The sequence below is a fragment of the Narcine bancroftii genome, chromosome 3 (genome assembly GCF_036971445.1).
Source record: "Narcine bancroftii isolate sNarBan1 chromosome 3, sNarBan1.hap1, whole genome shotgun sequence".
In the NCBI taxonomy this organism is placed as follows: Eukaryota; Metazoa; Chordata; class Chondrichthyes; order Torpediniformes; family Narcinidae; genus Narcine; species Narcine bancroftii.
In genome coordinates this window covers 339,035,517-339,179,695 of record NC_091471.1, presented here as the reverse complement: position 1 = coordinate 339,179,695, position 144,179 = coordinate 339,035,517, and the positions used below count along the sequence as shown (strand labels likewise).

Here is a 144,179-nt window from a genome sequence, read left to right as displayed (position 1 = left end):
TTTTTTCATGATGAAGCAACAACTGAATAGTTTCCATTCTTTTTATCCCCCACCTCCTCATTGAAGTCCTACTGGATGTGTGAGGAAGGATTTAATTTTCCTGTTGATTCATAGCTGTCTGGGTGATGCTGAGGCAAAGTTACATTTGTTTTTTTATTTACTTGAGGTATCATTGGAGAATGTGATTGATTGACCTAATCATGGGTTTGATTGGCTGCAAAGGGCGAAGGATAGATTTGATGGAGGCTCTATTTATTCACGTAATTAATTTCTGGTTATCCATCTGATCCTTGAGACCTTATATCCCCAGTCCCTGAGGGGTGATGTTCCATTGAAACCAAATTTATTTAGATGCTTAATTAGTCATTGACGAACTGACCCTAATTGGTTTGTGTCTCAGTCTCCATGAAGGCCAATAAAACGTAGAAGATAACAACTGCTGCATTAATGGGGCAGATTGAAAGGTGGGCTCAGTGCCAGGTAGTCAATTGCCTAAATATTCAAAAGTTTATGTGCAAATATGATAGTTATTGCAAAATAGCTACCAGAGAAATTAAAGCAGAAAATGATGGAAATAGTCAGTAGGTCGGACAGTATCAATGGAGAGAGATTTTTAAATATGTCAGAAATCAACTTTATTCCTAAAAAAATATCCAAAGACAAAAAATGCAATATAAAAACCTCTTTACATTTGCACTGACATTCAGCCTTCACATTTCCATGTATCAAATCTATTAAATGATGATATAAACCCCCAACCCATTCCCCCCCAAACTAATCCCAAGAAAAGGAAGAGAACAAAGAAAAGAAAGGAAATGAATAATAAGAAAACATAAAGAGAATAAGGAAATTATAGAAACTTGGTTGCCAGAAGTTCCCCATCTGACCACATGGAATCATTCATTGATAACTTTTAATATTTTCAAGGAGGTTTTAACAGGATCAGAGCTTGAGGAAAAGGTCTTTGAATTAATTTGCTCAATTCTTAAGTGCAGGCGCCAAATTTTCAAGCATAAATCATTCTTATTTCTTAAATTGTAGGTGATCTTCACTCCACCTCTGACACTAACCCCGCTAGGTGGATGGAAGACAGAGCGAGTTCGACCAGTCAGTCCTCCTTTGGACCTTTTATGAAGGTAAGTGAAGTGATTTAAAGACCGATACATACTGAATCAACATTCCAGACTGTAGTGACATAACTGAGAACCCACCATTTAAAATAAATATTGCTTTATGCACAAAATGACCTTGCTTTTAGTGGAAAGAGATCTGATTGGCCAAAGTGGTACAGTTTTCACTGAAGGAAAATTGGGGAACTTAGCTGATCCATATGTTTCAGCTGTTCGTTTTCCAATATCCATGTGAAGACCATTGCAGTTGATCTTATTTGGAGAAACACAAACCTGTACCTGCTGGAAATTAACAAATAATGAGATGCTGGAGGAAATCAATTGGCCAGACAGCATCTATGGGTCAGTCAATATTTCGGATCAGAAGCTTCAGATCTTTAGGCCTTTTCATGCCAGGACTCCATGTGGAGGCCAGATATAACGGGAAAGGGAAACACAGAACTTACCTTTCATAGAGCAGCCCTAAAAGGCAGCTCCTGTGCCACATTCATGTTGAGCGGCACCTCTAGTGCCTCTGGAGCCAATGGAGATGTCATCAGCCCACCCCTAACCAGCCACAACATTCAAGCCAGGTGGCAGAGTGCTGCACTCCGCCGATGATCCTCCCCCCCAATCCCCGAGAGGGATCGCAGTCATTGCCTCGGAGCTGGCCACGGCGCATTCAAGAAGGTAAGTTCCCCGACGTAAGGGTGGAGAACCTTGCCTTTCCAGTTGGGCTCTTTCATTGCGTGAAAGGGCCTAATTTTACATTTGTTCTATTATCACCTTCTTTTGTCATGAACTATTATCACTGTTGTCATGTACTCACTTTCACCTTCCACCCAATCATCGTCTGGCTGTGTGTTCTTTCTCTTGCCCACTTCCCCTACCCAAATGTCTTATCCCCACATAAATTCAGCATGGATCCATATTTCATTTTCCTCTAAGAATTTCAAGGTGTTGAAATAACTGGGATGCAATTTACTTGGAGCAATCGGGAAAATCATGGATAGCTCCTAAGAGCTGGATGAATCCCAACATCAGCAAAGAGCATGCTTTGGGAAAAAAATCTGAGAAAAAAAATTAATCTATATTGAGAAAATGAAGGGTTAATGAAAGGTGGTCAGCCTCATTTTGTTTGGGAGAGATTTTATCACGGCAATTTGATTGAATTTTTGAAAAACAGCAAAATGCATTCATATAATCTACTTATATTTTAGTGGAAAATAATCAATATTTTAGATCCTGAATTCTTCATCAGAGCTTCAAGAGGAAAGTGAGAGTATTTTTTAAATTCTCTCTGTATTGCACAGTCAGTTTCTTTACATTTGTTATCTGTTTACAGTTCTTTATTTGTTTACATGTGTATGTTGTGTACAGTTTTTTTTGCACTCCCTCGCCCACAGAAAAAAGAATCTCGGGGTTGTATGTGATGTCATGTATGTGATGACAAATCTGAAATCAATGCCCTCGGGAGAGTGTTTGGTAGTGCTGTTGGGGAAGGTTTAAAATAATGTGGCAGGGGGATAGGATCAGGAGTAGAGAGACAGAGGGGTTTAACATGAAGGAAGAAGTCGGAGATAGGAGGGTGAAAAGCAAAAGAGGCAGGCAGGTAACCTCAGGGCAAAAATGTAAAAGGGCCACTTTACAGCATAATGGTGATAGGGTTAAGGCTCTGGTAAAAACAAGCTTGAAGGCCTTGTGTCTTAGTGCAAGGAGTATTCATAATAAGGTGGATGATTTGAATGTGCAGATAGCTGTAAATGACTATGATGTAGTTGGGATCACAGAGACATGGCTTCAAGGGGACCAAGGCTGGGAGCTTAACATTCATGGATTTTCAATATTCAGGAGGGACAGACTTCAGAAAGGAAAAGGAGGTGGGGTAGCATTGTTGGTTAGAGAGGAGTTAAAAGCAATAGAAAGAAAGGATATTAGCTTGAATGATGTGGAATCAATATGGGTAGAGCTACAAAATGCAAGGGAGCAGAAGAAGTTAGTGGGAGTTGTATATAGACCAACTAACAGTAATAGAGAGGTTGGGGATGGCATTCAACAGGAAATTGGAAATGGGTGCAGCAAAGGCAAGGCAGTTATAATGGGTGACTTTAATCTCCATATAGACTGGATGAATCAAATTGGTAAGGGTACTGATGAGGACGATTTCTTAGAAGGTATAAGGGATAATTTTCTAACCCAGTATGTTGAAGAACCAACGAGGGAACAGGCCATTCTAGACTGGGTTCTGAGTAATGAGGAAGGGTTAGTTAACAATCTTATTGTGCGAAGCCCTTTGGGCAAGAGTGACCACAATATGGTGGAATTTTACATCAGGATGGAAAGTGACAGGGATAATTCTGTAACTCATGTTCTGAACTTAAAGAAAGGTGACTTTGAGGGTATGAGACACAAATTGATTAAGTTAGATTGGCAAATGTTACTTAAAGGATTAACTGTAGAAAGGCAATGGCAAGCATTTAAGGATCACCTGGATGAAATACAGCGTTTGTTCATCCCGGTTTGGAAAAAGAATAACTCAAGGAAGTTAGTGCATCCTTGGATAACAAAGGAAATCAGGGAGAGTATCAAGTGTAAAGAGGAAGCATATAGACTAGCCAGGAAAGACAGAATACCAGAGGATTGGGAGAAATTCAGAGTTCTTCAGAGGAAGACAAAGGGATTAATCAGGAAAGGCAAAAGAGATTATGAGAGAAAGTTGTCAGGGAACATAAAAAATGACTGCAAAAGTTTTTATAGATATGTAAAGAGAAAGAGACTAGTAAAGACAAATGTGGGTCCCTTGCAGTCAGAAACAGGTGAATTGGTCATGGGGAACAAGGACATGGCAGACCAATTAAATAACTACTTTAGTTCGGTCTTCACTAGGGAAAATATGAATAATCTTCAGGAAATAATAGGGGACCATGGGGCTAATGTGACGGAAGGACTGGGGAAAATAAGTGTAACTTATGAGGTTGTGTTGGATAAATTGAAGGGATTAAAGACAGACAAGACCCCACGGCCAGATGGTCTGCATCCCAGAGTGCGAAAGGAAGTTTATTCATTGTTGATAATTTTTCAAAACTCTTTAGATTCTGGAGTAGTTCCTGAGGACTGGAGGGTGGCTAATGTAACTCCACTTTTTAAAAAGGGAGGGAAAGAGAAATTAGGAAATTATGGACCGGTTAGCTTGACATCGGTAGTGGGGAAAATGTTAGAGTCAGTTATTAAAGAAGTGATTGCGGAACATCTGGAAAGTGGTGAATTCATTGGTCAGAGCCAGCTTGGTTTTATGAAGGGAAAATCGTGTCTGACTAATCTTATTGATTTTTTTGCGGATGTAACTAGTAGAGTGGATGTGGTTTACCTGGATTTTCAGAAGGTTTTTGATAAGGTCCCACATAGGAGATTACTATACAAACTTAAGGCACACGCTATAAGGGATATGGTATTGAGGTGGATAGAGAATTGGTTGACAGATGGGAAGCAAAGAGTGGGAATAAACGGGTACTTTTCAGAATGGCAGTCAGTTACTAGTGGGGTACCACAAGGCTCAGTGCTGGGACCCCAGTTATTTACGATATATATTAATGATTTAGATTAGGAAATAGAAAACAGAATTTCCAAGCTTGCAGACGACACGTAACTGGGTGGCATCGTAAGCTGTGTAGAGGCTGTTAAGAGTGTGCAGGGTGACTTGAACAGGTTGGGTGAGTGGGCAAATGCATGGCAGATGCAATATAATGTGGATAAGTGTGGGGTTACCCACTTTGGAGGAAAGAATGGGAGGGCTGAGTACTATCTTAATGGTATTCAATTAGGAAAAGGGGAGATGCAAAGAGACCTGGGTGTCACTGTGCATCAGTCATTAAAATTGGGCAGGCAGGTGCAGCAAGCAGTAAAAAAGGCGAATGGTATGTTGGCGTTCATATCAAGAGGATTCGAGTACAGGAGCAGAGAGGTGTTGATGCAGTTGTATAGGGCCTTGGTGAGACCTCACTTGGAGCATTGTGTTCAGTTTTGGTCTCCTTATCTGAGGAAGGACATCATTGCCATGGAGAGAGTGCAGAAAATGTTTACCAGATTGATACCAGGGATGGCGGGACTTGCATATGAAAAAAGGATGAACAACTGGGCTTGTTCTCGCTGGAGTTTAGATGATTAAGAGGAGATTTAATAGAAACGTTCAAAATTCTTAAGGGATTTGACATGCTAGATGCAGGAAGATTGTTCCCAATGTTAAGCAAGTCTAGAACCAGGGGTCACAGTTTAAGGATAAAGGGGAAGTCCTTTAGGACTGAGATGAGGAAGAATTTTTTTCACTCAGAGGGTGGTGAATTTATGGAATTCTCTGCCACAGGAAGTGATTGAGGCTGGTTCCATAGCTATATTGAAGAGAGAGTTAGATTTAGTACTTGTGACTAGGGGGATCAGGGGGTATGGAGAGAGAGAACTGGAACAGGGTACTGAGTGGATGATCAGCCATGATCAAAATGAATGGCGGTGTAGGCTTGAAGGGCCAAATGGCCTACTCCTCCACCTATTTTCTATGTTTCTATGTTAAAGAGGGAGGAGGAGCGAGAACGGAAGGAGAGAGAGGGGAAAGAGGGAAGAGGGGGGAGGAGAGAGAGAGGGAGAAGGAGAGAGAGGGAGAAGGAGAGAGAGGGAGAAGGAGAGAGAGGGAGAAGGAGAGAGAGGGAGAAGGAGAGAGAGGGAGAAGGAGAGAGAGGGAGAAGGAGAGAGAGGGAGAAGGAGAGAGAGGGAGAAGGAGAGAGAGGGAGAAGGAGAGAGAGGGAGAAGGAGAGAGAGGGAGAAGGAGAGAGAGGGAGAAGGAGAGAGTGGAAGGGGGAGGGAGGAGGAGAGGGCGATAGAGAGGGGGAGAGAGGAGGATAGAGAGAGGGGGAAGCGAGAGAGTGGGGAGGGAGAGAGAGAAAGATGAATGTTTCCCTTTACAAACACTTTGATTTAAAAGTTTATTCTTTTTTCATTGATGTCCAACTCATTGAGTGCTTTCAGAATTTTCTGTTTTATTTCAGCTTTCCAGCATCTGCAGGTTTGGTTTTCATTTACAAATGGGTTATTGTTGTGATTGGTCAACAACTGCATTCACCTATCAGCTGAGAGTGGAATCTGCTCCATTGGGAAAAAGAAACTTTTAAGTGCATAAAAATGATGCCCAATATTTTTAGTAATTAGTAAGCAGTAAATAATAATAATAATAAAGAAACAAGTTCCTATTTAATATCATAAAGAAACAGATGCTGTAAATCTGGAATGAAACAATATAAAATACTGGAAATATTCAGTAAGTCTTTGGAAAGAGAAACAAAGTTAATGTTTCAGGTCAAAGAGCCTTCATTAGAACAATCTGACATGAAACATTACATCTGTTTCTCTTTCCACAAATGCTGCCTGACTGGCTGAATATTTCCAGCTACATTTGATGACCTCTCCTCATGAAGAAATGTTTTTAAAAGTTGATGATTAATTTGCCGGCTTAATAGAATTTACACTGAAGAATGAGCGTTAACTAAAGATTTAAAAAAATGTTTAAGTGGCACTCTAAAGCATGGAGAGAGGTAACTCAGTAAGAGTTGGTTTCAGGAAAAAAAAATTCAGAAGCATGTAAAGGGAGAAGGGAGATATGAGTTAGAGCAGATATTCCGAAAGTGGGTAGTGCCGCCAATCCCCCCACCCCCCCTTCCCACCCCAGGAGTGGTGGAGATCCAAGGGGATGGTGAATAAAAAAGGGGCAGTACGGGGACAGTGATGAAAAAGGAACATTTCTGGCAAACTCAGCTCGCAATGCTCATCGTGCGCTATCTGTCAGGTGAAGAGTGGGTGGGAATGACTTCCTGGGATGGTGATAGCCAGTGATATTGACTGGCTGGGACATTGATTAGCCAGGACAGAGACAGCCAGGGATGGTGGCTGGCCAGGACGGAACCGCTTGAGACGGTGTGCACTTGGGATGGCGACCACTCCAGACGGCGACCACTCCGGACGGGGACCAGTCAGGACGGCGACCACTCAGGAGTGTGAAAACTGTGAAGAAAAAGTAGTGATATGTAAATTTACCCTTTTGTATTTGCTAAATAAATTGGTTTACTCTAAGTTTTATATGTGAAATACATATGCTTGTTGAAAGTGTTGGATTAGTTGTTATTTTAAACTTACAGTAGTCCTAATACCAAGAAAGAAGGGCTTGTTGATTGTATATGTGTGTGTGGCGGGGATTGGGAGTGTAGCCAAGGGGAAGTAAAGGTTTGGGAACCACTGGGTTAGAGAAAATGGTAGGTGAATATAGGTAGAGATTTACATTGAACATTTCTCAAATGACATAGAACAATTCAATGGAGAACTTTAAACATGAAGAGGAATCTCTGGGACAAAAGGAGATCAAGTATTTGGATGGGGGTAGATAGGAGTGACCTGGATAACCATACACTTTTGAAACATTGACTTGGTGAGGTGACCGACATGGCTGACATAGTAGATAGCAGTATGCTTTTACAGCGACCCATGTTTGAACCTGGCTCTGCCTGCAAGGAGTTTGCGCATTCTCTACATGACTTTTCTCCGGGTGCTCCTGTTTCCTTCTACCTTTCAAAAATGTCTGCAGATTGTAGGTTAATTGGTGTATTTGGGAATGCATGCTTGTGGGCTGGAAGTACCTGTCAATGTGCTGTATGTCTAAAAAAAATTGTATGTGAGCAAGGAACTGGGCAAGAAAGAAAGCAATTTTATTAACTTAGAGAAACTCAGTTTAAAAAAAAAACTCATGGAATCCCCTCTTTCATTTGCCAGTTTCTCTTGTTACTATGTTTAAGTGTGGGAGCCTGTTCAGCTCCGAATCATGGGTCCTTTACTGGCATCACCTACGGCTCCTAGATGGCCAGCGTTGTCTCCGCTCCATCCTCAACATTCATTGGAGCGACTACATCTCCAACATCGAAGTACTCGAGATTGCAGAGGCCAACAGCATCAAATCCACGCTGCTGAAGATCAAACTGCGCTGGGTAGGACACGTCTCCAGAATGGAGGACCATCGCCTTCCCAAGATCGTGCTATATGGCGAGCTCTCCACTGGCCACCGAGACAGAGGTGCACCAAAAAAGAGGTACAAGGACTGCCTAAAGAAAGCTCTTGGTGCCTGCCACATTGACCATCGCCAGTGAGCTGATGTCGCCTCAAACTGTGCATCTTGGCGCCTCACAGATCGGCGGGCAGCAACCACCTTTGAAGGAGACCGCAGAGCCCACCTCACTGTCAAAAGGCAAAGGAGGAAAACCCAACTCCCAACCCCAACAAACCAATTTTCCCTTGCAACCGCTGCAACCGTGTCTGCCTGTCCCGCATTGGACTTGTCAGCCACAAACGAGCCTGCAGCTGATGTGGACATTACCCTTCCATAAATCTTTGTCCGCGAAGCCAAGCCAAAGAAGAAAAAAAAGTTGTTTAAGTGTAGATGAAGACATTTCATTATCTCCAGAGGGTTCAAGTCATTACAATCCAAATACCTTGCGTGTATTAATGTCAAATTGCTTCAAATGACATAAGTTAAAAACTACAGAAATTTTAATATGAAATAAAATGCAGTCAAATATTCAACTTACCTTAGAGTTTGTTTCTTATTAACTGAACGAAGACACCAACTGGAATTAGTTTAGAGACTGAGATGCAGAGGTATTAAAAGAGATTGCCATTAAATGTATCCTCATTATAAATAGATTTTGAACAGTTACTGATTGCCCTGGACAAGGTCATTTGGGGTTGAAGGGATATTCAGCCGATAAATGGAAAATCAGGTCTTCTTAATCATTTCCAGAAGTCATTAATAAAACTTTCTAGAGATTAAAGTCGTTATTAACAGAATTGAACAACTGGCAGTTTCAAAAATTCTTTCTTAAAAACAAGGAAGTACAAGGTCTAGAATGGATATTTAATATTAGAATTAATTTTATTTACTGGAGTAGGACAGCTTGAAGCAAGTGCGACCAAAATTTCTCGAAAAACAAATCTATGAGTCAACATTATCTTTTCTGCAAGAAATTAACATGGGAAGGTCAGGACGTGGTTGCAGTTCTGAGCAACATTAGCTTTGCCATTAATATGTGTTTACTTCAAGTGACATGGGTTTGAATTCATTTCAAATAATGGGATGAGTGTGAGAAGGGAATTTTCTTCAGGTTGTCATTAACTATTAGCTTATTGTGCAAACAAAATGACACATCAGAACATAATGCTGTATATTCAGCTCAAAGACATCCAGATGGATAAATGGCCAAGAGTATTCACTTAAGGTGTTGGCGATATTTATTCAAGATTCTTTTATTGTCATATAATAAAGCATAAAATGTAATATTACATAAATTTCTTTTCTGTAAGGAAGACAAACATTCGCTGTCAGCAATTGCCCAGCGCCCCTTACCATCAGAGAAAAGAGAAGCAAAAAAAGAGTCCCCTCAGTGTCACGGACTCGCTTTAAGTGCTTCCGTTGTCTCCATAGCCACACAGCCTCAGTCCAAACAATCAGCAACTCACGCTTCAGTTTCAAACCTCTGATACGACCAAGAAACCCTCAGCTACCTCATAATGCTCTCGCATCTCTAATATGATAACCTGGTTCCCCCTTTCAATCAGTCTTGAGCCGGTCTCCAGCAGTTCGCATCCTGGTGTGACCGCAGTTGACAGCAGCCTGCTGCCTGCGTGGGTTCCTAGCCTTGAGTCACCAACAGCCCAAAGTCTGCATGTCCCTCAGTGTCAGAGCCCCTCGCTGGTCTGTTACCAGGGCCACCGTCCCATGGGTCATCTCCACTCCGGGGATGTTCTCCCTGTTTTCTGATGCCCTGTGCCAGTCCTCTGCTTCCTTGGTGTCTGCACAATGTTCCCCTGCTGATGAGCACAGGCGCCACCATCTTGAGCCCTGACCAACATTCAGCAGTTACGAGATTTCAAAATAAACCATTGTTGGTTCCTTTAACAAGCCGATTAAAGCCTACACGAAGCAGTTGGTCTGCGTGTTCGACCCCTTGGGGGAGCGGTTCCCTGCTCTCCGTGGATCGGCACCAGTGGCTGCACTGCCATCACAGCAGCTTTGGCAGTGCCGCCATATTTAGTTAGGATAACCCCAAATATTTTAACATACCATCATTACAACATCCTTGAGAAAATTCTTCAATGGTTTGTTGTATAAGGCTTTTTTTTTTAAATTGCGGGCGTGGTGAGGAAATTAAAAGGCCTTTTAAATTGCACAGATTAGAAATAATTCATTATTTAGAAAATAAATATTGTCCCAAAGGGGCACTAATAAACTGGAACAATGGAGCTCAAGCAACATCCTGGATTGAAAGCAGAGTTAATGTTGGAGATTGAAGACCCTTCGTCAGATCTCATCCATTCGTGGCTGGGCTTCGCGAATGAAGATTTAGGAAGGGGGCTGTCCACGTCTACTGAAGACTTGTTGGTGGCTGATGAGGCCACCAGCGGGACAGACATGCCCAGTCGCAGTGGCTGCAAGGGAGATTCTGTTCTGGGTTTGGTGCTGCTGTGTGGCGGACCTTCCTCAGTCTCCTTTTGTCCTCAAGGCAGGCCCTGCATGTGTTCTCGAAGGAGGAGATGGACTAGTGAATGGTGGGTCACCAGGCTGCGTGATCGGAGGCTAGAGCAGACCACTAGCGATGATCAATGTGACAGGCACCAAGGGATTTCTTCAGAGAGTCCTTGTACCTCTTTTTTTGAAGTTCCTCTGTCATGGTTGTCATACAGCACTATCTTGGCCAGGTGATGATCCTCCATTCTAGAGACATGTCCTGCCCAGAGTAGCTGCGTCTTCAACAGGATGGTCATCAAATCTAGGAAAAGGGAGAAAAACACTCAGTTTCTACTTGTAGAGAAATTTGGTGAGAAATAGGACAAAGGGAATATCTTTAATACGGCGAGGCCTGGGTTTCTGTGGGGACAAGGGAAACGTCATGGAGATTATCCTATCAATGGGTTAATATGGGTAGCTAGAGAGACAAAAATGAACAGAAGCTATAAAATAAGGACATTTAGGGTATGCAGAAACAAACAAAGTTGTGAACTGCAAAGCTGTAGGACATATCTAGTGTTCCATAATTCAAGCAGCAGAACTGTTCAGAGATAGAAGATCCTGAAGTTGCAGAATCCACCAATGTCCAGAAGACTGCGACGTGCCCTGATGGAAGATGAGGGGTTATTCTTCAAGATTATGTTGCACCTCTTTATAATATCACAGGAGGCCACAGAGAGATTTGATAATTGCATAATAACTTGTGTTGATTGCAGCATATTAAACTTTTCCAGATGGAAAGAGTAATATGAAGTGGGGCCTTGGTTAATATGTGCCAGATGGCTATCAAAAACTGAGGGCTGGCAAGATTTTACTTGAGCTGTCCATTGTCATAACTGATCTAACCAGCTCTTGCAATGAGCAGAGATTTAGAATGCATGTAGTCGTTCCAATATTGGCTCTGCATTATTTTTGATTTATTTGTTAGTGAGAGAAGGATGCTGTTGACAAGACTGGTATTTATTTTCACTCCTTAATTAACCCCTGGACAAATTGCAATGAGACATAACACAAGTGCAAGGTTGAGGGGATTTATTGTTGCAAAAAAAGGGTGACATCCACAAATGGAGTATGGGCACGCAATTGGACTGACAAGCAGAGTTTGCAGTCAGTGGTGGCTTGTCCCTTGCAAAGTTCAAAGTTCAAATCATCCTGCTCCTTAATGTCAAGTGGAACTTGTTTACCTGGGGACACCGCATTTTCTTTCACATCTTGCTTCATCCCAGAAATCATTAAAAGGTTAGGGCAGAGTTTCATCCGTACGCATATAGAGGGAATCAACAGTTCAGTAACATCTATGGAGGGAAATGTTCTGAAAATGTTTGCGGGTTGAACCATGCTTCAAAATTCAGATTTTTGTTGTCAGAGTAAATTCATACAACCCTGAGATTTTTTTCCTGCGAGCCAGGTAGAATTTGGTAGTGCAAAAAGCTGTACTCAATAAAAGATAAGAATACAAAAGAAAGAAAAGAAAAAAAAACTGACTGTACAAGACAAAACAAATTCAGAAATAAATAATGTACAAAGAAGGAGTCCTTAAACTAGTCTCTGATTGATTTTGTTGTTTAAGAGTTTGATGAACTGTTCATAAACCTGGTGGTATGAGTCTTGTGGCAACTATGCCTCTTTCTTGATGGCAGCAGCGAGAACACAGAATGTCCTAGGTGGTCTTTGATGATTACTGCGACTCTCCAGTGGCAATATTCCATGTAGATTTCCTCGAGCGTGGGGAGAGTTTTGCCTGTGATGTACTGGGCTGTGTCCATTATCTTTTGCAGGCCTTTATGTATTTGGGGCCCCCATACCAGGCTGTGATGAAGCCGATCAGTACACTTTCAAAGCAGCGAATAACAAGAACTTCGATATTTGCAACTCTGACTGCAAAATGCAACCTACAAATTTGATGATATTACCATTGGCGTTAAAGCATAGACAGCAATGAGAAAGTCTACAGCGTGGTATCACAACTGCCACAACCTTTCATTCAATGTTAGCAAAACTAAGGAACTGATTGTGGACTTCAGGAAGGTGAAAACAGAAGAACAGAAACTAGTCCTTATCGAGGGGTCAGCAGAGGGAAGGGTAAAGAACTTCAAATTCCTTAGTGACAAAATCTCTGAAGATCTATCCTGGGTCCTTCATGTCAATGCAATCATGAAGAAGGCTCGCCAACAGCTATAATTCATTAGGAGTATGATGAGATTTATTATGTCACCAATGACTCTTGCAAATTTCTACAGGTGTATCGTGGAGAGCATTCAGACTAGTTGCATCACTTGTCTGGCCAATGGACAGGACATGAAAAGGCTACCGAGGACTGTAAACTTGGCCAGCGATGTTGCGGGCACCTGTCTTCCCTCCATCCAGGACATCCACAAGAGGCGCTGTTTCAGGAAAGCAGCCTCTATCTTCAAGAGACCCACCACCCCCTTGGCCATGCCCTTTGCTACCATCAGGAAGGAGGTACAGGAGCTTGAAGATGAATACCCAAGGCATAAAAACAACTTCTTCTCCTCTGCCATCAGATCTCTGAATGGACAACGAACCACAGACACGACCTTGCCATTTCTCTTCTTTTGCGCTAATTGATTTAATTTTTAAAAAAATGTAATTTATTGCAAGTCTGCACCTGTAATATAGAATGCAGCTGCGGAACAATGAATTTTGTGACCTGTCATGACGATAAATTCTGATTCTGAAAATTTAACAGTTTGCTGTACAAATTAGAGCTAATTTTCAACACCATACTAATCTGATTATTGTTAAAGAGTGACAGAGGTGTTGTTAATGTTAATATTTTAACAAATAATTTAAAACATCAGCTTATTGTTAATAGTATTTTATTTTCTGCCAATCTAACGGATGCCTAATTTTAATTTTTTAAAACAAATTTTTGTGTGTTCTCTCTTTGGGAATTCTTGGACTGGATGCTTCAGATGGAGCCTGGGGGACTCAAATTCCTGAAGAAAAACTGACATTGCAAAGGGTGGGGGGGGGGGGGGCGGGTGGGAATTAACTCCAGAAAGCAGCAAAGAATCCATTAGATTTCTGTAGTCAGCTTTCCTTGATGGTATCACTGGGGATTTTAAGTCTCTGTGACTGCCTATTCTTCAACATCTTGGTAAAAGTTGTCCTTAATTCAAAGGTTTTGCCTTTAATTTAACTGACTATGGCTCAAACGTTTTGTAAAATAGTCCGACTTCAAGAATTTATAAACAGAAAGAATAGCTTCTGGAGTATTTTTTGTGAAATGGTCAGGACAGCCCATCATTTTTTGGGGAAAAATGCTGTGATCTCCTGATAGCAAAATCCGTTGGCATCTCTGAGGCATTTGATATCTCTGGTATTGTCAGTGTTACCACTTCAGATGCTTTGAGGTTGTTCAGAATGTGGCATGGCGAGCTTCACGGTTAGTGCAACAGCTTTACGCTCCAGAGAATGGGATCGGGGTTCGAAACAGGTGCTGTCTGTGAGGAGTTTGCACACTCTCTTGTGGTTCTGTAAGTAAGTTTATGGTATCAAGTAATTATCTTAAATTGGGATTGATCTTTAGTGTCTTTAAGACCAATCTTTGACTGTTTTTGGCATTCATTATTTTCAAAGCTCCATGGAGGACAAACATGTACGATTAAGTGTACTTGTTTTATTACCAAGCTGTGTGTTGTTCGTGGAGGAGCCTGTTGCTGGTGGTCATGTGACCTCCCCGTCTGAAACTCATTTGGAAGTCACATCATCTGTCAGTAAGTGGCGCAATTTTAGCTTCACTCCAAGTTACAAGTTGTAGACAAAGTTACGGTTTGCAGGGGGAGTGTCAGTTAAGATTGGGCTCTGGCCACTGGTCAGTACACACCCTGCCATTGGCTGGATCAAATCACCTAACGTCCTTAATGGTGAGGGTGCTGTATTTAGAACCAGCACAATTTGCTCTCTCTGCCTTGAGGTGACACTGCACCATGTCAGGTCACTACTGTAGACATCACTTGGAAGGGTCGTGGGTGAGATGTGCACTGGTCTGAAGCTGAGCCATGAGATTGATAGAACTCAAATTGCTATAGATTGATACTGGCAGAAAATCTGCTGCTCTCAACTGATCAAGGGACTGAGAGCGTGTGTCTACCCCTGCAGGCAGAGTGTTATCAGATCCACCTCTCAACTGATCAGAGCGTGAATATTCCCCTGTAGGTGTAGTAGTACCAGATCCACCTCCTCTCAATTAGTGGTCTAGGGAGACCACTACTTATAGGGTCCGAATGTCAGCATCGCCTGTCTGAATTAATAGTTGTGTACTGTTTATTGTTCTCCCCTGTTTGTTTCCTGTTACGATATTTTCCCACACTCTCTTATAAATTGTGCACGTATGTTCCCATATTCTCTTTTTAATTGTTGTGTTAATAGAATTATGTTTGATTGCAAACCCTCATGTCCAGACTCGCCTCTCTTTGAACCCACTGAACCTGACACATTCTCAACAAAACACTGTTATTCATCAGAATTCATTCTCCCAAATGTTCTTACACCATCAAATATTTTTTTTAAAAAACATTTAGACATACAACACAGTAACAAGCCCTTTCATCCCACAAGCCTGTGCCGTCCAATTGATCAATAACCTCGGTACATTTTGAAGGGTGGGAGGAAACCGGAGGAAACCCACGCAGACATGGGGAGACAGTACTGGATCGAACAAAATCTACAATTCCAGCCCTATGTGAGTTTAATGCTTTGTTACATTCAATGTGTACAAAGCACTTGTGTTTCATGAAGGGTATGAATATATACATTGAAGTGCATTGATTTTTCACCATAGCACTGTTATTCATTAGAAGCATGAATGTTCTAATATTGACAAAACAGCCCATTTCCTTGAAAATTGGAGATCGCTTTATTTTTTATGTTTATAACCCAACTCCAATTACTTTAGACTAAACAACAGTGCCATTTGCAAGGCAATTGAATGCTGCCACATTACCTCACCACAGAAAGTGGAAAAGAAAACAGGATGAAATTCCAAATATTATCCTAAAATAGGCTCCTCTGTTTTCGTTAGAAGCAGATTTATCTTCATTTCACTTATTTCCAACGAGGATTTTTTCATGTACTCTGCGATTAAATAGTAGAGACTGAATAATACATATCGCACAGAAATCTCATATTAGTATTCAGTTCCTCTCGACCAGCACCCACATCCTGCTGACTTGTTATGGTATGGTCATTTTCGATTATAAATGTCTTTATCAAGCAGCAGCTTGTACCTTTCATATGAGGGTAACAGTTTCCCACCACTGAGTGTATTGAGAATGCACTGTTTAGATCGTCACCCTGCACTGCTGAGGACTTTAAATACTGGACAGTTGCTTAAGCAATATCTCGGCCAGATCTGGGGACCTTCACTAATGACCGCCATAAATGTTAATTTCCATTCACAACCTGTCTGCAGCAAATCGGTCCATGCCTGCAAGATAGGCATTGGCTGCTGAGGAGTGTTAGGTCTGCTTTGTTCATGAATGAGTGAGACAAACACCAGACTGAGTCGAAATCAGGGTTCTTTGTTCTTTATTACCGGATTGTAACACTTGCGACTAACAATGTTAGTCGGAGAATGCATTCTGCCGTTATCAGCAAAATGGTGATTTTTTATACCCTTGGATACGTGCTTAGAACATCATCATATCATTACTTGTCCAATGACTAAAACTGTTGCTATCCTTTCCCTGCTAGCTTCCTGCCTCTCAATCCATCAATGTCTCTCTTATCTTGTAAGTACAAGGATGCATTCACATCTTGTTACAGCCCTGCCCAGGGTAACTCCTTACACATTCCCATCTCATGATGTTTTACCTTACAGGAGCAAGCAATTTTCTCCGGACAGGGGTGCCAGGACCCAGCCCATCTTCGACGATAGAATCCAACTTTTATCCTTGACATTCAATGGCATGAGCATTGGCCAGAAACTTAACTGGATCAGCTGCATAAATAATGTGACTAGAGGAGTAGGTCTGAGCCTGGTAGTTAAACAAGAAAATCTGCAGATGCTGGGGTTGAGTGCGATACACAGAAGTACAGGAGATCATGCAGACAATACAAGGCCTTTTGGGCCTGAGCCCTTCGTCAGGTATCTGCAGAAGAAAAAGGTTGGAAAGGAGGAGGAGAGGAGGGAAGGGAGGAAGGGGAAGAGTACTGGCTTACAGGTACTAGGTAATGGGTGGATACAAGTGGGAGGGTAGAAGGAAGCGGAGAAATGACAGGGGGCGAGGGCAGAGAGGGCAATGATTGGAAGATGAAGGGAAGGAAGTAGGGAGCTGGACAAAAGGAGAGAGAGGTGTAGGGAAATAGTGAGATGGGGAGGGGGTTCATGGAAGGTGGAAGTCGATATCGACGTCAGCTGGTTGGAGGCTGCCGAGATGGAATATGACATCATTCCTCCAATTTGCAGGTGGGCTCAATTTGGCAGTACCGAGCCCAGGGATCCTGGTTTACCTTCTGAAACCCAAAGATCCTTTCATCATCGACATGGCACAAAACATGAGTATGATGGGATGCTCTCCACTGGCTGGGTAATTGTAGCGCTTGCAAATCTCACGACGCCCAACAAAGTCCATGAAAAGACAGCCGACAAGCTCTGCAGAAAATCATACATTCATTCCTTTCACTCTCAGTGATAGTGGACATAAAATCTACAAAATACACTGTGGTTTCCTGCTCTGCTGCTTGATTTTATTAATAACTTTAGGGTCATAGAGGACAGAGAGGGAGACAGCTTTTTCTCCCAAGCCATTAATTAGTTTTGCTAATTTATTGGGTGGGCTCTCTTCATACTTCCATCTTCTGTCCCATGGCAACAGATTAGATTGTGTACCTACCAGTCCCATTGTTTTTCCTGGTTTGCAGTTCAAAATGAAAGCTGAAATCTTAAGAGAAGCCTTGCTGGCAGTTTACCCTGTCTACCATCCATAGTTCTGCTGGCAGCTTTTCAATCTTATCTTATTCCTACCAACATGACTACATTAGATGCAAAGTATATGGCTTGCAATCTTATATGGGAAGTGTTCTCAAGTTTCTGTCGTAGACACCTGCCTTTTCTGCCATGGTATGATATGATGCATTAATGCACGTAGCCTCTTCATATCTCAACATTCACAGTTCCATTATTGTCATGTAATAGCGCAGAAAATGTAATATTATGCAAAATTTCCTTCTACCTGTCGTAAGGCAGCCAAAATGTCACCAGTAGTATTACCCACATGCCTCACAGTAAGAATGAGTAGGAAAAGAGAGTCCCTGCAGGTTTTCATGGATTCACCTCCAGGGCTCCACCAACCTCTGCAGCCGCAAAGATCCAAGTTTGATCCATCGGGAGCCAGAGCTCCAGTTCCAAAGCTTCGACATAATCAGAAAGCCTTCAGCGGCCGAGGCCTTTTGGGAGTCCATCTTGCCCTCAGGACCCTCACAAATTGTGGTTCTGTAAGGCCATCAACTGCAAGAGCTGGCTGCATGGGTCCTTCAGCCGCTGAGCCCCTCACTGGTCTGCTACCATAGGGTTCTTCAGTTACTGAGCCTGAGGTCACCGTACTGTAGGGTCACCTCCTCTGCTTCTCCTCCTTAATGGAGGGGGGCTGTCCTCCCCTTTTCTGCTACCCCGCGCTGGCCCGCTGCTCTTCCGGTGCCTGTAATCCCTCGTGGTCACTTCCGAAGGGTTGCAGGATTTCATTTTAAAACACCATTGACTCCATTAACAGGCCATTTACATCCTGTACAGAGCCACCAGCATTCGGGCTAGGTGATTGGACCCTGCGGAACAGCAATGTGTCTCCACTCTCCTGTGTCTGCACCAGTAGCAGCTCTGCCATTATGGTAGCTCCTGTCATGCTGCGACTTTGTTAAAACTCATTCCATTGGATTGTGGCAACTGGCATTCAGCATCAGGTTCCCCAGCTTGCCGTATGTTCTGACAGGTGAGGAATGTAAGAGTTCATTTCTTGGCCCTCAACAGTTTCCCTATCCTTTTATATTCTTTGCTGTTTCCATCTCAAAGGCAGACGTGACCTTTATGAGTCTCTATCCTGCACTTGATGAACACTCTGAAGAACTGGCCTCTGTTCTCCTTGATAAAGTATTCATCGGTATTTTTCTTCTCTCTGAATTTAAGTTCCTTTCCATCACCCAGTTAAGATCACTGTTCTTGGCTTTAACAAAAAACATTGGGAGGGTTCCCATGATCATTGCTTCTTGCATCCACTGCAGGTCTTGTTGTGAAATGTGGCCTGAATTGCACAAAGATTAAGCATGGATGCCAAACATTATTGTCAACAGTGAAGATCCAGGCTTCACAGTCAGTTTTTTTTTGGGCAGCGGGTTTGCTGAAAGCTTTGCCCTGAGCTGGTGAGACGCCTCCTAGAGTTGGGAGTTGGGCTGTGGTCCCTCTGGATCCCTGACTTTAGTCCTTTTATTCCAAGAATTTGCTCATCCACATAGCAGGCTTCTCTCACACCTCAATGGTGTTCACCAGTCGACGGGCATAATGACTGTGACCCTTATCCGTTTTGGTTCAACCTTTCCCTTTGGTTTCATTTATATGCGGGTGAATCCCAGGGTCTCCTTTGGTGAGGGAGTTCAACAATGATATGGATCTCACTCTTCTCTTGCTGACTCAACTCTATTAATCCTTGTTCCCTTTCCCTGAACTGATCCGGAGGTCGTCCAAGTGTCTACTTGAATCGAACCCATGAGATGTAATCTTGCTTCAATGACACACGGAATAATGTCATTGCTGAGTGGCTTTTCAGGCCACCTCCAAATGACTGTTTGGGAGGACATCTCGAACACCTCATCTTTGTCATCTCTTTGTAGTTTCCTGTGTTCTAGTTATGTCTACAGCCGCTTTCACTATTCCTCCCTCCCAGTCGAAGCCGAGCTGCAGACGAGATGCTCCATTAAACTTCCATCCCTTTTCTCAAATCTACATTTACTCTCAGTATTATTCTGTATCTCAGCCTTGTAAGGAAATCATCAACAGGGCTCACCTGCTTCCTGCCCCAGGCTCTGGATCTTGCAATTCAATTTCAGCTCAACATGTAAGCTTAAAATTTGAACACCTTGTCAGGATTTATATTCTAATATTTTTCCTCTCATCTACAACAGGATGTAGCTGACCTACTCCTGCCTCCCGGAAAGTTACATTTTTTGCTTGACCTTCTCTGGCAGGTTCGTCAGTCTCCCAATTTATCATGGGCTGTAACTGTGCACTTACCACAGTCACATTCCACATTCTCAGAACATGCACGGTAATAATGATTACTTTGAAGGTGTAATTTAGTATTCACATCATTCATGTGGTTTGGAGCTTATTTTTCATTATATGTGCCACGGTATCACATCTTATTCCAAGGCCCCTGCTTTTTTTAAACTCAAACTTTGAAGAACTTTAGTTGGCAAAACATCATCGCTGAAGGGCCTGTACTGTGCTGTAATGTTCTGTGGTCTCTGTGGTCTAAGACTCAAATCAAACTACAGGCCAAGTGGTATAGTGCATCAGTTAGTTTTGTCATATAATATATCTTGCATGCATATGTATTATAGCAAAAACTAACTGGTACATAACTCACACACACACACACACACACACACACACACACACACACACACACACACACACGTAAATATATATACACACACATATATGCACACATGTAAATATATATATATGTGTATACACATACACACAATATATTTTATATACATACACACATGCATATACACACACACATATACACACACATACACACAACATACTATATACATACACACACATGCACATATACACACACACATACACATAATATACTATATATGCATACACACATGCACATTTATTCACACACACACATATACACACACAAATATATACATACACGTAAAAAAATATATATACACACACATGTATACACACATGTATACACATACAGTTACACACACATACATATATATAGATCTACATACATACTGCACGTGTGTGTGTGTGTGTGTGTGTGTGTGTGTGTGTGTATGTGTGTGTATCTATCTATCTGTTGATCCTCCTATCACAATATTCACTCCTGCAACAATATACACCAATTATAAGGCATTTTTGACAAAGAAAATGTTGATAATTTCCAGTGAAAAGCAAATGCAATTTGGAGAGGGTTTAGAACTCCAGTGTTTTGCAAAATTTCCAAGACAATTGCAGATGGAATCCTTCTCATGTTTCCAGACATTACAGTGAATATAAACACATTCCTGACTGAGGACTGCCATTCCACGGTGTTGATTATGAGGCAACCCCTTTTTCTTAGAGAGTGCGAGGTGATTGAAAGAAGCCTCCTACAAGCCAGAAGAAACCACGTTAAAAACTGATGCTGGGGCATTGTGTTTATGTGTTTCTTGGTTCAAATGGAGCTGATAGATAGGATATATTTAATTAGTGTCTCCATCTCAGCAACTCAAGCCCTTTGTCATGAAGCAGTGTCGCCAAAGACTTTCTACTGAAGGGGCAAGTGTTGATGCTGATTTTTCTCAACAATGTCTCCACATTTATTTTTCTCTTCATCGGTTAATGGGACAGCACTTTAAAGAGTTGGAGAACTTTGCTCAGCTGTTTTCAGACCAGACACACTGCCTATAAGAGCACAAGAAATAGGAGCTGGATTAGGCCACCTGGTTCTGCCATTTAACATAATCAAGACTGATCTGCCCCAGGCCTCAGCTCCTTTTCTTTCCCTCTCCCTCATAGCCTTCAATTTCCTAATCTTGAAAAGTATTAAAGTATTTCCTTCAATCATAACCTTGAGTCAAAAATTCCAGAGATTTCCCACTATCTGTGAGAAAATCCTAACTATGCCAGTTTTAAATTGGCACCTACTGATCTTATAACAAAGTCTCCTCGTTGAAGATTTTCCGACCAGTGGAACCAATGAATCCCATAATGGAATAATGTTAAGTTGACCCACTCATCAAGAACTACATTTACATTGTAAATAAAATAGCAGCGCTGTCCAAGTTGCAGTTCCAGTAGAACAGGGACAGAGCGCTACTCCGAAGGTGTTTGTAAATAAAATCCAGCAACCCCGAGGTCTGTGCCCAAGATGGCAGTGCCACAGAGGGTTGTGGAATCTGGGGGGAGCAGCGGACTGCAGAAGGGCACCAGAAATGGGGAGAGTATCCCCAGTTGAGAGGGAGATGACCCAGCAGGATTGTGACCCACAGCAGCAGACCAGCAAGGGGCTCAGTGGCTGAGGAACCTGTGCAGGTTACAGGTGACTTGCAATTGGGGGTATGGCACAGGCTGTGTGGTGCCTGATGCTAACTCATGGGAACCAGGCATCAGAGCTGGGATTCAAGAAGATTCTGAGAGAAAGAAAGGCAAACCTGAATGGGCTCGGGCACTGATGGCTTCCTGATCGTATTGAAGGTTTAGATCTGGTGCTCAGGTTGCTGAAGTATTGAACAGTAGTCTATGTGGCTTCAGAAGTGGAGGTGAAACCAGACACACTCAGTGAAAATGAAGAGACTCTCTTTTGCTCTCTTTTTCCCTTGTTGGGGGTGCCAAACAAAGTTGATGGAAACTCTATGTTTGTCTTACAGCAGACAGAAGTTAAACTATTATTATGTGACCATAAAAGGAACCTTCGACCTTCATCCTCTTGTCTTGCTATCTGATTAAGTCAATAGAGAGACTTAATATATATATTTTGATCTAAATCTGAATATTATTATTTTTTGAACTGTCCAACAATTAGGGGCTTTGTCCCAGCCCCTGATCAAGAAACAAATGAATTTGTTCCAATTTGTCACCTTTAGGATGTTCAAGTAAATTTAAAATGTGCATAGTGTTTGCAATAATGGAAGTTAACAGAAAGACCTCCAGGAGTTGAGGACAGGTTGTTGAATCAGGGTATGGATTGTGGATGAATTTGTCAAGTATCATTTTTGTTGAAAGAATACATGAATTCAATACAAATTAGAGAGCACGGTTTCAATGGGACTTTGGGGGATAATTCAGCAAAAGTGGCGGAGTTGGAAGGGAGGTCAACATCACAGTCAGTGCGGTGCAGCCGGTTTGGAATCTAGTTGGTTTCACCGTGCAATCTCAACAGCTTCAGTGTTGCACATCCTACGGGATTGGACCCAAATTCAGTGATTGCTTTATGAAGATACAGTTTAGTGACTGAGTATGAGACAAAGTTCCGTGGACAGCTGGGCCCACTACAACAAGGGCTCAGGCCCAAAATGTGATTACGTATGTTTACCTGCTATGGACGCTGAGTTCCTCCACCATTTGTTTGTTTTTACCACTGCAATTTCATCTGTTTTTAAAAAAAAATTCATTTAAAGTTTAAATAAAATTAATTTGTATTGCTTTTGTCATGTAATATTTTAAAGTCTGATGTTTAATTCATCCACCAAAATCAAGTACTTGTTCCTTGGGACAAGAGTGCTTAGTTTTGTGAGATTTGCTTTATAAATGAGAGCCCAAATCCCATGTAATTTATACCATTTGACTTTGAATACTGATCCAAGTGGAGTTTCCAGATGAAAATGTAAACCACAGGGATACCTGACAGCTGTGGCAGGGCCTAAATTACATAACCTGCTACAAAACAAAATCCGATGCAGTAGGAGTTATGAAAACTCCACTCCCAGACGAACTTGATGCCTTCTACGCCAGATTTGACCACAAGACCAAGAAAGGACCACCACTGCACACCCTTATGTCCCCTGATGATCCTCTCCTGTTCATATTTAAGGATGATACGCAGATTGCCTTCAGGAGAGTGAATCCGAGGAAAACATCCAGCTTGGATGGAGTACCAACCGAGTATTAAAACTCTGTGCTGACTAACTTACCGATGTATTCATGGATATCTCCAACATCCAGCAGGGATCCATCATACCGGTGCCCAAGAAGAGTTGGTAGCCTGGCTGAATTAATTTCAACCAGCAGCACTCACATCAACAGTGATGAAGTGATTTGAAAGGCTCGTGTTGAAGTATATTAGCTCCTGTCTGAGTAGTGACATGGATCCATTCCAATACGCTTATCATAGCAACAGATCCACAGCAGATGCCATGTCACTTTATACAAAGTCCTGGAACACCTGGCCAGCAAAGATGCATACTTCAAGATGGTCTTTATGAACTATAGGTTGATATTCAACACCAACATCCCCTCAAAACTTGGAGATCTGTTACTCAATTGTGTAATTGGATCCTTAAATTCCTCACCTACAGGCCACAATCAGTGAAGTTTGATAAGATCATTTCTTCCACAATCTCCATCATCATGGACCATAGGGCTGCTTTATACCTATGACTGTGTAGCTCGGTACGACATCAGCTACAAATGAAAAAAGGCAACAGATGAAAGATCTTGTTGGAGCCGCAGATTGTCTGGAAGAGAACTTGTTGTTCTAAGAGGATCATGTGGTTTTTCAAGCAGAGAGAGTCAAACAGGCTTTCTCTCAGAGAGAGAGAGAGAGAGAAACAGAGACAGAGATTGCTTGTACAGTGTTACAGTCAGCAGAAGCAGCTGGTACTGGAACAGGACAAGCTGGCAAGCTTGTGGAAAGCACCATTTGAAAGACGGCCTGGTCAAAGTCCTTGCGGTTTATGCAAGAGGAGAGGACTGGCTATCTAATGTTTCACTTGGAATAAGAGAAACAAAAAGGTACTCTGTGGTGACATGAAAGAAAGAGGTTATCATCTTGAGAACCCTGAGGGGGCAAGTTTCGTCAGCAAGACACTGAAGTACATCATGTCCTGCAACAACAAATCTCCCTCTGAAAACCGACAAAAACCTTCTTGAGAGTAAATATTTAGCTTTCAAGTACCAAAGCCTGGTGAACTTTATAAATGTTAAATTATGTGCACAGTATAAAAATTGCCTGCAACCAGTGAACTTGGAGGAATAAGAAGTAAGATTGGTCTGTGAATCAAATAGCTTTTCTGAACTTCCACACACATTGCATACATGTACGCTTCGAATTAGAAGGGGGTTAAGTTAGGTTGGTTAAGTCAATAGCAATAAATTAAAGTGTGATTCTGTTTTCATATTTAAAGATAATGAAAAGCAACTTTTGTTTAAGTGACCTTTTGTCTTGGTGAATATCTATTGCTGCTGGGTTTATGGGTCTTCTAGGCTCATAACAATGTTAACTGGTTGTTTAAAAAGAGGCAATGAGTCAGCATGCAGAAGGGATATTGAAAACTTGGCCAAATGGTGCACCAACAACAACCTCGCACTCAATGTCACCAAAACTAAGGAGCTAATTGTTCACTTCATGAAGGAAAATGGGATGTGTACGATCCAATGATCATAGGAGGATCAAAGGTGGAGATGGTGAGCAAATTTACATTCTTGGGAGTCACTATCCTAGAGGATCTTTCCTGGACCCAACACACTAATGCCATCAAGAAGAAACCACGTCAGTGCTGCTACTTCCTCAGGAGAATGCAAAGGTTTGGTATGACATAGGAAACCTTGGCAAATTTTTACAGATGTGTGGTGGAAAGTGAGCTAACTGACTGCATCATGGTCTGGTATGGGGACACCAATACCTTTGAGTGTAAAGCCCTGCAAAGAGTAGTGGGCACAGTCCAGGACATCAGAGACAAAACCCTCCCCACTATTAAGAACATCTAAAGGGAGCAGCAACAATTATCAAGGAGCCATATCACCCAGCACATGCTCTGTTCTTACTGCTGCCATCAGGAAAGGGGTATAGGTTCAACAAGACACATGCCATCAGGTTCAGAAGCAACTGCATCATCAGATTCCTCATCGACAAACTCAATCAGGGATTCATTTAAGGACTCTTGTGCACTTTGGTTTGATTTTTCTTCTTTGTATTGCACAGTCAGTTGTTTACATTTCTTTATATGTTTACATGTGAAAATTGTCTACAATTGTTCTTGGAATTACCAATGGTAATTCTGCCTGCAGCTGACGTGGACTTTTTACCCCCTCCATAAATCTTCGTCCGCGAAGCCAAGCCAAAGACAGGAAAAAGAATCTCAGGGTTGTATGTCCTATTATATATGTACTCGGACAATAAACCAACATTTGAACCTGAAATCTGAAAAATCTGAATACTTAACTGAAGTCAGTTACATTTGGAAGCAGTAGATTTTAATTATCTGTTTCAATTAGATACCTTAATATAGGATCTGTTGTAAACTACTTGAAGGGTTGGCCATTCTTTGGAAAAGAACCATAATTACATGTGGATGTTCGTTTGTCTTGTCAAGTATTATGAACTGCACTGGATGTACATTCTGATAAATACCATTTTGAGTCAAAAATTGGTCTTCATAAATTTAAGTATTGAGTACAGGAGCTGGGATGTTATGGCAAAGTTGGTGAGGCCAAATTTGGACTATTGAGTGCAGTTTTGGTCATCTACCTACTGGATAGATACCAATAAGATTTGAACAAGTGCAGAGAAGATGTTGCTGGGAATTGAGGAGCTGAGTTATAGGGAAAGGTTGAATAGGTTAGGACTTTATTCCCAGGAGTTTCAGAGAATGAGGGGAGATTTGATAGAGGTATACAAAATTGTGAAGGGTATAGATAAGGAAAATGCAAGCAGACTTTTCCCACTGAGGTTTGGTGACTCAAGAACTAGAGGTCATAGGTTAAGGGTGTAAGTTAAAACATTTAAGGGGAACTTCAGGGGAAAATCTCTTCATTCAGAGGGTGAAGAGAGTATGGAATGAGCTGCCAGTGGAGGTGAGTTTAACTTTGATTTCATAGGTTCATCGATCGGAGGGATTTGGAAAGAAATGGTTCAGGTGCAGGTTGATGGGACTAGGCAAAATAAAATGTTGGCAGAGACTAAATGGGCCAAAGGAACTGTTCCTTTGCTGTAGTGTTCTGTGGTTCTAATAATACATACCTTAACACTGCTTCAGTTCTATAAGGTATTATCTTAACTAGTTGGCTATTTAAAATGTATTTGGCTTTCCTTTCAGATATAAAGAGAGATAAAAATATTAAAATGTTGGTAACTTAAAAAGACAAAGATTATTCCAATGTTCAGCACAAGTCCTCAAAGGGAAAATATTCTAATATTTTATCTTTTTAAAAAATTTTAGATATACTGCACGGTAACAGGACATTTCAGCCCCTGAGTCCATACCGCCCAATTTACACCCAATTAATCTACAACCCCAGTATGTTTCGAACAGTGGGAGGAATCCGAAGCCCCCAGGGAAAACCCACACAGACATGAGGAGAACGTACAAGCCCCTTACAGACAGCGCGGGATTTAAACCTCGGTCCTTATCAGTAGCGCTGTAAAGGGGTTGTGCTAACCGTTATGCCAACCCTGCCCGCCCTATGAATGATTCTTCAGAAGTGTTCTGACAAACTTGGGGATGTGCTACTACCAGCATTTTCACTATTTCTGGCAAACTTGTGGAAGTTTTCTAAAGCCATTAATAGCTTATCATTCTTCTCTATGCTAGTCAATTTGCCAGAGCTTGAGAATTTGAAAGAGTTTGAAGCTTGACCAAACATTTGTCTCCCAGTGGTGAAAAGAAAGATGTGAATCATCATTATATGAAGGATTATTGTTAAGGGATAACAAATATCACACATGTTGAAGGGTAGCATGTGTCCAGGGATCCTGGCACCTTCTCAAATGCTGCCTCCACATTAACTCCCATTACCTCCATAGCCACTCCACCTCTTGTCCTTTCCAACGGTGAATCCGATCTCCAGGATTCCAAGCCACACTCTCTGACCCCTGGATCCAAACCCCCCAACATGATTTGGAAGCACTTCGGTACCTTAGGTCCTTCAGGAGCCCTACTCAGTATCAGCACCCTCATAAAACACCATGTGGTCCAAGGTTGAGGCCTCCTACCCTGTTGGGTCTTCTCTCAAGTTGCTCCTTTTCGTGGAGGCGGGGGGGGGGGGGGGAAGGAGTTGGGTTCTCCCCCTCTGGTGCCCTGCAGCTGTCCATTGCTCCCCCAGAGCCCCGAACTCTTGGGAGAGAGGTGAGTCAGAATTTGTTTTTAAAAAGGTTAGAAGCAGTTTGTTTCAGAGGACAGCCGAAGAAAGAGGATGAGCAACAGATGGGTATGGGTGAAAGGTGAGTCAGGGTTTGCTTTTTTAAAAAAAGTTAAGAGGGCAACTGAAGGGTTAAACAGAGTGTTAGATTTGTGGGAGTGAGTAATTGGGCAATTGAGATAATTGGCAGGGACCAATAAAGGGAGGGGTAGCTAATTAGTGCAGTGGGATTCTGAGGCTTTGGTGAGTTGAGAAAGAGCTTACTCCCAGAGAGAAAGGTAAGGCTGGTGGGTTTGTTTCCTAAATTTAGTTAACTTAGGAGTAGGTAGTTGAAGCAGTCCAGTGTTCTGGTTGTAGGGTGTTAGGGTCAGCATGTTTGTTTCTGAGGACTACACCTGGAAAAGGTGCTCCCAGCTGCAGCTCCTGACAAACTGAGTTAGGGACCTGGAGCAGAAGTTGGATGAACTGGGAGACAGAGGCAGTTATAGACAGGAGTTTCAGGGATGCAGTCCTCTTGAAAAGATAATAGAGGTATCTGTTAGGAGAGAGAAGGGGGAAAGAGGCAGACAGTGCAGAGTACCCTTGTTCCTGTTCTCCTCAACAATAAGTATACTGCTGTTGACACTGTTTGAGGGGTGGGGGAGGAAATGACTTCCCAGGGATAAGTTAAGGTGGTCATGCCTCTGGCACAGGCTGACCTCCTGGCTCAGATGGGTGAGGGTGTGGGGGGGGGTGGGAGAGAGAAAGAGAGTGATGGTGATTGGGGACTTGTTGGTTAGGAGATTCTGTTAATGAGATTGAGGCTCCTGGATGTTTCCTCCCAGGTCAGGGATGTCTGAGTTCATAGCATTGTGAAAGGGGAGGGTAAGGAGCTGGATACTGTGGTCCATGTGGGCACCAATGATATAAATAGGAATAAAGATGAGGGCCTGAAGAGGGAATATAGGGAATTGGGAAGGAATTTTAAAAAAGGTGGTAATCTCAGGATTGTTGCCTATGCCAAAGAGGATAGGAACAGGAAGTTGTGGTAGATGACTGGATGAAGAATTGGTGCTGGGGCAGGGGTTCACATTTCTGAATCATTAGGATCTATTTTGGGTTCAGTGGGAAAATTAGTTGTATGGATATTTAAAAATTGGCTTGTTGGAAGAAATCAGACACTAGTAGTAGAAGGGAAGTATTCTGCCTGGAGGTTAGTAGCTAGTGGAGGGCCACGGGGACCTGTTCTGGGAACCCTGCTCTTTGTGATTTTTATAAATGACCTGGATAAAGGGGTGATGGATGGGTCAGTAAGTTTGTGGATAACACAATGGTTAGAGGAGTTGTGGATGGAGATGAAGGTTCTTGTAGGTTACTAGAGGATATAGACAGGATTCAGAGTTGGGGAGGAAAGTGGCAGTTGGATTTCAATCTGGATAAGTGTGAGATGATGCACTTTGGAAGGACAAACCAGAAGGCTGAGTACAGGGTTAATGGTCAGTTATTTAAGTGTGGATGAACAGGGGGACCTTGGGGTCCAAATCCATAAATCCCTACAAGTTATTGCACAGGTTGATAGGATAGTTATGAAGGCCTATGGGATGCTGGAATTCATTAATAGGGGGATTGAATTTGGGAGTAGAGGTCCTATTACGCAACTCAACAAATCTCTGGTGAGACCACACTTAAGAGTATTGTGTTCAGTTCTGGTCACCTCATTATAGGAAGGATGTGGAAGCTATGGAGAGGGTGCAGAAGAGATTTACCAGGATGATGCCTATGAGGCAAGGATAGCAGAGTTGGGATTTTTCTCTTTGGAGTATAAAAGGATGAGAGGAGACTTGATAAAAGTCTACAAGATTGAGAGGCATAGATAGGGTGGACAGCCAGCATCTGTTTCCTAGGGGAGGAGCAGCAAACACCAGAGGATGTGTTCAAAGTGAAGGAAGGGAGGTATTTGGGATTTTTTGGAGTTGTGGCTGCTTAGAATGCATTGCTAGGAATGGTTGTGGTTGCTGAATCATTGGGGCCATTTAAGAGTCTCTTAGACATTGATGAAAGAAAAATAGTTACAGGGTGGGGGGGGGGTGGTGTGTTGGTATTTTTTAAGGAATGGATATATGGGTCAGTAAAACATTGTGGGGCTCTAAGCACTGGGTGCTGACCCCTTTGGAGCATAACTCCATGGGTTCTCTCCTGTAATAGAAATACTATCAAAACCATTGTACAGGTGGTTTAAACTGATATTGGGAAGTCAAGCAAGAGGGCACCATGGAGGAGCACTGAAGGGCACATCTCTGGTCTTGGGTCCGCACCAGACTTCACAAAGCCTGATTCATCTACCAAAAGGAAATTATGTATGGGTTGCACATTCACTTGCAGACTCAGCCATTTTCAAAAACCTTTTTTTCCTTTGAGGTGGTCAAATTCCACAGTTTTGCTGCTGGGGTTAAACAAGGTCTGCAGATGCTGGTGTGGAGTGTAATATGCAAGTGTGTTGGAGAAATTTGGTAGGTCACCTGATGAAAGATATGGCCTGAAATGTTGGTTATCCTTTACACCTGATGGATGCTGCAAGAACTGCTGAGTTTCTCCAGTACATTTGTGTATTACGGTGTTGTTGAAGGATCAGTGATACAGGCTCTGATGTGAATCTCATAGATAGCAATATGTTGCCCAATGACAGCAGGAATAAAAATGGTCTTGCCCTGAACAATGATGATACACTGCCATTCACCGCAATCCTGCAACATTTCTTAAACCAAAAATACAGCTCTCCTGGAAGAGTTTGAACTGAAAATAACTGAGGTAAATGTGCTAAAATAAACAGACAAAAAATTGACACTTCAGTATCTGTAAAATAAATTAAGGTCAGTTTTGTCTTCCATTACTGGAAAAGTGTTTTGTATAAAAGATGGGCAAATGCAGATCCAAAACATCTCATTAGTCAATTAAAAATTATATGGGTTTCAGTTATACATGAGAAATCAGTGGAGATTTGGAAGAAACATTCAGTGCAATGTTTAGTATAAGAAAATCACACTTGCTAAAACTGGTTGAGATCTTCATCTTAAATGCTCTTGGCAGCAATCCTACTCCACCAGAAACAGATGGTACAAATTGGTAACTTTTTGATTAAATGCATGCCCTCACGAATTGGGATTGCACTCAAATTCTGAATGTGTGCTCAAAACATGTGGTGTTCAGTGTCAATGGCACGAACATGATCAATTTACTCCTGGAGAGTGTAAAAACTGAAGAATAAAAGGAATGACTTTTGATCTCAACATGAGAGATGAAAGACTAGGCAGAGGTGATTGGGGATCTTGTGAAGTGTTTAGAAAGCATAGATGGATCTATTTTGACAAGAGGTTCATGAACTGGTTTGTTATACTCAGATTAAAAGCAGGATCACTGAGGAAATAGCATTGCATTGAGAATAGAAGTAGAGTACGAGATGATTTTTTTGACTCCCCCATTATGGTTTTCTTTATGCTTAATTTGTTACAGCTCTGCAGTGCTCTTGGAACATAACTCCTCTTTATTGTCTGCACACTCTCCTGCTCCAGGCATTCTTCAGTGGTTCACTTAATTTTTTTTAAATTTTTCACACTATGAACCATATCAATCAAAATACACACAAACATTTCCCTCTTGAATATACACAGTGTCATTTTTCCCCTTTTTCCCTCTCCCTTCCCTCCCTGCTTCCCACCCCCTCCAAACCCATTAAATGTTCAACATGTACAATACAGTAAAACCATTAAATAATGTCATCACACAATGAAAATAAACAAGAAAATTGTGTCGTCTACTTTTACACACTGGATCAGGTAATTTTGTCTTCTCATTTTATCATTTTAGGGGGTGGAGGTCTGTGGTAGGCCCTCTAAAATCACATAAAGCAACATACCAAAAAATCCAGAGATCTTCTAAGTAATACAAGAAGTAAAGAATTAGGCCTCAAACTGGATGAAGCGCAAAAAAGATTTATTATGATGGACTTTGCTGTAGCAAAAAAAATGTATAATGTCAACTTGAAAATCAGAAGAGAACCTGAGAATACAGCAATGGTACATAGAAATGAATAAATGTATTCCATTGGGGAAAAAATAACATAAAATTTAAAAAATAGTCACATTATTTGAACAAATTTGGGAACTGTACACGGAACAGTGGTTCACTCTTCAGTCAGAACAGCTCTCACTTTTAGTGTTCACTGAACTTCATGATTCAAGTCTCCTCAACTCTTCTGCCAGCTTTTAGCTCCATAGCCGTTCCCATTGTAAGTCAAGTGCAGGTGACCTTCTGAAGTCACATATTTAGATTTTGACAAGTCCAGCAGGTAACAGGCCATTTTGGACCACCATCCTGTGCTGTCCAATTAACCTACACCTCAGTATGTTTTGAATGGTGGGAGGAAACGAGAACCCCTGGGGGAAAAACCCATGCAGACACTGGGAGAGGATGCAAACTTCTTGCAGGCAGCACAGGATTCCAATCCCAGTCCTGATTGCACTAACCAGTTGTGCCAACAGTGTTATGAGTGGAGATTTGCTGCTGTTAATGAAGAAAAGTCCCATGATACAGGAGGGGAAGATACTTAAATGTGATCATTCCTTGGGTTTCATTTTATTAGTGAATGGAGAAGAATTATTGTGATTGATTCTTTGGATTGTCATCTCAATCTAATGCAAGTGGAATAGCTTTCATGCTGATACATCACAAAATCCCCCTTAGCCCTTGACCACCACGTGCCTGATAACAGCTCCAGTGCAGAGTCTTGAGCCAAAGACTTCCAAGTTGCTAACGAATTCTAATGCAAAGAAAAAAGTGGGGACTCCTGGAGTGCTGTTTAAACTGACGACACTGGATTTGTGGGTCAGAGCAAGGGGACCTGAACACGCACGCACACGCACACGCACACGCGCGCACACACACACACACACACAGCACCCAAGCTGTTGGGTGTCGGTAAAGTGGAATAAATAGTTCATCAAATGCAAAGGATATTTTAAAAAAAACTAGTTTCTCCTCAGAAAAAGTTCTATTAGGAAACAAAGTTCATTCCTGGGACAGTCTTGGAGAAATTTTGTGTTGACAGCCATTCAGTTCAAATAACTTCAACAATTTATAATTTATTTGAGAAAGCCATTACACTTTACATCCTCTTACCACGTAGAGAAGAAACGCTTAAAGTTGTATATTAACAAAATATTTATTGACAAGCTAAGAAATGTAGCACAGGTAAAATAGACAGCTGAATATCCAGCCTCATTATCCTGAAAACACATATTTGTTCTAAAATGCACATTACTGCATTTTATAATTTCTAAAAAAAGTACTAATTAAAATTAAATGAAATATTAAACTCCCAGCCATGATTCCCTTATTAGGTTACATAATAGTAAATTCATCACTGTGTTTGGGCTCCAGTCTTGACTTGCGTAAGAAATTTTGGCTCCTAGCCAAAAGCATTCTGGGAAAATTGTCCATAATAATAAATTACTTACTAATAAAATGCTTTGCATTTCTTGAGTTGAATAAGAACAACATAAAACATTGATGGGTTCAAGGCACCAGTGGTCACTTCAATAAATTGGTGGGACAAGAGTATATTAAGATTTGGGCTCCAGTGGGGTACTGTGTGGAATTCTGCTCTGCAGCAAGTTCACATTGGACCGAACTCTATAGATTTCAAATACCTAGTTGATCCTCGCTAGAAACACCTGGGAAACAAAACTGATTCATGGTACAGTATGTCTACCTTTTCCCTTGTTTCATGATAACGGGCTAATCCTTTATAAACAAGGTACATAGAAATTTCTACTTACAGTGGGTGGCGAATGTTATCTCCAGAGAGTTGTGATGACTACCTCATTAGAAATATTTAAATCTGAGGGAGATAAATCAGGGATTGAAGGTTATGGGGATCTTGCACAGAAGAGTTGAAGCCTGGGGGGAGATTAATCGTGTTCATGCTGAGGTGGTGGGGCAGGCCTGAGGCCAGCTGGATTAATCTTGCTCCTGTTTTCTAGTTTTTCTGTGGGGGTTTTTTTGAATAGCAAATCTGATTCATTCCCTATGTAAGGTCCTATGCTTAGCAGAGGTGATGGTTAGATTTGAGTGCTTCATGCAATACATAAAAGATGTGCATGCATAAAACATGAAAAGGACGTTGGACTCTCAATCCTGTCTGGAGTTTGTCAAATGGATTGTCTTGCCTGAGTATAACACTACCTCTCTACTGTGGTTCCATGCCCCAATTGTACCATTGCCTTGTGATGGAACAGAGTGGATCTCACTTTCACAGATGATGAAAAGGCAGAAATCCAGTCTCAGTGGTCTCCACTATTCCAGAGCTTTGGACAAACTTCCCCAGAATTGCAGGGGTGACCAGTGGGTTACAGGCCTCCAAGATGAGGTAGTTCAGACTCTTTTAAAAGTAATAAAGCAGCAAATTAAAATCGGATCAAAATGCTCCACCTTTGAATTCAGTTGAAGGCTCTCAGGTGTGGTTTTAAAATCACATATTGACCACTGGTTGGCCTGCACAGGGTTTGAAGATTCTTCTTGATAATCAAAAGGAGTAATGCTGGAATTTCAGAAAATGTTCTCCCTCAATTAAACCAATCAAGAGCACATCATTCATCTCAATACTGTTTGCAGGTAACAGTTCTTGATGGCAGCTGTGTTTTCCTACAACAGTCATCACACTTAACTTTAAAATATATGGATGAATCCCTAGGAGGCATTTCGACAAACAAGAGTTATTCTGCAAGTTCAAGTAGTATTTACTTTAATTGTTTTCTTTCATGCTGAGTGAGCATTGAATGAAAAAAAATGGCAAGTAAGAGGCTTGACACATGGAAAATGCTGCAAATGGGTTATCTTGGTAGAAAAGTACTCAGCACAAAATGTGTTGCCATGGGGGAACAAACTAAGCAAATCCACTTTGTTTTAATGATGACTAAAACACATTTCATGTTTGGTGGAATGTCAACATGCCTTGAGAAAACTTTGCATGGAAATGAACTCTGAAATGATAATGCAAAGTTTTGCCAAGTTTATTATTGCAGCTGGCATTTTTATTAATCTTTCCACCACAGATATGCTGTGTGTGAGAAGTCTTTTTAACAGGTCATGGTGAACGCATCTGTCACATCCTAAACAGTTGTGATTAGCAACAATCAATGTGGTTCTAATCTGCACCCTCTGGGGATTTTCCAGTGACGATACTTTTAAAGATGGGAACAATAAGTATATTTCAAATGACGAGACCATTAAAATTCTTGCTGATATGATGCTTTGTTGATGACTATATTTGCAATAAATTAAAGAGAAAGTACTGCAGCCTACAGAGCTTAAAATTTGAGCAACAACTCTACGGTATCATTAAACAAAATTGTAAGAGCTATGGTCCACTGACTATTAGGTTACAGGGAAATAAGTAGGGGATTGGGATTGATGTGAATATCAGCAACAATTTAATACACCAAATGGTCTCTTTCTCTCACAAGAAAATATAATATGAAATGCCTAGCAAAAGGAGTGTTTCCAGCACTATTGGGACATTGAATGGGTTTGACTCTTGTAAAGATTCATTCTTAGGAACTTGGTTATATTCTTGTAGCTTTCCTTTGAGGTAATTGAGAAATAGCACAAATAGCTGTGCAATTGCTTCAGAGATGTTTTCGTCCAGAAAACTCTGCACAGTGAAAGGTGGAATGATCACACCCAGCATGTAGTAAAAATTGTGCACCTGTTCTTTGACAGAAGGCAAACCGTGATGGCCAGGTGAAGAGCCCATCTCTAAACATCTGGGATAAATGTGGTGTCTCTGTCACACATGCCCTCCATTATGTTTGGGACACATTTTTCTCTTTAATTGTCCTGTGCTCCAGTTTTAATTTGTAATAAAACAATTCATATTTAAAGAGTACATTACAAATTTTATTCAAGGTTTGGTGTAAAGATTTTGGTTTGACCGTGTAGACATTACAGAACTTTTTAAATACATTGTTCTCCCATTTAAGGTCACCATAACATTTGGATTCACAGGTGTTTGTAAATACTCAGGATTGTTTAATTGTTTCATTCATGCAGGTGCAAGAGAGTTAGGCTTTCAGCTTTTGATCACCTTTTTGTTGTGGTTGTTCAACATCAGGACCAGAGTTGTATCAATGCAAGTCAATGAAACATTAGGAGGCTGAAAAGCAAGAATAAAAAATTGAGACATCACCTGAACCTTGGGATTACCAAAATCAACTATTTGGAACATCATTAAGAAAGAGCATACTGGTGAACTCAGAAATTGTGTTCTTTTGCTTCAAGCCATTTCAGCACCAGTGCATTTTGATGGTTCACCATTGCCAAAACTCCATTTCCCCAGCATCTTTAACTTCCTTGCAGTCCTGTAAGCCTCAGAAAGAAACAAAAACTCCCTTTCAGTCCAATAGGCCTCAGAAAGAAACAAAAATGCCCTTGCAGTCCTGTAAGCCTCAGAAAGAAACAAAAACACCCTTGCAGTCCTGTAAGCCTCAGAAACAAAAATGCCCTTGCAGTCCTGTAAGCCTCAGAAAGAAACAAAAACTCCCTTTCAGTCCAATAGGCCTCAGAAAGAAACAAAAATGCCCTTGCAGTCCTGTAAGCCTCAGAAAGAAACAAAAACACCCTTGCAGTCCTGTAAGCCTCAGAAACAAAAACGCCCTTGCAGTCCTGTAAGCCTCAGAAACAAAAATGCCCTTGCAGTCCTGTAAGCCTCAGAAAGAAAACATTTTGGAAGATTCTTCTCTCATCATTTAAGCAATCAATATGATTCTGTCAAGGGAGCAATAGTCCATGGGCATTACAAGTCAGGGAGGGTTAAGAAATAATTAATCAATCTCGTGCTCCAGGACATTATTCAGTAGCCTGTGGTGGAAAGTAATTTGATGTGAGGATTTTACATGGATCAAGCACTGGGCTTTTCCATTACATTCCTAAATGCTTAGCAACAGCAGAAATAAACTAATAGTGAATCGGAGATAGGAATGGCCAAAATTAATGTGAGCAATTCAACAATAATGAAGAAAATGATCTTACCAAAAAAAGAGAAAATGGCTTTCAATCCAGTCTTTTTTTGGAAATAGATGAAAATAATTTAGATGCTATTTTCCAAGTCCCCTTGATGCAGCAACCAATTCCTTAGTCTGCGCATGTCCTGAAGCTCTTTAAGGTCAGGAACAGACTTGGTTATTTTAACTTCTCAAAAATCCAATTGTAGGGATGCCAAAGGATGGAGAACTTGGAGACTTCTGGTTAATCAGGTGAATTGGATGTGGCTTTGTAAAGGTTCATTCATGCTTAATTTACCAGACAGAAATTTTGGGTGCGATCAAAGTTGTCCACAGGGAGGTGCACTTGGTTGTTAATGAATTGAATAGGATTCCTGTTATGACATGACAAGCTAAGTTGTGGACAGATTCTTGATCTGCTTATGACATTGGATGATGGGGAGGAGTGATCATGGCATTGTCTAATTAGCAGTATGTGACTGTGTCCTGTGACAGGACTCCAGCTATTCAACATGTCTCAAATTGAATTGTTTATTGACACATGTACCAAGATATTGTGAAATGCTTTGTTTGGCATGCTATCCAGGCAAGTTAACCCATACTTAAGTAGAGCATTAATAGGACAAAAGTATAGGGTGTAGTGCAGGAAGAAATAACATGAAGGATTTAGAGAAAGTACAATTAAGTAGTCCAGGGACATCTTTTACTGCTATGTGTGATGTAATCATGAACCACACAGCCAAATTTACAGATGACACAACGTTGCCATCTTGCAAGCAGTATGGATTAAAGTAAAGAAAAATGTGGGTATATTAATGGATTAAATAAGCCAACAACATTGCAATATAATCAAGTTGGAGATAATTTGCTAATAACTTAAAACTGAATTAACAAAATTAATTCCAAATGGGGAGGAAAAGTGAAAATCAGGGGATTGAAGACTGCATGTGCTGCATGGTGTTTGTCGGTGCATTTTTTATTTCAATATCTCTGAAGTTTATTGCATTGAAATCTGTCGGCCTATCGAAGACCAAAATTTCCAGTATTGAGATCACAACCACTGCTAAAACTACATATTTCGACAGTCTCGTTCATCAATGAATTCCACTTTTAAAAAAAAAAAAACATGCACCTCCCCCTTGCACAAACAACCAGGCAGCTCCTGACTTTGCACCATTAACTTTAAAGTAAATGATAAATGATTTAATTATGCTTGTCTTTGACAACAGAGACCAAGCACATTCTCTGCTTGTTCTGACCAACATTTCCTTCTCGAAGGAAATAAATTGACTCAGCATCCCACAGATGGTGAGAATGAGGTAATCAGTGAAAATGATTGTCAGTTAGGAGGCTAGCTCTTTTGGTTGCATTTCAACAACCATTCAGAAAGTAATTCATTGGGTGAAGCTTGTGGCTGGGGACGCTGATTTGATACAGCAATGGATGTGTGGTGATATGTAATTAAGCCACTAGGTCACCAGGGGTCATCCCAGTGAGCTTGTATATAAAGCAGTCCAGAGCAGTTCCAGGTTGGTCTTGAAGAGAGACAAGACCTCTTAGTGTACTTATTAGTTTATTAAAGCTGTCTTATACTCGCACTGCTGGTGTGGTTATTGTCAGTACAGGATGAATCCCACTATTTTTGACAGAAGCACTTATTCTCTTGAATCTACAAGTTTATTGTTTTATAGAACCTGCCTCACAAAAGAAGACGGGTCCAACAGAAATTAAAACAAAGAATTAAATCTAATGATAACCTTTAGACATCTGTGTTGATCCAACTCCTGAATCTATGTACACTGCTGCATTTGTTCCTCTGGGCATTCATTGATCATCTGCCATAATGCTGCACTAATATAGTTATTTCTTGAATTATACTTTCTTAGTGTTTGGAATGAACTATGTAATTTGATCAATGTGTGCTTGGGGGAAAAGAATGAAAAGACCATTCTGTGGAAGGATGGGCTGCTTGCAATTTTGTTCCAAGTTGGCAGGTGGACTGAATAATAACCTGAAGTCTGAAGAGCTTTGCACAGGGATTCCTCTCAACCACAACACCAGCAAGCCATGCCTGATGAGGAACATGGAATGCCTATGGCTTCTCCAAAATGCTGAGCAGGAGGGACAAGATTCATCAACCTGTACAGCACAGAAGTGGGCTCTTTGGCCGAACATGTCAATGCCAACCAAGTTGCCTACCTGAGCTCATCCCATTTGCCTGTACTTTGCCAACATTCTTCTAAAGAATCTTTATCCATGTATCTGTATTAACCTTTTCTAAATGTTGACTTGTGTCCACCTCGATCACTGCCTCTGGCACCACATGTACAGACCCACCAGCCTCTTCTGCCTATTTAAAAAAGGTACCCCTCAGGGCCCCTTTAAGCCCAAGGCTAAAGTCCAAGATGATGTGGCAGCAGCCCACAGTGGCCTGGTGCGATGGTAACTCTAAGAAAGGAACTGTGCATAATTTTAATTGGAAAGAGATGAGCAGTAGAGCACCATGAGACCATTGCTGTAGTATGGAAATTGCCAAGTCACATCAAACTTTTGAGAAGAAGCTGCGAATGTTGTGTGGACTCGACTGCTGTGAAGACTGAGGCTTGGGTGTGGGGACCGAGCCTCTGCTTTGGGGATGAGGTCTCCAATCTTTGGTGTCGCTTGTTGCCGGTGGCCGAGATGGGGGACATCATGGCATGTTCCGCGGAAGGTATACTGTGGTGTCTTTTGCCTGGTTTGGGAGGTCCTGGAGGTTGCACCATCTTGGATTGCAGAATCCTGTGGCACATGGTGTTGAGGCTTTTGGGCTAGTATGGATTGTGAACTGTGCGGCGATTTGTTCATTTAGCTATCACTCTTTTCAAAATCTAGAGTCAAGTAGAATTCCTGCAGGCCTAGCCCACATTCTTTCAAGATTAGTGACCGGAACTACACACAACACTATATGTGTGGTCTCGCCAGTATATTGGACATTTGTGGTCTCGCCAGTATATTGGACATTTGTGGTCTCGCCAGTATATTGGACATTTGTGGTCTCGCCAGTATATTGGACATTTGTGGTCTCGCCAGTATATTGGACATTTGTGGTCTCGCCAGTATATTGGACATTTGTGGTCTCGCCAGTATATTGGACATTTGTGGTCTCGCCAGTATATTGGACATTTGTGGTCTCGCCAGTATATTGGACATTTGTGGTCTCGCCAGTATATTGGACATTTGTGGTCTCGCCAGTATATTGGACATTTGTGGTCTCGCCAGTATATTGGACATTTGTGGTCTCGCCAGTATATTGGACATTGTGCTAGAAGTAAAAAAACACAATGCTGGAGAAACTCAGCAGGTCAAACTGTGGCACATTTGGTGTCGCGGTTAGTGCAACACCATTGTAGTGCTAAAGATCAGGGCAAAGATTCAAATCCTGCACTGTCTGAAAGACGTTGGTACATTCTCCCATGTCTATGTGAGTTTTCTCCCAGGGGGCTTTGGTTTCCTCTCACTGTTTGAAACGTACCAGGGGGTTGTAGGTCAATTGGGCAAGCACAGGCTCATGGCCCAAAATGTCCTGTCGATGTCTGTACTTTATAAAGCAAAGATGGGTATATAACCAACATTTCAGGCTTGAGCCCTTCAGCGAAGTATGGACAAAATGTGGGCAGGTGCTGAACAAATTGGTCAGGGGAGGAGCACAGTCCCACCGGCAGAGGTAATAGGGAGGAAGGCACACTGGCAAACAAGGGGAAGGGGATGGTTCTGTGAATGGAGAGGGAAATTGAAGGAAAGAAGACAGGGATGGAGAAGAGAGAGGAAGAACAGGGGTAGGTAGCAAAAACCAAAGGTTGATGTTAATGCCATCCAGCTGGAGAGTGCGGAGATGGCATTTCCAGGTGGCCCTGGTTTCATAGTACATGAGGCAATAGACAGACATGAGTGGGGAAGTCGTTATGTATCTTTGCACTATTAAGTACTCTTTGAACTGCTGAGTTTCTCAACTCTCTACTCTTCTAATGAGTGCTCAGACTGACAACTGTAAGTATTGCTTGCAATACTTCTTCACCAGTCTAAATGTGTAGCTGCTTCCAGAGAACTATGTTAATCCGACAGAGAAAGATTTTTCTTTTTATTCTTCACGACATGACTCGTTTTCTAGAATAGATTTTGTTGGTATCAGCACACCTACACGGTAGAGTATTAAAAGCTGAATAGAAAAGTAGAGTTTTATCAGACCATTAATTATTACTCTTGTGAAAGTTTGGAAGTAGTATGTTCGTCATACAGATCTGACGTGGACATTTACCCCTCCATAAATCTTCATCCGCAAAGCCAAGCCAAAGAAGAAGACTGAAAAAAACAGAGTTTGTTACTTTTATTAAAGAGCATATCTCTATTTTTGACTGAGAATGTTAATTCTGTGGACAGTCATTTTGTCGGATGGGATGCTTTGAAAGCTTATCTAAGGGGACAGGTTATTAATTACTCCACAAAGGTTAAGAAACAATATATTGCAGAAAGTTTAATGTTGGAAAATCAGATTGCTGAGTTAGAGAAAGATTTTCAGAAAGATGTGAAAGAAGATTAAAAAAGCTGCCTGAGCAAAACTGAAATTACGTTATAATACTTTACAAACATCAGTTTGAGCATTTAATTAATTGATCTAAACAACGTTATTATGAGTTGGGAGAGAGAGCTCATAAGGTACTTGCTTAGGAATTGAAAACTGAACAGGCATCTCGAACTATTAATGTTGTTGAAAAGAATTCAATAATTACCTATAAGCCTCAGTAAATTAATGACCAGTTTTATTCATTCTATCAAAAATTATATACTTCTGAGGGGAAGCAAGATAATAGTTCTACTGAATCTTATTTATCTAAATTAACGTTACCGGTATTAGAAGAGAAAGATGTTCAGGAATTGTAATTTCCATTTACGGATTTTGAAATCAAGGAAGCTATACAGGGAATGCCAAACAGAAAGTCCCCAGAGGACGATGGATTTCTATAAAATTTTTATGATGATTTATCTAATGTATTTGGAGATGTGTTAAAACAAGTCACTGAAGATCAGAGGTTACGGGAATTTTGTTCAAGTGCTTTAATAATTGTTATTCCAAAAAAAGAGAGATTCATTAAAAGTGTCTTCATATAGACCTATTTCTTTATTAAATGTAGATTATAAAATTATAGCGAAAGTATTAGCTAATAGACTTGTTAAGTATTTACCTAAGTTGATACATACTGATCAAACAGGTTTTAAGAACAGAAATGCATCAGATAATATTCTTCAATTAATTACTTTGGTCAATGCATACTGAAAATAGCCTAACCATCCTATGGTGGTTGCACTAGATGCAGAAAAGGCTTTTGATAGGGTTGAATGGGATTTTTTATTTAAGATGTTAGAAAAGTTTAAGTTCAACCCTTTTTTTACTGGTTGGGTTAAAGCTTTATGTATGAACCCGATTGCCAGGGTGGTGATGAATGGTCAGATTTCTTTACCATTTAAGTTGAATCATTCAACTCGACAGGGCTGCCCATTGTCACCAGCCTTATTTGCATTGGCCATTGAACCGTTAGTTCAGATTATTAGGCAAAATTATGAAATTAGAGGGATGAAGGTTATGAATGAAGAATATAAGATCATTTAATTTGCAGATGATGTATTGATATACTTGACAGAACTGGAGCAATCGTTGAAGCAGTTACAAGAGTGTTTGGTGAAATTTGGAGAATTATCAGGATATAAAGTTAACTGGGATAAAAGTAAAATTTTACCAGTTGGAATAGGAAATTATTCTGAATTTAAAATTATTACAATATTAAGGTGGACAAATAAAATTAAATATTTTGGTGTGTTTGTAGATGCTAGCTATCAGTCATTGTATCAGTTAAATTACATGCCTATATTAAAATGGATTAAAGCAGATTTGATGAAGTGAAAAGATCTTCCATTAGCTTTGATTGGTCAGGTCAATTGTATTAAAATGATTTTTTTCCCTGAATTCAATATTTGTTTCGGCCAATACCTTGTTCACTTTCAAAGGGTTTCTTTCAGGATTTGAATAAGGTGGTGCAGGAGTTTTTATGGAAAAATAAATTAACTCGAGTGGCATTGCATAAACGTACATGGTATTTCCATGGTACTTCAGTTATCACATTTTCAAAATTATTATGAAGTGGCCCAGTTGAAGTTTATTAGTAGATTGATGGATTTAGATCAACCCCCTAGCTGGGCTAAGGTGGAAATGGCATGTATTCCTGAGGTTGAAGTACATCAATTTATATTTCGTTGGAACTTGAATGTGTTACAGGAATATAATATGCTGGTATTGAAACATTTGTTTAAGATCTGGATTTTAAAAAAAAATATCATTTTGGGATCAAAAGGTAAATTATCAATCTTAACTCCATTGTATAATAATCAGCTTATTCCTTTTTCAATGTTAAATCATTATTTAAAGAGCTGGGATTCTAAGGGTATAAAGACAATACAGGATTGTTTTGAAGAGGGGAAATTTCTTTCTTTTAATCAATTGAGAGAGAGATTTGATATATCTGCAAATTCTTTGTTTGTGTATTACCAAATCAGAGCCTTGGTAAAAGATAATTATGGTAGAGAGTTGAATTTGCCTACTTTGACAAGATTTGAATCTTTGATTTCCTCTGTACCAAAGAAGGGTTATGTTTCAGTTGTCTACAGTTTGTTACAAGATAATATGGATAAACCGGATTGGGAAAAAGCTAAACTTAAATGGGAGAGTGATTTAGTGTTTATTTTCCCTGAAGATGATCGGGTGGATATGTGTCAGGATAATGTAATTAAATTGACTAATGTAAGACATGGAATGGTTAATTATAATTTTTTACATAAATTATATTTGACTCTGGAGAAATTGAAAAGATATGGGTTTACTAATTCAGATTCTTGTTTTAGATGTGGTTCATGTATTGGAACGTTTTTTACATGTCGTTTGGACTTGTGTTAAAGTTCAACCATTCTGTCAAGGAATTAATGTAGTTTTGGAAAAATTGTATAATTTTACATTCCAACAATTTTTTTTGCTGGGTAATATGGTTTCGTTGAGGGGAATGGGTTTGGATAAAATTCAAATTGCTTTTGTATGTTTGGTGTTATCAGTTGCATGTAAATACGTTGCTAGTACTTGGAAAGATTAAAATAGCATGCTGGCATAATGAAATGAAAGCTTGTATTGTTATGGAAAAAATTACTTATAATTTACATGATAATTCTTTTTTGTTAGTAAATGTTCTCCATATTTGGAATGTATGCATTTAAACATACTTTGAATTGTTATTTACATTTATAATATTTTTTTATATATAATCTATAGTTTTGGCTCCCCTTAAGGGAGTTGGCTGAAGGGGTGGGTGGAGGGCGGGGGGGGGGTTTATCCTTGAGTTTTTTCTTTTTTTTGTTTTTATATATATCTCTGTAAAATCAATCTTATTATTAGACTGTATGTTATGATTCTATTATCTTTTAAATAAAGTTTGAAAAAAAATGACTACATTGCTCTTTACAAGGATCTATGTTCACCCATGTTGGCTCTTTGCTCTTAATGTCCTTGTAGCAGCCTTTAAAACCTTATCTATAAAAGCTTTCTTGTGCCCTCTTTTTGCCCCTTGATGTCCCTGTAAGGATTATAATGGATGTAAGATGCTTAATGTAATCCTCAAGGGATTCACTTGATCCCAGCTTCCATATGCCTCCTTGATCCTGACAAGAGCCTCAACCAAGGTTCCTTAATCCTGCTATTCTTGCTCTTCAGTCTTGTAGGAACATGGTGGCCTCCATGACTGAAAGCCTCCCATTGGCCAGGTGTTCCTTTACCTCCAAACAGCCTCTGCCTGCCAACCTTTGCAAATTCCATCTAATGCCTGTTAAAATGATTCCTACCCTGATTAACATGAACCAGTCCTATTTTATAACTAATGGAATCATATTCACTCATTCCAAAGCACTCCCCTTCTGACAGTTAAGGCAATGTCACTGCCTCTTTTCCCAAGTAGATATCTGGTGTTTCTCTCTCTGCAGTAGAGCCATCCATCTATTGAATCAAAATTTATTGCCATGAACATGTCATGAGATTCGCTGTTTTTTTTGGCTGCATCACATTTATGTAAACCATTTTACAAAATAAATGTAAAAAAAAGTTAAAGAAAAAAAATCAAAATAAGGCATTAGAAATCTAATTGGAGTGGGAGGAAGCTGTCCTTGTGCTGTTGAGTGCTAATCTTCAGGCTCCTGTGACTTTTCCCAATGATAGCAGAATGAAGAGGGCATGGTCTGGGTGATAGGGGTCTTTGAGGATAGAGGCTACTTTTTTAAGGCACTGCCTCATGTAGATATCTTCAATGAAGTGAAATCTGCTCCCCATGATGTCACAGGCTATGTAATAACCTTTTTTTTTCCTGGCCTGAACATTGGCACCTCCAATACTAGGCAATGATGCAACCCACCAGAATGCTCTCCACAGTGCACCTGTAGAAGTTTTTGAGTCTTTAGTGATGCACCAAATCTCCTCAAACTCCTTACAGTGTAACCATTGTTGAACCTTTGTGATTGCATTTACATGGAGGCAACGGGACAGATCCTCAGATGTTCAGACCTAAGAAATTGAAATTCTTGACCCTCTCCACTACTAAGCCCTTGATGATGACTGGATTGTGTACTCCTGACTTCCTACTGATGTCCACAATCATCTCCTTTGTTTTCCTAACATTGACTGCAAGGCTGTTGGTGTCCACTGAACTAGCTAATTCATCTCCCTCCTGTACACTTGCTCCTTGCTGTTGGTGATTCTACCAACAACTGTGGTGTCATCGGCAAATATGTAGCTAGCATTGGAATTGTTCCTGGCCACAGTCATGGGTGTATAGTGAGTAGAGCTGTCGGCTAAGTACGCACTCGAGTTGCCCCAGTGAGGAAGAGACATTGCGCCTCTTCACACTGCTGTGTCAAATGGAGATTCCCGGGAACCTTCCCATGTACCGGTGGTGTGAAAATGGTGGCCCAGAAAAATTACCTGGGTCCGTGGGCCTAGGTAGGGCTGGGTAACTTTCTCAGACCATCCTCTCCCAGTAGTGTGAAAAAGTAAATGGCCAAGCGGGGAAGAGTTGTGACATCAGCGCTTGCATGCATCACATAGATGATTAAAGAAAAGAATCATACCAGCTGACAACAGGGGACCATTTCAGGGTCACCTTGGGATGTCATGATGGCGGCTCAACGTGGGGTCAATGGCTGTCCTCGTTACCTATAATCCCTCATGCAACTGGAACTGCTCTGCATTTTCCAGTGAGTTTCCAGCTGCATGAGGGATTATGGGTAATGAAGTCGGCCATTGATCATGCATTGTGCTGCTGTTGGGGGGGGGAGGGGTAGGGGGGTCTCATTATGTCTTTGGAGCATATCACCAAACCTGAATCTCATTCAACGCCGATTGGAGAACTGAGTAAAGAAATGCTTTAAAGACACGTGTGTTCATGTGATGATGAAATTAACACCCCATATCCTGTTCGCGTATCAGTGAGGGTCAGTTTGAATGAACAATGGGAAGCAACATAAAGGTCCAATTTTGAGATCCTGAGAACTCTGTTTAGAGTAACCTCAGTGAATAACGTGTCATCACTGGGGGTGGGACCCCCTACATTTCAAGGGAGGGCAAATTCCAAGGAATTTGGTCTGCGGTGTGAGGCCTGGGAGGACCTGCCTTCCCAGGAATACCATCGGGGTCTAAGTAGGGTCACTGCTTGCTAGCAGTGTGAAATAGACTTTGGCTTCCAATTCATACTGACTGTGGTCTTCCAATGAGGAAGTCGAGGATCGAGTTGCAGATCGGGGTCCAGAGACCCAGAGTTTAGAGCTTGATGACCAGAAATGAGCAAACAATGGTGTTGAAGCCCGAGATGTAGTTGATGAAGAGCAGCTGTTCGTATGAGTTGCTGGATGTACTTAACATATTCTGGCATGTCCAAATGATTGGCAGTCCCGGACAAAACTGGAGAATTTAAAATCACTTACCATCACAATCCTTTTATTCTTACAACTATTTGCAATCTTTCTACTTATTTGTAGAAATATTGGGTCCTCATTCCCACCAACAATTGGGGGTGTGTAATACAAGCCCATCAAAGTGATTTTTCTTATCTCCCCCCCCCCCTTATTTCTGAATTCGACCCATGTAGCCTTGTTGGGATAGCTTCTGTACCATGGATCATCGAGCTACCAGTCCTGTTCATCCGTCAACCATGTTATTGTAATATGAAGTCCTGGTGCCATGTACCTATTCATTCCCTGAGTTCATCTACGTTTACCTGTCAGGTGTCTTGCACTAAAAAAAATAGATCTGATGCAAGGGTTGAGGGTGGGTGGGGAGGGGGGTGGTAGAAGAGAATTTGTCATGTTTATTGTCATCTGATTGTACAAGCACAATGGCGGTCTCTGGTCCTTGGTGCAGAACATGCAGACATACATCCTGACATAACACAAATACTCTCTTTTGGCCAATGTACATTTTAATGCCTACGGCTCCTAGAACGCTTGCACCAGCGTTGTCTCCGCTCCATCCTCAACATCCATTGGAGCGCTTTCATCCCAAACGTCGAAGTACTCGAGATGGCAGAGGTCGACAGCATCGAGTCCACGCTGCTGAAGATCCAGCTGCGCTGGGTGGGTCACATCTCCAGAATGGAGGACCATCGCCTTCCCAAGATCGTGTTATATGGCGAGCTCTCCACTGGCCACCGTGACAGAGGTGCACCAAAGAAGAGGTACAAGGACTGCCTAAAGAAATCTCTTGGTGCCTGCCACATTGACCACCGCCAGTGGGCTGATAACGCCTCAAACCGTGCATCTTGGCGTCTCACAGTTTGGCGGGCAGCAACCTCCTTTGAAGAAGACCGCAGAGCCCACCTCACTGACAAAAGGCAAAGGAGGAAAAACCCAACGCCCAACCCCAACCAACCAATTTTCCCCTGCAACCGCTGCAACCGTGTCTGCCTGTCCCGCATCGGACTTGTCAGCCACAAACGAGCCTGCAGCTGACGTGGACTTTTTTACCCCCTCCATAAATCTTCGTCCGCGAAGCCAAGCCAAAGATTTCAGTGAGAGCCTTGAAGTGGGTTTACAAGGACGTGAATGTTTCTTGTAAGCTTCTGATATAAAGAGCAATATGCTTGGCTACTCAAAATGTGGTTTTACAAATCAGAGAGTATGACTTACCCAAAAGAAGTTCCAAATGCTATCAGGATTTTTTAAATCATTCAATATTTCAGAGAGAATGTAATCTGCTTTGCTCAGCTGGCCTCTTTCATCAGAAGGCTTGAACATTACTCCAAGGGGAACATCTGCATCAAAACATTTTAAAACTAAAATCCCTGCTGAATCCTCTTAATGATGAAAGTCAGGTAGCAGGAAGACAGAAAAAAGATCTCCAATAAATTCTTCTCCAGGTGGGAATGTGACTGGATCATTAAACTATATCTGAGGCAGAACCACGTCGGGATAGTTGTACTGCCTCTAACCTCCAGAGGGCAAGAAAGATCAACCAAAAACACCAGAATGTGTTCTGTAAAAGTACAAATCACTTCATGGGCATTGAAATAGGAGTTTATATCAAAATGTTGAGTCACTTTGAGAAGTGGAGAGATGAACGAAGAGCACAGCAGACAACAATTCAATGATGCCATATCTTTGTAGCAATTGTGGCAGAGCCTGCTGTTCCAGAACCAGCCTCCGTAGCCACAGTCGACGCTGCTAAACAAGCCAGTGATGATCAAAGGTGCAATATCCATGGTCGATCAAGACCAATGGAGGCCAAGAAGAATTAGACCTGTTGAATCTCAGTCTGATGTAGCACAATTTGTTCATTGCATTCTGAACAAGCAAGCTTCTGTAATGATATAGATTGTATATAGTCATTGACTGGTAAAGGGACGGGCTGTCCCGTCTCCTGATGACACTCTCCCCTGGTCTTATCCCCTGTGGCCTAGGCCATAAAGGTCGAGCCACCTCTCCCTTCCCTGCACTTCCCTAGCTTGGATCCAGGCCAGCTCAAGTCTTCTGCACAATAAAGCCTATTGTTCCCCTCAGTCTTGTCCTTGTGGTTATTGGGGCAACTGGTAGTGCCCGTCAGTATCAGATTAGTTTTTATGTGAATCGAATTATCTGTATTGTAAAACTCCAATAGCCTATTGATTAATTGCTTGACATTCCTGATGGTGTGTGAGTTGTCTCACTGTTTGTTCCAGCAACTATTACAATCCACCAGGGCATTGAGTGTTCATGTAAGCACACAGGGATGCAATTTCCTGTGCTCTCTTTAAACACAGGGGCCCGATATCTCCATTGTTCCCTTTACACTCACTGGGCCTGGTTTCCTGAGATCCATTTAGACACACTGGGGCTCTATTTTCTGCATTCTCTTTACATTCACTGGGTTCTTGTTCCTGGTCTCCCTTTGAACACACAGGGCACACTTCCTTTGCACCCACAACATTCAGTGGAAAAATGATAAAACTGCTGTGTAACATGTAACAATGAAATGCAGTGTAATGTGGCATTAAATAAAGTCTGCAGATGCTGGTGAACTGGAACAATACGCAGGTCATACAGTATCCATGAGAAGCAATAGGGAGCCGCTGATTTAGGCCTGAGCCCTTTGCCAGGAATCACTGTTCCTTTAATCGATCATGGTTTTCAGTACTCCTTTCAAACACAGGGAAAAAATATATATATATTTCCTGTTTTCTCCTTTAAACTTATCCTGGGACCCAGCCATTTCCTGATGAAGGGAACGGGGCCAAAACATTGACTGCCTATGGTTTTCCCATGAGTTCTTCCAGCATATTTGTGTATGGTTGTGCTGTGGTGTCGAACATCCAGAAATTTGGCACAACTGGCCCTGTGGCTGCTGGATTATTGGAAATCTGCTGCATTGCATGGAGCAATCTTGTGTCTGCAGCTCACAAGCTGGCCATTTACTCCCACCTGCAGAGTTCCTGCCCTCCATCACCTAATCTTCACAATCTGGCTTCCAATCCTTTCTCCATTATGCATTTAGCTCCTTCTTTGATGCATTTTTACCACTCACCTCAACCCTTTTAAGTTGTAGTATGTTCTGAATCCTCAGCCCCCCCCCCCTTCCCAACTCCTCCCCGGGGTATCTCTGAATTATTGAGTACATATTTCGATTTACCAGTAGATTAATTTATTATTATCGGGTGTACTTTATTTTGCATTCCATTCAAGGGCTAACTTTGATCGATTCACAAATGTGGTCAACTCCAGCATTTGCAGATTTACTTGTCTGACTGCTTTAAGTCTCATGGCATTGAATCTTGTAGACTAATAATTGGTCCATCTATGCTGCACCTGCTTTCTTTAAGAGCAATTAAGCTGGTCTCATTTCCCAGTTCTTTCCTGTAGCCTTATAACTTTCTTTTGAAACAATGATTGAATCAGCTTGCAACCTCTTGGGCAGCAAATTCTATTAGGGATGCTGAATTTCAGATCATGACTTGTATTTATGGCCCATGCATTCCAAAATGTCTGCCTTATCAAACCCTTTTTCTAATGAGAAAAGCATTGAGTTGCCCCTGAGACTTGTCTTAAAGAGTTATGTAGAGATTGATGTCTCCTCAATGTCAAGACTGAGAGTGTGCTCGTGGAATTGAAAGCAAATTGGGTTGTGAATTAATGAGTTGGGTTTAAAAAGCAGATAAGTAATGCACAGATTTAAATAGAGAGAGGTAAGCTGTGCCAAAAGCTAAACTGAGTGGCACAATGAGCAACTGAACTGAGCTCATTGCTTACAGAGCAGATAGCACGTAACTAAGTTATTCTGTAAATCATCCCAAAATATTTATATATGCTTACTTTTGCCTGCTGTAGGGCAGACAGATTTGGCATCGGCAGAAATTGCCTGTACATATAAAGCTCAACAAAAGAGTGTTTCTCCAGAGCATGTTGCATAAACAAACACATGCCATATAACACTATGTAATAATCACATAATATATGAAATATATATGTGATGTCTATATCTGTCTGCCCTACAGCAGGCAAAAGCAATTTCTTGTAATATGACACTATTACATGTCAACTATATTGAATCTTGTAAGATGAACTTGAAACATGTGAAATTGTTTCATGTTTTTGTCATGTGCAGAAAGGTTTGTTTTGCATGAAATCTAGTTGGTCAATTGAACAGAGTATAGCAATAAAACACAGTACCGTGTGTACAGGGAGAAATCAGAACAGCAAGGACAACATTATTTTACTAGCATGAGGTCTGTTGAGGCACAAGTTGGTTTGGTGCTCAGGGCTGGATTAAGCGCAGCCCAAGAATGGTTCCCCGTAGACTCTTCCATTGTCTAACTGACAAGACATTAAGACTCTAAGTGCAGAATGTGAAATAATAGATTAAAAATTCAGTTTTCTTCCAAGCCAAACCCCACATCTATATTAAATATAACTGTAGATGTGTGCACACACATATGTGTGTATATTTATGTGTGTACATGTGTATGTATCTATATCTATAAATATTTCCCTCGGTGCCCAATGGTTAATCCAGGCCTGTTGGTGCTTTGTCAATGTTAACCGCTGTTAGTTGGCGAGATGCAGGCAGGATGGAGATGAGCAAATAACACCGATTAAAATGTAGTATTCTGCTTTTAACTTGCCTGCAATCTTTTAGAGAGAGAGAGAATGAGAAAATGTGAAAAGAAGTAACAGGATAACCTGATCATTTCTGGAGAATTTATTTTCAATATGTTTCTATTTCATCTTCCTAAAATTAAGGTGTAACACTCAAATGATGATATTAATATAATCATGAATACAACTTCTATAACATTTAGAGTTTTATTTTTGATTTAGTAAGAGCATGAATATTATCATATCAATGTATATTCTGCGACAAGTCTTTAATGAATGTACAACAGAACGGTGCTGTTTTCGATATTGTTACCTCTGCTTCCAAAGCAGAAACAGTAGGCAAGGTTTATTCCCGCAGCTTTCCAAAAACACTAGCTAGGGAGATTTGTCCGCCTACATTCCTTGATGTGACAAGAACCCAGATGGTGCTCCTTTTCAGTCGGGAGCTTCTGCATCAGAACATGCCCCTCAGAGTTAATCGTGACTTGCCTCCACTCAGTTCTGTGAGTTGTGAATCTTGCATGGGAATTGTAGTTTTCACCTGAAATGGGTGGGTGGGTGGGTTGTTTGGCACTTCTGCTGCTGTTTATGCTCAGGCCCATATGTCAGTGAGGAAGTTGCAGTTTCACCGAGGAATTGAGGACTGCTTTTATTCTCTGGAAATCTCTTCACGTGACAGAAACGGGAATAGAGAGCTTATTTGAGGATGGTATGGCCCACACGTTGAAACTGGTTGACCATCATGAGAACCTATGGGCTGGGACATTGAAGAGGGCATTGGCATTGGTTAGACCTGAAGGAGTTTGCAGAAGTGGCATTGGTGCATGTCTTGGTGCTTTGAGGTGCCAGTCTCCAAAGAATAACGAGGGACAGGACCATTCATGATGTTTCCTGTCCCTGAGGGGTGCCTGTTCGGGTGAAAACTACCATTCTCCAACTGCGGAAAAGCACACTCACTCAGTTTCAGATGATTGCAGCGGAAAAGAATATTTGTAGAGATAATCACAGGAAATAATTTTGTATTGGATAACGGACAAGCAATTTGGCAATGTAGGAATGATCACATTTTTAAAAAAAAAATTTGGACATACAGCACGGTAACAGGCCCTTTTGGCCCATGAGCCCGTGCCACCCAATTGACCTATACCCCCAGTACTTTTTGAACAGTGGAGGAAACAGTAGCACCTGGAGGAAACTCATGCAATCATGGGGTGAACGTACAAACTCCTTACAGACAGCATAGGATTCAAGCCCTGGTCGCTGCAACAGCGTTGCGCTAACTGCTGTGCTAATAATGCTGCCCTTGCTGTATATCTCAATTTTAAATTTAAATAATAGGATATATAATTTTCAGTGACTCTGTATGTATGCAGATAATTAGCTATTCAGGAAGGGGTTGTAACACGTTTATTTCCCTTAAAGTAATGGTGAACTGCTGCAGTGTTTTGTAATGGTGCTCTTATGCTGTTAGATGTTTAGATCCAATGACATGTGACTAACTCCACAACAATGTATGCAGATTAAGTTACAGCAAGAATGTTATCATTCTAAAGCCATCTACAAGTTTGCCAGTGACACCACAGTTGTTGGTAGAATCACAAACGCCAATGAGGAAGCGTACAGGAGAAAGATCGACTCGTTGAAAGGTGTAATGACAGCATCCTTGTTTTCAATGTTAGCAAAACCAAGGAGGCGATTTTGGACTTCAGAAATAAGTCAGGGGAACATGACCCAGTCCTCATTGAGGGCTCAGTAGTGGGGAGGGTCAGAACTTCAAGCATCTGAGGATCTGTCCTGGAGCCTCCATGTTGATGAGATATCTGAGGAGATTTGGTATGTCATAGAAAACTCTTGAAAGCACAGGTGTACTGTGGAGAACATACTGCCTGGTATGGAGGCACCAACTCTCAGGACAAGAATAAACTCCAGAGGGTTGTTAACTCTGCCTGTGACAAAACAGATTCTCAGAAAATATTACCCACAAAATGAAGCAAAAATCCTACTGGCGGTCTGGGAAGGGGCTTGAGCTCACCAGCCCACTCCTGTCCTACTATAGGTCAGTGAGTTTGTTATAGGTGATCTACTGTCAATAAAGGAATATTTAAGGTGATTTGTGGATGTAAAAAGTTTGAGAGCCACTGATCTAGTGAATACGGAAGATTTTAGCTGAGTCAGGAATATAGATCGTAGCATGTGGATGATTCCATATGGAAGGATCAGCCAACACAATCCCACCCATTGTTTATTTGATGAGGCCTCTGAATACAATCTTCAACCCCGTTTGAATCAAAAATTGAAAGAAATAGTGGAGCTCTTTGGCAGGTCAGGCAGTATTTTTTCTCAAGAGATACACTACCGTCACAGACACTTCCAGACCATGAGCCACTCAAATTAATCTTCAAACCCAAGAGCACGCAGAGGAAACCCATACATTCAAATACCAGTCCTACATGTGGAAGGAGAATTGATCAGTGTTCCGGGATAGTTTGACCGTCTCATTCCAAAACTGCCTGGCCTGCTGCAGTTTCTACATTTGATGTTTCCATTTCTGATTGTCAATATCTGCAGCTTTGTTTTTATTTCCTTCAGCTATGGCCTGACTGTGCAACTCCACCAATTACCATAAGAGGGAGTGAAAGACAATGTTCAAGCCAAAGGTTAATGTTATCCGATAGCACAAGTACAACCTGACAAAACTGTGTTCTCCAGTCCTCGGTGCAAAATATCCAGACATAATACAGACAAACAATACATATACAGGACACGTATTCTTAATGACAATTAAATAAATATTGTTCCATGAATATGAGCGTCTGACACTAGATGGCTAGTGTGAGCAGTTCCTTTGGTCGTTCAGCATTCTCACTGCCTGTGGGAAGAAACTGTTCCTCACGCTGGCTCTGATTCTCCTGCATCTCTTCCCTGCTGGGAGCGTGATGAAAGATGCTGCGTGCAGGGTGGAAGGGGTCCTCAATGATTTTGTGCGCCCTCTTCACACAACGATCCTGCTAGATAGTGATCTTCTTTGCCACCCATGATCCTATGGATTGACCTCTGATCAATTTACCCTTTACAATGTCAGGTAAATGGAGCTCTTAAATTGGGAAAACTGAAGCAAAATAGGCAATTCCTCCCTTGAAGTTTGTTCTGTCACGAGTTAGATTATGTTTGACCCATTGATACCCTTCACAAAAACATTTTGCTCTTCAGAATTTCATTTGGCTTAATGGCCTCAGCTATTGAAAAATGGGTTTTGATCAACATCCAGGATGGTACAGCTAGCATAGTTGCTACAGTGTCGGGGACTGGTGTTCGAATCCGGCGCTGTCTCTAAAGAGTTTGTATGTTCTCCCTGGGTCTCCTTCGGGTGCTCTGTTCACTCCCTCCCTCCAAAAAGTACAGGGGTTGTAGGTTAATTGAGCGCAATTGGGCAGCATGGGATCATGGGTGGGAAGGACCAGTTACTGCGTTGTATGTCTAAATTTTAAAAAATTAAAAAATTATACATTGAAAGCTTTCCAATTGATAAGCAGTAATTTAAACATTTTTTCTTTCTCTCTTTCTTCCCCCTCCCCACTTTGACTGTGAAGAACATATTACAGTCGAGGACAGGAACTGTCCCTTCAGCTCATGTCTGCACAGAGCAAGATTCCAAATTAAACTGTCCCTTCTGTCTGCACATAATCCATATCCCTCCATTCCCTACATAGTCATACAACTATCTAGCAGTCTCTTAATGGCTATGGTGTATTTGCTTAGCTTGTTGCAGTCATCTACCAATCATCTCTGAGTATAAAAAAAACACCAACATGCCCTGCAGGCATCGTTTATACTCTCCCTCTCTCACCTTTAGACGTCCTCTTGCATTTTACCCTGGGACGTGTGGAAGAAGGAATGGACAGTGCTTCAGTATAAGTTGACTGTCTCGTACCTGATCAGCTGAGTGTTTCCACGTCTCCTGTTTTCATTTCAGATTGTCAACATCTGCATCTTTGCTTTATCTCTGTCAGCTGTGCCTAGAGGGTGCAAATCTGCCTATTACCACGAGAGGGGCTCTCTGCCAAATATCTTCAAATACCTAAATTTGTGTTTTTTTTTTAAAGTTCTTACTTGGATAAGACGGGAAACATTGACCACAAGAAATGTCTCTGGATTAAGTTTGAAATAATTGTGATATGTTTACTAGTGGTTTTATATTAAACAAAATATTAAAGTTAAGAATTGTGTGGTCACTTGGCACCATCATTCAACGATCATAGAATCAATGAACATGAGAACATAAGAGGACAGGCCCTTTGAATCTGCATCAAATTATTACCCACTGACCTACACCCAATTCATATCGCTCCATTTCCCTCCTTTATCAATGGACTTTAATTCAAAAAGTTCAATGAAATTTGGATCTGGAAGAATTGGAAATGTTGAAAGTTTGAAATGAACAAAATGTCGCATTTAATAATACCTGAAAAAGTGTCCATTTGATAGTTAAATCTGATCATCAATTGTTGTCGAGGTATAAAATATGGTTTTTCAAAAAGATCCTTAATTCCTGAAAGATTCCATTCTTGAAAACCTGCGTCTAAAATAGCAGGTGGAAATAAATGATTAGATAGGATGGGACTTGTGCTTAGAAATACTGTAATTCAAAAAAAAAATTCTAATTTGACTTCAAATCTTCAGTCTATGTTATTATTAAATTATTTGTCAGTTTTCAAATAGAAAGGAATGAGTGAATCCAATACTGCCCCACAAAGAAGTGTTTTTAAGGGACTTCAATTCCATCTCAGTCATCTGTCTTTTCCACATTGAAACTACCTCACCAGTAAAATCTAAAATTGGGTAGTGCCAGCCCTCCATGATCTGGAGATATCTTTTATTCAGTCTAAGTTTCTTTTGCCATAAATATGACAAAGTCAAAAAGAGACTTAGAAATAAATATCGGTAGTGATTGGAATAAATATAAGAATTTTGTTAAAATATTCATTTTAACCAAATTAATACAACAAATTAATAATAATCAAAGTGGTGAGCGTCCAGTAAGATTTAATTTAGTTTGATTAACTAAGACTAAAATTTTCTTTTAAAGTTCTTGTTTATCGTATGCCGAAATATTTAAATTGTTTGTTTGTGGTGGCTCACCACTAGGCAGGCGAGCCGGCCCTGCTCGTAAGCCATGTGGCACAGGGCAGCCGGCCAAAATGGCGCTGTTGGGGGTTTTCCCTTCCTTCCAGCACAGGGCTCAGAAGCCCGCACTGGGGGACCACGTGACGCCCGGGTGATGTCAGCACCCTCCAGCACGGTTCTCAGCCAGGTCCAGGCTGCCCAGCAGCCTGCAATAAACTAGTCTGCTCACTGAGCTCAACCCGTCTGGTTGTGTGTGTTCTTTCAGGACCAGTGTAGCTGCCGCTACAATTGGTGAACCTGACAGGTTCAAACGTCTTTGAACCCATCATGAGCAAGTCTGGGATCAGCGCTATAGCCGTGAAACTGCCTGAATTCTGGGTTCAGGAGCTGGAGACCTGGTTCAGCCACGTGGAGGCTCAGTTTCACCTCCACCAGATTTCATCCGACACGGCCAAATTCTACCATATGGTCACTGCCCTGGACCAGGCCACCACCAGACGCGTGCTGCACCTTGTTCAGCACCTAACCACTGAAGACAAATACAAGACCATCAAGTGAGTGCTTACCGGATCCCTCTAACTATCCAGACACCAGCATGCCGCTCGGATGCTGCACCTCAACGCCCTGGGGGACAGGTCCCCAATGGAGCTGATGGACGAGATGGTCATGCTCATGGGTGAGCATACCAACTGTCCTCTCTTCGAGCACATTTTCCTTGACCATATGCCAGGGACATCCGGCCGCTGCTGGTCCAGGAGAGCTTCACCGACCTGAGAAAGATCACCCAGAAGGCCCAAGAGCTATGGCTCGCATGATTCCTGGAGGGCTCAGCGGTCCAGCAGGTCACGAGTCATAGGCATGACCACGCCAAGCCCGCCCCTAGTGCTGCGATAAGAGCATCTGGCCCCTGCAGGGGGCCCCAAGAGCATAACTAAGGCCATAGCATCCGCTCCAGGCCTCTGCTTCTATCACCAGCGCTGGGGAGCCAAGGCTTGGAAGTGTCGACAGCCCTGCTCATTCCAGGGAAATGACCAGGCCGGCTGTTAATGGCTGCAGTGGCTGGCCAAGGATACAGCCTCCTCTACCTGCAGGACTCCGTCAGCGACCGGCGATTCCTCGTTGACAGTGGAGCCTAGATTACCGTCATCCCGGCCATGGCCATCGAATCCAGGAACCGACCTCGTGGACCTCCCCTCCATGTGGCCAATGCAACAGCAATCTGGATCTATGGAGATAAGACAGTCCACTTCCAGATTGGCCAACAAAGTTTCGCGTGCAGGTTCAACGTCTCATCCCTTCTGACTGTCATCCTGGGTGCAGACTTCCGCCTCGCATATGGGCTTCTGGTGGACATTTGAGGTAGGTGCCTTGTAGATGCCCGTACCTTCCAGGCTGTTTGCCTTGAAACCTCCCACTCGGAGGAACGGCAAATGGCTATGATCAGCATGCCCAGAGATGAGTTCCAGCAAATCCTGGACAAGTTCCCGATGCTCCTCAAGCCATAGTTCTCCGCTGCCTCACAGCACCACAGGGTGTTCCACCACATCCCCACCCAGGGCCCACTGGTTCACGCTATGGTACACTGGCTCCCGCCTGACAAGCTCCAGGTGGTGAAGGAGGAGTTTTCGCACCTGTTGGAACTCGGGATCATTCGGCGGTCCAACAGCCCGTGGACCTCGCCACTCCACCTGGTCCCACAAGCCTCCGGTGGCTGGTGTCCTGCGGAGACTATCGATGGCTCAACGAGGCAACAATTCCTGACCGTTACCCCATCCCTCACATCCAAGACTTTACGGCCAACCTGCACGGTGTGAGGGTTTTCTCCAAGGTTGACCTGATCTCCGTGCACCCTGAGGACGTACCCAAGACGGCCATCATCACCCCCTTTGGCTTGTTCGAATTCCTGCGCCAGCCGTTCTGGCTCAAGAATGCCGCTCAGACCTTCCAGGGCCTCATGAACTCTGCGGGCAGGGACTTGGATTTCATCTTAAACAAGTCTGCTCACTGAGCTCAACCCATCTGGTTGTGTGTGTGTTCTTTCAGGAGATGTGTAGCTGCTGCTACATAGTCACAATTTGAAATGGATACTTGGAATAGAAAACCAGTGGGCCCTCCCTGCTTAAACAGCAGAAATACTTTTGTGACCTTCCAATCCATGCCAGAGTCTATCGATTTCTGTAAAATCAATTCCCACGCCTCCACAATCTCCAAAGCCACCACCTTCAGAACCCGTGGGTGCATCTCATCCAGTCCAGAGATCATCGTTAGTCATTTCAGCTTACTAAGCACCATCTCTCAAGTATTCCTGTCTGTACTTAATTCTATTCCCCGAGACCTCTGACAATCGGGTATATTGCTATGGCTTTCCTCAGGGAAGACTGAAGCAAAGTACCCATTTAGTTCCTCTGCCATCTCCTTGTTGCCCATTATAATTTCTCCAGCATAATTTTCAATTGGTCCTATATCTACCTGTGTCTCTCTTTAACTCTATAATTTTTTTTAAAAAACTCAGCATCCTTTTGTTTGTATTTCCTTTCAAAATTCATCTTTTCTTTCCTAATGACCTTATCTCTTTCTGTAAGATTTTAAAGTTTTCCAGTCTTTTGTTTTTCCACTAATTGTTGCTTCTTTGTACATCCTCCTTTTAACTTTTATTTTACCCTTAACCTTTCTAGTTGGCCACATTTGTGCCATTTTTCCATTCATAATTTTCCATTTCTCTTGGAATATATCTATCCTGCACTCTCTTTATGTCTTGTAAAAATATCATCCAATTCTGCTCTGCCGTCCCTCCATCGAGCTGACTTTTCCAGTCAACTTGGGCCAGTTCCTCTCTCATAGCTGTAATTTCCTTTGTTTCACTGAAATATTGACACACCTGATATCAGCTTCTCCTTTTCAAATTTGAAACTATCACCTTATGATCACCACTTTCGAAGGGTTCCATTACCTTTAATTTCCTAATCTCCTCAGGTACATTACATATCACCCAATCCAAAACCACTGATCCCCTGATGGGCTTATGGACAAGCTGTTCAGAAAAGCCATCTGTAGGCACTCTATAAACTCTCCAGTCCCTTCCTGACTTTCCCAATCTACTTTCATGTTAAAATTCTCCATAATTGACGTTTTCCTTCTGAAACACTTTTTCTATTTCTAACATAGTCCACTTCCTGGCTGCTATTTGGGGGCCAATAGGGTCCTTTTACCCCTTGCCATTTCTTAACTCAACCCATAAGGATTCCATCTCTTCTGACCCTATGTCCCTTCTTTCTAGTAATTTCATATCATTGCTTATCATCATGGCCACCCCCTTCCCCCTCTACCTACCTGCCTATCTTTCCTGTGTATCCTTGGACATTCAGCTCCCAATCACATCCATCAGTAAGCCATGTCTCAGTGAAGGCCACCATGTCATTACTTTCAATCTGTAGCTGTAAGGTCATTTACTTTACTCCTAATGGTCTGTGCATTTAAGTACAATACACAGGTCAACATGTTGCTCAAAAAGTACAAAGTATTCTCTTAATTACATAAATCATTCTTTACCTTGCCAAAGTAATTTGTACATCAGCAAAACAAACTTGATGGCATTGCTCAAGGTTGTGAAACACAGTGCTAGCATGCAACCATTCTGCCAGCAGGCTCAGGGGATGCAGCTGCTTTTTATGGATAGATGGTCTTTTAAGAGAGTCCCACTTGCATTTCGGGGAAATGCATTTATATCTTTCATTTTCCATTGACATTGTATTAGTCTCCCCATGAATGAAAAGATCATGCAAATGAAGTACCAGAGAAAGGTTACACCACTACTTGATCTTGAATCCCCTGTAAGGTTTTCTGTAATTGACAGAAAAAAGTGTCCTTCTACTCAGATACAAGAAGTTGTGATGGTGACAACAAGATATTAATTATAGAGGGTTGGATGGTGCAGAGCATAAGATGTTGTGGTGTTGACCAGATGGCTGATGCACGAGTCAAACAGCTTGGAAATTCACCTTACTCTGCAATTAAAATACTATAAAAGCCTACAACAAAATTTATCAGGAAGAGAACAGAATCAGAGTCAGGTCACTTGGCTAAGTTTGCCTACGCTGACCAAAAATGTCCCATCCACAGACAAGCACAGAATTCCTCCAGGCCCAATGAACTCTTGGAGGACACAATTAGAGCCACGCATAGCCAGTGATCCAATCATGGCCACTGTACTCCACGAGCAACTAGTTCCATTATTAGCACATCCTGCCAACCACCCAGCCACTGAATTCAGTGTGAACCTGAAGTGCTACCTCTATGGCCTGAGCAAGCACCCAAGGAAATGCTGCCTGGCGAAAGACAGGGTCTGCTCCAGCTTTGAAAGAAAGGGCACGAGGAGCCACCTGCATGCAGACCGTGGGGGTTTGCCGCCACCGCCTCGGCTGCCGCTGCCGCCACCTCGGCCGCCGGCGCCGCCGCCTCGGCCGCTGCCTTGGACGTGTGCATGTCATTGGGGCCGCCAAATGTGCAAACACTCCACCGCAGCTACAGGAACCGACCCGACACTGGCCTCCATGCTGGATTAGGGTCAGTGCCAAGGGGGGCATTCCCAAGTGAGTTGCTGTTCACCCCATACAGTTGTGGCTATTGATCAGCCAGACATGCCCCACCCTCTCTGGCATCACTAGCATGCGTCAAGCATCCCTATTGTCTAGCTTGACCCACAATAGCGACTCCCCAGGCCACAATAAAAGTAGCACTCCAACCCCCTCTGCTGAGTAAGTTTATGAGCATTGAATGCTAATACCACCCCTCTCCCAAACATTTGTTTTGGTGCCGAGCTTGCGCTAAATCAAGTGAGTCCTCATCAGCTTGCCAGATCAATGATGGACATCCAGGTAAATGGCCAAGTGACAAGCTGCTTGTTCAATAGAGGAAGCAATGGAGAGCTTCATTCACCCGGACATGGTGCTACCCCCTCGCAGTTAAGCCAGTGAGTCACAAAGTCTCCTTGGCTTCAAAGTCCCACACAGCTGTCATCTGTGGCTATTGCATAGTGTCCCTGTTACAAGCCCAAAGGACCCCAACATTCAAGTGGTTTTTAAAAAAGTTATTTTTAAATCAATTTTAAACATGAAAATAGAATCAAACTTTAACTTAACTCTATACTTAACTAACCCAAATTAACCCCTTCTAATTCTAAGCGCATGTGTATGTAATGTGTGTGTAAATTTAAGAAATGTTATTTGGTTCACAGTTCAATCTCACTTCCCATTCTTCCAAGATCTCTGGATGTAGGCAATTCTTATACTGTGCACAGAATTGAACATGTATAAAGTTGACCAGGCTTTGGTGCTTGAAAAGTAACGTTTATCACTTAGGAAGGTTCTTGTAGGGTTTGCAGAGACCCTTTCAGAATGTCCATTGCCTCAGAGTATGACGCAGCATCCCTGATCATTGAATATCCCAGGGGCCTGGCCCGGGAGTGCAGCTTGTTCTCTGATCAGACAATGGCAGATGAGGCCTGCAGGAACGTTTCAAAGCAACGTAGCCAGAGTTCGAAGTCGGTGGAGGCTTCAGGTGATTGAGCGTCGATTTCCAACTTTTCAGGGTTCATTGTCAAAATCAGTTACAAGTGAAATTGATGCACCATTAATTACACCAAAAGACCGGAAGTTATGTACAACTGAATGGAGCCATGTCCATGCTAGTCGTCTGTTCCAAACTGGGAGGGGAACTGTGGAACAGTCATCTTGTTTGTTGTTCCAGGATTTCCACAACTGAGGTATCACCATTAGTCACCTCAATGTCTTGTTGATGAAACTTGCCCCATCAGGGTTTTCCAGATGGTAACTTCTTTCTTCAAGCTACCACAGAAATCCATTCCTCTTATTCCAAGAGAAACATCAGACAGATAACACTTCCAGCCATCCACTGCTTTTGGAACTTTTCATCAGTTTCAACCAGCTCTTCCTGGCTTGCACTGTTCAACTGCTTTTCACTGTCACACACACAGACACAAGCTGAGTGGGCTTCTCTTCTTTCCCTCCCTCTCTTTCCAACTGGCTTCCAGAAAGCCCCATGTGACTTACTTGCAAAATCCCCACCTTCTTTAGCAAACAATAGGAATTCTTTCTTCTGCTCAAACAAACCCATGAGTGTCCTTCCTGTAAGCACTCTGCAGAACGGTATTTGTAGCTGTCCTGGCTCCAGTTCCAAAGAATGGTCATTCATGTTATGAAGTCAGTTCAATTAACACCTACTTGTGAATGTGCACAACATTCTCCAGGGATCTTCAATATTTCTTGAGTCTTTCAAATAAGATCTGTTTTAAAATGTGTGTGTATGTAACCTACTCTAAATCTTACAAATTCCCCAAAATATTACCAAATTCTCCCAAATTATAAATCCATTACAGTACAAAGACTTTAAACTCTTGTTGATGTCACAGCTTTGCACTGCAATGCTACTGGAACTTGATTTCCAATGCCACTTTAAAAGCTCCCCCCACCCCCCCCACACTGTGTGCATTTCTTAAATCGTCCACTGCGCTCCACCAGTGAAAACCTCCCGGATTCTTCCCCCACCATTCCCAGCTGCGATGGGCCACAGTGCACTTGCAGACTCTCAAGATCACCTCTCCACCGCTGTTCGCTAACCTCACTTCTGACTGTAAACCTGTTGCCACCAGAAGTAGGCAGTACAGTTCTGGGGACATGGCCTTCATTAGGTCGGAGGTACAAAGCCTACTCAATCAGGGGATCATTGAAGCCACCTCCAGCCTTTGGAGAACCCAAGTGGTGGTGGTGAGGAATGGGGAGAAAAACAGGATGGTCATTGACAACAGTCAGACCATTAACAGATAAACGCAGCTGGACCCATTCCTCCTCCCCTGCATATCCGACATGAACCATCATCGAGCTAAAGTCAGCATACCACCAGCTCCCCATCCATCCAGAGGACTGCCAATATAATGGTTTCGAGATGGATGGCCGCCTCTAGCATTTCCTATGGGTTCCTTTCGGCATCACCAACAGGGTCTTGGTCTTCCAGCAGGAGATGGACCAAATGGTAGACCAGTATGACCGCAGGGCACATTACTGTATCTGGACAATGTCACCATTTGTAGCCATGACCTGCAGGACTCATAACACCAATCTCCAAAAATTTCTCCAGAACCCCATACTCCTTAACCTCACATACAATAAGGCTAAATGCGAATTTCACACAACCTGCCTGGCCATCCTTGGCTGTGTCATGGAGAACAGAGTCACTGGCCCCTTCCCCTCAGTCTCAAAGCCCTGAAAAGGTGCCTGGGCTTCTTTTCATACCATTCCCAGTGGGTCCCCAATTACACAATGCCGGCCCCCTTGTTAAATTTACCTCCTTTCCCCTGCCACCAGAGGCCCATGCAACTTTCAGCCACATCAAAGCAGACATTGATGAATGCCGTGGATGAATCCATCCCATTCGAGGAGAAGAGTGATGCATCAGATTTTGCCTTGACTGCCATACTTAACCAGGCGGGCAGACCTGTCGCCTTCTTTCCCCACACCTTCCAGGGCACATGAAATTCAGCACTCCTTCATTGAGAAAGAGGCCCAAGCCATTGATGAGACAGTACAGCATTGGAGAAACTAACTAGCTGGAAAACTTTGTACCTTGCTGACTGACCAACAGGTTGTGGGTTTCATGTCCAACAATCATCTGCAAGGCCATGATCATACCCCTACAGCCTAGGGGCTTTCCAGTCTTCCATTGGAAAGATGTCCAACCTGAGGCAATGCACTCCATCAGATCACTCCTATGTACAGCCACCAATGCCACTCCATAGGTTTTCCTTCCCCATGAAGTCTGCAACAGGGTCCAGCCTGGATGATGTCCCCAGGGCCAGTCCTATTCTGGAAGCACACAAGGGGCGATGTCCATCAAAAGGGTCCACCTCCTCCACCCCAACCCCCAAAATGCCTACATGGCATACCCTGATGGGCATTAAGAGAAGTCTCTATTAGGGACCTGGCACCCTCAAGGGTTCCAGAGACCATTACCGATCACTCTGCACCCCCCTCACCTAACGTCACCCATGATACACAAGAGCCATGGCATCATCTTGGCTATCCCTCGTAGTTGCGGATGATGGTCTTTGTTCAGTTGATCCACAAAGTGAAGACACCTGTGCGTGTATTTGTTTAACATGTAGTTAATGTTGCACTTCAAACAGCACACGATACTTCACAAATCCTCCAACTAGTTCCAATGGCATGACGACTGGAGATGATGGATTTATGCAGCCTTCACAGCCGTCGAGTTTGAAGCAACTTTGGTTCCACCATCGAGGTCTTGGTTGGATTGTTCTTTGTCAGGGACCTCCCTCTCAGCCTTTCCGCCATAGGTGACCCTACCAGGAACATAGGTCCAGATGGCATCGCTCTCAAGATCTCAAGACCCCAGAAGCTTCTCCATCACGACAAGGTAACAATCCACAGAGAAGCATGGCACCATTCCTCAGCCCCAACAGATGGCATGCCAGACGACTGCATATAGGGAACTCAAACTGTCCAGGACCCTATTGCTGCCCTGCAGCTGGCACTACAATGGTCACAGCAGCAGATCAGACCTCCCAAAGGACAATTTATGATCACCTCAGATGCACTTCACTCCTCCAAACTCTTAAACATAAGGGGTGAATGTGGTAAACCACTGTTTATATATTTAACCATCTGGGCACCCCCATTGGCTGACTGTACCTGTGTTTCTTCCCACAGACTCCTGAATAAAGGTGACTGTTCTGTTGCCCCCTCCCCATTTCAAGACTAGCATGGACGTAGCTTCATTCTATTGCAAATAAAAGCCTATCAGTTTTTTTTACATAAACACAACTTCCAATCTTTCGGAGTTATTGAGGGTGCATCATTTCATGCCTGCTTTCCCCCCCCCCCCCCCGCCCCGTATCCCTCTAATCTGTTGTTTCCTGCTTGTCCCTTGCCTCATGTTTTCCGTGAGTCTCTAGTAGGCCTGGAATCATTTTGCAAATGCAGACTCCAGGTCCATTCATGTGGCTGATTCTAACTTTCCCCCTGAATGGCCTTCAGTACCTCCAATCAGTAATCAATTTGGGATAGCCACAAGTGGCCAATTATTATCCACGTACAGTTTTCGCGATGTCTGTAGACTCAGGTGTGTGAGAAACAGAAGTATCTTTACAGACAGAAATTGCTCGAGACAAAAATTGAGAACAAAGAACATTTATTATACAACAATGCAAAGTTGGGTGCTTCCCCTTACCCTGGGAATACACACACACACACACTGGGGCTCACCCAACTTTTATACAGTTTATTTCAGTATAGAAGTACCCTCCCCCTTACATTCTTCTGCCTTCTGGATGAGTTTGGCATTAGGCAATCCTGTCTGCCTACATGCCGTTTCTGTGAACTTGGAGGACCAGGGTGTATCCTGTCGGTGTCCATCATGTCATTGTCCTTATTGAATTGACAAACCTGCCTTTGTCCTGATTCACATCTTCCCGACCCTCAGGCTTACTAACTTCTTATATGCAGAACTTGCTAATTCTGTCTAATTACATATGCGGAACTTGTTGATAAAAGGCTAGAAGACCCTTATCTTATTCAGACTAATTACTTCCTACATTCTATTATCTATCCTTATCCTATTCATATTGGCTTTATTCATTACACATATCCATACTAGTTTTCTTCATCTCTCATATTTTCATATTAGTTTTACTCATCTCTCACAGGTGTGAGACTTTTCTGAGGGCGATTTCCACAATTCACAACTAAAGAAGCTCTCCTGTCCCTTGAATGAAACAAAAGTTCTGCATGCGTTAAAAAACACAATGCTGGAGAAACTCAGCAGGTCAAACAGTGTTCTTTATATAGCAAAGATATAAATATAAAACCAATATTTCATACATTAGTCATCTGCCTGCCTACATTTTTCTCCACTATTTCTTGCAGTGCAAGAAAAAGCTCTTTATTCTGAATAGTGTCAGGCGAGTAAGGGAAATGCATCCGTCCATTTGAACTGACTTTATACTGCTTGTAAAATAAATAGTCCCTTCCTAGCTTCCACTGTTCTCTTCCATGTCCTTTTGCTTCCTGGATTGGGAATTGAATGTACTCCCTTCCCTCAATTACCCCATATTCTGCCTGTTTCCCCCCAAAATTCCATCAGGCTGCTTTTGTCTCCTCAACCAGGAAGGTTGTCACTGTTGAAAGATTACCCAGTTTAGAGCAACCTGCATTAACTGAGCTGCCTCTCATTGGGCATTATTGCATTGCTCTATCGGATTCAATCAGAGTTTGAGCAAAAATTTAATTTTTCAAAAAGTGATGCTTCTTGTAGACCCTTGTTGCCTTTGTCCTCTCCTTGTCTGTAGCAACCATATCGATTTAGAAATCAGGACTTCAGAGTATGACTCTAATCAGCCGGCAACTACCTACATACAAGCTTGAGTCATCATTGCCAACCTGGTAGATTGATTAGTGCTGAAAGAGTCCCGACAGTTCCTTGGCTAGCAAGCATTAACAAGGCAATCTTGCACATTAATTGAATGACAGCTTTTCATATTCATCATAATTATCAATCTCTCGTATGGGACAATCACCATCATTCAAGAACAAAGGAATAATAACCCATTTAATCCTTCATTCCACCACTTAATGAGGTGGCTGGTCTCGGATATACTGTAATTTTATATTCTTGCATCACATCCATTTATAACTCTAGTTAACAAAAATCAATTAACATGCGATGAAAATTTAACAAATTACCTTGCATAAATGATCACTTCCAGAGATGATGTTCTAAACATCTACCAATCTTCAGATGTCAAAATGCTTCTTGCTTGATTCTACCTCCAAAAACCCTGCCTTGAAGTTTTAAAGTCTCTCATGCAACTTAGTCCTAGGCTCTGCATCACTTGTGTGTCGTTTGTTTTTATTAAACCTAGAATTCATTGGAAGTGTATCACACGACGCTTTTGGGTGGCAGTGGGTCAAAATTCATGAAGAAAGGGACCATCTCCTCAACTGCAAGCAGAAGAGGGAAGGAGATTAAAAAAAAAATCAGAACTTGGTGATTGTAATGGAGGTTCTGAGATTCTGTCCTGTACGATTGCCAGTTGAGTCAATTCTAGTTGATTCTCCCAAATCAGACCCAATCCTGGCACGAAGAACACTAACCGCCCAGTGGGGTAGCTAGGCTGGGTGCAGGGGTAGTGACTGCTCATTTGTTTTCAAATGACACCTTCCTCTCCCCCCCCCCCACCCAGTCTGATGTTGCCGCCACACGCCCCCGCCCCCTCCCGCTGAAAAATCTGTGTGGCTTGCCATTCCACTGACTCACCATCTGGTAATATGTTGTGGCACCTTCTTTATGTGCCTGCTCCCCTAACTTTAGAACCAGGCTATGCCCCAGCTAAACTATCTTGTGAGTTCTAATGCATGAGATAGGGGTTTGAACATTCTGCCTTGGCTACTAGATAATCAAAGTACATTTCTCCATTCTTTAATTCAACAATCTGTAACTATGAGCATAAGGAGAATGCTCAAACACACACCCACAGTTTATTTTTGGATAAAATTTGAGTTGCTTGCTTCTAGTTTTTTCTGTCATGGAATCAGGATTTATTATCTGAACGTCACGAAATTCATTGTTTTGTGACAGCATTGGCAGTGCAAATATTGCTACAAATTACATTTCAAAATAAATAAATAGTGCAAAAAGTAGCAGAAAGTGAGGTAGTGACTGCAGCTCCTTTCACAGTGTCCCGGAATAAGAATTTAGCCTTTCGCACTCGATCACGCCTAACTGGGACACTGAATGCTTTCACACTTGCAAGGGTTTATCCCCTACGTTTGGTCTGTTCCACCTTTAATAGGAAGTGCCTGCTAAGTTGCTGCCCGTTTCACACTTGCCTGATCTCAACGCTGGGGTCTGCAGATGCCAGGGATTGTACTAAGAGTCGAGGCCATCAATCCCCGTCATGAAGTGACGTCATCTGATGCCGACGTTGAGCAGATTTGCTTTCACACTTGCCACTTGAAAGGCCGGTTGGCGCTCGATTCCGGGGATCACTGGCAAGTGTGAATGCCCTCTTCTACCATTTGAGACTGCTCCTTATCATTCTTGTTGACTCATGTGACAAGATGTCTTTGAGTAAGTTACAAGCCTGCAAAATAATTACATGGTTGATTATAACTTTTGTATTGACATTAAGAGGAAAAAAATGGCAACACAACTCTTGATGTATGTACAATTCTGAACCTCAGGAACCCATTTTATACTGCACTTTAAATATATGCTCAAGTTATGATGTAATTTTTGATCTGTACAGCACTTTGGTCAACATGAGTTGTTTAAAGAAATCTCTTGGTGCCTGCCACTTTGACCACCGCCAGTGGGCTGATATCGCCTCCAGCCGTGCATCTTGGCGCCTCACAGTTTGGCGGGCAGCAACCTCCTTTGAAGAAGACCGCAGAGCCCACCTCACTGACAAAAGACAAAGGAGGAAAAACCCAACACCTAAGCCCAACCAACCAATTTTCCCTTGCAACCGCTGCAACCGTGCCTGCCTGTCCCGCATTGGACTGGTCAGTCACCAACGAGCCTGCAGCAGACGTGGACATACCCTTCCATAAATCTTCATCCGCGAAGCCAAGCCAAAGAAGAAGATATAAATAAACTAAACTCTTGATGCACCAAAAGACTGGAAGTTATGTAAAACTGACAGGCTTCTATTCACAATAGAATGGATTCACGTCCCTGCTGGTCAACTGTCCCAAAGTGGAGAGTGGAACAGTCAACTTTATTCAGGAGTCTATGGGAGGAGCCACAGGCATATTCAGCCAATGGGCTTGCCCAGACAGGTTAACCAAACAAACAGTGGTTCACCATATTCATCCCTTGTTTTTGAAGAGTTCAGTGGGGTGAAGTGCATTTAGAAGTTATCATAAATTAAGTCTGTCCAGGACCCCATCACTGTGACCATCAAAGTGCCAGCTGTATCACAGCAATGGGGTCCTGGACAGTCTGAGGTGCTTGTAGGCATTGGTTTGATGGATGTATGGCAACTAGTCTGGCATGCGATCTGTTGGGTCTGGGGTAACCTGCCGTGGCTTGCTGCATCATGGGTGATGATAGGTGAGGGGGTGCAGGGTGATTGGAAATGGTCTCCAGAACCCATGAGGGTGCCAAATCCCTAAAAGACTGTGTCCTTGTGCCCATAGGGCATGCCACATTGGGGTATTGGGGTTGGCATGAAGGAGGTGGATCCTTCTGTCCAGTGGGTTATACTTAGTGCTCGGGGATAGGACTGACCCTGCCGATGTCAGCTAGGCTGGCAGTGTGGTCCTGGGGAAGGAAAACATTCATTCATGTGGAGTGGCATCGGTGCTGGTATATAGGAGTGATCTGATGGAGTGGAGTGGCTCAGGGAGGATGTTTTGACAGCGGGAGACTGGAAGGCCTCTAGGCTGCAGGGCTAGGAGGATGGTGGCTTTCTCACTTTTAACCAGCCCATTCTGTTGAGGGTTGTAGCTAGTGGTGATACCTCTGGCCAGCAGGTACTGGAATAGCTCATCATTCATAATGGAGGGCCCCCAGTCACAATGGATGTAGCAGGGAAACCCAAACATAGTGAAAAGGCTGTACCTGATTAGAGACACGTATATCACAGATATTGGGTCCAACTACATCTGTCAGAGACTGTTGGAGAAAGGTGAGCTCAACTTGAGGATGGCAGACATGCTAGAGGTGGTCCTCTAGAATATGGATGCTTACTGGGCTGACTCATGGCTGCCCCAGGTGCCACCATCCAGGGACATATCGCCACCAGCATACATGGCAAATAATCCAACCACAGCCACTGTACTCCGTGGAGTACAGTTCAAGGCCTTGATGACTGTTGACAGCTGTCATGTCTGGGCAGGGATGGCGAACAGAACACATGAGTATTCCTCACTGATGTTAAGGAAATGCACATCAAGATCAGAGGAGAGGAGGGGTCCTCTGAAATCAATCCTCAAGTGTTCAAAGGGGTGGGTGGCCTTTATCAGCTGTCCTTTGTCTGGTTGATAGAAGTGTGCTTTGCACTCTGTGCAGACCTGGTAGTTTTTGGTCATAGTCCTCATCTTATCAATGGAGTAAGGCAGATTGCAGGTTTTGATAATGTGGAAAAACCTGGTGACCCCTGGGTGGCAGAGGTCACTGTGGAGGGTTTACAAACAGTCTATTTATGTTCTGGCACATGTTCCATGGGATAGAGCACCCGAGGACTAGTCGAGTTTCCCGGACCAGTACAAGATACCATAATTGTAGCTGGAAAGTCCAATTCTCTACCTCAATATCTTGCTATTTTTGATTTTACCTTGCTGCTGGTTGTTGAACATGAAAGCCACCACCCATTGGTTGGTCAGCAAGGTAAATCATTTGCTGGCTAGGTAACATCTCCAGTTCCATACTGCCTTGACAATGGGTTGAGCTTCTCTCTCAACAGAGGAGTGTCAAATATCAGGGCTCTAGAGGGTGTAGGGCAAGGTGATGGGTCTACCCACCTGATTAAGTGTGACAACCAGAGAAAAGTCAGATGCATCACTCTCCACCTGGAACAGGATGGATTCAATGACTTGCATCAATTTCTGCCTTGATGCAACTGGAAACTGCAAGGGTCTCTGGTGTGAGGAGAAAGGAGGTGGATTTAATGAGGGGCCGAGCCTTGTCCATATAATTGGAGACCCATGGGTATAGTATGCAAAGAAGCACAGGCTCCTTTTCAGGGCTTTGAGGCTGTGGGAAGGGGGGAGTTCCAAAAGCAAATACATGCGATTGGAGCTCATGACTCAGTTCTCCACAACGCAGCCAACGATGGCCAGACGGGTTGTGCAAAATATGCATTTATCAGTATTATATGTGAAGTTAAGGCATTTGGTGGTCTGGAGGAATTTTTTGAGATTAGTGTCATGGGTCCTGCAAGTCACGCTGACTAATGGTGACATTGTCCAGATACAGGAATGTGGCCTGCAACTCACACTGGTCTGCCATTCAGTCCATCACCTGCTGGAAGATCAAGGCAGTGTTGGTGACACCAAGGGAACCCTCAGGAAATGAGGCAGCCATCCACCTTGAAACCAGAATATTTTGGCAGTTCTCTGGGGGGAGGAGCTGGTGGTATGCTGACTTTAGGTCGATGGTGGAGAAAATCCCTTATTGCACAATTTGATTTCCCACATCAGATGTGCAGGGAAAAGGATACTTGTCCAGCTGAGTGTATCTGTTAATGGTCTGATGTAGTCAATGACCATCCTGTTTTTCTCCCCTTTCCTCACCACCACCACTTGGGCTCTTCAAGGACTGATGCTGGCTTCAATAATCTTCTCATTGAGTAGCTGCTGTACCTCCGACCTAATGAAGGCCCTGTCCCTGGTGTTGTACTGCCTACTTTTGGTGGGAATGGGTTTACAGTTAGTCATGAGGATAGTGAACAGTGGTGGAGGGGTGATCTTGAGAGTCTATAGGTCATGTGCTGTGGGCCTTCTTGGCTGGGAATGGTAGGGGGAATAAGCTGGGGGGATTTGCTGGTGGAGAGCAGTGGGCAATTTAAGAATTGCTGATTACAGAAGGGGGGGACTGGTGGAGCTCATGGTACTCCATAGTCATGTTTTCAAGGTAGCATTGGAGGTCCAGTCCCAGTAGCACTGCAGTGCATAGCTGTGATATCACCAGGAGTTTAATGTCTTTGTAATCAGTGCCTTGCAGAGTCAGGGTCACTACGCAGTAGCTGCAGACATCATTTGTGTGGGACTTCAAGGCCAAGGAAACTTTGTGACTCACTGGCCTAAGTACAAGGGGGGTAGCACTGCACTATGTCTGGATGAATAAAGCTCTCCATGCTTCCACTATTGATCAGATAGCTCGTCACCTGGCCATTTACCTGGATGATGATCATTGATCTGGTGAGCTGGTGAGGAGGCCAGTGACAGGTCAATACCAGTAGCTGCGGTGGAGAATTTGTGGGTTGCAAGATGGCGGCATCCAAGATGACAGCCCCCACAGTCCACACATGGTGCTGGTGGGTTGTGGTGACCTGAACTTGCACGCTTTCACGTACTACCCCTTCTTCCCACAGTTGAACCAGACAGTGTCTCTCACTGGGCAGCATTTCCTCAGGTTCTTGCTCAGGCCGCAAAAGTAGCACTTTGGGTGGTCACTGAGTACAGCGGCAGTGGTCGGGTCGCTGGCAGGATGTGGCAATAACAGTGTTAAGTTTTCGCGGAGTACAGTGGCTGTGGTTGGATCACTTGCCGTGTGTGCTGGTAGTGACACGTTCCTGGATGGCGGCACCTGGGGCAACCATGAGTCAGCCCAGTAAGCATCCATATTCTAGAAGGCCACCTCTAGCATGTCTGCCGTCCTTAAGTTGAGCTCATCTTTCTCCAACGGTCTCTGACAGATGTAGTTGGACCCAATATCTGTGATATACATGTCTCTAATCAGGTCCTCCGTGTTCTCTGCTGTCATCATTGTCTTGCGGTTGTGGGCCTGTCCATGAGTTCATAGGGCCCAGAGGTACTCAGTGCTTGATTCCCCAGGTTGCTGTTTTCAGGTGGCCAGGAGGTGTCTTGCGTAGACCTGGTTTATCTTCTTCAGGTATTGGCCTTTCAGAATGTCCATCATCTCCAGGTACCCGGGAGTGCAGTATCTGCAGCTTGTTCTCTGATCACACGATGGCAGATGATGCCTGCAGGAACGCTTCGAAGCAACGCAGCCAAAGTTTGAAGTTGGTGGAGGCTTCAGGTGATTGGGGCTCGATTTCCAACATCTCCAGCTTCAAGATCTGCTCCCTTGTCAGTATTTATTGTGAATAGAATTGATGGACCATCAATAACTCCAAAAGACTGCAAGTTATGCAAAACTGATAAGTTTTTATTTTCAATAGAATGGAATCGGAGTCACATCCAATCTAATCAACTGTTCTGAACTGAGGAGGGGTTTGTTGAACAGTCACCTTTATTCAGGAGCCTGTAGGAGGAGCCACAGATACATTCGGACAATCAGTGTGCCCAGATGGTTAAAAAAATACCAGTGGTTTACCAAAAATTACATTTCAAAATAATAAATAGTGCAAAAATTAGGAGAAAGTGAGGTAATGTCTGTGATTCATTGTCCATTCATGGACGGTAGAAGTCACAATGTGAGGCCCAGAAATATTCACATCTTAATGTCCTTTCAGGGGAAATTGGTGAAACTCAATAGTTATTCCACATTCCATTATCTCCTAAAATAAAGATCAATTATAGAGAAAATTCTATTGATTGTTGATGTATTATATCCAGAGCTGACAGAGCTCATATAATTGCAAAGAAAGAACACAAGCTGTGCTGATTAATGTAGCAATCAATTCTAATATGTAATTACTACAAAGTCAAATAGTCAAGTCGTTATCTCACCATCACAACCCAAAGACATTGGCAAACTTCAATATCATTATGTTCCTCATGGTTCTCTCCTCTTCTGGTTAAGGCTGTTATCAATTACAGTGAAGCTAGAGTAGCCTTATCGATAAATATATGGGTGATATAGAGTCATACAATTTAACTAGCAGTCCCTTTGACCCAGTGACCACCAAGCACTCGCTTTCCCATTTCATTTCCTGTAAACTCCTATCAGATTCTGCCACTCACTGACAATCTGGCAGCCATTTACAGTAGACACCAAATCTACTAACGTTTTTGCGCATTTTTGGGAGGAAGCTGGAGCAACCAGTGGTCATGGGGAGAATATGAAAACTCTAGACAGACAGCACATAAGGGGGGGGGGGGGTCAGAATCAAATGCAGGTCACTGAGACCACAAGGTAGCACCTTCACTGGCCACACCACTTAGGTGCCCTGCTGCCAAGTTTAAGAAACATTTGGACAGCTGCAATGGAGTGGATTGGTTTTCAGGCAATGTGGACCAAATGTAGGCAGGTGGGACCAGTATGGGTGGCGCATTTTGGTCAGCAATGGGCAGGTTGGTTTGAAGGGTCTATTTACCATCCTGTCTGACTCTATGACACATCAGTCTCCCATTCAGAGAACCACAAAAAAATTTTTAGCAGGGGCAGAAATAAAATGCATGGTTACTTACCAAAAATACAAGTGCTTCTCACTCCAAGATAAAGAGTTCAGTAACGGTTCATCAACTTCCTCTCTGCCTTCAGGAGTCCTTCACTGCCCATTGCTGATGGGGCTGCAGAACCTTAATCAGCCTGAGGAAATTGCTCTGCAGTAAAAGCCAGCAGGGGTACTTGAGCTACCCTGTGTTTATCCAACTACCATGTTCACCTGTGTGGTGACTGCAGATGGAACTCCCCAGTGACTGGAATTGGTAAGTGCAGCAGAAGGGTTAATTAAATACCCAACTTGGGTCAGAAATAAACAAACTCCTCAGGTAGTGGTATAGATCATACCAGTGAATCAGAGGAAAGATTTCCCACGGTTTCAGCTGCAGGACAGATGAAACAAAGATACCATAAAGAGCATCATGAAACAGAAGAGAGGAGTTGATGACAACTAGCAAGATGACCAGCTGGAGGTGGGGAGGCAGGGGAAGAAAGGGTGTTTTCATTACCTCAGACTGGCTCAGGGGGACAAGGTGAAGCCTAACTCTCCAGTTGTGACTAAATGGTTGGCAATTTGGACAAGCAAATGCAGAGTGTTCACATTAACAGAGAACCAAGTTTGAGTAACAAGTCATTAAGGATAAAAGTTTTTAAAAAAAAACTTTTTCCTTCAGCTTTTTGAGAGACACACCACAATGATATGTTTGTTGCACAGTTTCTGCAAAAAAAATGCTAAGTGAACCTTGAGTACTTAAAAAAGCAATCAACCAACTAGCATTTAACATGATTGCAATAATATAATTAATTGTTTCTTTGATGACACCACTTTACTTACAGACATCAAAATTATATACCTTGTTAAACTTTACACTCAACTTTTAAAGTTCTGTAAAGGTACAATAGTTAACCCATTAGCCTACATTAATAACCTTTGTGTCTGAAGTAAAATCCAACCACAACATTTTCTTTCTTTGGCTTGGCTTCGCGGACGAAGATTTATGGAGGGGGTAAAAAAGTCCACGTCAGCTGCAGGCTCGTTTGTGGCTGACCAGTCCGATGCGGGACAGGCAGACACGATTGCAGCGGTTGCACGGGAAAATTGGTTGGTTGGGGTTGGGTGTTGGGTTTTTCCTCCTTTGCCTTTTGTCAGTGAGGTGGGCTCTGCGGTCTTCTTCAAAGGAGGCTGCTGCCCGCCAAACTGTGAGGCGCCAAGATGCACGGTTTGAGGCGTTATCAGCCCACTGGCGGTGGTCAATGTGGCAGGCACCAAGAGATTTCTTTAGGCAGTCCTTGTACCTTTTCTTTGGTGCACCTCTGTCACGGTGGCCAGTGGAGAGCTCGCCATATAATACGATCTTGGGAAGGCGATGGTCCTCCATTCTGGAGACGTGACCCATCCAGCGCAGCTGGATCTTCAGCAGCGTGGACTCGATGCTGTCGACCTCTGCCATCTCGAGTACCTCGACGTTAGGGGTGTGAGCGCTCCAATGGATGTTGAGGATGGAGCGGAGACAACGCTGGTGGAAGCGTTCTAGGAGCCGTAGGTGGTGCCGGTAGAGGACCCATGATTCGGAGCCGAACAGGAGTGTGGGTATGACAACGGCTCTGTATACGCTTATCTTTGTGAGGTTTTTCAGTTGGTTGTTTTTCCAGACTCTTTTGTGTAGTCTTCCAAAGGCGCTATTTGCCTTGGCGAGTCTGTTGTCTATCTCATTGTCGATCCTTGCATCTGATGAAATGGTGCAGCCGAGATAGGTAAACTGGTTGACCGTTTTGAGTTTTGTGTGCCCGATGGAGATGTGGGGGGGCTGGTAGTCATGGTGGGGAGCTGGCTGATGGAGGACCTCAGTTTTCTTCAGGCTGACTTCCAGGCCAAACATTTTGGCAGTTTCCGCAAAGCAGGACGTCAAGCGCTGAAGAGCTGGCTCTGAATGGGCAACTAAAGCGGCATCGTCTGCAAAGAGTAGTTCACGGACAAGTTTCTCTTGTGTCTTGGTGTGAGCTTGCAGGCGCCTCAGATTGAAGAGACTGCCATCCGTGCGGTACCGGATGTAAACAGCGTCTTCATTGTTGGGGTCTTTCATGGCTTGGTTCAGCATCATGCTGAAGAAGATTGAAAAGAGGGTTGGTGCGAGAACACAGCCTTGCTTCACGCCATTGTTAATGGAGAAGGGTTCAGAGAGCTCATTGCTGTATCTGACCCGACCTTGTTGGTTTTCGTGCAGTTGGATAATCATGTTGAGGAACTTTGGGGGACATCCGATGCGCTCTAGTATTTGCCAAAGCCCTTTCCTGCTCACGGTGTCGAAGGCTTTGGTGAGGTCAACAAAGGTGATGTAGAGTCCTTTGTTTTGTTCTCTACACTTTTCTTGGAGCTGTCTGAGGGCAAAGACCATGTCAGTGGTTCCTCTGTTAGCGCGAAAGCCGCACTGTGATTCTGGGAGAATATTCTCAGCGACACTAGGTATTATTCTATTTAGTAGAATCCTAGCGAAGATTTTGCCTGCAATGGAGAGCAACGTGATTCCCCTGTAGTTTGAGCAGTCTGATTTCTCGCCTTTGTTTTTGTACAGGGTGATGATGGTGGCATCACGAAGATCCTGAGGCAGTTTACCTTGGTCCCAACAAAGCTTGAAAAACTCATGCAGTTTGGCATGCAGAGTTTTGCCGCCAGCCTTCCAGACTTCTGGGGGGATTCCATCCATACCTGCTGCTTTGCCACTTTTCAGTTGTTCGATTGCCTTATATGTCTCATCCAGGGTGGGAACCTCATCCAGCTCTAGCCTTAGGGGCTGTTGAGGGAGCTGGAGCAGGGCGGAATCTTGGACTGAGCGGTTGGTACTGAAAAGAGATTGGAAGTGTTCTGACCATCGGTTGTGGATGGAGATCTTGTCGCTGAGGAGGACTTTGCCGTCTGAGCTAGTCCAAACCACAACATATTATAGCTATAATTAACAATACGGATTTTTTAAAAAAAACAGCTGATCTATGTAATGAAAACTTGCTAGTTGCAAATTTTCTACTCATAACTTCAGTCAATACGACCATCTCTCCAAACTGCCAAGTTGAAGTGAATTAATATCACCCAGTCACAAGATCTCTATTACCCAATCAGCTTCCAGCTGATCTGAGCTTTTTAAATCCAACTGCCTGACTCCAATTGTTAGTGGTAGTTTTCAGATAAAATACCAGTTGAAGTCAGCTACCTCTGTGAAATTCTTCACATGAAGAAAGTTGTTATCTGAACTCCGGAATTACATATGTGTTTGACTCTGAGATGGGTTGGTAAGTCAATAAAAATCTGCAACTTATAAATGAAATGCTAAATAGCTATCTCATATCAGCAAAGAAGGGAAATTTGGTGTTTATAAAAATACACTTAGCATCAAATGTACATTGATGAATCAAAGCTATGAACTCTTCATTTCAAATATTGCATTGCTGAGAGAAATTATTTTGAGGGAGTAGAGTAAAATTACAGGAGAATGTTGTAAGAAAAGTATTTACCTGCCAAATTGGCAATTTCACAGGGCTAACTGAAAATAAAGCAAATATAGAACTGTTAAGGCTTGCAAAGTAATTGGAGCACCTTCAACAATTACATCAGTAGCTTTTAGAAAGGAAGCCAAGCATTGTTTTTTTCATTTAAAGGGCTTCTTGGAAAACCATGGAAAGCATTCCCATGGGATTGGAATCTTTGTTACCTTTGCAGGGGAAATAACCTGATCTTGAATTGGCCTCTGTAGAGAAGCAGCAACAAATGTTGGTTAATATGTGCCTTTAACTTCATAAAATGCCCCAAGGTACTGCATGAGAATATTGCTGAACCAAATTTGACAGAGAACCATGTTAGTTTGTAAAGTGGTTCTCGCACCAACCCTCTTTTCAATCTTCTTCAGCATGATGCTGAACCAAGCCATGAAAGACCTCAACAATGAAGACGCTGTTTACATCCGGTACCGCATGGATGGCAGTCTCTTCAATCTGAGGTGCCTGCAAGCTCACACCAAGACACAAGAGAAACTTGTCCGTGAACTACTCTTTGCAGACGATGCCGCTTTAGTTGCCCATTCAGAGCCAGCTCTTCAGCGCTTGACGTCCTGTTTTGCGGAAACTGCCAAAATGTTTGGCCTGGAAGTCAGCCTGAAGAAAACTGAGGTCCTCCATCAGCCAGCTCCCCACCATAACTACCAGCCCCCCCACATCTCCATCGGGCATACAAAACCCAAAACGGTCAACCAGTTTACCTATCTCGGCTGCACCACTTCATCAGATGCAAGGATCGACAACGAGATAGACAACAGACTCGCCAAGGCAAATAACGCCTTTGGAAGACTACACAAAAGAGTCTGGAAAAACAACCAACTGAAAAACCTCACAAAGATAAGCATATACAGAGCCGTTGTCATACCCACACTCCTGTTCGGCTCCGAATCATGGGTCCTCTACCGGCATCACCTACGGCTCCTAGAACGCTTCCACCAACGTTGTCTCCGCTCCATCCTCAACATTCATTGGAGCGCTTTCATCCCTAACGTCAAAGTACTCGAGATGGCAGAGGTCGACAGCATCGAGTCCACGCTGCTGAAGATCCAGCTGCACTGGGTGGGTCATGTCTCCAGAATGGAGGACCATCACCTTCCCAAGATCGTGTTATATGGCGAGCTCTCCACAAGCCACCGTGACAGAGGTGCACCAAAGAAAAGGTACAAGGACTGCCTAAAGAAATCTCTTGGTGCCTGCCACATTGACCACCGCCAGTGGGCTGATATCGCCTCCAACCGTGCATCTTGGCGCCTCACAGTTTGGCGGGCAGCAACCTCCTTTGAAGAAGACCGCAGAGCCCACCTCACTGACAAAAGGCAAAGGAGGAAAAGCCCAACACCCAACCCCAACCAACCAATTTTCCCCTGCAACCGCTGCAACCGTGTCTGCCTGTCCCGCGTCGGACTTGTCAGCCACAAACGAGCCTGCAGCTGACGTGGACATTTACCCCCTCCATAAATCTTCATCCGCGAAGCCAAGCCAAAGATTATTTATGGGCATTGAAAGCAATGCCAGATTTTAGGGCTGTTTCTAGGTGCTCTTCAGTAGATGGCTTTGTTTTTGAGTTCTCCAGTCCTGTTAGTGTTCTTGGGTGGGTGGGGGTGGGTGGGGGTGGGTGGGGGTGGGTGGGGGTGGGTGGGGGTGGGTGGGGGTGGGTGGGGGTGGGTGGGGGTGGGTGGGGGTGGGTGGGGGTGGGTGGGGGTGGGTGGGGGTGGGTGGGGGTGGGTGGGGGTGGGTGGGGGTGGGTGGGGGTGGGTGGGGGTGGGTGGGGGTGTCCACAATGCTGTAAAGGATGGATTTCTAAGATTGGGAATCAATTAGAATGACAGGTGTCTTGAAAGGAAATTTGTTACTGGTGATTTTTTGTAATTCAGCATTTCAGGAATAAATGGAGGGCACTAACAGGAGGGATAGAATTTTGTCTCTACTCATCTTTAATTGATGCATTTTTCCAATGCACCATTGATACGAATATTCATTGCACAGTCTTTCTGGAGGCAATTTACCTTCTTCACACCTAGAGACTGTGTGGTCTGGGTGCAGAGAAGATTCACTAGGGATGGAGAACATCAGCTCTGAAGAGAGTCTGGGCAGAGATGTCTGAGGAAAGCCTCGACTGAGGTATACAAAAGTGCGTGGGGCACAGATTGGAGAAACATTTGCCCAACATGGAGATGCCTGAAGCGAAAGAACATAGGCTCAAATGAGATGTAAAACAAGTTAAAGGCATAAGACCATACAGCATCCATAAGAAGGAAAACACAATCAATGTTTCAGGCCTGAAGTGTTTGTCAGGCACCTGATTAAAAAAAGGGGCAAGAAATCTTTTTCACCCAGAGAATGCTTCAAATCTGCAATACCAAATCTAAGCAGGTAATGAAAGGCAGGTCTCACACACTATTTACAAAATATCTGGATGAGTACTTGAATTGTTCAAGGCACAGATTTGATTAGGTGCAGATGATTACTAGCTGGTCAGCATGGCAGCCAAATGGGCTTTCCTTGTGCTGTTTGATTCCAACTGTATAACTCCAGAAACCCAAAGCATCTTTAAATGTTTAAGTGTTATACATACAACACTGGGCCAAAAATAGGGGGTCAACTTTTACACAGTATTGACTATTGCACACAGGACTGGAACTGAGAGGAAATTAAAGTTGAAAACTCATTTAAGGACTCTTTCTTTTGCATTTTATTTTTATTTTTTGAACAGTGCATTGGTTTACATTACTCTATTTGTTTACATGTGTGCGTGGAGTACATTTTTTTGCACTACCAATAAGTGATAATTCTGCCGCGCCTGCAGGAAGAAGAATCTCCGGGTTGTACGTGATGTACTCTGACAATAAATCTGAAATCTAAAGAGCTGCTTAATTAGGAGCAAAAAGGATCAATGAATGTCGGGAGAATTGGTTGATGTTTGTCAGCATAAAGAAGCATATAAAAGAAATTATTTCCTTCATTGTACCAACTGTCATATTCAAAGTCGACATGAATTCTTCAACAGAAAAAAAATCTACAAAATTTCATTTGATTCTTCGTTGTCTGTATTCTGAACAACAGAGTGAAGTAATTCTGTAATTCGTAACCATTTGAAAGACCACAAAATGCATTGAATACCTTCCAGCAAATCCATTTATATTTGACATCATCAAGTCAACTGCTTGCTCACCCAAAGAAGGTCTCCATAGGAGGCAGAAAAAGAGGACAAAGCGACTCCAGCATCTGAGGAAACGGAATTTGAAAAGCAACAGTTGCATGTGGACAGGAGAGAATGAAGATGTTCAAATCTTGAGCAAACTGCTGGAGAACTCGATGGGGTGAGCATCCTTTGCGGAGGCAAAAGGATGGTCGATATTTCGAGTTGTGACCCAGCATTAGGAATGATGGTGGGGTGCAGAAGACTGAGAAGGAGAATCTTAAAATAAATGGGTTGGAAGGGGGAAATTTTAGTGCCATGTGGTGGACAATGGTGATGGTGACCAGAATAGTGATTGACTGCCATTAAAGGCCAAATTATGGACTTGGCAGCTGAGGTTTAAGACTTGATTTATTGGACCAAATGGAAAACTAGCATAATAATGCTAATTGCTCCAAAATGAAAAGAGAAAAAGCTGGAAATGTATGGCAGATCAGGCAGCATCAGTTGAGAAACCATTAGTGTTTCTGGTCTACCAGAATTGGGAGAAGTTACAGGAAAGACCAAGCTTTAAGCTGGCAAAATAAAAGGAGCAATGTAGAAAAGGACAGAGAAGGCCAGCAATGGGGTGGGAAAATTAATCAATGTTGGTGCCATCAAACCGAAAAAGAAAACCTAATTAGATCTGGAAAAATTTAAGTTGGAAAGTGCCCATAGGATTTACCTGAAAGCATAATCTTGGCACACTTCAAAGATTAAAATGCAATCATTGGGCATAACGATACTCACTTAAGAGAGCAGACAAACTTGTGGTGTGCACTTCTTCAAAAAAGAGAACATTCCAAAGGACTGAAATAAACTCTTCTGTTTTCAATGCAAATGCCTACTTCTGCAGGATCTCGACTGATTATTGATGTCCAAACATAATTATGCCGTTAGTCTTTTGTTATCCATTCAAATTAATTTCAGTCCACACACATGATGTCACATACAACCCTGAGATTCTTTGTCCTGCAGGCCAGGCAGAATTTCTGATTATTGATAACTATAAATTGCACTCAAGAGAAGAAAAAATGTAAGCAAAAGTATAATCAAACTGTACAAATACAGAAAATAAATAGTCAGTAATAAATAGTGAGCAAATAAGAGTCCTTAAATGAGTCTCTAAGTGAGTCTGTTCTTCAGGTGTTTGATGGTTCAGAGGCAGCAGTATTCCTGAATGAGTCTTATGGCACCTGTACCTTTTCCTGAAGGCAGCAGTGAGAACAGAGCATGTTCCTGGGCGGTGTGGATCCTTGATGATCGCTGCTGCTCTCTGATGGCAGCGTTTCCTGTAGATGTTCTCTTTATTTCTGCTTATCTTAAAACTATGTAACTCCTTTCTTTGCTCCAGATATCTCAAAGAAGGATATAGTTAATTTTTTTTTTGAGCTGTGTATGTTATAGAACAATGGAGTCATACATCATGCAAATGAACCCTTCAGGGTGCCATATCCACACTATATTGATTTTACTGATCCTACTTTCTAGCACTTGGCTGCATGGTTTTGTAATCTGGCATTTCAAGAGCGTATAGTACATTTTCTTCCCTGCTGGTATCAGACTCTTGAATGGACTTCTTAATCGTAAATCTGATGGTACTTTTGTACATTCTTGTACCTTTCTCCGCATCCTGCAATTTATCCCTGTACCACTACTCTAACATTTTGGACTTGCTGTAACACAACACCCTATATTTTGGCTTTATTATTGCATTATCCTTGACTATGGGTTGACTTGCCTGGATAGCACACAAAACAAAGCTTTTTCTATATATCTGTACATATTGCAATTAACAATTCAATTCAGTGCCTCTGTCAGCCCATTGGAAAGTACCTTCCAAATTTCACCTACCATCTGGGTGAAAGACATTTCTCAAACATCCAATCCCTTGGAGTAAAGTGACCTCTGTTCATCGTCATCCATTTGTGTCCCTCTTGTTTTAGTATAGCTCTGCTAGCTTCTCTGTATTCTCCGCTCAAAGGAAGAAAAAAATCTCTGCCTTTTCAGTCTTTTCTCTAAAACACTTCAAGAATCTCGTTTGCACCATCTCCAGTGCAATGATGCCATTCCTATTGTGTCACAACAGGTATTGCACACTGTTCTCCAGCATGCAGAAGCCAATTTATACATGGCAAGATCTCAGAGATAATGTCACGATAAGGGGCAGGTCATCGAGTCTTGCGCTACTGGATGGAACTGGCACCATGCAAATCTAATTCTCGGTCTTGATAAAGATTTTTGGCTTGAAATGTTGACAATACTTTTACTCCTACTGCGGCTTGATCTGCTGAGTTTCTCCAGCAGATTGAGCTTCAGATATTTGCACCTAGTTTCCCATGTGTTTCCAGTTCTTATTTGAAATACTTCAATGCAATCTTTAATTTCCATCGGAGAAATTAAACCTCAATTTTTAAAATATTCTTGATTTTTTGCATACTCAACAAACCATAAACAAGTCAACTTTCTCTAGAGAGAGATAGAGTATATATTAATCCCATCCCCTTAGTTCCCTCCCTTGTACAATTTATTAATCTTTCTTTGGCTTGGCTTCGCGGACGAAAATTTATGGAGGGGTAATGTCCACGTCAGCTGCAGGCTCGTTTGTGGCTGACAAGTCCGATGCGGGACAGGCAGACACGGTTGCAGCGGTTGCAAGGGAAAATTGGTTGGTTGGGGTTGGGTTTTTCCTCCTTTGTCTTTTGACAAAGAATCAGTTAACTACATTTTTTTTAAAAAAACAAAAAAAAAGCACATAAACGATGTATGCGTCATCTTCTTTGCAAGTATGGGGCATTAAACAAACTGGGTGCCAATGTAATTCAAATAAGGTTTCCATTTAACAAATTTCATAATTCTTCCTTGTATTGTAAGCGATCTTCTCTCGCGGAATGCATCTCGGCATTTCCATATTCCATCATGAGATGGTTAACTGGGAGTCGGACTTCCATGAAACTGCTATACACTTCCTGTCAACCTCACAACAGAAATTTGTTCTGCTGACTTAAAACTCGCGTTGCTAGTGTCTTCCAAAAGATGCACTTCCGGATCTTGTGGAAAATCCACTTTTATGTTTTTCTTAAGAGTTTCCCCCAAATTCTCCCAAAAAAGGCCTTCCCTTTGTACATAGCCAGATGGAGTGGATGAAAACTCCAACTTCCACACCACATCTAAAGCACAATTCAGAAAAATCAGATTTGGATTTGTGTCATTTTTGTGGTGTGAGGTGTAGCTGATGTAAGAAATTATACTGGTATTAATGATTCATTAATCTTACTGTTCATACATAGGTCTTGCCCCCACTTTCTTAATTTTTGTGTCAAACTCCCATCTCTCCCTAGATCTATGCAAGCTCAGTTTCGGACTCTCACTTTGGAATATGTAATACATTCTAGATGTAAATTTATATACCTTGTTGAATTGAAATCTCCTCGTTGTTGCATCTAGATAAAATCCTATCTAGACCTTCTTTTCCCCTGAAAGATTTGTTGAGAGCAGAAGAATGTTCTGGTAGACAAATCATATTTATTTCTTAATTGTCAGAAATGAAACCTCCATTGACGGTGCAGATTCCCTCTGCACAGTAGAGGTGTGGCAGCTCATTATCTGGAATAAGATTTATACCCATATCTTTCTGACTCGATGGAGGCATTTATTCCTAGTTGGGCACTATAGAGTGATTTATTTTTTAAAAAAAGTTTGTCCTTGAATTATGGATAGAGATCAAGAACAGGAATTCTAGATTTCTGATGCCTGCACAGGCCATAGTCATTATGGACATTCACAGCAACCACTGCTGTCCTGAATGATGAGGTCAACTAATTGGATATTTAATTGGTTGGTTGGTTCAACATGTTATCATCCAAAGTTTTTGAGCAGTTATCAGAAGAGATGCAAGTACAGAACTTTAATAGATGTTGGCTTGTTTTTTTGATGACACCTAAATGGGTGCGGTCTTGGTGGTGGTGGTGGTGGTAGGGGGGAGGGGGGGAGAGGTGATGGGGGTTAGGACTGGGGAGGAGTTGGCCACAAAGTATGCATTAGTGAACCCTTTGAGATTGAGGGAATAGCCTTTGTCAGATTAGCAGGTTAGGATGGGTTAAAAATAGAGGGAGAGGATGCAACCCACAGTTCCTCTATGTCCTCACTACGTGTGGGGAGTATTCACCAATAGTCTCGCCCACATTAATATCCTTCTGACATTGAGCATTACATCATTATCTTAACAGCAGAGCAAAATAAAGATTTAGTATTGAAGAAGTAAAGGATGCCAAATTACAGAAAAGCATAAATTACTGTTCTACAATTCCCTTGCACATGTCTATGATCTATCTTTGCTTGTTCTCTTATTCCATTGGCTCCAGAGTTACAGCAGTAGTTTCTGCATGGTTGGTGTAAGTGTTGACTTGTTGACTCCAGCAGCTTCCAGCAACTCTATATCACCTTTCTAATCCATCCCCCCCAAGTTCCTTTCACCCAACATCCCACCATCTGCTCACTTACATTCTGGGTTCCCCCCCCCCCCCCCCAGGCCTTCCCTTGGGACCTAGGAAGACTTGTCTTGACTGTGTTCCATGGGTTCCAAGGTGACTGATGAATTGCTTATCATACTCAAATGGACGAGGGACTTGAGCTAAAGTGTGGGCTTTAGGTAAGAGATTCTATTCAGTGCTCTCCATTCACAAAGTTGTTTCCTGCTGGAGTAATGAGCATCTTTTCTTCGAGAATGCATGGTGGAGGGGCTACCCTCACAACATTTAGGAAATGTTTAGATGAGCACTTGGATTGGGAAAAAAAGTACAGAATTTCTGGACCAAGTATTAATGAAATCCGTGTGGATGGGTAATTAGTGATCAAGGACAAGGTGGGTTGAAGGGGCTGTTTCTGTGCTGCTAGACTCCCAATAAATAACCAGGCAGCATGATCTTTCGTCCATAGAAGTGACATAATCAGGTTAGATTGCACTGGAATCCCTGGTCATTGGCGACCCGAGCTCCAGTCCAAGGCTCTGATACGATCAGGAAGCATTTTCTTTTTGTAATTTATTTATCGCGCTATGAACCATATCAACCAATATATCTCTTTAAATATTCACAGTAACATTTTCTCTTTTTTTTCCAAATCCCTCCCTTCCACCTTCCCACCCCCTCCAAAAACCTTAAAATATTGGACATGTAAAATACAATAAAACAATATCTTTATGCAAAATAATACAGCCAGTGATGGTAGCAAAATCTTCTATTTATAATGACGCAGTGGCCACTTGGCCCATTAACTCCACACTGTCTCCCAGGAAGCTATCCCATTATTTCCCCTGCTCCCTAACAATGCATATTATTCTCCCTCATGCATGCGTATCGATTCCCCTTCAATTCATTGTGCTATTATCTGCACATTGGAGTAAATGACATTAGCCAATTAATCTACATCTTCGGAACGTGCAAGGAAACCAGAACATTCGGAGGAAGCCCATGAAATTGCAGAGGGAATGGGCAGGCATCACTGTAATCATCATTAGATCTCCAGGTTGGACCTGGGTACCTGGAGCTGAGAAGCAGCAGACATACTGCTGCACTACCTTCACAGAATGAATTTCTGTAATTCCGATATAATTTCAATTGTTTCCTTGAATGTCCTCTAATGCTCAAGTTCAAGTTTATTCTCTGATTGCACTTCTGACGAAAGTGTCCTCCAGTCCTCAGTGCAAAACATGTAGACTCACAACCTGACATAACACAAATACAGACAAACAATATCTATGCAGGATATTTATTCATATATACAAATAAATAGTTTAGTAAATATTAGTCTCGGATGGTTAGCATGAACAGTTTTTGTCCTGGTGCTGGCTTCGATATTCCTGTGGTAGAAATCCTTAATAATTTTGTACACTCTCTTCAAACAATGGTCCCAGTAGATCACATCAATGGGTGGGAGGGAGACCCCAGTGATCTTCTCTGCCGCTTGCTCTTGTGGTCCTGGGGTTTGAATTCTGATTCCATTCTCTGCAGCAATTGCACCACACTGTGATGCAGTCGGTCTGGGTGCTCTCGATTGAGCGCCTGTAGAAGTTTGACATGATGGTGGCTGGTCACCTTGCCTGCTTCAGTTTTTTCACCAAGTGCAGTTGCCGTTGCACCTTCCTGACAAGTGGAGGGATGTTGTGTGTCCACAATAGGTTACTGTTTCTTTTGTTTTGGCTTCAAGGTTCCTTTTATTGTCACATAATAATACATAAAAATGTTATAGACATGATGTACTTTTGTCTTCTGTAAGACAATCAACAAGTTGCCATGAGCATTGCCAGGCACCCCTTGCAATAAGACAAAGAGAAGCAAAAGAATTTCCCTTTAGAGGCACTAAGTGTCCATGGATTTGCCTCCACTGCACCTGCAGCTGTACATGACTCCTATTCAAATTATTGGGGCGACCCGAGCTCCAGTCCAAGGCTCTGATACGATCAGGAAGCCTTTTCTTTCTGTAATTCTTTATTTATCGCGCTATGAACCATATCAACCAATATATTTACAGATGCATCTCTTTAAATATTCACAGTAACATTTTCTCTTTTCCCCCATCCCTCCCTTCCACCTTCCCACCACCCCCCTCCCAAAACAGTAAATATTAGACATATAAAATACAATAAAACAATTAATTTATACAAAAGGAATACAAACAAAAAAGACGTATCATCTACTTATTCACATTAAATCTGATTGTGTTTATCTTCTTATCATTTTAGGTGGTGGTGGTCCGAGGCTTGCTCTTTCTGCCATGTTCCATATATGGTTCCCAGGTTTTTTCAAACACTAACTTTGTCTTTTAAATTGTATGTGTTTTTTTTTCCAGTGGGATACACTTAAACTTGGTTATATATTCCATTAATGCTTGTAGTCATTTAGTCCAATGTGGTCATCTTGTATCTTAATTTTCACTTCTTTTCCACCTCTTCACCACCTCTATCCCTTTTTCCATTACTGTTTTTTTTTCCTTTTTAATCTCAATATATGATGACACATTTAAGACATGAAATACCCCAATAATCCCCACAAGTAATAACCCTTTAACCCCAAATGAACCTCCCCTCCTTGGATTTCCCCTTGCCGGCAACCATAACTCCCCTTTCCATTCGGTTTGCGAACTTACTCACAAGTGTCAACTGATTTTGCAGTGACCCTTATTCTCCCCCCAGCTCCACCCAGAGAACACTATTTTCCTATACGTTTTTTCCTTCTTCCCCTTCTCTTATCCATCTTTAAATCTTTATTTAAAGATAATATACATTCTTTACTTTATATTTATTACATATTTTTGTATATTTTCTTGCCGGTCTTCCTTCTTGTCACTCCTCCTGTCCTGCAAATGTTCAGCAAATTCTTGGGCTTTCTTTGGGTCCGAGAACAGTCTATTCTGTTCCCCAGGAATGAATACTTTGAATATTGCTGGATGTCTTAATATAAAGTTGTACCCTTTTTTCCATAAGATTGTTTTCGCCGTGTTGAATTCCTTCCTCTTTAAAAGTTCGAAGCTTATGTCTGGGTAAAAAAAAAAATATTTTTTGCCCCTTATTTCAATGACCTATTGTCTTCTTTCACCTTCTTGCCTGCTCCAGTATGTTTTCTCTTGTCATATATCTTAGAAGTTTTACCAATATGGATCTCGGTTTTTGATGTGGTGGCGGTTTCGGTACTAGCGCTCTATGAGCCCTTTTGATTTCTATTTCTTCATGCGAGTCTGTTATTTCCAGCACCTTCGAGATCCATCCTTTTATAAATTCCTTCATATCTGACCCTTTGTCTTCTTTCAGGCCCACTATTTTTGTTATTTCGCCTACTGTAGTTTTCCAATACGTCAATTTTTTGTGACAATAAATCTTGTGTCTCTTTCATTTATTTTTTGCTCTCTTCCAACTTTCATCTTAAATCATTTATCTCCATTTCTACATCAGCTTCTCGTTCCTCCACATTTTCTACTCTTTTCCCTATTTCAGTCATGACCATCTCTAAGCTTTGCATTCTGTCTTCAGCTCTTTTCATTTTCCTTTTGATTGAACTAAATTCTAATGATCGCCATTCTTTTAATGACCTCATCTGTTCTTCAAAAAAGACTTTATCTAAATCTTGTCCTTTTATTTTACCTTCTTTCCTTTGAAATTTTTGGTCTTCTTCCTCTTCTGTGTCTGTATCTATGCCTGTGTTATCTTCTCTTCTCTGTATCTGTGTATCTTCATCCTTCTCTGGTGAGCTGTTTCTGTATCCTTGCTGGGCCTCCAGCTGCTGTGTCTCCTGCTGATGGGCTGACCCGCCGCAGGGCCGACCTCCGGCCAGTCGCCCCATTGCCACTCATCCTCTTCCTGCCCTTCGTTCTCTTTCTCACCATTCTTCTTTTTACTTCCCCCAGCTGAACAGCCTGATAGTGGGCGTCTCTCAGCTGGCAGCTCCTCAGCAGAGTCCCCCTCCCATTGGTGTTGACCTTTTATTTTACTTGCACACTCTATAGTGCGACTGATCGTTATTGCGCCCCTCTTCTTGGCTCGGAGAGCCATTTTTGAAGTCTGCCAGTTGGGAGGATATCGCTCCACTGGGGACTCACCAACACCGGAGACCGGCCACTCCTCTCCACGGTGGCTCTCTGCTCCGATGTACAGGTAAGGCCTTCTTTCTTCTCCAGTGATTTTCTTTCTTCCCTTTTCTCTATTATTCTTTTTCTCTTTTGGGTGCCACCTTCTGTCTCTTTGTAACCTTATCTTTCTCTTCCTGTATTATATGAGCTCTGTTTTTTCACACTTTTTTCTTTCCTCTGGAGAGGACTGGTTTCACTCATGTGATTCCCCGATAGGTCACTTGTTAAGTGGACTCCAAGGAACTTGGTTCTCTCTACTCTCTCCAGTTCAGTCATTGAAATGGAGTGGAGGGTGGTCATTCCTGGTCCTCCTGAAGTCCACAATCATCTCCTTCATCTTGTCCCTGTTGAGAATGAAGTTGTTATTCTCACATCACATCATGAGAATTTCTACCACTTCTCTATAGTGCGACTGATTGTTAATGCTCATGAGGCCAACTAGTCTTTGCAAATTTGGTGACTCTCTTGGAGCTGCACCTAGCATTGCAATCGTGGGTCAGCAGCGTGAACCAGAGCGGGCTGAGCACATTTAATGTTGTTACTTTTTCCCCCCTCTTCTGTTAGCTGAAGAATCATTAAACATCAAAACTGCAGTTACCATTTTCATATCCAATTTAGAAGCTTTAACTCAGTGATTTTCAAACTGTCCCCATAAATTCACATTCCACCTTAAGCAATTCCTTTGCCATAAATGCTCTGTGATTAGTAAAGGGATTGCTTAAGGTGGTATGTGAGTGGGAAGGGAAGGTTGAGAATCACTGCTCTAGACCCCACTGTTACTGAAATATTTTGCTCAAGTAAAATTGTCATTCACCCATTTTCTTTGGAGCTATGAAACCATGCATGTGACGCATGTGACAAGTCAACTAGGTACGATTAAAACAGTGGTTTTCAAACTTTTTCTTTCCACTCATTTACCATCTTAAGCAATCCCTTACTAATCACAGAGCACTTATGGCATAAGGACTGCTTAAGTTGGAATGTGAATTGGGTGAGGGGGGGGGCAGTTTGAAAACCACCACTTTAACTCATCCTTATTAAAAGAATATAGGCCCACTTTGAGAAAGCCAACATTACTTATGATTCCTGAACTAAATACAAGCTATCCAACATTAAAAGGAGGGGGCAGCTCTCTATCCCGATCAGGGATTTGCACACCTTGCACAGACAGCAGGTGGCCTATCTGTGCAATACCTTCTACCATCAATGAGCTAAACATGCTTATGAAAGTTCAACTCTACTGAAAAACATCTCAGAAAAGAGAGGTTATTACATTGTTGGAAACTTTAGATGTGTTGAATTCTTTGGCTTGGCTTCACGGACGAAGATTTATGGAGGGGGTAAAAGTCCACGTCAGCTGCAGGCTCGTTTGTGGCTGACAAGTCCGATGCGGGACAGGCAGACACAGTTGCAAGGGAAAATTGGTTGGTTGGGGTTGGGTGTTGGGTTTTTCCTCCTTTGCCTTTTGTCAGTGAGGTGGGCTCTGCGGTCTTCTTCAAAGGAGGTTGCTGCCCGCCAAACTGTGAGGCGCCAAGATGCACGGTTGGAGGCGATATCAGCCCACTGGCGGTGGTCAATGTGGCAGGCACCAAGAGATTTCTTTAGGCAGTCCTTGTACCTTTTCTTTGGTGCACCTCTGTCACGGTGGCCAGTGGACAGCTCGCCATATAACACGATTTTGGGAAGGCGATGGTCCTCCATTCTGGAGACGTGACCCATCCAGCGCAGCTGGATCTTCAGCAGCGTGGACTCGATGTGTTGAATTAAGGAACTCCTAAATGATTGATTTAATTTGGGAGAATGTTGTGCAAGGCAAAGCAATTCGTGACGACGAGTTTCTTGTCACATACATTATGCAATATATATGTACTGAAAATCTTACCTGCTGCAATTGGCCAGGTACTTTGGTTTAAATGTGGTCTCCTTGTTTAAGTAATGACACAAAAAGTAATGACAAAATAAAAAAAAAAAAACAGCAACAAGAGACAATAAGTAACAGCAAAAATATAAATAATATTTCCAGTTATCCCAGGGCAAAGTAAGTGACCTAACATTATGCAGACAATCATTTTGTGGCATTGGATCAGTCCCTGATTAGGGGAGGAGTATGACAGCTGCTGGACTGAATCTGTTCTTGAACCCAGAGGTGCTGGTTGGTCTTCAGGCTTCTGCCCGAAGGTCAGAGTTGGCAGGGAGAAGAGGTTGATGGGACATGAGAGAACCAGTGATCATAATGGTGGGGGGGGGGGGGAGGGGGTATATGATTGGGGGAGGAGGGAGATCATCAATACATTTTCAGGCATCCCCACGTGTTTTTAATCTTTAATCGAGCCTCTATAAATGCAACAGAGGACGACATTGCAATCGAGCATGAAGAGCGAGCTAAGTTTCAGTTGAGACAGAACTATTGCGTTTAAAATCTGACAGATTTAGTCAAAGTATTAGTGAGGATATCAGGCTGAGTAATCTCCTTAGCATTATCCAAAAAAAATGGTTAAATGGCCACACATCCTACTTGTGTTCAAGATGGTTACCACTGCTGATGTAAGAGCTATAAGTACTGAACTATAAAATAATACTTTTGTAGGTGACGTTCTTGAGATAGTTCTGGGAATGACTAAGCATATTAGAATTTTGAGAGTTTCAAACATTCATTAATACATTGTGTAAACAACAAACCTTCCAGGAATCGTTACGAGCAGAAATTATTAAATAATTTTTATTCTTGCTTAACATATTGGTAAGATCATTTCATAATGCCTTTGCAAAAGTTAAATTATATTCTGCTGAAGTGGGCTGTGGTGTGTCAAATGACCCAAAGACTTGTTGACTCAAACCAAGGCTTTTTTTTTAGCAAAAGAATGGAGCGTAGTACATCGAGGTCGACCAGTCCAGACTGACCTGGGTCTGGTTAGGAGAAGCCCTTTATGACCTGCCAGTGGGTGTGGCTACAGCTCTCAGCCAATCACTACTACTATATACATTGGTGATAGTATCCATACTAACACAGGGGCATTCTAATTTTATTAAGTGACATTTTTTTTGGGGGGGGGTGAATTTGTTAAAAGCCATGCTGTTGTTTTAAAGATCAAATGAACAATTTCTTTCCATGGCTCTAATACTATCTCACTGCTTCAAGGGGTTCCAGCATGACATTTCCGAATGCTTCAGTATGGATTTTTTTTCCATAAGAAATCAATTCAATTAAGATGGGCAATGATGATGTGATTTTGATTTCCACCAACATTAGCCTAAAATATTATAGCACGGTACAGGCCCTTCAACCCACTACGTTGTGCCGACCCATATACAAACCCTACCTCATAACCCTTTATTTTTCTTTCATCCATGTGCCTGTCTAAGAGTCTCCTAAATCTCCCTTTAGTTCCACCACCAGCCTGAGCAATGCATTCCAAGCACCCACAAATTTGTGTAAAAAGAAATACTACTGATGTCTCCTTTTAACATTCTTTCCTTTGTACTTGGAAGAAGCAAATGCCAAAGGACAAGGTGCTGGTTGTCTATTATTGCCTATCATAATCTTGTTGACCTCTTAAGTCCTTAGTCAAAACTCCTAGCTCTGCTATCCCTGCCTCATAAGACATTTTCCAATCCAGACAACATCTGGGTAAATCTCCTCTGCACCCTTGTAATGAGCACAATTTTCTAAGTGTGGTCTCACCAGAAATTTATAGAGCTTCATCATAATTCCTGAACTCCATCCCTTGATTAATGAAGCCCAGTGTACCATAGGCCTTCTTAACTGTAGTATCAGCCTTCATTGCAGTCCAAAATAATAGATCTCTCAAGGTTGCCATGTCCCTCTGTTCTTCCACATTAAGTCTCCTACCATTAACCACATACTCGGCTTTCATGTTTGTCTTTCCAAAATGCATTGAACTCCATCTGCCAATTTTCTGCCCAGTTTTGCATCTTGTCCATAATCCTGTTGTAACCTACCATAACCAACACTATCCACAACACCTCCCACCTTAATATCATTTGCAAGCTTACTGACTCATTTGTCTCTGTTCCTGCGGGAGACCAGGAACAGATCTTTGCAGAACTCCACTAGTCATCGACCTCCATTGCTTTCCACAGGCAAGCCAATTCTGAATCCACACAGCAAAGGTCCCATGCTTCATGACTTTCTGAATGAGCCTCTCATGGGGGACCTTGTCAAATGCCCTACTAAAATCCAAATGCATGACATGTACCTTCATCAATTTCTTTTGTTACCTCCTCAAAAAACTCATTTAGGCTCGTGAGGAATGACCTTCTTTTCACAAAGCCATGCTATCCCCAAGAAGATTGCACTTCTCGAAATACACATCAATATTGTCATTGGGAATCCTCTCCAATTGTTTGCCCACCACTGATGTAAAACTCTCTGGTCTATAATTCGCAGGATTCTCCCTATTATATTTTTTAAACAAGGAGACCACATTTTCCATTCTACAATGTCCCTCTATGGCCAAGAAGAATCATTTGCCAACATCACACCTACCCTTCCAATAGCAACCTGGGATATATCTCTTCTGGTCCTGGTCCCAACGTGGACCAGCAAATAAACATTCTATTCTGACCTCACCTTGCCCAAGGTCCTTTTCTCTGGTGAATACTGAAGCAAAGCACTTATTTTGGAACTCCCCAGGCCCTTGTTGGCTGCTTTATCCTTGAGTTGCCCAGCCTTCACGCACATCATCCCTATTTTTTTTCACATAAGCATGGAACTTCCTAGGGTATTACTTAATCCTACTTTCCTAGGCATTTTTATGTCCTTGCTTCAGTTCCTTCCTGGCTACAAACATTGAAAGATTTCCAGAAGATCTCCTTTTAGTTGTTAATGTCATACATGTGGTATTTTAAAATTGTTTAAAATTATCCCATATTTTACATTTTGGCCATCTTTCTGATGGTAAAATTTGATCATAAATTATATTAAGTGATATGTTGAAAATTAATTATTAATCTTTGGTCAGATCTCATTTTTTGTTTATCAGGGCAAGAGAGGAAAACCATGAACAATAGGGAAGGAGTTCCTGGGAGTACTTAAAATGGGGTTTTGATCATTCTTGAGATTGAGAACAGTGGGTTTTCTGCGGAAGGACAGGGTTGTATGGGAATGAAATGAAGTTTCCAATCGTCTTCTTGCTTGAAGACCTGGGATGGAGACCAGCAGAGTGGTGCAGCAGGTATGGCAGCTATCTTAGTGTTCCAGCAAGTCCAGTTCAATCCTGACCTCCTGTGCTGTTGATGTGGTGTTTGCAAATTCACCCTGTGACCTTGTGGGTTTTCCCTGAGTGCTCCAGCATCCTATGCAGGTGCTGATTGGTAGGTTGATTAGCCGCTGTAAATTCAAAGAACATAGATGCTGGAATCTTTAGCAGACTGGAGGAACTCAGCAGGTCAGACAACATCCATGGACTGTCAACTTTCCAAGTCAAAGTTCTTTATCAAGACTGAGATAAAATGGCTGAAAATCACATGTGTCTGGGGGCGGGGGTGGGGGTGGAGGTGGAGGGGGGGGGGGGATGGAGCTGGGGATAGGTCCAAAGCAGAGTATGAGAAGTGTGAGAAAACTTCACAGAATGCCTGTCAGACAGAGGGAGGAAAAATTCTTCAAAGTAGATGTACCTTTGGAATTTGCAGTGGACCAGAACAATAGAGAAATACAAAAGCCTTGCAGATGATGGCATCTTGAGTAGACAAAGAATTGCTAGTGCATTTATACATGTAAATGCATCTAATTTTGTGTTGACACAAAATATGAAAGAATATTAAAGTTGTCTTTGGCAGTGATAATATCCAATGCAAAAATGCCTACATGGTTCTATTTACGTGGTTTGAATTTGCTGGGAACTGGTTAAGTCTAATAATCGTATTAAAAAGCAGAATGATAATTTCAAGTATTTAAAAAGATATAAATGTAGTTTCTATTAAGCAACAAGGGATAATTGTTTCAACAAATTAAACAATCATTGTCAAAGGGAAACTATCAACCTCATTTTCTGCACCGCTTTCCAAAGAACAATGCTGACAGTTTCTCCTACGACTAGAATGCTAGAAACCCATTGCATAGAGATCATCAGATCTTACATAGGCTTACCGATACATGACTGAAATTAATGTTTGCAAGAATGCAACAGACTGAGTATTGGGGCAGGAAACAGAGGAAATGCTGGAGAAACTTATCTAAGATTGGCATTCCTGGATTGCAATCTAATCCGAAAATAGAATTCAACTTGAGTCAGAAAGCATGGAAACATCCCTGCACCATGCCAATACTGAAAGGTAAATACAAACTCATTTATCATATTTAAGATTTATTGTCAAAGTACATACGTGACATCACATACAACCCTGAGATTTTTTTTCACCATGTGAGGAAGAATTACCACTGATTGGTAGTGTAAAAAAAAAAAAATTGCTCATTGTATACAAATACTGTATAAAGATAACCAAATGTAAACAAACTGTGCAATACAGAGAGAGTACAAAACAATAACGTGCGCAAGTCAGAGTCCTTAAATGAGTCCCAGCTTGAGTTGGTTGTGGAAGGATCTGGTGGAGGTGGAGCAGCTCTTCCTAAACCTGGTGGTGCGAGTCTTGCGGTACCGATACCTCTTTCCTGACGGCAGCAGCAAGAATCGAGCGTGTGCTGGATGGTGAGGGTCCTTGATGATTACAGGCAACACTGCTGTCGGAGAAGAGCAGCAGATGTTCTAGATGGTGGGGAGGGTTTTGCCTGTGATGTCCTGGGCTGTGTCCACTACCTTTTGTAGAGCTTTGCACTCAGTGTCCCCATATGCCAGTGGGCTGATATCGCCTCCAACCGTGCATCTTGGCGCCTCACAGTTCGGTGGGCAGCAACCTCCTTTGAAGAAGACCGCAGAGCCCACCTCACTGACAAAAGACAAAGGAGGAAAAACCCAACCCACCAATCTTCCCTTGCAACCACTGCAACCGTGCCTGCCTGTCCCGCATCGGACTTGTCAGTGACCAATGAGCCTGCAGCAGACGTGGACATACCCCTCCGTAAATCTTCATCCGCGAAGCCAAGCCAAAGAAAGACCAGACAGTGATGCAGGTCGTCTGCACATTTGGTTTTTTTTAAAAAAATTAAAAGATGAAGGGATTTTTCATTACAATGCATTAAAATTCTATATTTCCAATCAGTTTTCTGTAATCATCTGGCTAAATCAACCTTTGGCAAAGAGGGAAAATGGGCCATTAATAGACCCATACAGTTGTACAGCCAAGAAACAGGCCTTTCATTTATACCCCCCCCCCACATTTGCCTATCTCTAATAATCCTACTTGCCTGTATGAAGACAGTATCTTTCTATACCTTGAATACTTAGATATCTGTCTGTGTCTCTTAAATGTAGGTTTATTTTTTATTCCAGTAGCAAATTACAGATAACAACCACTCTGTACAAAAAAAAAACTTGTCCAACAATCTCCTGTGTAAATCTCCCACAGCTCATCCTAAATTAATGTTTCTTGCCTTTAGGCAATGAGAAACTTTTAACAAAAGTTAGATAAGAGAAAATTGGAAGTCTAGATATTTTCAAAACGTAGGATACATGTATTCGGGTTATAATTGAAGGCTCGTCTTGCTGATCAAAATTGGATGTGCGGGAAAATACACACTGGGCCCATTGGGAGGTTTCCAATGTTCATAGGGACCTGATGTTAGCATATTTCTCCTTCAGCTTTATGGCATGGTTGGCATAGCGGTCAGCGCCACGTCTTTACAGAACCAGCGATCGGGACCAAGGTTAGAGTTTTGCGCTGCTGTAAGGAGTTTGTATCTTCGCCCTGTGTCTGTGTGTTTTCCCCAGGGGCTCAAGTTTCCTCCCACTGTTTAAAAAAACATAGCAGGAGTGTAGATTAATTGGGTGTAAATTGAGCACCATGGACTTGCAGGCCGAAATGGTCTACTACCGTGCTGTATATTTAAATTAAAAATTAAATACCTGAAGAATATCTTCATGATGGATGTTTTACTATAATATAGTTCCAAAAAATTCTTTTTTTAAAAAAATTCTGCTTGTGAGTAGACATCTCACACAATATATTCCCTTGATTGGTTAATTAATTCCACATCACGCTCTGCTATATGGCCTCAGTGGAGCAAAATTCCATCCTTCCTTCAAAAGGGATTAAACAATGTAAGAAGGATATGAAAGATAAACAGGAGCATGAAAATAAATGAGGTGGTTCATAAAGAAAATGTGAACGGTTCAGACTGAATCGGCTATTTCGCTGCCGCTTAATTTCATATTCCCAAATGGAACCAATGTATATCTAATAAAGCACTCACTGCCCATCTTGTTCTCGGTCACTTGCTCTAGTTGTCAACCAGAACATAAGAATGAATCTGGCTGACTGACAAACTTGGAACTTGCCCTGTTATTAAAGGCTGACCAGAGTTTAAGCAGTGTTCCAATTATTTCGCGAAAGGAACGTGTTCGTTCGCAGTCAAGATATAAAATGTTCAGCACAAGAACGACATTCAAATAATTTCAGAACAAGATGTATTAGCCAAAAGAACATCTCAGAATGTGTGATTTTTGGAGTTTAATATTTCTAGGAGAAAACTGACTACTTGCTGAAGATTAGGTTTGCGTGAATAAACTGAGATGTGCAGAGATTGAGTCTTGGATCACCAAGCAATACTTAACAATGATTATGTCAGAACTGCCGTGAAATATGTTGCAAGGAGCCATTGTAAATTACCCAGTCATCTCTGAGTGCTTTGCAAGAGCTCGATGCCTTAGAAAACAAATGGAAACAAACTAATCATCTCCTGGAATATCACTTGGGTGGGGGGGGGGGGGAAGATCATTTTTCCATATCAAGTCCACATTGGGTGAATAGTAATGAGGGTTATAAATTGGATAGCAGTGAATCTTCAGTGAGCATGCTATGGAAAAATTACTGGGTAGTTAGTTGGTCACCAAGAAGAGAATGACTGAGTCACTTCTCACAGTGAATAGCTGCTTGAGCATAAGGTGTGCCATCAGTTTAAGCCTCCTGAGATGTTGCCAGAACACTACACAGATTCTTTAGGTTTAAGTATTTTCTTTGATGAAGGTTATCTAAAATGGAGTCTGTTTGTTTGGGAACATCCTTGGGTTACCAACTGGAAAATGGGGAAAATCGTTTTAACTCCCCACCACACATTCATTTTCTTGAAATGCTCAATTGATAGAAATGAACTGTATGAAAAGGGACTTGCAATCATTGTCTGGTCTTCCAATGGCAAACATCCATCCACTCATAGTGTTGACAGTTGTATAACATTCCAGCCTGTGGCTAAATAGTTAAAATTAATAGTCTTCTTATTCACAGGCTAGGAAATCTAAGACTAAAGACATAGGTGAGAGCAAAAATATTTCAATAGGAATTGGGCAATTTTGCACAGAAAGAGTCTCTGGAGCAGATCGCCAGAGAAAGTGGTAGATGCAGAGACCATTGTAACATGCAAAAGACATTTGGGAAGGGACGTGGATTGAAAAGGTTTAAATGGATATGGGACAAATACCAATAGCTTGGTTGGCATAGAAAATTGGAGCCTGTTTCTGTAAAACTCAATAACAATGACTTTCTGAATACATGTGGTCATGAAATGAATGGATTATAATGGAGAAAAAAATCACTGGTTCACTCATAATCGTTAGGGAGTCGAATGTTGCCTGAGGAGTATGTGACTCCTGACTTTTGCATTGTGATTGATCTTTAATTACTCTTTGAAATAGCTCATCAGGCCTCTGAACTCAGCATCAGTTAGCAATGGCAATAATTGCTGAATATCCTGGCATACTGTGAAGAATTAAAAAAAAAACCAAAGCATTTTCTAATACTACTTAAGGTCTTGGCTTCTACTGGGGGATGTGGGATCAAATGCTCAGAAGAGATTCAGGGTATCGAATAAACCTGGGAATGTGGAGGGTTCTTCGTAATGTAAACCAGGACCCCATTGATTAAATCTTTTCAGAGTGCTCCAGCATACCTGATGGTAAGACGAGCCCATGTCATTGGAGGTCCTGGCAGAATGAATTGTCATTGAGTAGAGTGGGAGGGGGGAGTGGTAGTGAAGCTGTAGGAAATGCCGTCTCTGGCCGCATTACTGATTGAGGGGAGAGGGTGGATGAAGCGACAAGACCCGGCAAAAATCGACGCTTAGATTTTCTGTTTCCAAGGTGATGGGTCAGATTTTTGCGCTGTCATTCCAGTAAGGTTTTACAGTGAAATGTTTTTGAGGAAGCCTTCTCACCTCTGAATTAGCGAGCCAAGGCTTCAAACATAAAACCTCATGGAACCTATCACTGCAGTATAAGATTTGATTCTCAGAATGAGGTCAAAGTATCTCACTACAGCCTCAACTCCCCTCTTCGGCAGATGTGCAAGGTTCCATGATAGCATCAGGGGCTTTCCCAGCAAACATTTCTCCATTGAACATCGTCACAAAAATAAATGAGCTCACCAGTAACTCAGCATTTTTGCTTGTTCTTTGGCCTCAGAAATGAATGTTTCATGCATAATTCATTGGCTGTAAAAACACTTTCACGTCATGATGAATTTGTGATGGTTGCCATAAAGCTGCATGTTTTTGTTCTTGCTTAAGGTGATGGAAGGATTTGCTCTTCTGGATCTGATCCACAAGGTGATGTCGCAAGTGCTTTCACTGGTTTTAACTCTCGCCTTCTCGTGCAGAGCAAGGATAAGGACAGTACTCAAAAGTGCTAGAGAAACTCAGCAGGTCATGCAGAAAAAGGTGGTCAATGCTTTGGGCCTGAGCCCTTCCTCAGGAATGTCAGAGATCAAGCAGACATCTGAATAATAGGGGAGGCTGAGAGGGATTGGGAGGGAAGGAGCACAAGCTAACAGATGAGGGGGGCAGCTGGGAGGGTAGAAGATGAGAAGTGATGAGGGATGAGGGCAAGGAAGGGTTGCTCTCCGATAAGAGAAGGCAGGGAACAGGGTAGGGGGCGAGAGGAAGGGAGAAAGAGGTGAGGAGACAAGAACTTGTGACATGAAGCTTCCTGTGTTTGCAAAGCTCATCACACCGGCCAAACTCAGCCACAAATTCACACTTGGCCTCTTGACTAAAGCTGAAATTTCAGCTGTTATTGCAGGTTCCTTGGTAGCATGTCCATGATCAGGAGTTAAATGTCTTGTCATCAAGGGATGAGAAGGTCACTTACCTGTCAGCTCTTCCATAGCATGGTGTTCAAGTGAAAGGTTTAGCAAGTAGCCACAGACCCTCCCTTGGATAGGTCTCGAGCTTTCTTCAGAAGCAATAGTGTTTAATTCCCACATGATTTCTTTGTGAAGTGGCATGGTCTTTCTGTCCCATTCCCTTCATTCTGAAATTGTAGGACACTGCAGGCCTCCGTAGGTCTCTGCCATTGTGAGATTTTTTTGCTTTTTTGTTGACCTCTGCTTTTGAGTATCCTTCCTTCTGATTAGTTTTGGTTCTGAATGCATTTTGCATCTTGCTGATTCCCATCAATTTACACAACGAGCAAATCGGCAAAGTCACGTTCAAAACGAGAGCAGGTCAGCAAGACTGGCGTCAAAGGCAATTTGGCATTGAGCTGATGAGGGATTTGGGTTTGATTAAGAGGACTGATTTTGTGAAATGACTAACAGGGAGAGGAAAGATGAAATGGTTTAAGGAGGAGATTGCAGTCATTGGGACAGCGCAGCTGAAAATAGTGGGCTATGGAAGTTAGGGTTGAACACTAAGGATCCAAATGAAGTCAAGTTTATTGTCATCTGATAGCAGAAATACAACCCAACAAAGCAGTATTATCTTGTCCTCAGTGCAAAACACACAGACACACCACCAGACATAACACACATACAAACAAGTATATATGAGAGATAAATATTCATATGCACAAATGAAAAAAATATTTTGTGAATATAGGTGTCTCGCATGATTAGTATGGGCAGTTTCCTTGGTCGTTCAGCATTCTCCCTGCCCATGGGAAGAAGCTGTGCCTCAATTTGGTGGTGCAGGCTCTGATACCCCTGTATCTTTTTCCTATAATCCTGAATAGTGAATTTGCAGTCAATGGTTTGGGAGAAAAGAAATGAATTCTTCATAATTTTTTTCTCTATAGCTACTGAGCTACTTTCAGTTTCCGATTTCGTTAAATAAAGATGTTCAATTAATATTATAAATGTAACTCCATAATCACAGCATCACTTCATACTATTTCTCATCGTTGTCTTGTTCTCCTTGTTCTCAATGCTTTGTCAATATTGAATCAGTTTTGTTTACACAGTAAATTTTCATGAAGTTCAATGAGATTGCCATCCATCCTCCTGTAGTTAAATTGGCTGATCATTAAACAAAAATTTTTGTACTATCAAAGTCCTTGCTATCTTTTCTGAATACCCCCGATTTTATGACCGTAATAGTGAAGAACCACCCCTCTGCACCCCCAAGTCCCCTGATGATCCCATCCTGTTCATATCTGAGGATGACATGCATGCTGCCTTCAGGGGAGTGAATCAAAGGAAAAATTTCCACCCTGATGGAGTACCTGGCTGAGTATTATGAATCTGTGCTAACCCACTTACCAATATTTTTATGGGTATCTTCAATATCTCACTCTTGCATTGCTACCAGTTTCAAATAGGTAACAATCATACCAGTACCGAAGAAGAGTGCAGTGACCTCCCTTAATGACTATCGACCAGTAGCACTTACATTAACAGTGAAGAAGTGTTTTGAAAGGCTGGTGTTGAAGCCTATCAGCTCCTGTATGAGTGGTGACATGGATACATTCCAGTTTGCCTATCGTTGTAACGGGTCCATGTCGGATGCCATCTCACTGGCTCTCCTCCCAAGAAAACCATGGACAGCAAAGGTGCTCTTTATCGACTACAGTTCGGCATTTAACCCAATCGTCCCCTCAAAACTGGTCAGTGAACTCCAAGATCTGGGAGTTCACACCTCACTGTGTAATTGGATTATGGATTTCCTCACCTCCAGATCACAATTAGTGAACATTGGTAAGAACTTCTCCTCCACAATCTCCACCAGTACCAGAGCACCAGAGGGCCATGTTCTTAGCCCCCTGCTCTACACACGATACACTTACGACTGTGTAGCTCGGTACGACAATAATACCATCTACAAATTTGCTGATAATGCCACGGTGGTGGGTTGTACAAAGGAAAGGAATGAATCAAGCTATAGGATGGAGATTGAAAACTTGGCTGGAATGGCACACCAACAACAATCTTGCACTCAATGTCACCAAAAGGAAAGGAAAGCCAGAGGTCTACAATCCAGTGATCATTGTGGGATCAGAGGTGGAGAAGGTGAGCAAATTTGTTTTTGGGAATCACTATCTCGGAGGACATTTCCTGGACACAACACACCAGTGGCATCCTGAAGAAAGCACGTCAGCACATTTACTTCCTCATGGGTTTGCAAAGGCTTTGAATGAAACCAGAAACCCTGACAGAGGTGTGGTGGAAAGTGTGCTAACCAGATGCGTCATGGTCTGGTATGGGAACACCAATACCCTTGAATGTAAAGCCCTCCAAAAGGTAGTGGACACAGCCTGGACATCCCAGGTGAAACCCTCCCCACTATTTCATACATGTATAGGACATGGTACCATTGGAGAACAGCAGCGATCATCAAAGATCTAGACCACTCAGTACATGCTTGTTCTTACTGCTGACATCAGGAAAGAGGTATTGGTGCCACAAGACTCACATCACCAGGTTCAGGAACAGCTGCTCCCCCTCCACCATCAGACTCCTCCACAACAAACTCAATCAGGGATTCATTTAAGGACTCTTACTTGTGCACTTTATTGATTTTTTTCTTTTTTTTATTCTCTCTGTATTGTTTGTTCACATTTGTTATCTGTTAACAGTCCTGTGCCTATTTACATGTTTATGCTGTGTACATTTTTTGCACTACCAATTCGTCGTAATTACTGTGCGTCCACAGGAAAAAGATTTTATGTGATGTCATGTCTGTACTTTGACAATATTTCTCAAGTATCAGAATCACTATTAATATTTCCCACTTTTTGAGTGGTTGGTAATTTTAAATAGTAGTTTGCCATTGAATGGGTGACCAACAAATTTTGCTGGTTGGCCCACGTCGGCCTTCTCAACCATTTTCTTGGTTATGGCCCACTGAGGGCTCTGCTCAAGGTTTATGGACACTCTTCCCTGTGAAGCAATTTTGTTCAGTTGGCTTCTTCCGTACTACTCTCTCCAACCAATGACCTGAAATGCATAAATATTTTATGATTTCATTCCGAGCCCCCCCCTCCACTTAAATGTACATCCCCTTAAATGTACGTCCCCTCCAAGGGGTGGGGAGCATACAGCATTCCCTGAGATGGCTGGTCTACATCATTCTTACAGATAAACTGGAGATAGCCAGCTATTTCTTAGTTTGGAAGCACAGAGGGTGCAGAGAACATTATTTTAATATTCACGCAGGCTGTGTTGTGGAGACTGCTACTGGGCAATCAAGATGAATGACAGCAATGGGAACTTGAAGAAAAGATCTTGTTAGTATCAATCAGAGAGAAAAATAACAGCATAGTCGTGGGAAAATTTGCTGCTTCGGCAAACACAAATATACTGGGTCATATCAGAAAGTGATTGAATATAAATCCAAAAGAAACTATGGGAGTCAGAACCAATTTGCACTACAACATTTGTCTTTTTTAGCAAACATTTTCTGCCCTTGAGAGAAAGCAGAGGTGAGAAAATGTAATGCGTATTCAGAATTTGTATGTAACAGCAATATAGGTAAGTTTCTTTTTTGGAAAGGAAAGTTCAAAGCTAAATAAATTTGATTTTTAAGATGAGAATAAACTAAGAAAGTTGATCCAAGTGTTTGGTTTAGAGAATAGGGAACAAAATGAAAAGTTGGACAATGAGGGAGTTAGAAAGGAAATTGAGCACATCTTGTTTGCTTATGCATGGTTAAAGACTAATGGCAGAACAAACCTTTGGAGCTCATTTGGAGTATCAAAGGCCGATCAGCAAATTAAGCCATGTGTTGTGGCTGATGAATTGTTACCATTCTGGACAGTTTGTATAAACCTCAGGCTTGAAAGTACAAGGATTTAAAAAGCAGCATCGGAAATTCAGCTGGTTTTTGGTTCAAGGGATCAAAAGTTCCTTTTGTTGTCTTTAAAAATTCAACGTACATGATATACTTCAACTTTTGTCTGCCGTAAGGCAAGTGAAGAGTCGCCACGAGGATGCCCTGGCACCCCTAACAACAGGAAAAAGAAAAGCAAAAGAGAGTCCCTTCAGAGACCATGAGTGTCTGAGGATTCTTCCCTACCCTCCCCCCCCACAGTCTCTGCATCCACACAGACTCCAGTTCAAACCATCAGCAACCCAAGCTCTAGATACAATCAAGTAACCTTCAGCACCCAAGGCCCTTCTTCCTGACCCCAGCATTTTCTTGTCCTGGTCCTTGATACCTGGTTTCCATGTGCCAGTCTTCAGTCTCAAGCAGCCCACAACCTGTGCAAGTGTTGGACAGTCCACACCCTGTGTGGGTCTTTCGGTCACTGAGCCCTTGATGGTCTGCTGCTGTGGTCACTGTCCTGTTGAGTCATCTCTTTGTAATCTTATAATTGACTAAGTGTTTCACACAGATACCTCAAAAGTTATGGGCCATGATCTACACCTAATGGCCCCATGAAATTGTGGATGCTTTGCTTTGATAGAGGGTTTGTAGGTTCTCACGTGGCTCCTGTGACCTAGGAGGCAACAGCTGACCCTTACACTGATGTTTCAGAAGGTCCTGAAAGGGTTGTGTTATCCAGATGATGATTCACAGGTCGGACAGTAAACGCCACCAAACAAAGGCTAATCCATGTTCTTGCTCCTGGAGGGTAGTCTGATAAAGCAGGTTGAAAGTCATTTCTTCCTATTAGAACCACCCACAGTAAGGCTGCCATATGGTTGGCTCCCCTAGGTCATGTACAGGAGTAGGGAGATCCTGCTACAGCTGTACAGGGCCTTGGTGAGACCACACCTGGAGTACAGCGTGCAGTTTTGGTCGCCTTATCTGAGGAAAGACATCCTCGCCATGGAGGGGGTGCAGAGAAGGTTCACTAGACTGATACCAGGGATGGAAGGACTTGCATATGAAGAAAGGTTGGATGGACTAGGCTTTCTCTAGGTATTTTCTGGAATTTAGAAGATTGAGTGAGGATCTTATAGAAGCATATAAGGATTTAGAAAGACCAGATTCAGGAAGGTTGTTTCCAAAGATGGGAAAAACTAGAACCAGGGGTCATAGTTTAAGGATAAGGGAGAAGTTTTTTAAGACTGAGATGAGGAAAAAATTATTCTCTCAGTGGTGGATCTGTGGAATTCTTTGCCACAGGACGTAGTTGAGGCCGATTCCTTGTCAATATTTAAGATTAGGTTAGATCTGGCTCTTGTGGCTCAGGGGATCAGGGGGTATGGGGAGAACGAGGTACTGATCAGCCTTGATCATATTGAATGGCAGTGTAGGCTTGAAGGGCCAAATGGCCTACTTCTGCACCTATTTTCTGTGTTTCTATGTGGGTGCTCGTGGACTGACTCATTCAGAGGCCATTGGTCCTTGTAGGTCAGGTGGGTGCCACTGGGCCAGTCCTTTTAGCCAGCTGCAGCATAAAGCTCACCACGTGGATCAGATCACTCTCTTTGTTCCCTTGAGCCATCCATGCCTCACTCCAGGTTGCGGGCCAAGGGCGATAGTGGAAGACTGACTTTAAAGGGTCTAATTTAGTTTGTGTACCAACTGTGAGATGCATGCTGGTGCAGGGTGGAGGTTATTTGTGGTATGCACCTGGAGGAGACTGTAGTGTCTTACCCATTGTTTGCACTATCCAGCCAGATGGTATTAATCTGGACTTCTCTGCAATCTGCTAAACCTGATCACCTTTTCTTTCCCTTCCCCTTTCTTATCTTTCCATTTTTCCCCTCCATAACCCATCCAGCCATCCCTACTCCTATCGTTACTGCTGTCCCCTCATCCAGCAATCATCTCCTGCCTTTGTCACCCCCCCCCCCCACAAACATTTCGTTCGGACGCTTGCCAGCATTCTCTCGTCCCTTGATGAAGGGCTCAAGCCTGAAACATTGGTTCTGTTTCTTTACCTTTGCTCCATGAAGGACACAGTTTGACCTGCTGAACTTCTCCAGTATCTTGTGTTTTTACTTCAACCGCGATATCTACAGATTTTCGTAATTTACTTTTTTTTTTACTGAGACTGTGTGGGTGGAAGTCAGAAACAGGAAGGGTGTGATTGCTCCAGTGGGATTAGTATATAAGCCCCCAAATATCCCTCAGCATACTGTGGAACAGATAAGTGGGAAGATTTTGGAATTGTGCAAAAATAACATGGTTCTTGTTATGGAACACCTTAAACTTCCCAAATATTGACTGGCACCTCCTTGATAAAAGAGGGAAAGATGGGACAGAATTTGTCAGCTGTGACCAAGAAGGATTTCTGATACATTATGTGGGCAAGCTGACCAGAGGAGAAGCCAAAATAGATCTAGTACTGGGAATGTACCTGTGATGAGCTCGTCAACTTTATTCATTTTGCTGCTAACTTTCACCCCAACTTCCATCTCCAGTGACACTCTCCCCTTTTGTGATCTGTTTGTCTCCATCTGAGGAGATTAGTTTGTACAGACATTTTATTTTGTCAACTTAGTAACTCCCACACTACCTCGATTACACTTCTGCGCACCAATTTCCCTGTAAGAATTCTATTCTTTTCTCTAAATGCCTCTATCTTGGTCATATCTGCTCCCAAGATGAGGTCTTCCAGTCCAGATCATCCCAGACATCCACTTTGTTCCAAAAATTTGGCTTCCCCTCCACTACCATCAACTCAGCCCTTACCCAGAATGCCTACCATTTTCCACTCATCTGACCTGGACTCCTCTGTCTTTAGACACAACAGAAACATCCTAGCAGCTCAGCATCCAACACGCAATATTCCGTCACCTACAATATGATCCCAACACCAGTCTTTCCCCTCTCCTCCCCTTTTCCACCTTTTGTAGGGACTGCTCCCTTTGTGACTCACTTGTTCACTCGTCTCTTCCCACTAGTCACCCTTTGGCATCTTTCCCTGCATCCGCATGATGTGCCACACTTGACCCCACACCTCCTTGCTCAGCACCATTTGGGGCCACAAACAGTCCTTACAAGTGAAGCAACACTTGTGAATCTGAGGGAGTCATCGACTGCATCCAGAGGTCCCGTTGTGGCCTTCTCTACATCGGAGAGACTGGACGCAAACTGGGAGATCGCTTCACTGAGTGCCTTAGCTCTGTCTGCATCGATGACTGGGATCTCCCAATGGCCAACCATTTGAATTCTGCACCCCGCTGCCAAATCATGGCTACCTGTAAACTGAAGGAGCAGCATCCAATATTTCATCTGGGCACTCTCCAACTGGATGGAATTCACATAGGCTTCTTTGGTAGCCCACTCCTGTTCTCCTTGCCTTTCCTACTGTTTTCTTTCCTTCAACTCTCTATCCCCTCTATCCCCTTTTCTTTCCATTCACAGAGCCATCCCCTTCCCCCCATTTGTTGGTGTGCCATCCTCCCTTAATCACCTATCATCTCCTGCCTGTCTGACTGTGCTCCTCTGGTAGTTTCCCCCCACATCAAATGAGGCCTACCCACATTTTACTTGTACCTTGGTGAAGGGCACGATCCTGAAACATTAGGCCTTTTTATGATGCAACGCAGTCTTGAAGGTGGCTCAACAAAAAGAAAAAAATAGTTGAATTTACTTTTTTTTAATGGAGAAGGCCTATAAGGCTGATCCAGCTTTGCTTTCTTACTGAGCAGTGTCGGGAGCCATCTTCTGGAGCTGAGGGAGACGGGGCAAGTGGTGTAGTCGTGCTGCCCATTGCCGTGATGTCATCATACGTGCCGAGAAGGGAAAGCGGCCTGCACCTGAAATGGTGACCGAAGAGCTAGCAAGGGCACTGGTGAAGATCTGTTCAAGCAGTCTCAGGCAGATCGCCTGCGCAACATAATTAGCTGTATTATGGCATACACGATTTTAAAATTCCCACTCCTGGGTTGTGGGTTGATGACATCATCATGACATCATCAGCCTGACCCTGCATAGCTGCTTTTAGCGGCATGGCTTTCTCGGGGGAAGGTGGGGTGGGGGTGGAGAGTTTCGCTAAACCTCTGACTCTACCCTCCCCCTAGACAGATTGGAGTTTTCCTCCTGAATCTGCCCTCAGAGCTTTCAACAAGGTAAGTTAAGGTAAAGTAAGGTAAGAATATCTGTCTTACATTTGCCTTTTTTTTAAACTATAAAAGGCCTTCTGGTGATGTAAATGTATCTGTGCTAATATAAAATGTGCTGTTTTACCTGCTGAGTTTCTTCAGCATTGTGTGTTTTCAGTTCAATCAAAAAATCTGCAGGCTTTCATGTTTTTTCATGTTTTATTCCTTTAAGCTGATTAGACCACACTTGGATTATTTCATTCAATTCTGGTCGCCTCATTACAGGAAGGATGTGAAAGCTTCGGAGAGGCTACAGATGAGGTTTACTAGGATGTTTCCTGGATTAGAGAACTTGTTTTCCGAGGCATGGTTAACAGAGCTGGGGCTTTTCTCTTTAATCGAAGAATGATAAGAAATGACTTAATAGCGATCTACAAGATTATGAGATCACAGATAAAGTGGACAGCCAGCACTTTTTATCCCAGAGTGGGATTAACAAACACCAGAGAACATATGTAAAAACTGAAGGAAGGAAAGTTTAGGGGAGACATCAAGGGTATGTTTTTGTTTTAAACACAGAGTGATGGGTGTCTGGAATGCATTGCCAAGGGTGGTGGTGGAAGCTGGTACGATGGAAGCATGAGGTAGGGAACATGGCGGCAAGTAAAAGAGAGGGTTATGGGCATGATGTAGAGAAGGTTTAGATTGTTGAGTAAGTTTGCATAGGTTGGATCAACATCGTGGGCCGAAGGGCCTACACTCTGGTGTCATGTTTGATGCTCTTTTCCGCCATTATAGGACAAGAGGAAAAAAGTAGCCTTTGGCACAATTTTCTCGGATACACACCCCATGGATAAATTTCCCAGATGGTTATTACAAAAATCCAACATAAATTGAAACAGTAAACTTCACAGCATGATCATAAATATTTTATTTCCATAAGACAAATGCATCAAAGAGAATATTGGATTATTAAATACTAGAAATTGAAATTTTCTAAAATGATTTGAGGAGCTAAAGCTGAAAATGATGCAGGTAGAAGAATTTCTCTAGATTGAGCTTTGTAGGTCAGGTATTAATGGTTACTGAAGATAAGTGAAGGGTTGAATGTCTGCTCTTGGTCCAATGTTATTATACTCTCTGAGAAAGTGGTTCCCAGCAGGAAGAGTAGAGTCTTAAATCAATACAGAAATAGGTTATGTTGTTCTGAGAGCACTGCAATGGCTGGTCTCAGTTTTTATGTAACTCACACATAGCTTCAGTGTGGCCCATAATACTGTTCAACACTATGATCATGGTAGTAAAGTGGTTTTCAACTTTAAATGCTCCATTCTCATCACATGACACCAAATATTAGACTAGTACAGCACCAGAACAGGCCCTTTGGCTCATCATATCTGTGGCAACCCTAATGTGAGCTTGACTGATCCCACCTGTCTGCAATTTAGTCTACATCTCCTGATTCTCTGCCTGGCTGTGTGTATTTAAGCATCCAGAACAGTAACAGGGCATTTCGGCCCAGGTGTCTGTGCCACCCAATTTACACCAAATTAACCTTCAACTCCCGGTACGTTTTGAATGGTGGGAGGAAACTGGAGCCCCCCCCCCAGGGGAAACCCACACAGACACGGGGATAATGCGCAAACCCCAGTCCCAGCTGGCGCTGTAAAGGCATTGCGCTAACAGCTATGCCAACCATGCCACCCCATTCTGCAAGCATCTCATCTCACCTTAAAATTAAACATCTCTTAAAAGTTTCTATAACATCCACTTCTACTGATTTCCCTGGCAGCGTGCTCCAGGCACTACCACCCCCTGTGAAAATAAAAACCTGATTCACAAATTTAAATTTTCCCCTGCTTTCTTTTCCAATTTGCCTCAGTCGAGTCAAATGTGTCTGACCTGGTCTAAAGGCTTTGCCCTTTCTCATTATTGTCCTGCAGTCATTAATATAGCCCAGTCAAAACTCCCTAATCTTCATTCTCTGGAGTACTCCACTCCTATATATTGTCAATATCTTCCATCCCTCTGGAATTTACTACTTTATTCTGTCTTGTACCTTCCTTTGACTCAAAAAGTCCATAAGGCTTTATTGCTTTGGCATTCTTTAAAAATTTACCTCTTTCCCCCTAACCAACGGTTTACTTTTACGGAAGCTTGAAAAGAAAATATCCCGGAAGGAAGGGAGAATCAGAACCTTCAAAGAGAAGATTTCTCCAATCCTGAAAATAGTATCCTTCATTTTATCTTTGACATCAATATATCAGGCATTCAAATATCAGGTGCCCTGTTGTCTTCGCTCCTTGAAGCTGTTCCTGGAAAAGCTTGCCTTATTATGTTTCAGACTAGTTATTTAGTCCCCTGTGAGCACTGTACATCTACAACATTTAAATGAAAAGGAAGGTGCAGAGAGTTTGGTGTTTCTGTACACTTATATGTTTGAATTGTTCTTTGATTATTAACAATAAATGGACTATTGAGTTTATGCCCCAAGTGCTAAAGGGCATTATCGAGAGAGTTGCCGGTGTTTGCTGATATTTCTGGGGCTTATCGGCTGGGAAGATGGAAGAACTAATGTCAACGATCTAAATGAAGCAAAAACAACAAGCATTGAAGCCAACGTCATTAAGAGGCAGCTAAGATGGAGTGGTCACGTTGTTCAGATGGAAGACGAACATCCGCTAAAACAAATCTTCGACTACCACCTTGAAGAAGGCAAATGTAAAAGAGGTGGACAATAGAAGAGATTCAAAGATGTCTTAAAATCCAACATGAAGAAATGAAGCATCGACATTAGCAATTGGGAAACTAATTCCAAGGACAGGAAACTCTGAGAAGGAGCAGCCACTTTCAAAGCCAACAGATGTGCAGGCAGAACTGGAAGAAAAGAGAGGTAAATGGAAAGAAAGGCAGCAACAGTCAAAGTCTGATCCACCATCTGGAATGACCTGCCCTGAATGTGGAAGATCTTTCGATCTTTGGACTTGTAAGCCACTTGAAGGACAATACATAGATCAATGGAACGAAACCCATCATCCTTGACTTTGAGGGATAGCCACGATGATGGTCTTTCCTACTGCAGCATATTGTTCAATTATGGCAGGCAGTCCGTGTGGTGATACACCACTAACCCACTGCAGGGGGCGACCTGTGTACCTGCAGGAAGAGCACTGGAGGACAAGACACCTGGCCGGCTGTCAATCAGCTGACCTGAATGGACCAAGCCCCACCCGGTCGGCTGCCAATCATCCACCGGGATATAAGCCCCATCCGGCCCTTCAAGGTCAGTCACACGGAGCCAGCACAGTGAACTGCAGCAGGGACTTTAAGTGGAATAAAGCCTGTTGATCAGTCTTTAAGTCTTGTGTCTGCTTTCTGTACCACAGTCCGATATTTATTTTTGTCACGTTTGCATTAAGCATCTATATTTGTTTTTTTTTTTGCATTCCTCTCTAAGTTATATTCTTGCTGGATTGACATATCCCAGAGATCCGTCCTTCATGAACAAGTCTCAGCCTTCTCCTATTTCCCTGAGACCAACTTACATTACTTATAAACCAGACAGTAAAGCCATTTCTTTCCATGTGGTTCTACAACTCAGTTCAAGGTACTATCACAACTTAAAACCAGCTTACAGGAGATGAATGATGGAGGTAATGCTTTCTTTGGTGAGAGGTACAGGTCAGTTTAACCTTGTTTAATGGAGTTTTGAATTCCGCCAAATGAGCTTCTCCTCCTGCTAGCTTACATTTTTGGATCGAAGTGTTGGCCTTGCAGCCCAAGGTGAGCTGTCCTGCTTAAAGTGAGGATTGATTTATGGTTTTACACATAAGTAACATTAATTTTCCATAATAAATTACCCAGAATGGCCGTTCAGACAGGCAGGGCGTTTACACAGAGTTGCGGTGATTTCGGAGGCTGGATTTTTGATGTGTGGGGGGGGGGGGGAGGGCAGGTTCAAAGAAAGTTACCTCTTAATATAACTGAGTTTTTAAAATGTTGTGCAAATATTCTCCGTTTTCAGAGGGAGACCTCCCCTGTCATCCCTGCCCTTGTGGGCGCCCACTCTTACTTTCAGTGGAAAGGAGTCCCTTGGCTCGAGCACCCAATTGGAGAGAAGCAGGTGTGGGATCAATGGCTGTCTCTCTTACTCATGCCGCTGGAACTGCCCTGCGTATCCCCGGTGCTGGCAGAGCGCTCACACATTGATCCATTGCCACTAGCCAGGGGTGAGGGGAGCTACTAATTTCCATCCCGACCTTTTTATACAGCCTGCACAAAATTTCTGCTTCTCCGCAGCTGTGTAAAAGTTTATTGTTTCACCATGGCAATGAACCCTATGACAGTGTTATTATGCTGCCCTTCTTTGTGCTAAAATATCTTTTTGTTTCATTGCTATCCTGTATTTCAAAATTGTATTCTTTATGCAGCCCGATGAACATTAGAAATACTCTCATCTGCTTGCAAAAGACCCCTTCTCACTGTGACAAATGAACTTGAATTGAAAATGATAAAATAAATATCGGATGATGAGCAGGTTCTGTTTTTGTAGATGTCCACGAAAAGGTTTTGTATGCAAGTTGGAAAATATGGGGTGGCATGGTTGGCGTAATGATTTGCGCAATGCCTTTACAGTGCCAGTTTGAATTCCAAGCTGTCTGCAAGGAGTTTGTCCATTCTCTGCATGGGTTTTCCCCCGGGGTCTCAGGTTTTCTCCAACCGCTCGAAACGTGCCGTGGGGTGGGGGGCGAGAGGATGTAGGTTAAAGGGCTGCACTGATGTGGGCTGAAATAGCCTCCATGTCTAAATTTAAATCATTCAATATGATAATTATGCATCCACATATAATTATTGAGGGATATCTAGCTGGTTCTGGAGATGCTGCTGTAGACACAACAGACTCTAGAAGGGCTGCTACTAGTTTAAAAAGTGTTCCTAGGGTAAACTCAACTGGTTCATTTTTGTTTCCCTTTCAGATATTTTATAAAGCATATCCTGCAAAGATTATCCCTTGATGGTTACACCTTGAAGAAGGGCTCAAGCCTGAAATGTTGGTTTTGTATCTTTATCTTGTCGATATAAAGTACACCGTTTGACCTTCTGAGTTTCCCCAGCTTTGTGTTTTACTTCAATCACGATGTCTGTGGACTTTTGTGTTTTACTCCATCAAAGATTGAACTGTTGCATTTTACTCTTGAAATATCTCTTTTCAGCATCAAATACTCTCATTGAAACCCGTAGAAGCCTTGGTGTATCTTGCTAAGTTGGAGTCTGACTCTCCTAGCATTGTCAAATCTTCTCCAAATTTCTTCAAAGCTGTTGCCAATCCTTTTATTATCAATCTCTGTTTAACTTTTCATTCTTTCTCCTCCCCTGACCGCTGCTTTTTTCAGTCATACAAGGTTTTTATGGTTTAGTTCTTCACCATAAACTCCAAGAAAATCAGCGACCTCCTTAATCTCAGGTGGAGTTTGATTACCTGGCATCACCACATTTTCCTTCACATTCTCCATCATCTCAGAAATCATTAGGGCAGAGTTTCTTCTGTACCCTAACCCAAAGAGAATGAGGGAATCAACAGGCCGGGCAAAATCCATGGAGAGAGATGGTCTGAAGATGTTTCCAGGTCGAACCATGCTTCAAAGTTTAGATGTATTATCAGAACAAAACATACAGCCCTGAGATTCTTTTTCCCTGCTGGCCAGGCAGAATTTCTACTTATCGGTACTGCAAAAAACTATACTCAAGAAAAAATATGTATACAAAATAGAAATTTTTAAAAAAGTAAACAAACTGTGCAATAGAGAAAAAAATTTACAGTAATAAATAACATACAAAGTAAAAATCCTTAAATGAGTGTCTGAATGAGTTTGTTTTGGGGTATGATAATGGAGGGGAGGCAGCTGTTCCTGAACCTGGTGGCATGAGACTTGTGGCACCTATACCTCTTTCCTGATGCCAGCAGTGAGAGGTATGAATTCTTGGTGACCGTTGCTGCTCTCTGACGGCAACATTCCATGCGGATTTTCTTGATGGTGAGAGTATCTGATGTACTGGGCTGCGTCCATTCCCTTTTTCAGGGTTTTCCACGCAGAAGTATTGGTGCCCCCAGACCAGGCCAAGGTGCAACCGGTCAACAAACTTTCCACTTCATAAAGTTTGCCAAGATTTTCAATGTCACACCCAACCTCCGCAAACATCTGAGAAAGTAGAGGTGCTTTGTTCATGATGACGTTAGTGTGTTGGGCCTAGAAAAGGTCTTCTGAGATACTGACTCCCAAGAATTTAAATTTTCTCACCCTCTCCATCTTTGATGCCCCAACCCAATAGTCACAGGAATGTACATCTCTGGATTTCCTTTCCTAAAGTCCACAATCATTTCCTTCATTTTGGTGACATTGTTGTTTGTAAAACATTCAGCCAAGTTTTCAGTCTCCCTCCTGTATGCTGACGCAATCCATTACTGGGGTATCGTCAGCCAATTGAAAATTGTACTGTTGTTATACCTAAGCCACACTTTCAGGATCCAATTACACAGTGGGGTATTGAGGCCCAGACCTTGGAGTTTGCTGATCTGTTTTGAGAGGGTGATAATGATGAATGTAGTCAATAAAGAGCATCCTGATGTATGAGTCTTTGCTGTTCAGATATTCCAGGGTTTTCTGTAGAGCGAGTGAAATAACATCTACCATAGACCTATTGTTGCAGGGGGAAAATTGGAACAGATCCATGTCGTTGCTTAGACAGGAGCTTCAACACCAGCCTCTCAAAACACTTCATCACTGATCGATTGTCATTTAGGCATGTTACCACGCTATTCTTGGGTACTGGTACGATTGAGACTGCTTTGAAACAGGTGGGTACCACGCCCTGCCAGAGTGAGATGTTGAAGATATCTGTGAACACATTGACAAGTTGGTCAGCACAGGTTTTCGGTACGGCCAGGTACTCCATCCAGACTAGATGCCTTCCTTGGATTCCCTCTCCTGAAGAGACCCTGCACATCATCCTTGGATATGGATACTGATGGTAGAGGATCATTAGGGGACATTGGGGTCTGCAGTGACTCTTCCTTGTTCTGGTCGTCAAATCAGGCACAGTAGGTATTGAGTTCATCTGATAGTGGAGCTTTGATTTCCCATAATGCACTTGATTTGGCTTTGGAGCTAGTGATGTCATTTAGACCCTGCCACAGCAGACAGGTTCTCTTTGTCGTTTCCATTCTTGTTCAAAAATCTCCACTTCACCCAGGAGATGGCTTTTTGTAGTTGTAACTGCTCTTTGTGTAGTATTCTGGATTTCCAGACTTAAATGCCTGTGATCTGGCTCTCAGGATGGAGAAAGGAGAGGAATGCAAATTGTATTAAAGAGGAAGAGGTCAACAAAAGAATGTAGAAGTTTGTGTTTGCAGGATAGCTACAAATATCGATTATAAGAAAACCAGCATTGAGTTTACTCAGTAACACAGTCAGGCTGAGAAAGATAAGTTTTTAAGGCTTGGAAACCTTCCAGACAGGGATCAATTATCACTTCTGCCCAACAGAGCCCCTGGGCTTCAGAATCCTTGATACCTTCCTTGATATCTTTAACACAACTGACTACCAGTCTAGTCAACGGGCTGTCAAAAGGCAGCCCATTCATAAATTGGTTTCCTGCCCAAGCGCAGCTTATTGAGTCTACTACCTGCCAGATGCGATGTGAATTGTCAAAAGCTATAGTGAGCATTCAGTAACCTTAACGACCCCAGCCCAGTCCCAGTTTGACCTTGTTTCTGCTCAGAAGTTTTCCCCCAACTTTGTTAACCTTAATGACTTAAGATTAGTGGGAGACTATACATTTGCATGTGTTAATTAAAGAGTAGAAATCAGGCAGGCAGAGCATGGATGTTGATGTGTACTGGGAGCGACCCTTCCAGACTTCTGTTAATTTTGTATACAAGAAGGATATCTCTTAATTCTGACTTGTACATGAGAATGAATGATTAATGTCAAACCATTTCCCTGTCTTTTGAACAGAGAACAAGATGTAAAACATAAGGTTGTAACAATGAGTTAAAAAAAATGTCAATTTTTATGCAGGAAAATGCCTTAAATATTGTACCTTCTAACTGAGTTCTTTGAATGAGATTCTCCACTATTAGTGAAGTGACCTGGTCTACCCACCACCAAATACTGCTCATTCCTGCCAGCGTGACTTGAATAATTCTGCGTTTGTTGCACTGTGTGCCTTGGTTGCACTTTCTGTACCCTGACTGGAGCGTGGTTCTCACAAGAGGGGTGAAGGATAACAGGCAGGTGGAGGAACAGGACAAGAGAAGCTGGGAAGCAGAAGAGGATTATGTCAGATGTAAGCAGGAAAAAAAGTTGGAGAAAACAAGGTGGGGGGGGGGGGGTGGATGCAGCCAGGAGTGGGAACGAGAGAATAAAACGGGAAATACCCGGTTAAAAAGGTGCAGGCATGAAAGATCCATATCTTACCAGCAATCACAAATCTTCACCTCCCTTCATGAACAGTGCCTAATCCGTTGAGTTCCTCCAGTAGGCTGTTTTTAAATTTTGCATTAGATTTTAACATCTGCAGCATCTTGTGTCTCCATTCACAGCTGTTTGCCAGCTGTTTAGATGGATGAAAAGCAATATTCTTCTCTGTATTGTAGATACTTCCAAAATTCCCTTAATGTCTTGCCTTTTGCTGAATTGAATACTTAAATAACTCAAGAAGCTGTCTGTCTTGGGTACGCAAAAGTGCTGGAGAAACAGTTCATGCAGAATCGATAGGAAGTAACCAACGTTGTTAGGGTGATGGGGTTTTCATTAACATTTGATTTTTGGGCTTTTTGTCTTTGTATATTTTGTTATTATAGATACAATATGTTAATTTGTGTAATTTCTTACTTACATTTTGCATTCTATAAACGATGTACTTAGTTGGTTTTGTGTGTAAAATCAATAAAAAATATTTTAAAAAGCAAGTTTTGTGCTTGAGCCCTTCATCAAGGTATAAAGAAAGAAGCAGGCAGGTGCCTGAATTAAAAAAAAAAGATAGGGGAGGGAGAGGAGGAAGGGGCAGGGGAGGGGTACAGGCTAACAGGCCATGGGTCGATAGAGGTGGGAGGGTAGAAGAGGAAAAAAAACCTGAGGAGTGATGGAGGAGAGGGAGGAATAAATGGAGAGGGAAAGGAGTGGGCAACTAGAGGAAAGGAGGCAGAAGGAAAGGGGAAGAGAGATCCACGGAAGGGGTTTGATGGAAACCAGAGCAGTCGATGTTAATGCTGTCTAGTTGGGGAGAGTGTCCAGATGGAATATTACGCGTTGTTCCTACAGTTTGTTGGTGGCTTCAGTTTGGCCGTGAGGCCACGGGGAGACATGTCCCTGACAACTTGCAACAGATTCCGTTGTTTTCGTAGCTCTGCATCTTCGTGAATAACCATCAGGCTAAATTAAAATCAACGTTGATTTTAATCTTCAAGCCATATCACCGATCTTCATGATCAAATCCTTGTTTTGTGATTAGCCCATTTTCACTGTATCAGTATCTACACAGAGTTACCACACGTGGGTCTGTTGAAATATACTTTGAAATACTTTGCATGGTAGGTTTTGGAGTTCATAAAATGCCAAGAACTGATCCATGAGTGTGGACAAGAATGCATGCTTTGTTCTTCATAATGGTGGAGACAATTCTCAATGGTTTTCCCAGGGGTGCAGTGCTAATTTTTTAGGTGACGGAGCTCACCAAAAAGAGGGACAAGGAGGGGCCGGACTGCCCCCTAATGTACTGGAGCTCTGCATCCCTGCATTTTCCTATTTTCAATGCAATTCTCTTTTTAGAGCTCTTAACTATATCCTTTTCTTAGATGCACTACCATTTGCTTTTAGGAGGCATGGTGCAGTGTTTATTAAGAATATTAAATGCTTCTATCCACATGACACCCCAAAGAAAATTGGTGTTGTTTCCATGAACTTTTCTCATTTATCCAGTACTTGAAGCAAACTAATTTTGTTGTTCATAGGAATTAATTCCCGTGCACACATTGGACCATTGAACTTGTACGGGTGCTTATTCACGCGACCATGTTGGAGGTTCAGATCTGGAGCTCGGGTCATCGATGGCTTGGTCTGGACTCTGGGCGGCTACCGAAATGCTGGAGGCGAATCTACGGACACTCGGTGACTCTGGGGAGGGTCTCTCTTTTGCCTCGCTGACTAAGAAATGTAAGAGGCGCTTAGGTAATTTTTGCCAGTGGTGAATCTGTCTGCCTTGCAGCAGGCAAAAAGGAATTTCTTGAAATAGGACATTGTTTATTACTATGACAATAAATTGAATTGACAGCATCAACTTTCATAATCCTGTAAAAGAAGGAGCTTTTATGATGACATAAATAACAAGAAGATAAAAGAAGTCTGACGAAATGAGTGTGGATGTTAACGAATATTTTGTTGGTCATTCCACAAAAAACCATTTCCTACTTCGATACAGTTTCAGTCGGAAAGGTAATTACAACGGAATTAGACTTCCAGAAGGGTGTAGATTCCAAGTGGGGAAATAAGCGCTTAAAAGAACTTTCCACCACCTGCTCTCTGTTCAAGTGTGTAGCTTCAAAGAGGAGTTGCTTTGCATAACACAGGTGCTTTCTTTTTTTGGGTCAATGTATTTCAGAATCAGAATTTATTGCCATTCACAAGTCACAAGATTTGGTGCTTTTGTGGCAACATCACAGTGCAAACATTCATAATACGAACCATCGTGCAACACCTATATATTTAAAGAAATAGAGCACAAAAAGAAAGGTGGTGTCTTTTGTTCATTGATTATTCAGGAATATGATGGCAGAGGGGAAGAAGCCGTCCTTGTGCCACTGGGTGCTTGTTATTTGGAGATGATTGTGAATAATATTTTGAATATTCGATAACTACAGGGGTCAGACACCTCTCTCTCTCTCTCTCTCTCTCTCTCTCTCTCCCTCTCTCCCTCTCTCTCTCCCCCTCTCTCTCTCTCTCTCTCTCTCTCTCTGCCTCTCTTAGCTCATCCATTTCACAGGGCCTTCAAGCATAGTGGGACATTACACTTTGGGTCTATTTCTGAGACTGTGAACGACAAGTTGTTTCTTACTGTACCTACGCCCACACAGCATCCCTGCCCTGCTCACGTACATCCACTTTGTGCAGCTGTTGTGCCAGAATTCACTCTGTAACTGCTTTGATTAGCTGCCATTTTATAATTAGACTGTTCCCAGCAGCTGTCCTGAAGCAACTAATATGTACATGGCACAGTGTCAGAATGTTGATTGTGTTATCTCTCCTTCTGCCCCTGAAATATCTTGGACAGAAAACAAACATAAATACATTGTAATTTTCAATTCCCACTACATCATCTCTATGCAGTCTATCACCATAAACTGTACCTGTAAATGGAATGCTTGCAACCTAGATGAGTGATTGTTTGAAATGCCTCAGTGAAAAGCAAATATTCTCTTTACCGTAACTCTCTGATGGGTCATTTCTCTCAAATATGTGGGTGTAGAACTTTCACTTCAAGTTCAATAGGCTATACTGCAGTCTAGGCTGTTGAAAGTTGCATCTGTGTGAAGAAATGTTTCTTTTCACTTAAGTTTCTGTTCACGTCATGAAATCTGAAACTACCATGAATCAGTCAGTGCACTTTAAAGTGCTAGAAAGTCTATTTTAAATATTTGATGTATTCAAATTCAGACACTGATACAGTGAAAATGGGCTTATCACAAACAGTAATTTTTATACAACATTTTTCTAGCACCTTATTTTAAATTATAAAAATAATTTTAACAGCTATCTGGATTATTTCCAAGTTGTATCATTTAATTTAAGGAAATTACTTTTTAAAAGTTTTAAGATGTATCTTTTAGCAATCTTGGATCAAGGTAACCAACCAGTCTGAATTTTGAGTTATCTCACCATTAATTAGTGATTAATATCAATAAATTTGTGTCATTTATGTCGATCTTGGGAAAATTGCAGCAAAATGAATGCAACCAAACAGGAATCCTGTTCTGAGCTGTTAATGGTCAACATTATGAATACAACAGGAAGGCAGATACCCAGTTTATGAGGATTATATTTGAAAATGATTACTATTTCACTGCCTTCCAAAAGGAGAAAGGACTGTGCAAAGCACATGGTAGAAGAAACAAAAAAGCTTATAGAAATTAATTGGGTAGACCATGAATTAGAATGATAGTTGGTCAACAGTATGTTTCACACTATCACCCACTTTACAGTTTGTATGAACTCAAAATTGATTGAATCTGTGATTAAAAACAATTCCAATCTAACATGCTTGAATAATCGCCATCTCTAAATTGCACAGTTCAATGCTGCAAATCTCTCTGGTTTATTAGACTTGCCTCCTCACCACATTTCAAAGTGATGTTGGGGATTTGCTTTTTGGCAGTTGCACTTTTACGCTGTGAGTGTTGGGGGAAAACCATACAATTAGCAATCTGAAACCCAAATAATGAGCTTCTAGTTATTAGGACCAGACTGGGATTCAGTTCATCAAATCACATCTGATGAGAGGTCAGCCAGTATCAGCAGGGACAAAATTGATTTTGCACCTGATCCTGCCCAGCAGGTTATGTTTAAAAATGATGCACAACAAGTGAATCTCTCTCTCTCTCTCTCTCTCTCTCTCTCTCTCTCTCTCTCTCTCTCTCTCTTTCTCTCTCTCTCTCTCTCTCTCTCTCTCTCTCTCTCTCTCTCTCTCTCTCTCTCTCTCTCTCTCTCTCTCTCTCTCTCTCTCTCTCTGCCTCTGCTTCTCTCTCTCTGCTTCTCTCTCTCTGCATCTCTCTCTGCCATCTCTCTCTGCATCTCCTCTGCATCTCTCTCTGCATCTCTCTCTGCTTCTATCTCTCTCTCTGCATCTCTCTCTCTCTCTGCATCTCTCTCTGCATCTCTCTCACTCGGCATCTCTCTCTCTTGGCATCTCACTCTCTCTGCTCTCTCTCTGCTTCTCTCTATCTGCTTCCTCTCTGCTTCTCTCTCTCTGCTTCTCTCTACGCTTCTCTCTCTCTGCTTCTCTCTCTCTCTGCTTCTCTCTCTCTCTCTCTGCTTCTCTCTCTCTGCATCTCTCTCTCTGCTTCTCTCTCTCTCTGCATCTCTCTCTCTGCTTCTCTCTCTCTGCTTCTCTCTCTCTGCTTCTCTCTCTCTGCTTCTCTCTCTCTGCTTCTCACTCTCTGCTTCTCTCTCTCTGCTTCTCTCTCTCTGCTTCTCTCTGCTTCTCTCTTTATGGTTCTCTCTTTCTGCTTCTCTCTCTCTGCTTCTCTCGCTCTGCTTCTCCCGCTCTGCTTCTCTCGCTCTGCTTCTCACTCTGCTTCTCTCTCTCTGCTTCTCTCTGCTTCTCTCTGCATCTCTCTGCTTCTCTCTCTCTGCATCTCTCTCTGCATCTCTCTCTGCATCTCTCTCTGCATCTAACTCTGCATCTCTCTCTGCATCTCTCTCTGCATCTCTCTCTGCATCTCTCTCTGCATCTCTCTCTGCATCTCTCTCACTCGGCATCTCTCTCTCTTGGCATCTCACTCTCTCTGCTCTCTCTCTGCTTCTCTCTATCTGCTTCCTCTCTGCTTCTCTCTCTCTGCTTCTCTCTACGCTTCTCTCTCTCTGCTTCTCTCTCTCTCTCTGCTTCTCTCTCTCTCTCTGCTTCTCTCTCTCTCTGCATCTCTCTTCTCTGCTTCTCTCTCTCTGCTTCTCTCTCTGCTTCTCTCTGCTTCTCTCTTTATGGTTTTCTCTTTCTGCTTCTCTCTCTGCTTCTCTCTCTGCTTCTCTCGCTCTGCTTCTCTCGCTCTGCTTCTCTCGCTCTGCTTCTCACTCTGCTTCTCTCTCTCTGCTTCTCTCTGCTCTCTCTCTGCATCTCTCTGCTTCTCTCTCTCTGCATCTCTCTCTGCATCTCTCTCTCTGCATCTCTCTCTCTGCATCTCTCTCTCTGCATCTCTCTCTCTGCATCTCTCTCTGCATCTCTCTCTGCATCTCTCTCTGCATCTCTCTCTGCATCTCTCTCTGCATCTCTCTCTGCATCTCTCTCTCTGCATCTCTCTCTCTGCATCTCTCTCTGCATCTCTCTCTCTGCATCTCTCTCTCTGCATCTCTCACTCTCTCTCTCTATCTGCTTCTCTCTATCTGGTTCCTCTCTGCTTCTCTCTCTGCTTCTCTCTCTCTCTGCTTCTCTCTCTCTCTGCTTCTCTCTCTCTCTGCTTCTCTCTCTCTCTGCTTCTCTCTCTCTCTGCTTCTCTCTCTCTGCTTCTCTCTCTCTCTGCTTCTCTCTCTCTCTGCTTCTCTCTCTCTCTGCTTCTCTCTCTCTGCTTCTCTCTCTCTGCTTCTCTCACTCTGCTTCTCTCACTCTGCTTCTCTCACTCTGCTTCTCTCACTCTGCTTCTCTCACTCTGCTTCTCTCTCTCTGCTTCTCTCTGATTCTCTCTGCATCTCTCTCTCTCTGCTTCTCTCTCTCTGCTTCTCTCTCTCCTTCTCTCTCTCTGCTTCTCTCTCTCTCTGCTTCTCTCTCTCTGCATCTCTCTCTGCATCTCTCTCTGCATCTCTCTCTGCATCTCTCCTTCTGCTTCTCTCTTTCTGCTTCTCTCACTCTGCTTCTCTCTCTCTGCTTCTCTCTCTCTGCATCTCTCTCTGCATCTCTCTCTGCATCTCTCCTTCTGCTTCTCCCTTTCTGCTTCTCTCTCTCTGCTTCTCTCTCTCTGCATCTCTCTCTGCATCTCTCTCTGCATCTCTCCTTCTGCTTCTCTCTTTCTGCTTCTCTCACTCTGCTTCTCTCTCTCTGCTTCTCTCTCTCTGCATCTCTCTCTGCATCTCTCTCTGCATCTCTCCTTCTGCTTCTCCCTTTCTGCTTCTCTCTCTCTGCTTCTCTCTCTCTGCATCTCTCTCTGCATCTCTCCTTCTGCTTCTCTCCCTCTGCTTCTCTCACTCTGCTTCTCTCACTCTGCTTCTCACTCTGCTTCTCTCTCTCTGCTTCTCTCTGCTTCTCTCTGCTTCTCTCTGCTTCTGTCTGCTTCTGTCTGCTTCTCTCTGCTTCTCCCTGATTCTCTCTGCATCTCTCTCTCTCTGCTTCTCTCTCTCTGCTTCTCTCTCTGCTTCTCTCTCTCTGCTTCTCTCTCTCTGCTTCTCTCTCTCTGCTTCTCTCTCTGCTTCTCTCTCTCTGCTTCTCTCTCTCTGCTTCTCTCTCTCTGCATCTCTCTCTGCATCTCTCCTTCTGCTTCTCTCTTTCTGCTTCTCTCTTTCTGCTTCTCTCACTCTGCTTCTCTCTCTCTGCTTCTCTCTCTCTGCTTCTCTCTGCTTCTCTCTGCTTCTCTCTGCTTCTGTCTGCTTCTGTCTGCTTCTCTCTGCTTCTCCTGATTCTCTCTGCATCTCTCTCTCTCTGCTTCTCTCTCTCTGCTTCTCTCTCTGCTTCTCTCTCTCTGCTTCTCTCTCTGCTTCTCTCTCTCTGCTTCTCTCTCTCTGCTTCTCTCTCTCTGCATCTCTCTCTGCTTCTCTCTGCTTCTCTCTGCTTCTCTCTGCTTCTCTCAGCTTCTCTCTGCTTCTCTCTGCTTCTCTCTGCTTCTCTCTGCTTCTCTCTGCTTCTGTCTGCTTCTCCCTGATTCTCTCTGCATCTCTCTCTGCATCTCTCTCTGCATCTCTCTCTGCATCTCTCTCTGCATCTCTCTCTGCATCTCTCCTTCTGCTTCTCTCTTTCTGCTTCTCTCACTCTGCTTCTCTCACTCTGCTTCTCTCACTCTGCTTCTCTCACTCTGCTTCTCTCTCTCTGCTTCTCTCTCTCTGCTTCTCTCTCTCTGCTTCTCTCACTCTGCTTCTCTCTCTCTGCTTCTCTCTGCATCTCTCCTTCTGCTTCTCTCTCTCTGCTTCTCTCACTCTGCTTCTCTCACTCTGCTTCTCTCTCTCTGCTTCTCTCTCTCTGCTTCTCTCTCTCTGCTTCTCTCACTCTGCTTCTCTCTCTCTGCTTCTCTCTCTGCTTCTCTCTCTCTGCTTCTCTCTCTCTGCTTCTCTCACTCTGCTTCTCTCTCTCTGCTTCTCTCTGCTTCTCTCTGCATCTCTCTGCTTCTCTCTCTCTGCTTCTCTCTCTCTGCATCTCTCTCTGCATCTCTCTCTGCATCTCTCCTTCTGCTTCTCTCTTTCTGCTTCTCTCACTCTGCTTCTCTCTCTCTGCTTCTCTCTCTCTGCTTCTCTCTCTCTGCTTCTCTCACTCTGCTTCTCTCACTCTGCTTCTCTCTCTCTGCTTCTCTCTCTCTGCTTCTCTCTCTCTGCTTCTCTCACTCTGCTCTCTCTCTCTGCTTCTCTCTCTGCTTCTCTCTTTCTGCTTCTCTCACTCTGCTTCTCTCACTCTGCTTCTCTCACTCTGCTTCTCTCTCTCAGCTTCTCTCAGCTTCTCTCTGCTTCTCTCTGCTTCTCTCTGCTTCTCTCTGCTTCTGTCTGCTTCTCTCTGCTTCTCCCTGATTCTCTCTGCATCTCTCTCTGCATCTCTCCTTCTGCTTCTCTCTTTCTGCTTCTCTCACTCTGCTTCTCTCTCTCTGCTTCTCTCTCTCTGCTTCTCTCTCTGCTTCTCTCTCTCTGCTTCTCTCTCTCTGCTTCTCTCTCTCTGCTTCTCTCTCTGCTTCTCTCTCTCTGCTTCTCTCTCTCTGCTTCTCTCTCTCTGCATCTCTCTCTGCATCTCTCCTTCTGCTTCTCTCTTTCTGCTTCTCTCACTCTGCTTCTCTCACTCTGCTTCTCTCACTCTGCTTCTCTCACTCTGCTTCTCTCACTCTGCTTCTCTCTCTCTGCTTCTCTCTGCTTCTCTCTGCTTCTCTCTGCTTCTCTCTGCTTCTCTCTGCTTCTCTCAGCTTCTCTCTGCTTCTCTCTGCTTCTCTCTGCTTCTCTCTGATTCTCTCTGCATCTCTCTCTCTCTGCTTCTCTCTCTCTGCTTCTCTCTCTGCTTCTCTCTCTCTGCTTCTCTCTCTCTGCTTCTCTCTCTCTGCATCTCTCTCTGCATCTCTCTCTGCATCTCTCCTTCTGCATCTCTCTTTCTGCATCTCTCTTTCTGCATCTCTCTCTGCATCTCTCTCTGCATCTCTCTGCATCTCTCTGCATCTCTCTCTGCATCTCTCTCTGCATCTCTCTCTGTGCATCTCTCTCTCTGCATCTCTCTCTGCATCTCTCTCTGCATCTCTCTCTCTCTCTATCTCTCTCTATCTGCTTCCTCTCTGCTTCTCTCTCTGCTTCTCTCTCTCTGCTTCTCTCTCTGCTTCTCTCTCTCTCTGCTTCTCTCTCTCTCTGCTTCTCTCTCTCTCTGCTTCTCTCTCTCTCTGCTTCTCTCTCTCTCTGCTTCACTCTCTCTGCTTCTCTCTCTCTGCTTCTCTCTTTCTGCTTCTCTCTCTCTCTGCTTCTCTCTCTCTCTGCTTCTCTCTCTCTCTGCTTCTCTCACTCTGCTTCTCTCTCTCTGCTTCTCTCTCTCTGCTTCTCTCTCTCTGCTTCTCTCTCTTTGCTTCACTCTGCTTCTCTCTTTCTGCTTCTCTCTTTCTGCTTCTCTGACTCTGCTTCTCTCACTCTGCTTCTCTCACTCTGCTTCTCTCTCTCTGCTTCTCTCTGCTTCTCTCTGCTTCTGTCTGCTTCTGTCTGCTTCTGTCTGCTTCTGTCTGCTTCTGTCTGCTTCTCTCTGCTTCTCTCTGCTTCTCTCTGATTCTCTCTCTCTGCTTCTCTCTCTCTGCTTCTCTCTCTCTGCTTCTCTCTCTCTGCTTGTCTCTCTCTGCATCTCTCTCTGCATCTCTCTCTGCATCTCTCTCTGCATCTCTCTCTGCATCTCTCTCTGCATCTCTGCATCTCTCTCTCTGCATCTCTCTCTCTGCATCTCTCTCTCTCTGCTTCTCTCTCTCTGCTTCTCTCTCTGCTTCTCTCTCTCTGCATCTCTCTCTGCATCTCTCTCTGCATCTCTCTCTGCATCTCTCTGCATCTCTCTCTGCATCTCTCTCTGCATCTCTCCTTCTGCTTCTCTCTTTCTGCTTCTCTCACTCTGCTTCTCTCACTCTGCTTCTCTCACTCTGCTTCTCTCTCTCTGCTTCTCTCTCTCTGCTTCTCTCTCTGCTTCTCTCTCTCTGCTTCTCTCTCTCTGCTTCTCTCTCTCTGCTTCTCTCTCTGCTTCTCTCTCTCTGCTTCTCTCTCTCTGCATCTCTCTCTGCATCTCTCTCTGCATCTCTCTCTGCATCTCTCTGCATCTCTCTCTGCATCTCTCTCTGCATCTCTCCTTCTGCTTCTCTCTTTCTGCTTCTCTCACTCTGCTTCTCTCACTCTGCTTCTCTCACTCTGCTTCTCTCACTCTGCTTCTCTCACTCTGCTTCTCTCTCTCTGCTTCTCTCTGCTTCTCTCTGCTTCTCTCTGCTTCTCTCTGCTTCTCTCAGCTTCTCTCTGCTTCTCTCAGCTTCTCTCTGCTTCTCTCTGCTTCTCTCTGCTTCTCTCTGCTTCTGTCTGCTCTTGTCTGCTTCTCTCTGCTTCTCTCTGCTTCTCTCTGATTCTCTCTGCATCTCTCTCTCTCTGCTTCTCTCTCTCTGCTTCTCTCTCTGCTTCTCTCTCTCTGCTTCTCTCTCTCTGCTTCTCTCTCTCTGCATCTCTCTCTGCATCTCTCTCTGCATCTCTCCTTCTGCATCTCTCTTTCTGCATCTCTCTTTCTGCATCTCTCTCTGCATCTCTCTCTGCATCTCTCTGCATCTCTCTGCATCTCTCTCTGCATCTCTCTCTGCATCTCTCTCTGTGCATCTCTCTCTCTGCATCTCTCTCTGCATCTCTCTCTGCATCTCTCTCTCTCTCTATCTCTCTCTATCTGCTTCCTCTCTGCTTCTCTCTCTGCTTCTCTCTCTCTGCTTCTCTCTCTGCTTCTCTCTCTCTCTGCTTCTCTCTCTCTCTGCTTCTCTCTCTCTCTGCTTCTCTCTCTCTCTGCTTCTCTCTCTCTCTGCTTCACTCTCTCTGCTTCTCTCTCTCTGCTTCTCTCTTTCTGCTTCTCTCTCTCTCTGCTTCTCTCTCTCTCTGCTTCTCTCTCTCTCTGCTTCTCTCACTCTGCTTCTCTCTCTCTGCTTCTCTCTCTCTGCTTCTCTCTCTCTGCTTCTCTCTCTTTGCTTCACTCTGCTTCTCTCTTTCTGCTTCTCTCTTTCTGCTTCTCTCTCTCTGCTTCTCTCACTCTGCTTCTCTCACTCTGCATCTCTCTCTCTGCATCTCTCTCTCTGCATCTCTCTCTCTGCATCTCTCTCTCTGCATCTCTCTCTCTGCATCTCTCTCTCTGCATCTCTCTCTCTGCTTCTCTCTCTCTGCTTCTTTCTTTCTGCTTCTCTCTTTCTGCTTCTCTCACTCTGCTTCTCTGACTCTGCTTCTCTCACTCTGCTTCTCTCACTCTGCTTCTCTCACTCTGCTTCTCTCTCTCTGCTTCTCTCTGCTTCTCTCTGCTTCTCTCTGCTTCTGTCTGCTTCTGTCTGCTTCTGTCTGCTTCTCTCTGCTTCTCTCTGCTTCTCTCTGATTCTCTCTCTCTGCTTCTCTCTCTCTGCTTCTCTCTCTCTGCTTCTCTCTCTCTGCTTGTCTCTCTCTGCATCTCTCTCTGCATCTCTCTGCATCTCTCTCTGCATCTCTCTCTGCATCTCTCTCTGCATCTCTCTCTGCATCTCTCTCTGCATCTCTGCATCTCTCTCTCTGCATCTCTCTCTCTGCATCTCTCTCTCTGCATCTCTCTCTCTGCATCTCTCTCTCTGCATCTCTCTCTCTGCATCTCTCTCTCTGCATCTCTCTCTCTGCATCTCTCTCTCTGCATCTCTCTCTCTGCATCTCTCTCTCTGCATCTCTCTCTCTGCATCTCTCTGCATCTCTCTCTCTGCATCTCTCTGCATATCTCTCTCTCTGCATCTCTCTCTGCATTTCTCTCTCTGCTCCTCTTTCTCTGCATCTCTCTCTCTGCATCTCTCTCTCGGCATCTCTCTCTCGGCATCTCTCTCTCGGCATCTCTCTCTCGGCATCTCTCTCTCGGCATCTCTCTCTCGGCATCTCTCTCTCGGCATCTCTCTCTCGGCATCTCTCTCTCTGCATCTCTCTCTCAATGCATCTCTCTCTCAATGCATCTCTCTCTCTCTGCATCTCTCTCTCTCTGCATCTCTCTCTCTCTGCATCTCTCTCTCTGCATCTCTCTCTCTGCATCTCTCTCTCTGCATCTCTCTCTCAATGCATCTCTCTCTCAATGCATCTCTCTCTCTCTGCATCTCTCTCTCTCTCTGCTTCTCTCTCTCTGCTTCTCTCTCTCTGCTTCTCTCTCTCTGCTTCTCTCTCTCTGCTTCTCTCTCTCTGCTTCTCTCTCTCTGCTTCTCTCTCTCTGCTTCTCTCTCTCTGCTTCTCTCTCTCTGCTTCTCTCTCTCTGCTTCTCTCTCTCTGCTTCTCTCTCTCTGCTTCTCTCTCTTTGCTTCACTCTGCTTCTCTCTTTCTGCTTCTCTCTTTCTGCTTCTCTCTCTCTGCTTCTCTCACTCTGCTTCTCTCACTCTGCTTCTCTCACTTCTCTCACTGCTTCTCTCTCTGCTCTCTGCTTCTCTCTGCTTCTCTCTGCTTCTCTCTGCTTCTCTCTGCTTCTCTCTGCTTCTCTCTGCTTCTCTCTCGCTCCATCTCTCTCGCTCCATCTCTCTCTCTGCATCTCTCTCTCTGCATCTCTCTCTCTGCATCTCTCTCTCTGCATCTCTCTCTCTGCATCTCTCTCTCTGCATCTCTCTCTCTGCATCTCTCTCTCTGCATCTCTCTCTCTGCATCTCTCTCTCTGCATCTCTCTCTCTGCATCTCTCTCTCTGCATCTCTCTCTCTCTGCATCTCTCTCTCGCTGCATCTCTCTCTCGCTGCATCTCTCTCTCGCTGCATCTCTCTCTCGCTGCATCTCTCTCTCGCTGCATCTCTCTCTCGCTGCATCTCTCTCTCGCTGCATCTCTCTCTCGCTGCATCTCTCTCTCGCTGCATCTCTCTCTCGCTGCATCTCTCTCTCGCTGCATCTCTCTCTCGCTGCATCTCTCTCTCGCTGCATCTCTCTCTCGCTGCATCTCTCTCTCGCTGCATCTCTCTCTCGCTGCATCTCTCTCTCGCTGCATCTCTCTCTCGCTGCATCTCTCTCTCGCTGCATCTCTCTCTCGCTGCATCTCTCTCTCGCTGCATCTCTCTCTCGCTGCATCTCTCTCTCGCTGCATCTCTCTCTCGCTGCATCTCTCTCTCTCGCTGCATCTCTCTCTCTCTCGCTGCATCTCTCTCTCTCTCGCTGCATCTCTCTCTCTCTCGCTGCTTCTCTCTCTCTCTCTCTGCTTCTCTCTCTCTCTCTCTGCTTCTCTCTCTCTCTCTCTGCTTCTCTCTCTCTCTCTCTGCTTCTCTCTCTCTCTCTCTGCTTCTCTCTCTCTCTCTCTGCTTCTCTCTCTCTCTCTCTCTGCTTCTCTCTCTCTCTCTATCCGGAGTGACATGAGATTTCAGGAGTTGTGTCTCACCACATCTACTCTCAAAATCATTTGCACTAATCATAAATAAACCAACCCATTTCCTCTCAACCAAACTTTTATTCTTACTACAACATCCCCAGAAATTGCCCTTAAATTCTACCACTTATCGACACACCAGAAACAACCTGTAGTTGTCAATTAATCTACAAATCCACGTGTCTTTCAGAGGTGGAGGAATCAAGCACCTGGGAGAAGCACATTTGGAAACAGAGATCTTATGGACACCTGGAAAATTATTAAAGGGCTAGTCCAGAGGCAGGAAGGTTACTTCGACTGGTGGATGAGACCAGAAGTAGGGGGCATACTCTTGAGATTTAGGAGAATCTGCTTTTCCCAGAGAGCAGTGAATCTGGGGATCCTCTGCCCAAGGCTGCCTCATTAAGGCACGTTTGGATAGTTAATTTTGCATGATGTAAATTGAGGGTAAGTGGATCTGAGGCCATGGCTGGATCTATCGTGATCTTATGGAATAATAGAGCAGGCTTAATGAACCAGAAGGTCAACTCCTGCTCTTGTTTCTTATGTTCTTATAAAAGCATGCAAGTTCCATACAGATAGTATCGTGGGTCAGGACTGAATTTGGGTCGTTGGAGCTGTGAGGCACCAGCTGTTGTCACTGCCCCACTAATTTAGTTCAAGTTTATTCTTATCATCTATTTGTAAAGTACAACCCGATTAAGCAGTGTTCTTCGGTTCTTGGTGTAAAGACGTGCAAACACATACTGTATACAGATATAGCACATGTATTTACGTGATTTATATGCATTTGATATATAAAAATAAATAAATTTCAAATAATAGGAGATTCTCAGAGAGATTCAGCAGTTTCACTGCTTGTGGGAAGAAGCTGTTTCTCAGCCTGGCGGTTCTGGCTCTGATACTTCTGTCTTTCTTTCCCATCGGGAGGCTAGCTGGAACATGCTGCGTGTGGGGTGGCAGGGATTCTCAAAAATCCGACTGGATCATTTTGATGAGGGGGGATATAGTGAGACTCCCATGCTCCTCTCTGCCACTCTTGTAGTCAAGGGTGCAGTGCTAATTTTTTTAGGTTCTGGAGCCCACTAAAAATGGCTGGAGTGGCCCCACGAGGTGCTGGATTTGCCTCTCTCTGCATCTCACCCCCCGAGGTGGTGCTCCAGTGAGTTCTGGCAGCACTGCACCCCTGCTTATAGTCCTATGGTTCTGACCCAATGCCCTGCAGCAACCATACCATACTATGATGCAGCCGGCCAGGACACTCTCAATAGATCTCTTGTAGAAAGTCGACAGGAGGGTGGCCCGTAGCATTGCCCATCTCAGTATTCTAAAGAAGTGCTGTTGCACTTTCCTAGCAAGTGAGAAGATGTGTGTGCAGGATAGGTCACTACTTAAGTGGACTCCAAGGAATGGTGCTCTTCATTCTCTCCACTACAGAGTTATTGATGTGTAGTGGAGGGTAATTCTTCTGAAATCCACAATCATCTCTTTTGTCTTGTACATTGAGATTCAGGTTGTTATTCTCATATCATTAATGAGATTTTCCACCATTTTTCTGTAGTGCAACTCATCATTGTTTTTGATGAGGCAAACTACTGTTGTGTCAACAGCAAACTTGATGGCTCTGTTAGAGTTGGATCTGGCATTGCAGTCGTGGGTCAGTAGCCTGATCAAGAGGAGGCTGAGCACATAGCCCTGAGATACGACAGTGCTCAACGTCCTGCTGCCAACTTGGACAGACTGTTGTCTTTCTGTTACCAAGTCCAGAATCAATTTACAGAGAGGGGTGTTGACTCAATGAGCACAGCTTCTCCACCAACCTCTGGGGAATGATCATATTAAACATTGAGTTTATGATTAACAGCCTGGCATATGAGGCGCCATTCTCCAGGTGGGTCAGGAACGAGTGGGCGGACAGGGCTATGGCATCATCAGTAGAATTGTTTCAACTGTAGGTGAATTGAAATGTGTCCAATGTCTCTGGGAGATGAGCTTTGATGTGTTCCATCACCAGATGCTCGAAGCATTTCATAATGGTGGAGGTCAATCCCACATTCATTGAGGCCCTAACCCTAACCCTAATGTTGCCCTCTTTGATACAGAAATGACAGTGACTGTCGTGGGGATGATAGACTGCTACAGTGATCTGTTGATGAAGTCCGTAAGGCATTCCGTCAGTTTCTCTGTGCAGTCCTTCAGTACCCGACCAGCTATCTTGCCTGGATCCACTGCCTTGTGTGGATTCACCTTGGATAGTTGCCTCATGTGCTGTTACACAGGGGGCCAATTCATCAGGGGGACATGGAGCTTTCTTTAGCGTCAGTCTGTTCTTTTATGTCAAACCGTGCATAGAATATGGTCAGTTTATCTGGAAGGGAGGTGTTGTTGTCCTTTAACTCATAAGGTTGTCTTTTTCCTCAGTAAAGGGACAGTGTATCTGACAAATGTAGAAAACATAAATGACCCACAACAGCACAAGACAGCAATAACCCATAGCAAAGCAGTGTCTATATAACGCCATTCACACTGCCGATTCCGTGTGCATTGAACAGCTAATTTAGCGGGACTGTTGCCGCTAATCATGTGGTGTGAAACCTCCCAACTTGGCAGGGTGAGTTAAATTCAACCGGGCCACGACACTTGGTGGGGGAAAGTTTCAGAGCCCAGCTGAGTTGACTCTCTATTCGCCTTCTGGCAACCTGGTTTTGCATTGTGACTGCTGGAGGCGGGAATCTCCCCCTCCCGCACCCCCCCATTAAAATGCCAAATTTCTGATTAACCAGGTAAATCGTGGCGCATTGGGAAAGGCCCCTGAGTGCAGCATGCCCAATCCGTTTGCCTGCTTCTTAGGAGGGTTGGCAATGTGAAAGGGGCTTTTTATCTCCTGCCTTGCATTCGCCAGATCTGCTAAAAACATTTAGAATGCTAATGAGGATGAAATTCCATCTCCAAAAGTGTTGATGTGTCAGGAAGAGGAGAAAAACATATCTTGGCCAGTTGATTGAGAATGTCATGAATTCAGTAGCATCCCCTTGAGGCCAGGGAGGTAACCTGAAGCAGTCTGTTCCTGCTGAGGTGTTACAATCACAAGGCAGAGCTGCAAGAACACTGATCCGCAGTTATTAAAGACTGACTTTAAAACGCAGAGGAATCAGTTGGATGGAATGACATGAGCTCAGATAGCAGCTGAATCAAATGAGGCAAGATACCAGTGGCTCTTAATTGCAATTTGATAAATGGTAGATTAAAAATGTTTTCAAATCTACAATACCGAGCCATGCAGCCTCAATTCAAGTTCATCACTGTCCATAATTCATTCATTCCTTAGAGGAACACTCATCTTTACACTGCCAATACATATTTAGGTTGCCATGGAAAAGTCTGAGACTGCGGGGAAACAGTTCGTGAATTCGTTATTAAGATATCCGGGCCGTCACAGCGGTGGGATACATTGCCGAAGGGAGGTGCTGTGGGCCTGGGAAGGAAGAGGTGCCAAAAGAGCCAATGGGCCAACACAAGGCTGGCAGGAGATGGCTCCAGTTGTCTTGTCCCGATAAGAGAATCTCTGCTCACTGAAGCATAAATAAATAAATCTCATATCCTTGTCATGGAGAGATACAGACGACTGAGGCCAGTTGGAGCAAAACATGTTCATTATTGGAAGAGGGACTCATTCATTGGCACATTAAAATCCAGTGCCAGTGAATCACATGGATCACCACGTGACCTCTGGAATCCCTTATCTGATACACAATTCTTTAGTAAATATTTGAACTGTGGAGGGATTCACTGTCTTTCTTTTTTTAATTTCAGACTCCTGACAAGAATTGTCCCGTAGTTAGGGAGACATTTGTACCTTAAATGCCTGCTGGGTCGTCCTCTGCTCAGCTGGGAGCTATGGCCGTGGATGCTGAGCGAGGACACCTGCTGCTTGCTGCCCTCTTTCTCGTTATCTTCATTCTCATTGCTGCACTTCAGAACATGCCAGGCTTTGGGTCTCCTTGGTGCTCTTCCTTCAGCACCAGTTACTCTCTTTCATTTGCAAAATGATGCAATTTACAGTAGATGGTGATGATGGTTCCACACGTTTCAACTGGAAAGCACCTGTCGATGATTCAAGGCAACCCAATCTCATTTTAATTTTTTTTAAACATGAAAATTTTTAAAATATATATAGAAAAAAAAGAAAAGAAAAGATTCCCCCCTTCAGCCATAAAAAAAGAAAAAAAAGAAAGAATATAAAAAAAGTTAAATATACATATTAAAATCTAATCAATATAAATTGAAATGTAAATATCCCAAGTATAACAGCCACATTAATAAAAATTTATAATTATCATGCGAAGCATATGTAATTTTTTCCATTATTAAACAATATTTCATCTCATTATGCCATCTATTAATATCAATCATGTTTGTATCTTTCCACGTACTAGCAATACATTTTTTCGCTACGGATAAAGCTAAATATACAAAAGCAAGCTGGAACTTATCTAATCCCAAGCCTTTCAGAGATTGCAAACTACCCAATAAAAATGCTGTTGGATCTAAAACTATTTTAATCTTATACAGATATTCTAAAAACGATTGAATTTTCTTCCAAAAAGATTGACCAAACAGCATGAAAAAATGTTCCAACCGTATCACATCTAAAACACAAATCTGATTCATGAAAACCATATTTTTTTAATTTTTAGAAAACCAATGATATTTTCCGGGATGATTTTGAGACGTATCTGCTAGTGCGTTTCAAGACCACGCTGGTGTGATGAATCAGGGAAGTAGTGGGTAATCCCTGTCATTAAAAGGGATGCGAGGGTTACGGACAACATCAGGTGACACCATCAGAGAGGGGCGACACCAAAATGAGTCTATAAAATTTCTGTGCAGTGTTTCAGCAGAAATTTATTATTTTTTAATTAAAATATCCCTCTCTTTGGTCAGAAACAACAAAAAACAGCTTACATGCATCAATTTACTTTTACAAAGCTAATTTACTTTTTGAACCTTCTAATGTGCTCCAGTCAGAGCTGTCATTATGACCCAATTCCAACGCCATTTCGTCTGCACGCGCCACAAGCGTTGTTGATGGTGTTTCTGATGGTCGCTGCTTTTGTCAAATTTTCTGGGGTTTTAGCTACAATATTGTGGTCATTAGTATTTGTGAACCTATAAAAATATTTTTTTTGAGAATGAAGTAGTAATTAAAGGAAAATGAGAAAAATAAAGGCTTCCGCTCAGTTACTAATAATGTTGTAACCAAAGATGTTTTCTCTTCGAATTTTCACTATAACCACTTGAAACCATGTAAATGTAAATAAATTTAGGCTGTGCATATGATATTGTAATTTAAAGGTGTAATTTTAATTTTGCTAGTTATTTATCTCACTAATATTGCATTACATTCAGTGATATATGGGAATTACGATTCACCAGGAACACTAGTACAAAAAACATTATTAAGGATTCTGTATGGTCTGGCACAGGAGGTCCATTGTGGGGGTGGTGACACCATGAGTTACCGCACTGGGTGACACTAACCCTAGTGACACCACTGATTCCTATCCTTTTACTCAGTGCTGATCGCTGGAACTATTTTAAAATTTAATTTAATTTAGATATGGAGCCTGGTCACAGCCCCTTTTGGCCCATTGGCCCATCCCACCCAATTAAACTACACCCCCGGTGTATTTTTGAGCAGTGAGAGGATACCGGAGCACCCGGAGGAAACTCACGCTGTCACGGGGAGAATGTGCACACGTCTGACAGATGGCATGGGGTTCGAATCCCGGTCCTGGTTGCTGGAACAGCGTTGTGCCAACCGTTAGGCTAGCCGTGCTTGTAAATCTACTCCACAGAATTGTTCAGCGTTCAGACTGTCACCTCATTGCAAGGATGATGGGATGGTGCGAGGCTACCAACCCTTAAAATGTGTTCCGAAAGCAAAAAAAAATACTTTGGACACTACAAACCTGAAGATGCTGCAAACAGCACATTATAAAAGGGACACTTGAGAAACCACAGATGCTGCAATCAAGAGCAAAATGTAATCTGCTGGAGACACTCAGTAGGTTAAAGAACATCAGGGGAAGAAAAAGAATTGGCAAGGTTTCAGCGTGGAATCCTTCATCAAGATTGACAACGCCTGTGGAGAGCACGTTGAAGTTTTGAGTTCAGGAGAACTGAATCAATGATGGGTCACCAACCTGAAGCATGGACACATTTTCCTCTGAACATCTGCTTCTGACCTGCTGTGTTTTCCCATCATTTCCCAGCCTTCTCTCCTTTGAACTGTGTCATGCCCTTTCAAAGAATGGTGCTCTAATTTATATTGATTTCACTGATTACCTGTGCACGATTTGGGTTCCTGATTTATAGAAGGACCTACATTTCAAAAATATTGCAAATCCCTTTGTCGGATCCTTGATTGTGAAAAGCTGCTCAATATACAATTACAGTTTCTCATCGCCTTTGCACATTTTATGTAAATCTCGGATCAGGTATACCCCCTGCTTTAGAAAACACGTAAAATTGCAGCTGATCGAATTTGAAACAAAAGTAGAAGTGGTGGAAGAATACAACCAATCGAGCAGCATTGATGGAAAGAGAAGTAATCTATTGAACTTCTGCAGGTGTACTGCAGAATTGTTTGGTAGCATCATCACCTGGTTTAGAAAATTGAGGGCCCTGGAACGCAGAAAGCTGCAGTAAGTGGCAAACCAAGCCCATCATGGGCACAAACTTCCCATCCACTGATGACATCAATGTGAGGCATTGTCTCAAGAAGGCAGTCGACATCATAAAGGATCCTCATCATCCTGGTCACAATCTCTTTTCACTCCTATTTTTAAACAGAAGGTACAGAAGCCGCGAGTCCAGCATCTCTACATTCAAGAACAGCTTTTTCCCAACGACTATCAGGCTCTTGAACCTCGCTGTATGATCCCTACCATTATGATACCAGGGCCAATAAAAAGCTCTGTGTGAACTATTCAAAACATCACAATTTTTAACCCTAATTGTAGATATTAATATCGGTGTTGGTGCTGCGGAGTTGCTTAGCAAAAGAAGATGTAAGGCGCTACAGGTCACCCTTGGGCAAGGTGTAGGACCTGTTTAGCCTCCCAATCAGAGTCACGTGAAGCCACAGATTGCAGATAGTGGATGGTTTTTACAAGCAGATTCTACAAATTGGAATTTATAGTTGTAAAACTAAAAATGCTGGGCAGATGAATCTGCGGATCAATGGCCAGGGTGACCCGTCCAGTATGGACACTGCAACTGAAGAAGGCAATGGGAAACTTCCTTGTATAATCATGAACTCAACATGGACTCTGGTCTCACCTCAAAGATGGAGCCTTCACTGAAGTGGGGGGCAACAACCACAATCTGGAGGATCAGAGATGGAGAGACATGGTTGCCCACACTGAAGAGCAAGTCACCTGAATGATGAACTGTTAATATTTATCTACCTTTTTGTACCTATTATCATTTTTAGTCTCATGGTACATTATGGCAATTTAATCTGTATTACTGTTGTTCTATCTTATCTACCTGGATAGCGGCAGGAATTAGGAATTTTGGTGCATCTGTACAGTGTACATTGTATATGTCAATACACTCAAAACAGTTAATGTTTCAGGCCAGACACCTGCCATTAGAACTTAGAAAGCTGGAAAGCAAGTTGGTCTAAATGGCACGGACGATGTGGAAGAGCAATGAGTTGAACAGTGAAATGATGTAGCCATTGCATGGAGAGTAATACTCCTTTTCTTTCCATTGCTTCCGTTGCTAAGGAGGTAATTTACTACCATCCAATATTATCTAATATTTCATGAAAGAGAAATGTAGTTAACATTTCTTCAACAGAAAGGTCTTCAAGAAAACCCGATGCCTTTTCTTTCGATTATACTGTCTGACTTTGCAGCATTTTGGAAAGGTTCATTTTTATTCCACCCCTTCTATTAGGTTCTTATTGGATCTTTTCTCATAAAAGTTATTCAATGAAAAATTGAGGCTTTTTCCTGGAAGGCTTATTAATTTTGTAAGATCCAATACCATTTCGTCAAGAGGCAGCCTTGCAGGGAGGATCATCTATAATGTGATTAAAGAAGACATTTTTAGATTGTGTTGTTCTTCCTTAGGTGATGGATATGTGATTAGATGGAACTTTGAATATAAAAAGCGAAATGATGTAATCAACGTTGCTGGTTAAAAAATGAATTTAAAATGAATAGTGCAGCCACAGTTCAAAGGAAGTTAATGGGAAAACTGGATAATGGGAATAATGGGAATGGCTGACTGCTGGAGACTGGCTGGAGGGGTACCAGGTATCGGAACCAGGAGGTGGCGAGGGCACTGGAGGGGTACCAGGTATCAGAACCAGGAGATGCCGAGGGCGCTAGAGGGTCCTTGACCGTGTCGGAGATTTGGATCTGGAGCCCGGGTTGCCATTGGTTTGGACTGGACTCTGTGTGGCTGCGGGGGCTGCAAAAGTGCTGGAGGTGAATCTATGGTCACTTGGTGACTCTGGGGGACTCTCTTTCATTTATCTGACTTACAGTCAGAGAGACTGTAGGAGGCACTTAGGCAATTCCTGACGGTGGCAAATCTGTCGGCCTTGCAGCAGGCCAAAAGAAATTTCATGTAAAATGACAGTGCTTTATTACTATGACAACAAATTGAATCTTGAATATCTTGAAATGTTTCTGATAACCAAATTGTTGTTGAAAGAAGGCTGAGAGTAACACTTGTTATGTGCAATGGGGTCTGTGTTCCTCAGACCCAGATTGCAATAAAAATCTTTCACAAATGAAAAAAAATGCATCTGGACTCTTCTTTCCCACTTCACCATTGCATAGCTGGATGCTAAACTTGGTTGGCTGTGGAGCAGCAGAATTATGGACCTCAAGGTGGGTGGGTAGTTGACAGACCTGGCAAGTGTGTAACAAGAGAGCAAAACCTTTGCTGTGGGAAGATAGAGACCTCAAGGAACAGGTGAGTGCAAGGTGAGTTTCATAATCTTCTGCATAGAACATAGAGCAGATGCTTCATCCCAAGATCCTGGGCTGACCTAAGTGAACCTACTTCACAACAATCTAATCCTTCCCTATCTCACACCCTCTATTTTTCTTCCATCCACCTGCCTATCTAAGAGTCTTTTGAATGTCCCTATTGTTCCAGGCTCAACCACCACCCTGGCAATGCATTCCAGGCACCCATCATACTCTGAGTAAAATTCTTACCTCCAACATCTCTCCCAAAAATTCTTCCACTCACCTTAAATAGGTGTCCTGTGATATTTGCTATGGTCATCCCAGGAAAGCAAGTGCTGCCTAGTCCACCCTATCAAAGACCCCCATAATCCTATATACCGCTATTAGATCACTTCATTATCTGGAGAGTGATGTCTAATACAGGTCAAGTACCCCATATCCGAAGTTCTGAAAACTGAAAAGAACCAAAAACTGAACTTTTTGTTAGCATTGACATGATGAAAAAATTCTGGCTTAACACTGCAGAAAAAGTGCTCGTAGACGACATGGTGAAAATGTGTGATGGACTTACTGAAGGTCGAGAGCATCGTGCATTTATAGCAGAACAAGAAATCAGGTCAGTTTATAAAATCATAGAGAGACTTTGAAGTCAAAAACCATTGTTAATGAGACAGAGGGAGGCAGGGTGATCGGTGCCACAGCGCTGCTCACCGAGTCAACATCATTCATGAGCGCCAAGACATAGGCGTTTAAAAAACCCCATTCCTGCGACTCAGGCTGACAATGTTAACGTGACATCGTCAGCCCATCCCTAGCCAGCTGCTCGCAGAGGCATTACATTTGTATTGGGCGGCGGAGCACTGCACTCCGCCGCTGACCCTTCCCCCAACAGGGATTGCAGTCGGCACCTTGGTGCCGGCCACAGTGCGTTCATGGAGGTAAGTCTCCCGACATCAGGGTAGAGAATCGCTGCCTTTACACTTGGGCTTTTTGACTGCATGAAAGGGCCTAAGGTTATCCCACCTTCAGTCTCAAAACAATTTCTGCTACAGAAATGAATGTTTGCTGCATATCATGGTAAGCGATAAGAGACAATAAAGGTTTGGCTTCGCGAACAAAGATTTAGGAAGAAGGCTGTCCACGTCTGCTGCAGGCTCGCTACTGGCTGACAAGGCCTATGCAGGACAGACATGTGCATCCGCAGCTGCTATAAATGTTGGCTAACACAGCAAGGTGAGGATTGGTTAAATAAACCAAGCAATCAATCAGAAAGGCATTGTTGAGTCTGTGAAATCACACTCTAAGGTATTTTTACAAATATAAAGAAGTCATTAAGGATGATTTTACTGGTATTATTAGCCAGAAGACAAACATGCATTGAGCTTGATGCAATACAAGTGGGCTGCAAATGCCATATCAAAGCAGTACTGGAAATACTCTGGGTGACGCAGTGAGCCATTGCCTCACAGCACCAGAGAATAAGTTCAGTCCTGACCTGTGTGGAGTTTATATGTTCTCACTATTTCTGTGTGGGTTTCCATTGGAATGCTCTGATTTCCTCCCACATCCCAAAGCTGCGTGGACATGGTGAGACAAGGCCTTGATTCTGTACTGTATTCTGTACTCAATAACTCTTAAAGCTCATTTATTACAGCATTATAACTATATAACCTTTGTTGACCTCACCAAAGCCTTTGACACCGTGAGCAGGAAAGGGCTTTGGCAAATACTAGAGCACATCGGATGGCCCCCCAAAGTTCCTCAACATGATTATCCAACTGCACGAAAACCAACAAGGTCGGGTCAGATACAGCAATGAGCTCTCTGAACCCTTCTCCATTAACAATGGCATGAAGCAAGGCTGTGTTCTCGCACCAACCCTCTTTTCAATCTTCTTCAGCATGATGCTGAACCAAGCCATGAAACACCCCAACAATGAAGACGCTGTTTACATCCGGTACCGCACGGATGGCAGTCTCTTCAATCTGAGGCGCCTGCAAGCTCACACCAAGACACAAGAGAAACTTGTCCGTGAACTACTCTTTGCAGACGATGCCGCTTTAGTTGCCCATTCAGAGCCAGCTCTTCAGCGCTTGACGTCCTGCTTTGCGGAAACTGCCAAAATGTTTGGCCTGGAAGTCAGCCTGAAGAAAACTGAGGTCCTCCATCAGCCAGCTCCCCACCATGACTACCAGCCCCCCCACATCTCCATCGGGCACACAAAACTCAAAACGGTCAACCAGTTTACCTATCTCGGCTGCATCATTTCATCAGATGCAAGGATAGACAACGAGATAGACAACAGACTCGCCAAGGCAAATAGTGCCTTTGGAAGACTACACAAAAGAGTCTGGAAAAACAACCAACTGAAAAACCTCACAAAGATAAGCGTATACAGAGCCGTTGTCATACCCACACTCCTGTTCGGCTCCGAATCATGGGTCCTCTACCGGCATCACCTACGGCTCCTAGAACGCTTCCACCAGCGTTGTCTCCGCTCCATCCTCAACATTCATTGGAGCGCTTTCATCCCTAACGTCGAAGTACTCGAGATGGCAGAGGTCGACAGCATCGAGTCCATGCTGCTGAAGATCCAGCTGCGCTGGGTGGGTCATGTCTCCAGAATGGAGGACCATCGCCTTCCCAAGATCGTGTTATATGGTGAGCTCTCCACTGGCCACCGTGACAGAGGTGCACCAAAGAAAAGGTACAAGGACTGCCTAAAGAAATCTCTTGGTGCCTGCCACATTGACCACCGCCAGTGGGCTGATATCGCCTCAAACCGTGCATCTCAGCGCCTCACAGTTTGGCGGGCAGCAACCTCATTTGAAGAAGACCGCAGAGCCCACCTCACTGACAAAAGGCAAAGGAGGAAAAACCCAACACCCAACCCCAACCAACCAATTTTCCCCTGCAACCGCTGCAACCGTGTCTGCCTGTCCCGCATCGGACTTGTCAGCCACCAACGAGCCTGCAGCTGACGTGGACATTTTACCCCCTCCATAAATCTTCATCGGCGAAGCCAAGCCAAAGAAAAAGAAGTTAACTATTTAGCGAGAAGAGGTACAAGGACTGCCTAAAGAAATCTCTTGGTGCCTGCCACATTGACCACCGCCAGTGGGCTGATATCGCCTCAAACCGTGCATCTTGGCCTCACTGTTCGGCGGGCAGCAACCTCCTTTGAAGAAGACCGCAGAGCCCACCTCACTGTCAAAAGACAAAGGAGGAAAAACCCAACACCCAACCCCAACCAACCAATTTTCCCTTGCAACCGCTGCAACCGTGTCTGCCTGTCCTGCATCGGACTTGTTAGCCACAAACGAGCCTGCAGCTGACATGGACATTACCCCTCCATAAATCTTCGTCCGTGAAGCCAAGCCAAAGAAAAGAAAAGATAACTATTTGGCTCCAAACCATTGTGGTTTTAACCAGCAGAATGTATTACATGCTGACTCATCTGGCTGCTAACATATATTTCCCCATTTTTTTCATCACAAATTTCACATTCTCTAACTGCAATGATTTGTTCACTCCTCCGCTAGTTTCTCTAATACGCAGACGATAGTCTTTGCACAGCAGAAATGCATTAACTCACCAATATTCTACATGTTCTGATGTGGTACTCTCCACTGTAACATCAACTCGATTGTTCTGTCTCTGAAGACGCTGCCTGATCTCTTTTGTTTCAGAGCTGCAGAGCCCACAACATCCTCTCTCTCGCAATTCCTGTGTCTCTTTTTTTTGATTTTCATTCCCCTTCCAACTGCTCTCATTCATCTGTTTTCTAGATGACTCTGAACACACTGTTTGGCCTGGACAACCTTTGACTCAAATGAATCACAGATGCTATGATTGCAATAAAAACACAAACATTCTGGAGGAACTCGGCAGTCCAGTACATTACAGGCAAAACCCTTGCCAGCAAGGAGAAAATCTACATGGAACACTGGATCGGAAAGCAGCAGCAACCATTAAGAATTCACACCACCCAGGGGATGCTCTGTTCTCATTGTTGCCATCAAAGAAGAGGCGTATCTGCCTCATGGCTTGTACCACCAGGTTTAAGAATACCTTTTGTGGGTCTAAAAATCAATAAATCCTCTGGTCAAGATGGGATGTATCCCAGGACACTGAAAGAAATGGCAGAAGTTACAGTCAAAACTTTGATGATAACTTACCAAAATTCTCTGGACTCTGGGCAGGTCCTGGCAGATTGGAAGATGGCAAATGTCATGCCACTATTCAAAAAAAAAGATGTAGGCAAAAGGCAGAGAATGCTAGGCCAGTAAGTTTAACATCTGCAGTTGGGAAAATGCTTGAAGCTATCATCACAGAAGATATAGCGAGACACCTGGAGGGTAATGGATCCATCAGGCAAACGTACCATGATTCAGCA

At 42.9% G+C, this 144,179-nt stretch overlaps 1 protein-coding gene and 1 long non-coding RNA gene across 4 annotated transcripts; both read right to left on the bottom strand.

Annotated features, from left to right (window-relative positions):
* Nucleotides 1-68,440: 68,440 nt before the first annotated feature.
* On the bottom strand, nt 68,441-137,728 carry LOC138756590 (uncharacterized). Of its 3 annotated transcripts, none has more exons than XR_011353175.1 (4): nt 137,453-137,723; nt 134,644-134,891; nt 120,792-120,892; nt 68,441-68,755 (listed from the first exon to the last, which is right to left on the bottom strand). It is a non-coding gene; the product is annotated as an uncharacterized lncRNA (long non-coding RNA). The 3 variants fall into 3 exon arrangements; XR_011353176.1 differs by lacking the exon at nt 68,441-68,755 and adding an exon at nt 108,942-109,027; XR_011353174.1 differs by lacking the exons at nt 68,441-68,755; nt 120,792-120,892 and having other exon boundaries at nt 134,573-134,891; nt 137,453-137,728.
* Nucleotides 121,546-132,098, bottom strand: LOC138759629 (octapeptide-repeat protein T2-like). Its single transcript, XM_069930343.1, has 4 exons — nt 132,022-132,098; nt 131,117-131,181; nt 122,436-123,143; nt 121,546-121,595 (listed from the first exon to the last, which is right to left on the bottom strand). The coding sequence occupies exons 1-4, from the start codon at nt 132,096-132,098 to the stop codon at nt 121,546-121,548; spliced, it is 900 nt and encodes a 299-aa protein (XP_069786444.1).
* Nucleotides 137,729-144,179: the final 6,451 nt, after the last annotated feature.

What these genes read in the sequence shown, in the direction of transcription:
- LOC138759629 (XM_069930343.1), bottom strand. Translation starts at nt 132,098, where the DNA reads ATGCTACGGGCCACCCTCCTGTCGACTTTCTACAAGAGATCTATTGAG. An exon ending in GCCGGCTGCATCATAGTATG is followed by an intron (nt 131,182 to 132,021) that starts GTATGGTTGCTG and finishes TTAATGAGGCAG; the next exon opens with CCTTGGGCAGAGGATCCCCA. An exon ending in CAGAGAGAGAGATGCAGAGA is followed by an intron (nt 121,596 to 122,435) that starts GAGAGAGAAGCA and finishes TTTTAATCACAG; the next exon opens with ATTCAATCAATTTTGAGTTC.